Source organism: Rousettus aegyptiacus, unplaced genomic scaffold (assembly GCF_014176215.1).
Source record: "Rousettus aegyptiacus isolate mRouAeg1 unplaced genomic scaffold, mRouAeg1.p scaffold_m13_p_14, whole genome shotgun sequence".
NCBI lineage: Eukaryota > Metazoa > Chordata > Mammalia > Chiroptera > Pteropodidae > Rousettus > Rousettus aegyptiacus.
Window position 1 is genome coordinate 8,261,163 of NW_023416289.1, and position 139,025 is coordinate 8,400,187.

At 54.3% G+C, this 139,025-nt stretch overlaps 5 protein-coding genes and 1 non-coding gene across 12 annotated transcripts; 4 read left to right on the forward strand and 2 right to left on the reverse strand.

Moving 5' to 3' along the window:
* Positions 1 to 1,264: 1,264 nt before the first annotated feature.
* Positions 1,265 to 55,268, reverse strand: CNGB1 (cyclic nucleotide gated channel subunit beta 1). The gene is made up of 34 exons (XM_036232101.1): positions 55,068 to 55,268; positions 53,799 to 53,983; positions 52,948 to 53,143; positions 52,714 to 52,786; positions 51,904 to 51,994; positions 51,755 to 51,800; positions 51,607 to 51,631; positions 50,298 to 50,373; positions 49,989 to 50,028; positions 49,426 to 49,585; positions 48,554 to 48,629; positions 47,274 to 47,310; positions 41,559 to 41,721; positions 40,694 to 40,775; positions 35,945 to 36,114; positions 35,795 to 35,882; positions 32,917 to 33,184; positions 28,878 to 29,037; positions 27,335 to 27,442; positions 25,142 to 25,299; positions 23,938 to 24,093; positions 22,693 to 22,901; positions 21,589 to 21,639; positions 21,218 to 21,304; positions 18,894 to 18,958; positions 17,962 to 18,084; positions 14,246 to 14,387; positions 13,363 to 13,522; positions 11,460 to 11,557; positions 11,275 to 11,358; positions 8,746 to 8,864; positions 8,343 to 8,489; positions 5,533 to 5,749; positions 1,265 to 4,130 (listed from the first exon to the last, which is right to left on the reverse strand). Exons 2-34 carry the CDS (start codon positions 53,973 to 53,975, stop codon positions 3,738 to 3,740), a joined length of 4,245 nt encoding a protein of 1,414 aa, XP_036087994.1. The 5' UTR covers positions 53,976 to 53,983; positions 55,068 to 55,268; the 3' UTR covers positions 1,265 to 3,737.
* Positions 55,269 to 60,178: 4,910 nt separating this feature from the next.
* LOC107502655 (testis, prostate and placenta expressed) lies at positions 60,179 to 67,832 on the forward strand. The gene is given in 9 exon segments (XM_016130065.2): positions 60,179 to 60,280; positions 60,282 to 60,320; positions 61,119 to 61,374; positions 64,441 to 64,502; positions 64,779 to 64,953; positions 65,423 to 65,484; positions 65,690 to 65,754; positions 66,117 to 66,149; positions 67,273 to 67,832. Coding segments are annotated over 9 exon segments (825 nt in total). The 3' UTR covers positions 67,304 to 67,832.
* Positions 67,833 to 74,142: 6,310 nt separating this feature from the next.
* Positions 74,143 to 80,847, reverse strand: ZNF319 (zinc finger protein 319). Of its 4 annotated transcripts, none has more exons than XM_016130076.2 (2): positions 80,599 to 80,847; positions 74,143 to 77,985 (listed from the first exon to the last, which is right to left on the reverse strand). In XM_016130076.2, exon 2 carries the CDS (start codon positions 77,731 to 77,733, stop codon positions 75,919 to 75,921), a length of 1,815 nt encoding a protein of 604 aa, XP_015985562.2. In that variant the 5' UTR covers positions 77,734 to 77,985; positions 80,599 to 80,847; the 3' UTR covers positions 74,143 to 75,918. The 4 variants fall into 4 exon arrangements, with proteins under 4 accessions (XP_015985562.2, XP_015985561.2, XP_015985560.2 ...); XM_016130075.2 differs by having other exon boundaries at positions 80,552 to 80,847; XM_016130074.2 differs by lacking the exon at positions 80,599 to 80,847 and adding an exon at positions 79,936 to 80,229.
* An 18-nt stretch (positions 80,848 to 80,865) lies between these two features.
* On the forward strand, positions 80,866 to 91,918 carry USB1 (U6 snRNA biogenesis phosphodiesterase 1). 4 transcript variants are annotated; one of them, XM_016130088.2, is made up of 8 exons: positions 80,866 to 81,145; positions 82,050 to 82,216; positions 84,029 to 84,212; positions 85,985 to 86,038; positions 88,333 to 88,438; positions 89,651 to 89,734; positions 90,835 to 90,935; positions 91,630 to 91,918. In XM_016130088.2, the coding sequence occupies exons 1-8, from the start codon at positions 81,048 to 81,050 to the stop codon at positions 91,916 to 91,918; spliced, it is 1,083 nt and encodes a 360-aa protein (XP_015985574.2). In that variant the 5' UTR covers positions 80,866 to 81,047. The 4 variants fall into 4 exon arrangements, 3 of the variants coding, with proteins under 3 accessions (XP_015985574.2, XP_015985579.2, XP_036087211.1); XR_001595051.2 differs by lacking the exon at positions 91,630 to 91,918 and having other exon boundaries at positions 89,539 to 89,734; positions 90,835 to 90,899; XM_016130093.2 differs by having other exon boundaries at positions 90,835 to 91,756.
* Positions 83,226 to 83,344, forward strand: LOC118611573. Its single transcript, XR_004954527.1, has one exon. It is a non-coding gene; the product is annotated as a 5S ribosomal RNA (ribosomal RNA).
* An 8,052-nt stretch (positions 91,919 to 99,970) lies between the features above and the next one.
* MMP15 (matrix metallopeptidase 15) lies at positions 99,971 to 118,912 on the forward strand. The gene is made up of 10 exons (XM_016130071.2): positions 99,971 to 100,881; positions 110,351 to 110,499; positions 111,111 to 111,236; positions 112,460 to 112,767; positions 113,073 to 113,234; positions 114,017 to 114,270; positions 114,671 to 114,809; positions 115,412 to 115,562; positions 115,699 to 115,814; positions 116,931 to 118,912. The coding sequence occupies exons 1-10, from the start codon at positions 100,720 to 100,722 to the stop codon at positions 117,389 to 117,391; spliced, it is 2,028 nt and encodes a 675-aa protein (XP_015985557.2). The 5' UTR covers positions 99,971 to 100,719; the 3' UTR covers positions 117,392 to 118,912.
* Positions 118,913 to 139,025: the final 20,113 nt, after the last annotated feature.

Below are 139,025 nucleotides of genomic sequence, written 5' to 3' on the forward strand. Positions count from 1 at the left end.
TCCGTTAGCAAGGAAGAAGGGGCGGCAGCTCTCCACATTGGATATTCGGGAAAGAGCCAATGGTCTTCGCTCAAGTCACCACATTTGAGCGTGACCGAAAGGTGATGATTCAAAAGGGAGCAGGATCCTGTGGCTGGAAGGCAGGAGATGGAAGCTGGAAGCTGGTACAAGAGAGACACATCTCCACCTCCCTCTCCCTCTGGCCTTCTCAGATATGGGGTGGTATTCCTACCGAGCCAGGACAGGCTATCTAATTTTTGAGGCCCAGCGCAAATAAAAATGGAGGACCCTTTTGTTCAAAAATTATTAAGAATTTTTAAATGGTGACAGCAGAGCATTAATCAAGCATGGGGTCCCTCTGAGCATAGGGCCACATGCGACTGCGCTGGTCACGCGCCCATGAAGCCTTCCCTGGGTCTAGCCTAGAGCAGAGTGACTGTCCCGGGAAAATAAGCTTTGGTTAAGGAGTTTTAGGGTCTGTTTTTGTATGAAAACGGACAAAATGGATTCATGGATGGAGGAGAAGCTGCGGTATTTATATCGCTATAATTAACGTTTCTCTTGGTCTTAGTACCAGCTCTTAGATAAAGAACAAAGAAAGAGGTGATCACACCCTTTCTATGCATATAACCCTGGACACAGGCAGAATTCAGAGAAGACTGAGTTTTCTGGAGGGTTCTACTCCAGATGTAGGGGAGGAAGGGGCATAGAAGTCAGCTTTACTCCTAATGCCCATTCGAACTTGGCAATGCCCATATATTATCTGATCATCACAGTGGCCTCGTGTGGTGTAATAGATTATCTCCATCTTATGAGATGAGATCCTGGGGTCTCGGAGAGGCCCATGGTCACCTGTGGGTTGTGGTTATTCTGGGGTCGGAAGCTATATAGTTGGAACCCAGAGCCCATGTTTGTCAGTACTCTGTACCATTGAACAAATCTGGGGCTGGGGAATTTGTGAGCAATTAGCTTGGCGAGACCAATAGGTGAGTCTAGACTTAAAGGGGCTGTTTTAGGGGATCGTAGAATCTTAGGGTGTAGGGAGGCTTGATAAGGTATACCGTAGGGACATCACTCAGCCACAAGGATGCAGGATGGATGAAGGTCTCAAAAATCTCAATGGGAGATGAGCCAGGGAGGCTGAGCCAGGAAATAAATGTCGTTTTTCTCACAAAAGTGTCTGTCATACATGATCAGCTTCCGAAATGAATCCATAAGCCAGGAATATTTGTCTAAATACTTTTAATTAAAATGCATTGTAATAAGGTGAAAGCCAGAGTGTGAAATGCAGTGTTCACATTTACTAAGAAAGCAGATGAAAATATTCCAGGTAGTTGAATACATTTTGATAATGAAATTTTCAACAGCTGCATGGCTTTAATTTTATTTAAAGTATTCATGTAGTTAACAAAAAATAGCTTGCTATTCATTTTCTACCAAAATGCAGAAAGCGTTGAGACATTTTAAATTAGTAGGGATTTAACACACATGAACAAAAGTCCTGTTTCAGCTGCAGAATTACAGTGTCTCTGAGCTATACCATCCATACCTTGCTCATCGACCTGTACAATTCTATTTGGAGTATAATGCCAGCCTCCAATTCGATTTATCTAACATCCAAGTTTTGTGAAAGTGTCGAGTGTAATGAGATAGCTCAGTGAAATTAAGACACTGTTAATCTCATTTCAAAATAAATTTTTCTTTCCAGGACAACTCTTGGGAACCTCAAAAATATCTCGCCTTATATAATAAGCAGTATATATTAAAGGGTTGATAGCTAAAAGAATAAGTACGTTCATATAAAAACAAGATTCCTTGTAAATTAGGCCCTCATAGTGAGGATGCCCTTGAAACATTTTGCCATCTACCCGAGGGCAACAAGCTTACTTTATCGATATATCTGAAATATTTGCTAAAGATGGAAGCATTCTCCTCGCTTGGACCTTAGAATATTCAGTGCAAAATATGGAAATGATAAATGGGGATGGTAAAGAAAAAAAATAATAACCCAAACCTCCATACTTCTCCGATTTAAAAACAGTGTTTACAGCAAAGCTTTGTCTGTACACGATGTTTTATTGCAACGTCGTGTTTACCAGCATAAAATTGGAGACTACGCAAATGGGCATCCACGAGAGAGCAGCTAAGTGTTATGGTCCTTCCATGCAATGGACCAGAGTGAGGCTGTGAAATAAACGGCCATATGCTCTCTATGTACCGAAACTGAAGATGCTCCACAATAAATCAAGCGAAAGATAACGGCGACTCTAGTAGGCTACCGTTTGTTTAAAAATAAAAATGGAAGGGGACAAGGATACATTTACACAGTTCTCTGTGTAAGCTTCAAATATCTCTGAAAGGATACACAAGAAACTGATAACAGTTGTTGGTCGCTTCTGGAAGGGGAGCGGGGAGGTCGGGCGCCAGGGGTAAGAGGGAGAATTTTCACTGAGTACCCTTTCATACCCATGTAAATATATTACTACCTATTAAAATAAATTAACAGAAGTTTTTTTTTAAGGGTAAAATAATGTCACTCATCATTATATTCAATGTGATGATTATTCGGATCACGTGATATGTCATCAACTAAATAAACCTGTTTGTCACCCTGGAATTTCGAAATGCTTTGACCAGGCTGAGAACTCCCACACTGTTTAATTTTTCCATGGAGGAAATGAATGTTCTGCTTTTAGTTTGATGGACAAACACAGACATTTGCAAGCTCTCAAAGGCCCCATCAGCAGCTCCCAAAGTTCCTGTAATTTTGTATAAAAATGGGCAGTACCTATCGGAAATCTGGGCCTTTTGTATTCATTGTCGCTGGTGGAAACAAACATACTAGTTTTTGTTTTTCATCGCCCACTCCCCCAAGAGCCATTCAGTATGCAAATCGAGTCCTCAATAGATATCCATCCATTGATTGAATTATTCCCCCCCCCAACCCTTTTTCTGAATCATAAAAGTAACACGCCATGATCTGGAGAAAATTCAGGGACTTCAGTGGTGTTGGCTGTGAGATTGCCTCCTCTAGGTTTTATCTAAGTTGCTGCCCTCATCTCTATAGCAAGGGTGTCAACAGCCAGTAGTAGATTAATCTCTGCTGATGACAGTTGGTGACTGGCAGAGGAGAAGCTCAGAAACACTCACAGCCCCCTCAGACCTCCCACCCCCAATAAACCCATTTCCATTTTATCTGTTCTGGGATAATGGCATCGACTGGGAACTGAATATAGTCTGAGGAAGATAAGTTCTAACCACCCTAACGGCATCTTGTTCCTATTGTGACTGCCCAGCAAGGAGAAACATGGGGTCGCGTGTGCCTGATCCCCAGTGAGGGGAATGGCAGCCCAGCTGCCCGCTCTCCTGCTGAGTGAGGGTTTTCTGTCCTTGACGTGTGAGAGACAAATGCTTGAAGGAAATCCCCTAATGCTCGATAACCCTTTAGGTCTCCAACAAACCGTCCCTTCGTGTTAAAGTTCTGTTTTGTCCTCTGCCCATGAACTTTCAAAACAGATAAGAATTTTGTTCTTAAAAGTCATTAACAGTGGGTGAGGCGGGGTCCTCAGATGACGGTGGGAACTTAGGGACATGAACACTAGGTAATTTTCTGATTTCAAGACCAGCCCCAGGAGAAGCTGATGTCGGGGCAGGGATGTTGGCGCCGGGGCGGTTAACTGAGAGTGACCGAGACCACTACTGTGGACCGATGTCTCGGTGGTGGGGTGGCGGGCACCTCACTCGGCCTCCTTCTTCTCCTCCGAGACTTCCCCCAACAGGTCCTGTTCACCGGGGTCCTCACCAGGGCTCATGTGGATCTGCACCGAGTGCTCCTCGGGTCCCCCAGGGCAGGCAGGTGGTGGAGAGCCTGGGGCCGGGGGCGCCAGGGGCTCTGGGGGCTCTGGGGGTGCAGGCTGGTCCAGGGGTGCAAGCTGGTCCGGGGGTGCAGGCTGGTCTGCAGGTGCAGGCTGGTCCGGGGGTGCAAGCTGGTCCAGGGGTGCAGGCTGGTCTGCGGGTGTGGGCTGGTCTGGGGGTGCAGGTTGGTCTGCGGGTGCAGGCTGGTCTGTGGGTGCAGGCTGGCCTGGGACAGCCGAGCCTGCCTCTCCTGCAGCATCTTCCGAGCTCTTGGCCTGGAATCCGGAAAGGGTGACTCATGAGTCAGAGAACACGCAGGGTTGTTGGACACATCCCTGTTCCCCTGATCAGATTCCCAAGGAGGAGCACAGCGGAGCCTTAGCCTGTGCAGTGGCAATCACGAGGAATCTGGGCTCAGGAGGCTTGAGCTACCCAGGTCACAGAGCCAGCAGTGACAGAGCTGGCATTTGTCTTGGACAGCTATCTTAGAGCATCTTGCACTCTGCCATTCTGCCCTGCTTCTGAATTGCAGGGGAAATGCTTTTTATTGGAACACTCGTGCAAATCTAATTGATATCCCCAAGCTGCCTCAGTGAAGAACTAACACCAGGAGCACATTCCAGATAAAGCCTGTCAATCTTGGAGCTCAAGCCCACTCAGCCAGCCCTAGAAACCCCCAACTTGCCAGCTCGACCCTGCCCTTGACAGTTTGTGAGCCAGACAAGCATGTCTTTCCTCAATCTGTAGTCATCGGTGACTACATTTGAAGACTTGAAACTCCAAGTGACTTTGATGTCGCTCTTCAGACTCCTGTTGTCACATGGCTTCTGGATGGGTCCCCTGGACTCTGACGCCAGCCTGCATAGAGTCTAGGTTCACTGGGCTCCTCTGAATTCTCTTATGTATACTGCTGCCCTTCCCAGCCACTGAGCTCCTGCCTAAACCCAGCTCCCATTCCCCGCAGCCTCCCTGAAGGACGGTAATGAGAAGCCATAATTAATGCAATCATTCTAATTGGCATTCTTGGCATTAATCACAGAAAAAAATTCCCAGAACTAATTTCTAAATTCCCTGTAGATTTGTGGGGGTGGGAGCAGTCAGCGCTGTGCTGCCTGTCGCTATGGTTTTTCTTGCAATTCTTAAATTGTCACAGACACAACATTAAATATGAGGACGTCGCTGTCATCTGGGGAGGGACATTCTCTGCCTACACTAGGACTTCCCTTTGCGGAATCCACCTCCCACCAGGCCTCTGCAGAGCACTCCATTGAACGGCTCAGGAATTGACATGTGACAGCGAGCCCTGGGACTTTTGCTGGAATTACTGGAAAAGAGGTTCTTTCTATTGGAGTTCCCAAACCAGGGGGGTGTAACCCTAGAGCTCTTGGGGGGCCTGCCTGGGAATGGAGCCATCCCGAAGGAAAGCAGAGATCTCAGAACGGCACACCTTATCCTGTTGTTTCATTTGAGCTTTGGGATCCAGCCTCGCCCCAACGTTTCAAGGACTCGACCCAATAAATTCCATTTTCTCAAGCGAATTTGAGCTTGCAGTATCACTTGCATTTCTATCACTGGCAGCCAAACGAGCCCCGGCCGATATAAAACCGAAAGCGTGGCCTTCTTCCTGGCACGTAGTTGACATGGACAGGTGGGAGGCGGGGGTCACGACCGCATTACCTGTTCCAGCAACTGCTGCTGTTTCGCAGCCGCCTCCAGCGCGGCCAGTTCTTTGAGTCGAGCCCTGAGGTGGGCCAGCTTGCCGCCTTTTGCCCCCTTGGCACCCATCTTTCCCGCGGCGGCCAGGGCAGCGTTGAAGAGCTTGGGGGTGCCGGCGCGGGGAGGGAGGATGAGCACGCTCTTTTCCTTGGGCTTGTTGTTGTTTCTCAGCATGCGCCTGAAAGCAAGCGGGGTCTGCGATCAGCACAGGCGGGCCCCGCGGGGCCCGTCTGTGCAGCGCCCTCTGAGCGGGAGTCGTGCGATGGAGGCTCTTTGGCTAACCGTTTCCGAGTGCCTCTTCTGACACAAGCACAGAGCCAAGGGCTTCACGCATAGCATCTCGCGGGATGCTCAGAGCGGCCACAGTGGAGCGGGTCTCGGGGTCTGCACCTTACAGATGAGGAAACGGAGGCTCAGAGGGGATGAGTCGCTTTCCTGAGGTCTCACAGGAAGTAATAAAGGGTACTTTAACATATGGAATTAGAAAGGGGACGCCCAGATGAAAATGGGCCCGAAGCTTTTGGCTCCTCCTTTTGTATCACTTACTGAGTATCTGTTTGTATCAGTCCCTGTGCTCAGTCCTTCATAGTCACTACTTGGTGGCCCCTGGGATCCCAATCCTGGTGTTCATGCCTCTGTGTGATCTCCTCCCCTTCCGGGCGAGTGGGACATGTGATTTGTGTTCAACCAGTAGAATACAGCAAGGGGTGATCAAATATCGCGCTTGCGATGATGCCACATAGAATCGTGATCTCTGTCTGGCAAGGAGACTCTCTCTCTGGCTGGCCTCGATGAAGCAAGCAGCCACATTGGGGGAGGGAATGTGGCAAGAATCTGAGGATGGCCAGCAGCCAACAACTAGCTAGGAACTGAGGCCTTCAGTCCTACAACCACAAGGACCTAAATTCAGCCGACAATGATGTAACTCTGGAAGCAGGTCCTTCCCCAGTAAAACTTGAGGTGAGACCCAGCTCTGGCCAACACTTGATTATATAGCCTTATAGTGGACCAACTTCAGCTGTTCCCAGACTTCTGACCTGCAGAAATTCTAAGGTAATAAATATTTATAGTTTTCAGCTACTAAATTTATTGCTAGCAATAATAGGTAACTGATACACACTCTGCGTCACAGTAATCCCCAGGTAAGCATTATTATTTTCCCTCATATCAAATAAGGACATGGAAGTCCGGAGGGAGTGAGTAACTTTCCCAAAGCCACACAGCTTGGTCGTGGCAGAGCTGGAATTAAAATCGATGCTTCCGACCCCAATGCCCTGGATCTTAATGGCTGCGAAGCAACATCACGGTCACGATCTTCTTAGACACTGATGCTACTCCTGAGGGTTTGAGAAACAGAGGCTCAGGGGGAGTAACATGCCCAAGGCTGCTCAGAAGTGCCACAGGCAGGATAATAACCCAGACTAAATGCGGCATAACCACCCTGTTTCTCTAAACAAGGAGAGAATTTTTTCACCAAACAGAGCCCCAGCCTTTTATAGGGAATTTGTCATGCTACAAATATATGATGAGTGGCTTGGCTCAAGAACAAGCCACTCATCCGTAATCTGGTGGACCTAGCTAGACTACTCATTGGCAAATTCATTCATCAGGGTCCAGCAAAACTTGTTTGTATAAAAATGAGGCCATTACTGGCTGCTTATCTAATCAGAGACAATGGATTTAAATTGTGCACATTGATAGTAATTGCCCAAGACTTGCATTTTCTAGCTGGGGCTTCCCCAGGAGAATACAAACATGATAATTCATCAGAGGCCCCTTACATGCCCAGCACTGTCACCTATGTTATTGGAGTTCATAACTCACAGCGCATCAGCCTGCAGGAAGGCTTGGCATGGTACTAAAATACCACAAAAGAACTATCGGACCTTTGCTGATTACTAATGGCGCTCTCTGTTTCGAAACACTGAGCTGGCTTCTGGGACATTTCCAGATTAAGGAAATTGAGCCTCATTTTCAGATGACATGCGTGTCACTGTAATTAGGATCAAGCGTTCATCCTCCGGGAGGAGGCAACACACAGGAGACATTTTTGCCCTATTTCTTCGAATGGCCATGATGGAGAGCTGAGCACCACACTTCCTTGGCACCTCGGGTCTCCCATAAAGTGGGGAGCTTAGACAGCACCCCACGTGTGGTTCTCACCAACTCGGGTACCCCCAGGCCCTGTGCCTCTCAGACCAGGTCCCCCCTTTGATGAGCAGAGCTCGTATGTGACGCCCTGCCCTCCCTCTTTCCTCAAGCTTGCCTGTCCAGAGACCCATCCTCTAGGGAGAATCAGCCCCTCCTCCTTCCTTGGGCTGCCTCACACCAGCACACGGCAGGCAGGTCAGGAGCCAGGCCTCTGCAGGATCCTGGTCCATGTGCCAAACCCTCGCCTAAACCAGCAGAAGAATGGGCGACAGCTCTGAGCATGGCTTTCCTGAGCAGTGATCCTCTTGCAGGGGGAAGGGGACCTGGAGCCAGTCATCGTCAGACATAAAAGGCTGAGGAGCTCTGATTCCTCATCGGAGAGACGAAAGATACACGTGGGCACAGGGGACACAGGCCAATGCGGGGAAGAAGGAAAGAAAAGCTATAAAAGGCACTATTGGGACGATTAGCAAAATTCAACAACGGACCAGGGATGAGGTCATAGTATTGTTTCCTGATTTGACAAAGGTACGACAGTGATGAAAGACAGCTTTAGTCTTTAAGAAATGAGCATTGAAATATATATGGATTGTTTTTCTTAGATTAAAAAAAGAATGTACCTGGCCTTCTTCCGGAGTAACTTCTGAGACTCAGGATAATGCACCAAAATTTCATTCAGGTCCTTCTTATCCAGGATGAAGAGGTTGGTAAACCCGTGAGCCACCACGTTGGCAGTGCGCCGATTCCCGCCGCCAACAGCCAGCAAGCTGGGGCGAGACGGGAGGGAGGTGAGACCCTTCGGAAGCTGTCGTTCTAACCACGCTAAAATCCTCCTCTCCGCTGGGCATCAAACGCAATGGCGGCCCCCTCCAGGGGAGAGCCCTGGTGCACCCTGCCTGTGTCAGCAGGTGCCAGGGCCGCATTCGAAGGGCCCTTGCGGACATGGTCCCACCCACCGGCCACCCCGCCCACTTCCCCAGCCTCTGCGCAGGTCCCCTCCCTTCACCCCAGGTCCCCTCTGACCTTATTTCTCCAAACACAGATCCGACTTTCAGCGTCACCAGCACAGACTTCCCGTCGGGGCCACCCAAGACCTGTACTTGCCCCGCCTGGATGATGTACATCTCACGGCCTATCTCCCCCTGAAACAGAGAAGGGGTGATTCCCTCTGCCATCGCCAAAAGTGGCCACAGAAGCAGCAGGGCTGAGAGCCCAGAGGCTAGGGCACAGCACGGGGGAACCCGTACACTTTGTGTGTGTGGTGGGGCCTGCGTCTCCCCATCTTGATTGGAGAGAGTCGCCGCCCCCTGGCCTGCCTAACTGCAGGATTACGGTGAGGAGTTAGTGTTAGTGGGGTAATGAAAAGGCAAGTGCTAGAAGTAATGGTGCAGGTGTAATGGTTTTCTGCGAATCCCCAATTACGCATACCGATGGGGGCCCAGAGGCACGGAAAGCAAGCAGTGCTTCATACAATGAACCCATCTCTACGTACAGCACTTATCACATCGGGGGTTCAATGAGCATTCTCTAAAGGAAGTAGGAATAATAACAACAACAAAAATGCCCAGTGGTTACAAGGAGAGAGGTCTGGAGCAGAAGGAACCAGCCCTACGGACGCCTTGATCTTGGACTTCTAGCTTCCAGAGCTGCAACGTGTACAGCTCTGTCGTTTGGGGCACCCAGTTTGTGGTGCCTTGTTACTGCAGCCATGGCGAACTAATACAGTGGTCTTAATCCCAAATTAAATCGAGCGAACGAATGAGTGAATGAATGAATAGCTTGCGTTGGACTACGATCAGAAATACCCAGTCTGCCACACACTTCCTGTCCTCGCGGCCTCACAGGCCCTTGCCTGGCCTACTACCTGTCTCACCTGCCATGTGTAAAGGGCAAGAGGCCAAGGACAGGTCAAGTGGACTACACTTTTGATTCATCTGACCAACATTTCCTGGGTATCTCGCACACGCGTGACCTTCTTAACGAAAAGGAAGAAAGTTTTGTTTCCCTGTTCCGGTGTCCAATTTGACATAGGGCTGAAGTAGGAGGGGTTTAAAGAGCTCGCCCTCACTTCACTCGCCAGCCCAGGGGGTGGTTAAGTGGGGCGGCCTGGGGGTGTCTCTGTAAAATCATCACAGAGCAACACTGGACAGCAGAGGGCGCCATTCACATATGCTAACCAAGGGCTCGCAACTTCCAGCTGCGAAATTCCCAACAAACCGATTCACTTTTCCTAATGTGAAGCAAATTCTACATCGCCCACAGGGATGAGACCGGGTGCAATGGCACCTACTCTGTGCCAGGCACAACCAACCCATGAGGGAGATAGTTTCACTATCCCTTCTTTATATATGAGAAGAGAGAGACCCAGAGAGGGCAAGCCCTTTCCCCAAGGCTGCACAGCTAGGAAGTAGCTCCAATGTCCGATAAATCACTCCATTGCACCCAAACCCTTCATGGCCTCTAAGGCTGCAACTTTAAATGCTCATCTATTGACAGCACACATTTCCCTTCTTCCCCCAGCCCTCTGCATCTAGAAACTTCACTGAAGCAGGTAACTTGGAAACAGGAGCCTTCTTGAGCTGGCAGCTCCCGAGTCTTACCAGGGTTGCGTGGCCAATATTTTCACCCCAACATACACAGTGGCCTTATCAACAGCTCTGTAACAAGAAGCCTGAAACCTGGTTCCTGTTGCCCCGTATCCAACCACTCCTTACTAAGTGACCTTGTTCTCACCTTGAATCCCAAAAAGTGGGACGAGAAAGGGCCCTAGACACTGTCTGGCTCCAGGATTCAAACCCAAATGTTTCCCAGGCTCAGGTGGGTGGTGTGAAGGAGTAAAGGGTGCCTGGTGCGTGGGGGGTGGGGGGCGTAGTGTCAGGAGAGAGCACGATGTCCCCCGGGAAGGGCAGTCCCTTCTCCACCCCTCAAGCTGACTCTTGTTATTTGGGAAGGTTTCAGTATTAGCAGATTTTCTGTTTTCAGCCAGAAATCTGGATTTTTTACATAAAACCTTCTATTTCTCAAGGTCGGGGCCTTAGTCACATTTTTTTTTAAGGTTAGGCAAAACGAAAACAAAAAGCGAATCGCAGACACCTTCGGCCCGGTTCCTGTGCTGGGGCCACCAGTTCGCAACCTCTGCCATCTCCCACTGCGCCCCCCACCCCCGTTCCCTCGTTACAAGACCAAGACCAGGAAGCAGCTCCATCTACTCAGCCAAGGCCCCGCTCCTGCCGAGGCTCCTTGCTTTCCTTCTCTGTAAAGTGGGGTTCTTCATCCTGGCCCTCATGGCCCCACGTCCGGGGAGCAAACCCTCAGGCTCATCAGAGTCCCATGCCTGGAGCTGGACAAAGCCAACTCGTGCCACACAACCTGGAGCTGCAGGGCCAGATGCCCAGTGCTCAGAGCCGCAGCCGTCCCCTCCCTCTCCAGCAATTCTGCTCTGCCCCCATAAACCTCGCTGGGCCTTCAAAGGCACCCCCTCTAGCCCAGCTCCCAACTATCAGGGGGCCAGCGAATCCAGGCCATGTTGTAGCTGCCTTCAGCAGCACTCACCTTCTTGCAAACGTAGTCATTGGGCAGGTAGACGACAGAGCGAAGCCGCTTCAGCATGTCAAAGATCATCTGTCGGTCACAGCCCTGTACCCGAGAGGAGAGGAAGGGAGTCCCAATTCAGGAGGAGGTGTGGGCTCGGGGCCTCCCAGAGCCCTGAAGGGGAGGGCGCTGGTGGGGGGTCATACCTGGAAGAGCGCCACTTTGCTCACGATGTCGTAGTTCACGTCGATGGCAAGGTCCAGCCGCATCTTGTCTGGAAGCTGAACCATCAGCTCTGACTCGTCTGCAGATGAGACCCTGGCGGGCGTCAGAGGCACAGCCAGGCCCCTCTCCGGCACGGGGGCCGTGTCTGTACTGCACTGGCTGGCCCCAGCCACACCTTTCCTCCGCCGCCCGGAACCACACTGGATTAGGGGAGTGCCCTCCCTCACCCTCCCAGATGCCGTCTGGGAACACCCTTATGCACCTTGCTGAGCAGGCTAATTCCCGCTCGTTCTTCAGAGACCTTCACCAAGGCTTCCTCCGGGAAGCCCTCCCTTGAGATCCCCCCACCAGCTGTGACGGGAGCAATCCCTGTGCAGTAAAGCTTATCACACACACCCTTTGTTGCGACGGTTTGTTAGTGAGCCATCTTCCCTACTCACACTGTTAGAAGGATGTTAGCCAGAATAAAGTATTTTGAGCACTGTTTCTACAGAGCGCTTTACAAAGATGACTTTGTTCAATTCTTCCAGCATCCCAAGAGGGGCCTACTACTAGAAACCCCACTTTACAGACAAGGAAAGGAGGCTCAGGAGGGCGGAGACTTGCCCACGGCCACTTGGCCCAGGGGGACAGACTCAGGATCCCACCCAGGTCATGGGGCTGCAGAGCCTGTCCCAGGAGAGCAGGGCCATCTGCTTTGTCCACCAGGAGGTCACCATGTGGTGCCCTGTCGAGAGCCTGGTGTGGAATGAACGTTGGTAGCTGGATACGGGAAATGTACTGCCTGATCCCAGCCTCGGTGCCCCACCCACTGCACCGTGACTATCCACGGACTCAAGCTCTGGGTGGGCCTGGGCAGGTCAGGGCCCTCTAGGGTCCTTAAATATGCGCCCCTGCGAAGAGGGAGGCAACAAGACAGTTGTCGCGAGGCTGTCAACGGAACTGAGGCAATGAATGTGAACGAGCCTTGTAGACTGTAGTCACATGACCCAGTCTACGAGGCACGTTAGAATGAAGATTCTAACACTCAACGTCTGCTGACTTGTCAACGCCCCCTGCTCAGGAGACCTTGGGGCTGAAGCGTGGCTTCTCTGAGACCAGAGGGAACCCCACAGAGGCAGTGGGGCCCCTTTATTTGGCTGAGGGAGTGTGGGGCACCAAGTGCCAGTGGCCTGTAGGCTTTTCAGACGCCTCCGAAACAATATCTAGACTTTGCAAACAAAATTACCAGCTCCCAAAATAAAAAAGAAACTGGAACTTTTTCAATTAACATATAATTAGAATATCCAGATTTAATTAAGAGTTCCATTTAGAATCCATGAAAACTTCATTCATTATATTTGGAAATAATTTCCAGGTAAGAGTCTCCCACTTTTAATAATTCCTGAGCACACACACCCCGTCATGGACAAGAAAGCAAAAACAATGGTGAATTAAATGCATTGTTGTAGCCAAATAATTTCAGAACTAAAGCATAACATCAACACATTCATGAAGGAAAAAAATCATATATATAAATGTATATAATGTATATATATGTTTTATATATAAACAATATGTGTGTGTGTATGTGTGTGTGTGTGTGTGTGTGTGTGTGTATAGAGAGAGAGAGAGAGAGACGTTCTTCCTTCTCTCCTGACTGCATCTCAGATGGACACGCATTTCAAGGTCCATGAAGTGAGGTGGGCAGGCATCCAGAAAACCAGTACCTCAAGTCGCCAGGGTCTCCTGGTGGCCCAGCTCCGGACACCTCGCAGGCCTCCCTAGGCCCTTCTCACTTACACATAGGGGCCACAGCCAAGAGAGGCCCTGGGGCTCAGGCCTCAGGGACCCAGGATGGGCACAGGGCCCAGGAAGCACGGCGCCCGGCAGGAGGGGGCTTACCCAGCATGCCTTGGGAGTGCCAGGTGTACTCGTACCAGGTCTTGACGCGGTTCTGCACGGACCTGGGGATCTTGTAGAAGTTCATGTACTTCACCGTGCTGTCCATGCAGCTGCGGTAGTAGGTCTGCCCTGCGGTGGCGGCCCCCACCACGTCTCTCATCTAAGGACAAGGGGACAGGTCAGCCAAGTCACTGAGTCAGAGCGGGGCCATTGCATGGGCTTTGGGGACATATGTCATGGGCACATTTATGCAGACTGGGGTGCGCGCTCGAGGCAGTAGGGGTGATTAGGAGAAAGGGACACCACGTCCATGTCGACAGGGGAAGTTCTGCCCCCAGTGAGGACAGGGGATGAGCGGGGTGAGTCTTCTGGCCCCTCAGAGGCCTCACAAGGAGAGAAAGCTTCTCTGGGCTGGTAGAACGTGGCCCCTCTGTGTCAGAGGCCACTTTGACCGCACTCTGAAGGAAATATGCACCCAGTATACCCTCCCTCAGGATGGAGCTCCTCAGAGGTAATTCGATTGTCACCTTCTGCACTGACTAAAATGTGAGATGTGCCCCCAGCACATCAGAAACCCCCAGAGGTTTCTCTCCTAGGGAACAGCCCAAATCCGCAGCCTTAGCAGAAAGCCATTCAGCCCAGCTTTCCAGGGTGTTCCAAAGGCACCGACATCTCAAATGGAAGCAACCTCAGAGGGAATGGGACTCAGAGCCCCACCACCCGGCAGGTCCCACAGCCCCAGGCTCCTGACTCTACGTCCAGTGCTTCTTCCCGCTTCGTCCAACAGGCTTGGGCACAGATGAGGACATTGCTGGCAGCAGGGGAAAGGAGAGAGGGGCACTGCAGGCAGGTGGGTGGGAAGCCAGACTAGAGACCCGGCTACCTGTCCGATCATCACGGAGAAAGCGAAGACGCCTGTGAAATAATTCAGCAGCTGGAAGACAATTTCAAAGAGCGTCTTGGGGTCGGGCAGCCCGCCAATGGTGATGAGGGTCTTCACAGCCCAGTAGTAACAGCGAATGTAACTGGAGAGAGAAGCGGAAAGGCGCTCAGTCGCCACAGGCCCCACCCTGCCGACCCCGGGTGGCTCTGACGGATGTGCGCCGTGCGAGAAAGAAAACTCTGTCCAGCTTGGAAGTGCAAGACGGCCTCTCACACCTGCGGAGGTTAGTTACAGATGGTGAGACTAAGGCCCCGGAAGGGAAAGGGAATACTCATGGTCACCCAGGGCTGGGAGTGGAACCCCGGGTGTCATCTGCTTCCCTGAGCTGTCACCCCTTGACGCAGGCATGTGAACCATTGGGAAGGGAGGCATGGGTGATGCGGTCCTACTGTGTGGTAAAAAGCCCAGGAAGTGCCCAAGCTTGTCTCATCACGAAGCAGCAAGAGTCCCTCATACACTCGTCCACACCTTCAGGCTGCTCCCTCCCAGGGGTCAGCAAAGGGTGGGGTCAGCAGGACTAAGAGACAGGAAATCCAGCCTGCTTTCCTGAGCCTTCCTGTCCTCCCACCAAGGCACGTAGGAGAGGTCCAGAGGGACAGCACAGGCCTGCCATTAAGCGCCCCCCCCGTCATACTCATCCTGGCCACCAGGCGGCGTGCGGGACTGAGCTGGGTGCAGTCTGGGAGCCGGGCATGGGTGCTGCTCGGCCACAGACAGAAAGAAAACAGGAGCAAAGCCCACAGACCTCCAGCTCCCCCCCTCCCGCCACCCCCCACCCTTTCTGGTGGGAGGAACCGTTCACTGGCATGGCACGTCTTAGGGGCCTCCCAAAGTCTTCCATTTGAATGTAATACTACTCTCAGTTTGCAAATAAGAAAATGGAGTTCCAGGGTCATGGCCTTACCCAAGTTCACAGAGCAAGGTCTAATGAATAGTTTCTGTCCTTCCCTCACTTAGAAGAGGTCTTTGAGTCCTCTCCGCCTCCTTGTGAGATGAATGAATGGATGGATGGATGGATGGATGGATGGTGGGTGGATGGATAGTGGGTGGATGGATGGATGGATGGATGGATGGATGGATGGACGAATGGATGGATGGTCTGTCACGGGCTCAGGAGCAGGGCTACAGGTGGGTTCAGCTGAGGGGAGCAGAGGACAAGGCTACTGGTGATGCAGGGGTGTTAGGCCCTGGCCCCGTTTCCGGTGCTGCCCCTCGGGCCATGTCCGATTCCCCTCCTGCCTGCTGGGGCTGCCCCAGACTCTGGGACATGTGTCTACAGGTGTGAGTGCCCCTCAGAGCACGGGCCCACTGCAGAAGGCAGCAGACGCTGATGGCCACTGCGGCCAAGGTTGGGGCATCCATACCGAGATGAATGACCGCTCCACAAAGCAGCCACACGAGGGACTGCCTGTTCTAGTGCCAACTTGGAAGCAAGTGTGTGGAGGAGGTCAAAGTACCGGCAGCTGTACTGAGAACATTTTGTGTCACTAGTGGACACAGCCCAGCCCAAGGTAAGGCCCCCCCCTGAGATGACTGACTCCCGGACTCTTTCTCCTCCTCTTGATCACCGCGGCTGAATGAGTGTCCAGGAAGGCCTGGCACTGGGCCAGTGACTCAGAGGCACAGAATCCTCAGTTGCCTCATCAAGGTGAGGGTCCCGTTATCAGCTCCATTCTGCAGGTTGGGAAACTGAGGCCCAGAGAAGACAGGCAGCCTGTTTCCTGCTAGCAGGTGGCAGCTCCAGGAGTCACAGCCCGGACTCCCGTCCCTAAAGCCTGTGCTCTGAATCTCTGGGCTCATCCCTAACCTTGACCCCATGGGCTTCTCATCTTCCCACGCTGGCCTCCCTCCCCCTCATCGCGAAAACCTTTTGTCTTGCTCTAAGGGACAGACCGGTGCTCCCCTAATTGGTTCCTCTGCTTCCTGCCTGTCCTCCCCATCCATCCTCCTCTCAGCTGTCTCTCCGAGGTCCCCCCGGGTCCTGTTATTCTCTGGCTTAAAAGGCTTCGAAAGTCAAGAGGTGAGAGGGCAGATGGGGAAGCTTTCGATAACCATCCAAGCCTTAACAACGAGGCGGGACTTTGCAATCGATTCTTCTGCAAACCGAAGACCGCTCTTAACGAGAGCCTATTAATTAAAATAATAACATTTTTTTAAAAAACCTTAAAAATGTCCGTACCCTTGACCCTGCCATTCCCTTTAGGAATTTATTATGAAGAAACAGACCAGAGGACAGAGTCATATACGAAGATGTTTGCTGCAGCACCATGGGTCACAGTGAAAAACTGGAAACCCCCTAAGCGGCCAATAATAAGGGAATAGTTAAATAAATGGTGGTGTATCTGCATGATGTTAAATTTTCTAGCAGCCACATTTTTGGAAAGTAAAAAGAAACAGGTGACATTAACTTCAATAATATATTTCAGTTAACTATCAAAATTAATCATTTCGACATGTAACCAATATTTTAAAAATCGGCAGTAAGAGAGTTTGCCTGTTTGTCCATGTCTTCCAAATCCTGTGTGTGTGTAATTTACACCTCCCGCACACCCGTCACACCTGCATTTCAAGTGCTGGGCAGGCTGGGAGCCCGTGTGGCCGGTGGCTGCAGTCCTGGACGGTGCTGCTCTGGAAGGCGAGGTTCCAGCTCCTCGGGTGGGGAGGCAGCTTGGCGACCAGGCCCCACCCACCTGCGGGGTGCCAGTCACGCACCCACGCTCCAGCCACACAGGGCCTGGCTCCCGGCTCCTCCGGACTCCGTTATTCTGCAACCCCGCCCCTTTCTCCATGTAGCTCCTTTCCCCCGCCCCTTCCCCCGGGGTTCCCTGCCCCTTCTCTTCACCTGTCAGGACCAAGATCAGACTTAACCCTCCCGGACTGACTATCCCGCCTCCCTGCCGCCCCCACTCCTCTGCAGCACCGGGCAGATGGTACATTTAAGACTCTGCAGCCGCGCGGCCTGGGTTCGAATCCCAGCTCTCCAGCTTATGAACTGGGCGACTCTGGGAAGGCGCTGCGACCTGCTACCGCATCTGTAGAATGGGGGCGATGGCGGTACCTCTCCTGTGTGATTGTCGGGAGGATTAAGTGAATTACTGTGTTAAGTGCTTAGAACAGGGCTGGTGCGTTTGAAGTATTCTCCAGGGCTTGCTGCTATCATCATCATATTATTATTATTATCGGGATCATCACCGTCCTCATCATCACCATCATCACCATCATTGGAGCATGTCCCACAATGTATGGCAGCTCCCTGGATTGACAGGTTGGTTTCACCTCGTTGGCCAGCTCCTCCACAGCTAGCGATGGCCGGGAGCTGTGCTGAGGTTTCTCTGGCCTCGTCCCCTCTCAGCCATGCCTTTAGGGTGGATGTGTACAGGCGCAGGCAGTGAATTTTCTAACTCTCCCAGACTCTGGGGTGCTGAAGGGATCTTTCCAGCAGGTCTCGTTCATGTCTCTGCACCCCTCTGCCTGGCGCGTGGCAGGTGCTCAGGAAATGTTAGCTTAGTGAGGACTTGGACACTTGGCCCTTCGATCTTATCATGTCAGTAGGTCCTTGGGGGCAAGGTGGCCTCAATGACAGAGCGGTCATAGGACTCCATTCTGGGAGTCTCTGTGCCATGAATTATGGCCCCAGAAGGAAGATTGTGGCTTACCTGTTTCCGACGCCGTCATAAACCCAGTGAGTGGAGCCGATGCCCTGATAGGCGGATGCCCAGTAATACAGACATGAGTTCAAGTGTAAACTGTAGAGCAGGTAGGCTGTGGTCCTGATAACCCTGCAGAAGGAGGACAGGCATGAACGCGGCGGCAGAAGGGGCAGCGTGACATCTTGCCCAGGGGTAGGGACACAGAGCACAAGCCAGCGCTCACCTCCCCCAATGCCCGCCCCACAGGTCCTGCTGTTGGAGTCCCATAGCCCTGCCCAGCTGCCTGGCAGGGTAGACGAGGTCTGATGGGAACCGGCCAGTGGCTGGATTGGGCCAATGAGATGCTCTTTGAGGCTGCCGGTTAGGAACGGAAGCACTTGAATAGAGAGTTGTCAAGACCGAGGGCTGAAATTGGCATGGAGCTCCATGTGCAGACAGTTCCGGGGGATGGGGGAGCCCAAGAGGGGGCTCTGTGGGGAGGGGCAGACCTGGGCAGAGAAGGGCCACTCCGTGAGAGGGGCGGAGAGGAGCTTTGTCCCCGAGTGTGGCCTGGCTGGTGCCAGGTTCCATCCTCGGACAACCACCAGATGGCCCACTGTGTCCTTAGAACTGTCGTCTCTGTGTTTGAGACCAACATGAGGCCCAGCTCCCTGGAAGTGAGAGTGAGCCATCTGTGTCTACCTATGTGTGCCCTTCTCACAATTAGGGGAAATGGAACATTCCTGGTTCTCTAAAAAAGCAAACATCTCTTCAAAGAAGGGCCAGGAAGAGGCCTGGCTTCCGTTGGGGGCGGCAAGAGCTGCAGGGCCAGGGTAGTGAGAAAAGGGAAGCGAGGTGGGTAGAGAACGCCGTGTGTGTGTGTGTGTGTGTGTGTGTGTGTATGTGTATGTGTGCGCGCACGCGCGCACACACACACGCACGTGCGTAGGGGGTCTCACCTGTAAACGTAGGCTTTGCTGAGGATGGACTCCAGGCGGTTATTAAACTCAAAGAAGGCCATGTACTGGGAGGAAGAGCAAGATATCAGGGCAGCCCGCTGTCCGGGGGGCCACACTCTACTTTCTCCTCCCCTGCCCGTACCCTGTGGGTGCCAGGACTGGGCTCTTTCTGCAGCCCCTAGTGGGAGGGGGCTAGAGAGGGAACATTCCACATCGGAGGTCCTCAGCCCTTCGAGGGGTCGGGGCTGGAAACTTTGTTTTTCTGCTCTGATGGCAGCCATGGTATCTGCTCCCTCAGAAACTACATGTAATTGTGTCCTTACAGTTTGCATGTAATTTCAGGGGACTCCTAGATCTTCTGAATCTGATCACGAAACTTTTAGGGGCACATGTGTCCCAGGTTAAGGATACTGTTTTTAATGCTTACTCGGAAAGAAAACAATTTTCTAAAGGGACAGCATCCCTAACCCTCACTTATATCCTTCGAGGCTTATTTATAACAGGAAAAGTGTAGTCATAACAATTGCTCTTTTTTACTGAGCGCCTTTGATGACTGCACTTTGCAGATGGCCTTCCAAGAATGTAGGAGTTCGGGGCATGACCTCAGCGTAGTAGAAAGTTTGTGTATAACGTGTGACTTCTCAAAAACATAATAGTCTACTGGTAATAGAAGCTTTACCGCTAACATAAAACAGTTGATTAATACATATTTTGTATGTTATACGTATTATATACTGTGTGCTTATAATAAAGTAAGCTAGAGAAAACATTATTAAGGAAATCATTAGGAAGAGAAAATACATTTATAGTACTGTACATGTTTATTAAAAAAAAAATCCACATAAAAGTGGACCCGTGCAGTTTGAACTCATGTTGTTCAAGGTCAGCTGCATGTGTGTGTGTTTGTGTGTGTGTATAGACACACACTTCTATAAGGTCTGTATCGTCATTCTCCTTTTACAGAGAGGAAATGGTATTCAGGGAAGTTCAATAACTTGCCCAAAGCACACAGCTGGTAGGTAATGGGGCCAGGGTTCAAACCCAGATTGGACTTACACTGCAAGCTCTTTCCAATCTGGATCACTGCATACATATTGTTTGACATTTGACAATAACATTGGTGGATGATGCTTTCTTAGGGGACGTGCTAGCTATCATCCAGGTGTTTGCTGTCATTTCCATCTGGATTTTGCACTGGATGGACAAGAACCACGGGCTCGAATCCCTCGCCTTTGCCTCAGAGTCGTGTCCTCTGAATGGTGCTAAGCATTAGGTGTGGGAGGTACACCCGCTCGCTACCGCCAAGGTATGGATCCCGCCTCTGCATGTGGGATAAAAACTGAGCTGTGGATCTGACCTTCCCCACTCTGATGTTTGGCTCTAAAGCAACCTTAGTGGCCCCCAGGAGGCTGGCACCTGTCAGATAAGCCCGGTGCAGCTTCCAGTTTCCCCTTTCCTCTTGGCAGCCAGGGAGCTCAGCAGCAGTTTCTACGTTCGATTCCAGCAAGAAGTGCTTGTTTTTCTTTGTGTTACTTACATTCTTCCTATTTTTTTTCTGCCATGTTTCTCTTGGCTATCAAGGAGATTGTGTTTGTCTCTTATAAATTCCCTCATTGCCATTTTGGGGACGAGGCATCAGGCATCATGTAAGAAGAGAGGTGAATTTAATTGGTCTGTCAGGAAATTCCATTTGGAAGACCACACGTACGCTGACTAGCTGTCCACACTGGTCGCATTAAAGGACAGTTGTCAGGTCTTCCCTCTACGCTGTCACTCTCACTGGGAAACCAACTGTGCCCTAGTGGCAGGAAGAATGGCTGTCATGACCTTGAGCAGCAAACAATGATGAAACAGCTGTTGGGCTGCAATTTCAAATCCATCCCAAGCACTACTTCCTGGCTCCTGTGACCTTGAGCAAGTCACCCAAGCTTTCCACGCCTCAGTTACCCTATCTTTAGATGGAGACCATCATAAAGGAGGAGTTCCTCTGTGGAGGAACTCGGTCATCGCTGAAAGTGTAGACAGTGCAGACAGACTGTCTGGGTTCAAATCCGAACTCCATTCCTTCCTACCTATGTGAACTTGGGCCAGTTACTTAACCCCTCCGTGCCTCGGACTTCCCAACACTCGCCTCGTGGGGTTGAGGAACACCATCTAATACAGGCACCACTAAGAAGTGCTAACGATTGTAAGGACCGTCCCATCTCCCCTTGGGACAGCCCTCCCTGACACCTCCCCAGTGCTGCTCAGGGCAGACGTTAAGGTGTCAGAGCCGGTGCGGAGCAGGAGGAGCGCACAGCCTTGGGTGGAGAAGCCACTCTCACCTTCAGACAGCGAGGCAAGCGCAGGAGGGGGTTCACGCCGAATTTCAGGTAGAGAATGTCCAAGGGCAGCAGGCAGAGCATGTCCATCTGAAATCCCAGTGAGACACCACAGTGTGTAAAACAGGGAGGTCCAGGGTCGTGGGGTGGGGTGAGTGACCAGGCTTCTACCTTCCGTGGACAGGAGAGCTCAGAATGTCCCAGGAGGGCCTAAAACTAGGGCAGAAGGCACTCCACCCACAGGCCTCTGCTTGGCTGCCCGGCCTGTGCCAGTCTAAGGGAAACCACACCACACCGGCATTGAGGCACCCAGGATCCCCTGAGACACCACCCTCTAAGACCCCACAGACACTTGCATCCCTAGCACACTGTACCTTAAAGCGGGGAGATTTCAGGTAGTTATTGCGCATCTCTTTTTTGTCCGTCTGGAAGGAAATGGAATAATGACCATGAAATGGCCTCAGAGCTTAATCCCTGACCCCATGAGGGCAGTGATGCAAATCCCCAAAGAGCCTCCGCCTTCTGATCAGAGCAACAGCCCCATGGACGAGAGCCCAAATGGACCAGCTGAGCTCAGGTGAAAGTCTCGTGGTCTACGGGTGGGGAGGTCGAGCCCCCAGCAGGGGGACAGTCACCCACGGTCACCCAGCTAGACTCCAACTTCTGGGATGGAAGGCAAGGCTCCTGAGCTCATTTTCTCAGCAACGCTGGTCTTCCCTGAACCATGTACCACCTTCTTACTGAGGAGCTGCCAGTGGCTCCGATCCAGCCAGGAAAGAGGTTGCCCAGGGAATGCTTCTTCGTCTAAATTGTCTTAAAGGCACAATTTCAACTTGTCTGCGCACAGTGGAGCAGGCGCTGCCCGTGTGAAATTTTGAAAAGTGACCACCTGCACAGGGAGACAGGGACCGTGCCTCCGGCTTCCGCCAAGTCACGATCGGGACTTCAGTCCCCTTTCCGGTAAGTGGGGCTTGCACCAGAGCCCGGGGTCTCAAACTGGTCCCGAGTATCATGCTCTTAGCAGGACCCACAGGCAATGTCGAGTGCCAGCCGTCACCTGTGCGAGCGCTCCGCGTGCATTACCTCAGTCGATCCTCACAGCGATGCTATGAGGCGGGAACAATTACTATCCTCGCTTTACAGATGAGGAAACTGAGTCTCAAAGAGGCGATACAGCTAGTTGTGGTAGAGCTGGGATCTGAACCCGGTCCACCTACACTAAAGGGTATTCTCTGGACCACTTCTCCATCTCTAATTCCATCAGATGGTCCAGGAACCATTTCACCCCTGGTGTGTGTAATTTGAATATATCAAAGATGTGCAGAATAAGCAACCATGATGTTGGACAAGCAGGGGCAGATATTCCCACAATCCCCTGTTCATTTATCTTGTCTATCAAAGCATCGGGGGTTGGTCCCCTGAAGACTACGGCCACAGAGTCTGCCCCCAGCCACCCCCTCTACTGGCTTGTGACTCACAATAATGTCCCCTCCTTTGACAAACTGCAGGCGTATCTGGAACACGGTGATGTCCAGGAAGTAGATGAGGTCACAGAGGTAATCCATCAGCAGCCAGAGGTGGATGTTGCCTGGCGTCTGATAAGGGAAGGCCCAACGCACAGGAATCAGCCAGCAGTTCCAGTTCCAGGCCATCACCACGAAGAACAGCCACAGGATGTACATCAGGTCTGTGCGGAAGGGAGGGGCGGGGACGTGCCAGCACATCAGCCGGACCGGCTCCTTGCAGTGGGACCGGGGTGCGGCTTTCTTCCACTTGTCTATCTGCGCCTTCCTGTAAGCACTGTATGTGATAATTCTGTAACTTGGTGGGGGTGGAGGTCGGGGTGAAATGATCTTTGTTTTAAAAATAGATCACTGATAGGCCATAACAAATCAGAGTACTCAGAGGAGGGGATGTGGGGGCATTGTTGGATAATAGCTGACTAGAAACTTCTTTTGCTTTTGTTCTTGTTGAAGTTTTTCCTAATATCTATTTCCTGCCTTACTTATGCAATAGTAAATAATGCATAGAAGATGGATGGATAGCTACATGGACAAGTGAATGGGTGGATGGGTGGGTGGATGGATGGATGGATAGATGGATGGGTGGGTGGACATCATAGGGTTACGTGGTCATTTTAGAGGCCCAGTGGACACCAGAGTTGGAGTTCTGTCCCCCAAATGACTTCTCATATAACCTGGGAAAAGTCCCTCTCTGGCACCCACTCTGCCTTCCTCGGGGAGTCAGATAAGAAAGCCAGGGAGATCCTCTGTAAACTGTAAAGTACTGTGCACGTATATGCAAAGCTGTTATTCCCAAGGGATAGAAAATGGGCTAAAAGGAAAAGGAGAGGGATTCACTTTAGACGTTCGAAGGATTTCCTCCCTTTTCTGCTCAGAGCAGCAGCTCCAGGAAGGAGCCAGCGAGAGCAGAATAGAAAGACGTGGCCAAGAGTCAAGCGTCTTGGGTCTGCCACGAACTGTAACTAACTGTGTGTTTAGACTCGTTAGCTTCCCTGTGCCTCAGTTTCCTTGTCTGTAAGGTGGGCGTGATCTTTTGTTCCTATTCCAGGGATTTTTTTTTTTTTGTTTGGGGGGGAAGGTCAAGAACCTTGGGTCTGTAGCCGCCCGGCCCACCTCTTATACTCCCTCATCCGCTCCCCTCCCAATCTCCTGCCCCTTCACATGGCATGGCAGCGACGCCCATGCCCGCCCAGGACTCACTGGTCAGCGGGTCGATGCTCTGGGGGAACTTGTACTTCTTCCAGGGGCGTCTTTTGAACTTGCAGCAGAGCATGTCACAATAGTGCTCCTCCTCCACCGGCCCTGCCTCGGCTGGCTTTGCATCCGGGGCCGGCTCTGGGGCTTTCTTGACTGGGGCTATGGGATAACACTGGTGACCATCCACCCCAGCCCTGAGGCTCAGGCAGGGGATGCTGAGAGAGGGCGAGCAACTGCAGACCCCGGAACGGGAGCCGAGGGGACCCTGGCACTATCCCACGACTGGCTACAAGCCCTGTGCACAGACACCAGGGTAAACCCCACGGCTCCCTCATTAACAGTGACCTGAGGACCTGTCCAGAAAGTTTTACCAGTTATCATCCTGGAACCGCCCCAAATGGGATGTTTCTGGGCAAGTTCGATGTTTCAGTTAAGTGTGTGCTTGTGGGTCTGTGTCTGGACTGCTTTGGCGCCCTCTGCAGGGCTGGAGCATTTCATACCCAGGACTCCTGTCACTCAGGGTCAGAAATCAGGAAAACGTTGCTCTAGGTTTTTCAGAGCAGGAATCTCAGCTCCTTCATCTCTAAAACCAGACGGACGGAATGGTATCACAGCCATTCTGCATTTCTAGGGTGATGTTGGCTAGAGATTGGCTCGTATAGGTCCAATATGGCTGTGTTTCTAGCTTAGGATCGTGAAGTCAGAATCTGCTACCTATAATTCATGTTGGCATCCTGAGTTCTAAGGCACTGTTCTCCTTTGGAAAGGCCTGGAAATGCCCCCTGACAACAGAGCACATTTCCCATTTCCTCCTGTACCTTGGAAGCAGAAAACTTTCAGGTAGCCCCATAAGAATATTGTAACCGAGGCCTCTGAAAAATAAGACTGTTCCAGAGTGGGTTGTGGACACCATCTGAGCATAAGACCACGAGATACATCCCAGGGCCCACCACCTGCCTGCCAGTGGGGAAAAGGTAGGAGGTCCACGAGGGCCCTTGCCCTGGGAGCCGGGGAGCCAACCGCATAATTCGTCAGAGCTTGGCCCTCTTCCCTCCCCTGGGTATAGAGCTAAACAGGTATATATAGGACTCCAAACGCAGAGTGGGGGTCTGGGCTTATCTCAAGCGCCCCAGCCATTTCCCTGGGGGCCACGCTCACCACGCGTTGACAGGGGGCGTTCGGGGCCCCGTCCCAGCCCTGGACTCACAGGGCTGAGGGCTCTCCTCATCAGAGGTGACATCGGGGTCGATGAGCTTCTCCTTCACCTTCTCCGTCCGCTCCTTGAACAGCTTCACCAGCTCCTGGAGCCGGTCGTTGATGATGGCGCTGTTCTGGCTGGCCGTCGAGGACGCACGGCCCTGGCCACTGTGGAAACAGCACCCGAAGGCAGGCGGGTTACGTGGGAAGGGACCCCACGCCCCTGGGGAAGAGCTGAACAGCGCCTGAAAGAGCGAATCCTGCCCCCGTTTTCATTAAACTGCTTTAATATCTCCTGAAAGAAAATTCCGTCTGAGAATCACGCTGGAGGGTACGGGGGAGGGGTGGGGAGGCAGCTTTTAGAAAGTGCACCTTGCAGGCTCTGATTCAGATGGATGGATCTGAGGAAACACTGATTCCCCTGGTGACCTAGGGGGGAACTCAGCTCAGGGCTGTTACCTCCAGTTTGGGGTTCACATGCCGTATGTGCCTGGGACAGGTTAGAGAGGGGACAGGGCTACTTTTTTAGGCTTCGGAAAGAGCCGATGGAAAGAGCGGTCCAGATACATTGTACATCCTTGTAACTTACGGGAATGTAAACTGCACCCTAGAAGCAAGAGAAAGAGAGAGGAGAGACAGACAGACAGAACAGCGGTCTGCCTGACATCCCACTCAGTGTGGAGGAGAGGGATGAGTGGGTGAGTGGACATGGGCCGCATACATGAGCTGTCCCCTGAGTGGCCTCACTCTGATCACTTCACTGGCCTGGGTATAATACTGCTGTTTTCAGATCTTTTTTTTTTTTTTTCCTCATACTTTCGAATCCCTGAAACTCAAGCCAGCCGCTCTTCTCGTGCTCAGCTGAGGAAGCCGAAATGGAAACAAGCCAGCGTGGGAGTCCCGATGGGAGGTGGGACTCGGGTGTGGCAGAGACAGGGGCTGCTCGCCCACATCCGTCATCTTCCATGAGGGGGTGGTCGCCGGGACGTGGACACCCAGCCAGGGGCTGCGTTTCCCAGGTGTGGCCACAGGAGCTCTCACCAGTGGAAGGTGAGTGCACATGCTACGTGCACCCCCAGGCCTCCTCGTCCAACAGTGGCCTGGCGTTCTCCCTTCCTAATGGTGGCCGCGGGATCTCGGGAGCCATAGAAGGTGGCAGACACACTGTTAACTGGGTCCCTGAATGACTGCATGGAGCAGAGCCTTCCACCGGCCTGAAACACTCAACGTGACCATCACACAAGCAACATCTTGTTCCCTAAGCCACTGAATCTTCAGGGTCTCCTTCTTACAGCGGCTTAGCCTATTCCCCTCCTTAAGAGCTCTCAGGGGTGATTTTTGTTATTATGCCTGATTTATACTTTATTTCTGATATTAAGTCCTAACCCTACCCTTACCTTACTGCATAAGATACGACTCCGCTGCATGATAAAACAGACCACTGGACTATGGGTAAGGTTTGGGTTTTTTTTTTTTTTTCCTGTTTCTTTAACTTTTCTGAACTTTCCACAACTCTGTTAAAACATAAACTCCAAAAACTGGAATGAAAGCTTGGCATCTCCTGTGGCCATTCCGGGAGCTGTGGCCGCGAGCAGGATGGGGATCCCATGCCAGAACCCAGGGCAGTGGCCTCAGCATCAACCTGGCTACTCAGACTCTTCAGGAAAACACCTCCCACCGGCCTGGCCCTTGGGATAGTTACATGTCAGAGACACAGCCCTTGCAATGGCCTCTCGACATTGTTCAATAAGCCAGTTGCATCTGAATCATTTGGGGAGCTTGCAAAGATGGATTCCCCAGGGCCCAATGTCTGAGCTTCTGATCTAGCAGGTCTGGGTGGGGCCTGGGAGTCTGTACTTTTAACAATCTCCACCCCATCCCCCCAGACCCTCACAGTCCTATGGCCTCCCCTCAGCCTCTCCGTTACAACAGAGCGTCTGCACAGAGATGCCTCCTCCGAGCACCGCGGCCCGTGGACACCGCTGGGCCCAGAGTGCGAGCCCATTCTGCAGGTTTTCTAGAAGCCTCAGGCCAGCCAGCAGCCTGGGCAGCAGGCCCGGCCCTGTCTCACCACTCGGAAGCCACTGGCAGAGTCTGCCTCATGGCAGAGGGTTCTTGAAACATCCTTGCTCCCCCAAACTCACCTTCTATCACCCACCCACCCTTCCGACCCTCTGAGACCCCAGAGGTGGTCCCCACTCACTCGGCGCCCTGTGGGGTGGAGGTGTCCGACCAGGCAACCACAGGGGTCTGAGCCGGTGACAGGGCCTGTAGCTCTTCAGCTTCGTCATCTTGAGAGGGCAGCCTCTTCCTGCGAGGACACAGTCGTGGAAGGAGACTTCAGCAGGGGCGGGGACCGAGGGGAGGTGAGCCAGACTTTGTCCCTGCAGATCACCCAGAGCCCAATCCTGGGTCGGGGCAGGGAATGGTGCGGCCAAAGGGTCATCCCTTGCCCTCAGGGAGACATAGAGGGAGAAGGGAGGGACACGGCCACTCTTCGGACCTCGGTCTCCACATCTGTACAATGGCCTAGCAAAGAAGCGACAGTATTGACTTGGCCTCAGGCAAACCTGAGTTCATACCCAGCCCTGCCTCTCGCCAGCGTGTGACCTTGGCAAGCTACCGAAACTCTCTGAGCCACCTCAGTGACCGCTTCTGTAAAATGGGACTAAATCTGCCCCACTCAGTGAGATGCTTATCACACAGTGAGACCTCAGCTGCATTCTGAGGCTGGGTAAGATTATGATTCTTTTCCCCATTTAAAACCTGAGAGTTCTCTGTTTGCTACATCTAGCCACCTCCGTTCTGGCAAGCTCCTGACATCGGGTGAAACATCACTCAGCGGCTCACAGAGGAGAGCAAAAATTAATGAAGGAAAACAACCATCTCTCAATCCAGCCAGGGCAGGAGCAGCTCTGGCAGCTCGCCTTTAGCTTAAATACAGTAATTCGCACAGCACTGTGCTGCACTTTACAGTTTGCCTACAGATCTAGGCAAGACCTCTCTCAGTTAGCTGGCTCAGGTGGTCCAAAACCAACTTGAACCACACAGCATCAAATATATCTCAAGAGGCAACCTTGACCAAAAATCCCACCCTTCAGAAAGGAGCCCAAGGATGAGCAGAAGCCCAAAGAGATGTTCAGAGCACCATTTAAACAGTGCCCAATAAGAGGGGACTGAGGTCCATTCTGGCGCAGGGAGCCGTGGGAATGTCACACAGCCATCATTAATGAGTGTTAAGGAGACGGCTTAGTAATACAAAAAAGGGATCACTAAATGAGATGTGGTCTCACATGAGATCTGATCTAAATCGATCCTTCAACTAAAGCCACGCGTGAAAGCGTGGTCCCATAGACAAGGTATAGAAGAGAATACGAAAAGAAAACACCATCTAGTGTGATGGGATTAGAGATGATTATTTTTCTAGCATTCTTTGGTATTTCCACTGTATTATTTAATAATAAAATGGCGAGTGGAATTTAGCATTGTCACATGTATCACCCTCTTCTAACACACAGTCGAGGGTATTTGGGGCAGGGCTACCTTAGAGAGCTTTTTATAGGGCCCTACGCCAGGAATCAGGAGAGCCAGGAAGTGGGGAGGAGGGGCATAGTCCCAGTTCTAACACCGACTCGCTGGGTGACCTTGGGCCAATTGCTTCCCCTCTCTGGCCTCAGGCTCCTCATCTGCCAAATGGACGGGTGTCACAGTGCTGTGAAAAGCCCAAGAGAAGCATAAAAGGCGACCTGTGGGTCTCTGGGGCAGATCCCGGGACTGCGAGTGTGTCAGCTTTAGCAGGTGAGGGTGGCGGCTCGGGTGAGGGCGGACTGTCTTCCACGATGAGGGGCTGGCTGTCAGCATCAGCGTCTTCCACCTGCACCTCCGGGTGCTCTTTCGTGGCAGGCACTTGGAGAGAGAAAGGAGAGGATGGTCAGAGGGAGAGAGAGACAGACGGACAGGCCGACCAGGTCTTAGGGGCCTTGTTGTGTTCTTCAAAAAAGCCACAGAAAGGATGCTTGGAGCAGCTTTTGGCAGCCTCACCTCTCAACAGAGCTCACAGGAGTGCTCCAGGCAGGGAGTGCAAGAATGCAAAGCCCAGCAGGCCCTGAGGGCCAAGCCACCCCAGCCACCTGTCCAGGAACCACGAAAGAAGCTATGACGCCACAGAAGCCACAGGAGCCCCTGGACATAGCCTGGAGTCCAGGTCTCTAAAGCCCCACCTGGTTTCCTTGGATCCGAAGAAGCATCAGAGCCCAAGGTCAGGGGAGGGGTGTAGCAGCACTCAGAGAGGGCGTGGCGAGCCCGGGGGACCCAAGTCCTGGGGCCTAGCCTAGCACAGCCAGGATCAGCTGCTTCCCCGCTCTGGGCTTCGGTTTCCACGCCTCGAGGGAGGAGTGATGATGCCTACCTAGGCTGGGGTTGGAGGGCAAGAAGGCGCCTGGCCTCACACTCTTAAAGGGCCCCAGACGAAGACATCGGAAGTTTCCGCCAATCAGGAGGAACGGCTTGTCTTTGCGGTGTGTGCTACCTCCTGGTTGGGTACCCGTTTTGGTAATTCCTTGTTTTTGAACATGCCAGGAAACCCCCAAATTTATCAACCCAACCCCTCTCCCAATCTCTGAGAGGTCTGGAGCTGCATACCCCATCTCAAGAATCGGTTCCTCCTAGATGTGGCCTTACTTACTTCAGGCTTCATTATCTACCCCAGGGACCGTGGGGATAGGTCTATCCCGAGGTGGCGTGCAGAGGACGCCGAGGGGCTGAGACGGCGCCCCCACGCCCCAGCACGCCTGGGCAGGACCTCCCCAGGCCTGGGCACCAGCAAGGCAGGCAGCGCACATCCCCAAAATGGGGAGGGGAGCATTTTGAAACGCTTGGATACGCGACTTGTTTTTTTCCTTTGATTTAATAAAGTTTCCTGTTCCCAAATGCGCAGTCAATGGGCCCTGTTGTTTGTACACCCTCATCTGAGGCTGGGGGTCCCCCCCGACCCCGTGTCTCTGGTGGAAATTACTCGAGCTCTGTGCTTCGAGCTAGTTCCACATGCCCTTTACTGAGGAGCTCCTGAAAGGGCTGCCCCCGCCAATGGTCCCCGTATCTCCAGTCTCTCAGAGACGACAGCTGGGCCAGAAATGACAGCTGGGGTCATAAGCTTAACTTTGGTAACGTCCTTCCAGAGTTTGCCATACGCCGCTCTGTCAAACAAGACTAGGTTTTGAGCTTGTCCTGGACATTGCCTTTGGACCACTTCTTTTTGGCCTTGACCCCGGGTTTTGTTCACTGGATCCTTGTCTTTCTGGGCTGACTTTCGGCATCTTTTACCTTCTCATCATACTCAAGGAGACCAGCGCTTGGAGGAGTTCGGTAGAGAGAACCCAAGCGGGTCATGAGACTTCGGGGCACCACTAGGCCCTAAGCTCCCAGAAGAAGAGGATGAGCAGGAATTGAGAAGTTCTTTAAAAAATTGAAGGTATTTTGCCAGAACAACAGAGATGCCCCAAGCTATGGACAGCAAGAGACAGCGTGAGCATCAGAGACCCCACCCGGCTTCTTGAGAGGCCTAGAGAGGTGAGCTAGGGTTGGGACGGGGGCGCCGAGGCGGCCAGGACAAAAACAGCTTCTCAGGGTCCCAAAGTACCCCACAGTGTGGCTCCCAGGCAGCAGAAAGCGCCCTGGGCTGCCCGGCCAGGAGTTTGTCTCAGGGAGCCCGGGAGGGGGCAGCTGGCCCCTCACCCCCTGAGTAAGACCCTGCAGACTCGACAGCCCCAGGAGACGAGGACAACCCCTAAACCTGGTGTTTCGTATCCCACCAGCTTGGCAGAGTGGAAACTCATGGTAGAAATTATATTGGCTTATATTACGTTAATTTATAGAACAAGAATAATATTACTAAGAACATAAAGAATAATATTCACGATAAAATTGGTTTAGAGAATAATTACATTTACTGTGCAATACTTCCTCCGTGCCTGCCAGGCATTCGTTTTACTAAACGCTAAGTGTTTCATGTATGTTCATTCTTGTACCCTTCCCGGCCACGCCATGAGGTTGTCATTATCGTTGTCCCCATTTTGCGGGAAAAGGAAACTGAAGCACAGAGAGGTGAGGGAACCTGCAGCCGGGCCGGGATTTGGACCCGGGCAGCCTGGCTCCGGGGCTTAAACCCTCAGCCATCCCGAGGCTGGGACCAGCAAACGCAGAGGCCTCTGTCTAAGCGGAACCTCATGTGGTGCCAAGCGGCCTTGCGGAAATGGGGGTCGCATTCTTGCCATGTGCTGTCTGTCATTGCCTGGTCTGAAGCATCTAAAATCATTGCGTGTCACACCATAGCCAGTTTAGCCCACCGTCCCGAAGTGTCACACAGATTGTTTCTCCAAGCGTGGGGCTCCCTGGGACCAGGGAGGACTCCAGATGGTTGAGACGGCATAGACCAGGCAAAGGACAGCGCGGAATGAGAGTGCCCCTCCTGTTTCTAGTCTCTCCAGATTCTGAATGCTCAGGGAAGAAGTCTCAAGCGGACTCTGCTATGGCCTTAACACCTCCCTGACTCACGCTAATCCTGCTTTCTGGAGAGCAGGCCCCAGCTGTGAGCCTTCGGCCAGCCACCTACTTGATTAGAAACTGTCACCTTGACTTTGTTTTCAGTGTATTCGTGATTATTTCTATCAATGCCTTCTATTTATGGCAAGCCATGCTGGTTTCCCATTTTAATAGAAATGTCAAGTTCCTATTCCTTGTTTAAACACACTTAATGAAATAGTTTTTAAAAAAGCAAATCCACTGGGGAAAAAAAACAGCAACCATAGTACAAATTGAGTCATGATTTTGTGGAAGTCGGGGGACCCTCTGGAGTGAGTGGATTTAGGGCTCGCCCAGAAGAGTGATCCTGGGTGTCGTGCCTTGTCATGGGGACAGCTGCCTGGCACCTCACCCCAACTCTGCTCACCCCCAGCCAGGAAGAGGAGGGAAGGGCAACAGTGACCTCATCTCATGAAATGTCCGGTTCTACCCGCTTACTGATCTCGGAGGCGACTTTGCCCAGTGTCATCCGAAAATAAACAGATCAAAAAGGAAAGTGGGCAGGTCTGGCTTGAGTAAACACAGAACGTAACAGGGGTGAGCCCAGAGAGGTCAGTATGTCCCCAAGCACTCCGCCATCAGGCAGCAAGTAGCAGGAGCCTGAAGGCTGCCTAGGGGACCTTGTCACGATTAAACAGGTCCAACGAGGCCTTCCCTCTGCACTGGGCTCTCGTCCTGGGCTGCCTGTCAGCACCTGGGGCCTCTCCTTTCCTGAAAGGGAATTTCCAGGGCAGATATCAATAGTCCTCAGAAATTCCAGCTCCCAGTAAACTCTCGAGGTCAGAAGATTCTGTCTGCAATGGACCCCTACATTCCTCTTCTGTTCCATTCCCCTCCGCTTATTCTCTTACCCTGCCCAGCTCTGTGCCCCAACCCTCTTGGCCTAGAGATTTGAGTGACTTATTTAAACTAGGATGTGAGTGACTACTTATATAAAGAAGATGATCAGCAGAATGTAATGTTTAAGCCAAAGAAATGAATAGCCAATGGTGGAATTTTACGCACAGAGAGAAGGGGACTAATATCCCTCAAGTCACCACAAGCACAATGAAGGCATTGATTAGCAGAGGAAGAAGGGGTGGTTTTCCATGAACCCAACTAATGGTCCCACACCATGACCGTGGCACCCGCGCAGGGAAACAGCCCAAGCCATGCAGAAGCACACGTCGCGGGCGCCAGCATGCTGGGCGGCTGAGGTCATACTACCTAGACGACGGACGGAGCTCCTGGTGGTCTTGGCGAAGCTGGAGTTGGACAAGGCTGTCCTCCGGGAGATAAGGACAGGGATGCGCGTGATTGGGGGGCGGTAGCTGGGCATGTTGGGGAGGTGGTCCACCAGGTTGGGAGGGGCAAGCCTGGAGGCCCCCTGACCAGGCAGCTGGTCCTGGACCAGGTGGTTCAGCTCCATGTCTCGGCCTGGTTTAGCCATGGTGCTGGGGCCCGGGGGTCTCAGGCAGAGGCGAAACCCTGGGGACTGCAAGGAGGAGCACAGAGTTGGGGGAGGCGGGGGCGGGGGGTTCCTCCCTGTCGGCGCCGAAACGGACCCGCCTGGTGCTCCCAGCAGCTGCGCCCAAAGTCTGCAGCATCACTCTTGTCCTTGGAGTTCAACGGCGAACGCGTCACCATGTCATGCGGCTGGCCCACCCAACAGCTCTGAGGGGCAGCCTGGAACACCACCGCCAACCCCCCCCCCGCCCCAATTTCTTGTGTTCACCGGTAGCCTTTCCCATCTCAGAATCAAAAACGTCAGAATCAAAGAACCCAGAATGCCTCAGACCCTTAGACTCACAGATTCGGGGCTCAAACATCCTTAGCCTGGTAGGACTTTCCATCCCAAAGAAACCCTGGACTTCAATTAATTTCACATCCAACCAGAAGCAGTAACTTTTCCTAGGGCCCCGGTTCCCAGCTGGGCCGCTCATTGGAAACACCTGGGGATGTTTGGAAATGTCTGATGCTGGGGCCCATCGCAGAGGTTCTGATTTAATGGTCCAGGGTCAGGTCTGGCACCGGGATTTGTAATCTCCCTAAATGATTCTGATGCGGTCATGACTGAGAATCAAGGTCAAGGCCATTGCCCCTCAAACACTATGTGCAGACAAATCACCAGGGGTCTCGTTACAGTGCAGACTCTAGTTCAGCAGGTCTGGGTGGGGCCTGGGATTCTGCATTTCCAACCAGCTCCTGCCGACGCCAGAGCTGCTGGTTCTAGGTCCACTCTTCTGAGTAGCCGCAGACAAACGGCCAGGCCTCACTGTTTCTCAGAGCATAGTTCCCAGTCCACTCGCTTCCAAATGATTTGGAGGAAAGGGTGGAGCCAGGCCCACGGGACTTGAATCTGCACCCAGGTGATCCTGGCCTTATTCATCTATGCGGGTGCAGACTTAGTAGGTTTCCCACAGGGACGTGTTGAAGGTGACGGAGGCTGTTTTTCAAAGACCAGGGAGGAAGCAAGCTCAGGATACCAGGGTCAGGACACCTGGCTCTAGTCCCGTCTCAGTCCCCGGCGGGCTGGGACACAAGCGTCACGGTACCATTATGGCCCCTCGCTCAGTGCCAGCCACAGTGCTGGGTGCCTGCAATGCACCGTCGCCCCCACTCTGCCCAACAACCCTGGGAGGCAGGTACTATTATTGCCCCGACTTTCTTGACTTGGGAGCCACAGTTAAGAGAGGTCACAGAAGTGGCTCCAGATCACACAGTGAGGAAGGAGGAGGAGCCAGGCACGAAACACAGGTCTGTGCCCTTGACCCCTTGGCCGAATCCCACCCACACGGAGCCTCAGTTTTTTCACTGGTGAATGGTCTGTCTGCCTCACAGGGCACTGGGGCACCAGTGGCCTGAGGGATGTAGAGGCTCGTCAGGCCAGGGCTCAGTGTCCGGATGACCTCAGCTCCACTAGACTCTGTCCCTACAGTCCCTAGAGTGGGAGGGGAGTGATGAATAATAGCAAAATGCATGTGCTGGGTCCGGCCTGGCGCTCTCAGCAGTAAGAAAAGCTCTTCAAGAGATGTGGAGTCCAGGACGTGCCCTTGGCAAGCTCTGGCCCCAATTTTCATTGAGATACATTACATTTGAGCCAAACTCCCACTGGCTGGCAGCCCAGAGGGCTGCATTCCCAGTGAGGGGTTGGTAGGAGGGGTTGGCTGGGAGCGGGGTTCCCCTAGGCCTGCTGGAGTCCTGGGGCCTCCGTGCAATTCCCCTGGGGCCTTTGAAATACATCACCAGGCTCTAACAATGTGGCCCCAAGCCTCAGAGGATGGGGCAGGTGGACAGGTGTGGAGAGGGTGGAAACAGAGGGAGAGAAGGTGGGGTGCCTCTGTGCCGAAGCTAATCCCAGCCTGAAAGTACCCTGGACACTCTACAACCACCCCCCATACACGCACACACTCACACATACACACACACACGCACCTACCTCCTGAGCTGTTGGCCACGGCCTCCTCCTATGAAAAATAAAGCAAAACAGAGCTGTGATCATCAAGTCCCTGCCTAGCCCTCGTCCAGCCCAGCCCGTCACGAGGTCTGCCCGAGTCTACCCTTCACCTGACCAGCCCGCCAGACCCTGCCAGCCACCTTCCAAGGCATCCAGGGAGGTGGCCTCCACCCCGTAGAGGGGTGGTGCACACAGGAGCCCCAGCCCCCACATCCGGACTTGTCGCATATAACAAGGGGGTCTTATCCAGCTCTGTGCATGTGGGGGCTAAAGCTGCCCCCACAGCCTCCCCGCCAGGCACTGCACTCCACAGTGTACAACTGCGTCCAGCATCCATTTTACAAAGGCGGCCGCTGAGTAAAACTGAGGCTCCAGGTGGGGAGGTGACTTGTTCAGGGTCACACGGTCATGTGAGGACTGGAGTGCAGGTCCCACTGCTCCCCACACACAGCTGTGTCTCCAAAGGCCCTTCCTGGCATCGTCCGAGCCTGGGATGCACAGGGCTTTGCAGTGCCCACCGCCCTGCTCCCTTCTCTCCGGCGGGCATCCCACCAGCAAAAACCCCCTGGACAAAGCCCCAGCCCCCTCCACGGATGCCAGCCCGGGCCTCAGAGGGAGCCGGGTGCCAGGCCCCGTGCCGCTCCATACCTGGCGTGAGGCCCTCCAGGGCTCAGTTCCGCCTATCCCGCCGGGATCCTCACCAGCCTGGGCCACCAGACAGCTATCCAGCAGGACACTGCGACCCAGAGAGGGAGAAGGAAAGGGCTGCGGTTAGAGGCACCAAACGTCTCCTGACACCTGCTGAGCGCCAGCTGTGTGCCGGGCACAAATACACCCAAGCTCAGGTCCTCGCCCTCACGCGGCTCCCAGCAGAGTGCAAGGGGCAGGCCGCACGTCCCGCTGACGACCGACCTCCCCGTCAGAGACATGTGCCGGAGCAAGGGGCCGCGAAGGGCGCAGCCACAGTTCTGCCGAGGAAGGAGGGGCCCCCAGCGGAGGGGGCCTACGAGCTGGGCCTCCAAGGGGATGAGTTCGCCCTGAGGACGTGTGTCCAGGAAGAAGGAACAGCAAAGACAAGAGTAGAGGACTGTCTGAGGAACCGTCCTCCGGGCTGCGAGGAAAGGGCACTGCATAGTGTTCAGAATATACGCCCCGCATTGCGACTCTGAGGGTCTCCAGGTAACCATGGTGATGCGGGCAAGGCCGGGAGTGCGAGAAAAGGGAGGCCCAGAGAGGTGACCTCGCCCGGCCAAAATCCCACAGCACATCGTCACAGTCCACCTAAACCTGGGATGCAGGCCCTGCTTTTCTTCTCGCGCCCCGAAACCGGAGCCACACCGCAACTGCTGACGTTTTCAGGGGCCCCTGGACCAGGCGCACGCGAGAGGCAGAGACCGGGGTGAGGCTGAGGGAGCAGAGAGGACTATGGCAAATCAGAAAACCCGTGCCCGCCTGAGCTGGCAACCCCACTCCACTTGGAACGGGGGCCCAGTGGCCGGATAGTCCAGTTTTCAAGAGGAGCCTGAACTGTACGTTTAAAGGTGGAATCTCCCGATCTTTAGATGCTGATAGTTAGTCCAAATGAACTTATTTATATTATATGTAGATACTCAAAAGTACCTGTCACCAGGCTGAATTGGGGCTTTAGATGCCCATGTGTGGCATCTGGTTAAAAAGGTGACTCAGAACCAGAGGCTAATTGATTTTTGTGATTAGAATTAGATCGCGCTTCCTAGCAGCCTACTCACCCCAAAGACCCCTGTCACCAAGCGGCTCACGGAGGATGGACCGCGGTATCTGCCACCCAGAAAACCTGCATTCTCCATCCTCCGAGTGGGGGAGGCGGTGGGGGCAGTTTGCAGTCCCAGTCACTTTGGTGCCAGCGGCCCGGGAACAAGGTCATCGAGCAGTCATACTGTCACAGCATCTTCCACAGGCTGCATGCCAGGCACGGGGCCCAGTACTCAGCCTGTGCGGTGTCTCCCCGAATCCTCACCCAAATAACCCTGAGAGACCAGGGCTGTGACCGATGCCATCCCAGCTTAGAAATCAGAGGCTCAGAGAGGTCAGGTGGCCTGTCCATGGTCACCCAGCCTGTACAAGGCAAGCCTAGACAAAACACGCTGTCTCTGACCCAAGGCCACTCCGCTGCCCACCGCCGAGCATCTACGCAGCCCCACATGATGTGGAGGAGCGAGGCAGGTGTCTGGAGGATCCAAGCACCCAACTCACTCTATTTCTCTTCATTGTGTGGGTATCTCCATCATGAGGGTCCTGAATGATCAAGGCCATGGCTCCCCGACCCTGCTCAGGAAGGTACACATCACCTTGAACAGACTCAAGTCACAAAAGCAAGGGCATGTTATGACTTTCACGGGGCCCAGGTGCTTTAGCCCTCGTGGGCCCCTTCCACCCTAAAAATACATTAAGAGTTAGATTTGCGACTGTATTTGTATGAAGATCCATATGTTAATAATATATATTAAAACACTGTGGGAACTATGCCCTCCTTGGTTCTCAGAGCACAAAGGTCCAGGAAATAGACCTGGAGGCTTCACTCTGGGTCTTGCTCATCCCAGAATTAGGCCAGGAAGTCACTGCGTGGCCATGGCCAAGTCGCCAGGAAGCCCTTGGGCTGCCTCCGTGTGCTCACCTGTCGAATGGGTAGGACTCGCCCAGCCTGTACAGCCTGACTTATTTGGGTGGGGTCAGAAGGGCCACTGAGAATCTCATGGAAAAGTCAAAAAAGAATCCCCATGTCAGGATCGTTCTTGCTTCTCCACCTCTCAAGACTGGTCGGTGGCTCTCCTTGTCGATGGTACCAAGTGTTCGCTTTGCAGCCAGCCTGACCTGGGGCTGGCCGGCAGTCCTGGATGGCAGGGTAGCATCTCTGAGCCTCTCACCTGTGAAATGGGAGCAGTGACAGGTGCCTCTGCACCGTGTCTGCCACAGGAAACCGTGCTAATCAAGTGGCAGCTGTGATTAGGACTCTTCTTGTTATTCTCCCAGAGGAGGCGGCACTCTTCAGGGTTAGAAATCACGCACGTGGATTGGGGAACATTTTGCACAAACATCTTCAGCTATTGATACACCTATCCAGCCCTACCATGGCCTGGCAGCACCCCCAGGAGCTGTTTTAAGACCCATGTACCTAACGTCACGTCACCCACCGGTCAGAAGTGTGTCCAGTGCCTGCCAAGACCCCCTCTTGCCTGGCCCAGAAGCAGCAGGCTATCAACTTCTAGAACATTCCCAAATCCCAGAGAATTCCAAGTGGAAGGCCAGACGGACTGGCTGAGGTGGGCATCCTAGAGGACTCCCCGGCTCTCCAAGTTAAAGGCACAGAGAGTAGTAGCTACAGCCAGCTTGCAAGGGTTTGCCCGACTATTTCTCCTCCCCCGAGTCGCCCAGCAGACTGTGCCCACAAATTTTAAGGTCCCCGCTGTTGGCTTCAGCAAACTTTTCACCCAACCTTGAGAGAAGGACGGACGGGAGCCCTTAGGGGAAGCAGCCACCTACTTGGGTCTCGCTGTCTTTGCTGACAAGGATGCCCATAGTGCAGGAGTTCATCTGGGGGCGATGACATTCATCCCAAGCCTTGGGGCAGTACACTCAAATGAGGAATTCGGAGAGCCCCGGGCCAGCCCTGAGCCTGCAAGGCCAGCTCCGGAGCCAGTGTGACTCGGGTGGCAGATGAGCCACCAATCCTTTCTGCTTCTAATCACATTGAGGGGAAGTGCAGGGAACTCTGCAGAAATGCCCCAGGGAGGTCAGGTGGGGACCAAAAGGCTGCGGTTGCTAGGAAAAGCCGAGCTGTTGCCGGCGGAGACCAGGTCGCTAGGCGACCATCTGCCCGTTACCGGCGCCCCACGTCATCAGTAACCCTTGTGCCTCCGCTAAAGGAGCAGAGCCCGTGCCCCTGACACTCACGGTGCTGCCCTGCCCCAGGCTATAGCCAGGGGGACAGATCAGGGAGGGAAGATGTGGGCCTGGATGCTCCACAGATGGCTGAGGGTCCAAGGGCAGTGGAGCAAAGGGACAGACTCAAAGGGACAGATTTAATCAGCCTGGCCTGACTGTGATAACAGCCTCCTCACCGCCTTCCCTGCCTCAGTCTCCCTACAGCACAGCTCCCGATCTCACTCCCCTGCTCACGGACATTCCACGGCTCCCCACCGCCCCCATTGGGTCAAGTGCAAGGCCTTTACAGTGTGGCCTCACTGTCCCTGAAGGCTGGTCTTCCTCCACTTCCACAGCTGCGTTGTCACTGTTCTCTGGACACAGGCTGCCCTGGAGGCAGAATATCACTCCGTCCTTGAAACGCTTTCAACTTGGCCTCCTGGCCTGACTTGCTTCTCTCTCCCTCTCCCAGCGCGGGCGCCTCCTCCTCAGCCCTTTCAGGTTCTCCTTCGCCTCCCCAGCTCGAACCTAGCCTTTGGGCCTCTCCTCCATCTCCGGCCCTCTCTGGGCATCTCCTCCAGTCCCCAGCTTTCAGGCTTTCAATTTCGTCTACACCACCAGACTCCTGACATTACGTCTCCAGTCTAAACTCTCCCTCCCTTGACTCCAGACTCAGGCGTCCAGCTGCCTGGACACCTCCACGTGTCTCCGCCTCTCCGGCCATCCTTCCATCCAGCCCACGTATCTAAAAATCGCCTCCCTCTTACCACTTTCATTTGTTAAGATGAAATTCATTTGACGTATAACATTGACGTAGATGTAAGGTGTACACCACGTGGATCTGTTCACGTTAATATAATCTTTATATATTATAATGCGATTGCCACTGTAGCGATAATTAGCACTTCTATCATATCACCTGGTTGTCATTTCTTTTTAGTGGTCGGAGTAGCTAAGATCTAGTCTCTCAGCAAGTTTGATAGTTACAGCTGTTAGGGGTTTCCGATCTCTATTTTCGGCTTTATTTTAGCTGAACTCTTCTGTGTGTGCTGATGTTGAAATCTTTATAGATGTGGGTGGAGCATCAGCCATTAATGGCACTGGAGCAGAATCCAAGCTGTGAGGGAGGGAGACAGCTCTGTGCCCCAGCTTTCTTAATCATAGGGGTGAATGGGGGGGCCCGCCACACGCATCCATTTGGTCATCCATCCATGCATTCGACCAACATTTTGTGGTGCCTACTGCACCGGGCACTGCACTAGGCTCTGGGAACGTGGCAGTGAACACAACAGACAAAAATCCACATTTGAATGTTTGTGTACATGGGGTGATGTTGAGTAGGGGGTGCTATGAGTCCTGGGTCATTGTGAGCACAGTGGGGGACCCCTAGCTTCCCCCAACCTCTCTGGCCAGTGCCCTGCGGCACACAGCACAGAATGGAAGGCACTCCCACCCCAGAAGCCAGGCACCCGTCCCCGTAACCCCACCTCCCTGGGCCACCCCTTAGCCAGGGGCACAAGCGCCTTACTCAGGCTCCTCCCCCTGCTCTTCCTCTTCCGCCTGCTCTTCCTCTTCCTCCTGCTCTTCCTCTTCCGCCTGCTCTTCCTCTTCCTCCTTTTCTTCCTTTTCCTCCTGCTCTTCCTCTTCCTCTTCCTCCTTTTCTTCCTCTTCCTCTTCCTCTTCCTTTTCCTCCTGCTCTTCTTTCTCCTCTTGAATCTGGGGCAGCTCCCTGAGATGGGGTCAGCAGCAAGAGGTGAGCCCGCCTGCAGGTGTGCCCCGAGTCCACCTCCCGCCCCCATTTCCAGTAGGACATCCTGTGACCCCTGAGACCAAACTCGAACTCTTCGACCAAGACTCAACCTGAGGACTCCCACCTGAGCAGCCCTGGGCTCTCGCCAGCAAAGAGGCCTCTTCACAGCATGAGCGGCCTGTCTCAGCCCCCACCATCTTGGTGGTGACCTGAGGTCTGCCCCTGAGCCTCTCTAAGCCTCAGTTTCCCCATCTTTGCAATGTAGGTCATGGGCCTGAGATCTCCCGTGGATGCACTCACGTGCATGTACAAAAATGTTTGTTGCAGAATTGTTTATAATAACAAAATTTTGGAATCGACCTAAATGTTCATCGATGGTGGAAGGTTGAATAAATTCTGCACATCTATACCATGAAATACAATGCAGACGATCTCGATGTGCCGAAGGCGGAAAAACCTCAAAGAATATTGCTGAATGAATATAGAGCAAGGTGTGTTCAGGTAGGCGCATGTGATATGCTATCTTTTGTGCAAAAAAAAAAAAAAAAAGAGGGGAGTTCATGCTTGTTTATGCTCAGACAGTCCCTGGAATGGTACAGAAAATCCTGGCAGGTGCTGTGCCCATGGAGAGAAGGATGGGTGTCTGGGGGAGCAGGGAGCCAGGCTCGGTTCACACTCTCTGCCCTTTTATGCCTTTGGGATGCTGTACTATGTGCCTGTTAACTTGCCAATCATTCGTTCAAGTCCTTCCCTGGCTCCCACCTGGGCACCTCCACCACGGCCTCATTCTCCTCTTCGTAAGCCGGAGCCACCTCTGGGCCCTGAGGGCTGGCGCTGCCATCCTCATGCTCGTCCTCCTCCCAGTGAGAGTCGATCTCTTCTAGGATGAGATCCGGCTCCTCTGGCCCTCCAGGAAGGATGCTGACTGCAGGGGACACAGGGTGGAGGGGAGAGCAGGCGTGGGGCTCTGAGTCCCAGGGACCACAGAGGGAGCCTCGGCCAGCGCCGGCTGTGCGCCAGCTCTCAGCCAAGGAGTGGACATGACACCATCCTCAGCAGGACCATTAGCAACCAGATCAGCGCCAAAGTGATGGGCCGAAGTCCAAAGTCATTCACCCTGTCTCCTTCCATTCAGCTCCCCCCTCTTTATCCGCCTGAGACAGAGCGTCCGTTACAGTTGGTCTTTGTTTCTCCTCGGGGCCTCCTTCTCAGAGTCTGTGCAGAAGCAGAAACAATGCTTCTAGCCACAGTATTGCAGGTGATGCCACAAGATCCAGGCTCAGTGTCTACCTGCCACGTCCAGGTGCAGGGCGGCTAGAACGTCCCGAAGAACGCAGAGAGCGCTTACCCGCTGCCTGCTCTGCAGGTGCCGCCCTGGTGACAGCATACTGTATGCCCACCGTCTCGACACCCGCGTGTGGGAGTCTTTCTCCGCCTCCTGGACCTAGGGGCTCCACTCTCTAAGGGAATCAACTCTCTTGGGGAGGTGGTCCCACCTTCAGAGAGGAGTCTGCAATTTTCAACATGTCTCCATGGACCCCGCTCCCTAACAATGAAAACACTGTGGGGCTGTGAGCTTGGCAGAAGTGGGTGCAGGAGAGTTTCAGGAATCCAAGCGCATCACCCCCCAGGCAGGAGAAAGGGAGAAAGGGGGAGACTGTCTGCAGACCGGGTGTTTCTAAAAGGCTCCAGGGGCCTTGGTGGCCCTCAAGCCAAACATGCATTACTAACAGTGACTTTAAATGGAAACTGGCCTCAAGTCTCATCCCGTGACTTTGGGAGTTATTGTTCACGGTATAGAACAGCGATAATAACAACGGCCGTTACATGTATTGAGCTCTGACTCTGTGCCAGGCCCTGTGCTAAGTGACTTACGTGAATTCACTCAATTAGCTTCACGTCGATCGTTTGAAGAGGGAATGACTGTTATCCTCATTTTCTTTCCCTTCCCCCCACCCCCGTGTTATTCCCCATTTTGCAGAGAAGCAAACTGAGACACAGGTCAACACCTTCCTTTAAGCGGTGCTTCCCATGTGCCAGGCACGGGGCTGAATACTTCCTAAGCCTCGCCTCAGTCCTCATTCTTGCCTCCTGGCTTCTAGGTGTAGATATTATCCTGCCTCCCAGAGGAGCACCCGCCTGCCCTCCAGGGAAACCTGCCACGTTCACCACGAACTAACCTTTCCCGCAGCCGGTCCCGGCTCCTCTGTCCCTACAAGCAGCCCTAGGCTTTGACCAGGGAGGTCCTGTGTGGCCCTGAATCCAGTAATGGAATATGTCGCATGTGTCCTTCTACGTTGCCGTCCAGCAATGGTGTGGCGTCTCCACCCAGAGAGGCCACTTGGGGTGCAAGTTTCTGCCTGACATAGCAGAGGACATTTGGGGGACAGAACATCCCCTGGCCTGTGAGCTCATCAGCGTTCATGGCGATGAAAGGTTAAGAATGGTACTTTCCCCATTGTAGAGACCGGCGAGCAGGCTCAGAGAGGCTGAGTGACTTGTCGCAGGCCACACAGGATGTCGGAGGCGTGCCAGGTCACCTGACTCCTGCCTCTTTCCCTGGTGTGCTATCCCAGGTGATAAACGTGCCCCGTGAGGGCCTCCCTGGCACTGGCGGCCTCTCCGGAACAGGCACGAGATGAGCCCAGTGTTTCGCGTCTTGAAGAGCTGATGCACCCTTGCTCACATTCTCGCTTTCCTTTTCATTAACTTCTTATTTTTTGGTACTATTTAGCGAGTAAGCATTGTACGAGCATTTCCTCCTTTCAGCTCTGTGCCAGGCCTAATAAGCATTTCAAGGCATGCCCTAAACTGTCCCGCATTACAGCCAAAGAGTCTACGGCTTTGAGAAAAGGATGATGCCCAAGGTACCAGCCAGGAAGGACAGGCATGGGGCACTCAGCCACACTGGTCCCAACACAGAGCCCGAGTGAGCCTGTCCCACCCCTGGAGCTCTGATTCACAGCTGCCCTCACTTTTCCGGGGCCCCCAGGTACTCAGGTCACAGACGGCCCACTGAAGCACTGTGAGGGCTCAAGTTCACAGCCAAACTGCCCCATCTTAAACTTTGCCTCCAGTGTCTCTCGTGGACATGCCATCTCTTAGCCAGCATCCTCTCTGCTAGCCTAAAATGTCCCTCAGGGCCACTGAATGAATCTTTGACTCCAACAGTGAAGATCCTAAGCCCCGTCTGGGAAAGAAGCTCCTGCTTCCAGGACCAGAGAACAGGAAGCCAGGGTCATGGATTCTAGGCCAAGGTCCTGACCGGATCCCAGGCCGCTGGCAAGGCCCAGGCCCCAGCACAGGCTTCCATGCCCTCTGGCAGGCCCAGGCCCCAGACACTTCGGATGGGGCCTGGAGCTGAGGGACCCTGCTTTGATTGCTTTCTCTGCCTCTGAGGCTCGCTCAACCTCAGAGTAATTTTTGTGCAGTCACTCCCCTGCTCGACCGCCTTCCATGGCTCCCCATTGCCCACAGCCTGGCCCTTAAAATCGACACCTAACTTTTCTAGTTTTCCCTTCTCCATCAAGATTATCTGAAATGCTCGCCATTCTCCCTCTCCTACCTCCAGGCGTTTGCTCCTTTATTCCCTCGACAAGGCTGCCCTCCCACTCTGCCAGTTTGAGACCTCGGGGGTCTCAAACTCAAAGACCTGCTCTGCCAGGGAGATGGTCGGCGTATGTGGGTGGAAAGGAGTCCGAGCAGCTGCTGCTCGGACTGTCCTCACGAGCGCAGTGTGGGCCCAGGACAGCTGGGTCTTCCCAGTTTTAGAGAGAAGCCAGAGTGCTATGTAAAGCCGCCTGATTTTTAAATGTTGGCAGCTAATTCTAATTTTTTAAATCACTCCCTGCCCCAAACACAGACACCTGTGGGCTAGCTGGGACCCAGGGCCTCTGGCTCAGGGCTTGCTCCCTGCCCCCTCCATACCGCAGGCCACACTTAATCCACCCACTTGCCAAACCTAAGTCCTTGTTTTAGCCTTATCTGAAGCAATAAGATGCAATCACAGCTTCAATGGGCTCATTTATGCTTTTTTAATATCAATGAAAGTGTCTGTTGCTGTCGGCTGGTGGCCCACCAACCGACCCTTGGAGTGGGGAACGCGGCCAAGCCTGAGAAGAACCTCTTCTGGGAAAAACTGTGTGGCAGGCACCAGGCTGAGGACAGCACAGGTGTCCTCTCCGATACTGTCCTTCACGGGCTTTCCCGGGCTTCCGGCGGGAAGTCCTCCCGCTAAGTAGCCTAAATGCCACAGGCTGCCCTTGGCCGACCTTCCCCTTGCTCTGGCGGAAAGGGGCTGGCCTGGGTCCCTGCACGGCAGCTCTGAGACTGGCAGAGGTGGCTCCGATTCCACCTCACCCTGCCTGAGAACGTGGGGAAGGGCAGGCGTCACTGTCCGAGCAGGGTGGGGAGTAGATGGCCACCCCCCTCCCCCCGAACAGGTCTTCTCTTCAGGACACCCTTCTTTCCTTCCATCTATCCGTCCGTCTGTCCATCTGTGCTCTCCCAGGCTCCCTTCTCCCTTGTTTCAGAGGCCTCCAGCTGCCGCCGCCCCTGAAACGGAGGAGAAGACAGGGGGTGTGTGGCTGGGTGGACAGGCGGAGGGAGGGAGCGAATGAGCAAGTGCCTGAGTGAGGGAAGGGTGGGGAGGCTGGGGGAAGGAGCAGGGAGAAAGAGGGGGCACTCATCCCCCCGCCTCTCGGGGTCACCCTGTGTCATGTGCTGAATAGTGTCCCCCCAAAACATAATCCAAGTCCTAACCCCTGTTACCTATGAATGTGATCTTGCTTGGAAAGAGGCCCTTTGCAGACGTCACTAGTTAAGGATCTCAGGATGAAAGGGGAGGGGTGTGTGACAGACGCAGAGGGAACGGCGGAGACCAGGGCACAGCTAGAGAGCCCCAGGGACACCAAGGAACTCGCACAGCCAGGAGAGAGGCGGGGACAGCTTATTCCTCAGAGCCCCAGGAGGGACCACCCCTGCCAGCACTTGGATCTGGGGCTTCTGGCCCCCTGCCCCGTGAGAGAACACACTTCTGCCGTCGGAAGGCGTCCGGTCTGTGGTCTTGTGTTACAGCAGGCCCAGGAAACTAATGCCGGGCTCCAGCCCTGGCATCGGGTCGCCCCATGGCCGCCCCAGCGTCCACCCCTGGCTCCCGCGCTCCTGCGCACAGGGAGGCCCTGTCCAGAGCGGGCTGAATCCCGCCTCCCTCCAGAGGAGCAGAGAGGAGGACCAGAGGGGCCAGGGGCTGTGTCCTCAGAGCTCTCGGTGGCCCCTGGGGGCTCTCTGTTCCAGGGAACTTTTTTTCATTCGATTAGCCACAGCCTGACCGAGCAACTGCTACCAGGCCAAGTGGACTCTTCTAGTCTGCACTCTATGAGAACTTGCTCTATGACCTTGGGCATGTCTCTGCCCCTCTGCCTGCCCCAACAGCCATGCGGGGTCCCTATTTTTACCGTCCAAGGTGGCTGTGAGCTCCAGGAGACTGAGCAAGCCGTGCTCTGAGGCTTTCCCTTCACAATGTCATTACAATTATACAAACGCCATCACCCATCAGACCGGAGCTCCAGTCAGCTGGCCTGTCTGGGCTCCAGTCTCAAAGTGCTCGTAACAATCACCGTCGGCCTAGTGGGGCTGCGGTTGGATGCAGCCTTGCAGACGTGGCAAGGACCATGGTCCTGGGGCCTGTCCACGGTGAGAGGAGGCCACCACCTAAAGCCCTGAACTCTATTTTGCTCGCCTCTAGCACTCATCACAGGCCTGGCACATAGCAGGCCCTCCATGATCACTTGTGGATGGATGGAAGGATGGGTGGATGGATGGATGGATGGATGGATGGATGGATGGACGGACGGATGGGTGGATGGATGCCCTGCCCACTGCATGCCTTTCCAGAGGCCGTGAAATGATGGAAGAGCAGATTTTGAGCCGTAGCCCTCCCCTCCTGGCCTCAGTCTGCCCCTCAGTCCCTGTGCGGTTGGGTGAAAGGCAACCTCCCCAACCCAGCTACAGGTGAGGAGATGCCCTCTCAGCTCAAGGGAGCCGGAGTCTATGGGGTCCAGTTCCCCCAGGAAGACCTCATCCCACGCCCCTCATCCCCCAAATGGGGACTCTACTTAACCAAACTCACTGGCTCAGCTGCCAGGAGACAGTGGGGAGCTCTCTCTGGGTGTTCCCAGTAGGAAAGGGGGCCCACTGACTTGGCCCCAAAACTGTCTTCTCTCAATGAAAGCGGGAAGGCAGGCCAGGTCCTTCCCCCATCTCCCCAGCCCCTAACAGGGCCTCCAGCCACCACCCAGCTCTGGGCCACGCTCTGGCTACCTGGCCAGGCTGACCTGAGGTGGGGCCTACAGAGCACAGGGGACCCTGACTATGACCCCGGAGCACGTCCAGGCCTGGCCAGACACCACCCACGCATGCTCACACCGAGCAACCCTCCCAGAGACAGACACGAGGACCCACGGACATGTCACTTACTGGTCTGCACGTCGCATGTCACAGGGGAATCAGGCTCCTGCGTGGGGAGGAAGGGGAAAAAACTGCTGTGGCCTCCTCACTGCTCCCTCTGCTGCTTCTACCCCTCCCGGCACATCAGGAGCAGGAGGGTTTTCCTCCTCCCCTGCGGGGACACCCACAGGAGGCCCCCTCACGTCAGCCTTACTCTCCCCGGCTTCTCTTCTCCTACCTCGGCGGGGCGGTCGCCCTCTGCTCCAGTCTCTCCCCTACCAGGATCACACTTGGTCCCACCTCAGCTCCCCTGCCCAGGCTGCCCCCACCCCCCCCATCTGGAATGTCCTCTCTTCAGTTCTCTGTGCATGAAAAACCTCCTCCCACCCTCCCCTGCAAGGCCGTCTCCAAGTTCCATGTGCACGGAGGCCTCTCCCTCGCCAGCACCACACTGTCTCTGCCTCCACTCCATCCTTGGGGGCCCCTCCTCCCTGTGAGGCACCTCCGCTGACTAACCATTGCTGCCACCGGGCCCCACTTTCCTCCTCTTGGAAAACTCCAAAGCTGAGCTTTTGCCGCCACCAGCAGAGGCTACATGAACGCAGGGCCCGAGGGCTCAGCCCGCAGGGGACGGGGCCCTGAGGCTCCCTGTCCACCTCCTACTGCAGCAGGACTGGGATCCGGGCCTCCCGCCTCCCAGCTCCAGGTGCTTCTGTGAAGATGTCTAATCGGCCCCAAGAGAGAAGGGCCAAAGGCCGGGTTCTTGGAGAGGGCAGGGGAGAGGCGACATGGGTATGCCGGAGCCCTGGGCCGTCAGGAATGCACACAGAGCCGCTGGCGCTCTTGGAGCCCCGCTTCTTCCCAGAGCATCCCAGCCCTCTCTTGTCTCTGGGCCCTGACAGTGCCGATCCTCTGCCCGAAGGGCCCTTTCCGAACCGCCTGCCTTCACTTTCACCCACCCACTTCCTGCTCCTCCTTCAAGTCTCGGCTTGTAGGCCACCTCCACTGGGAAGCCTTCCCTGATGCTCCTGGAAGCCTCCTCCTCTGCACCCCACATCCTCTCCGCTCCTCACCGTGGAAGCACTTCCCCGACCAACCGTGACCTCCGGACAGGCATGGCCCGGCCAGCCCTTTTCAGCCGTGTGGCCACAGTGCCTCAGAGAGTGTGAGCTGTTCAAACGGGCAGGCTGAGTGGGCTGGGCTCCCGCTGCCACGCCAGGGACACAGAGCAACCATCTCGCCCTTGCCCGAGCTCCCAAGACCCCTCCTGCCACCACCCAGGGTCCCCGCTCTCCCAGCTCAGCACCCACCTGCTCCCCCGCCTTCCCCCGGAGCACCGGCTGCGGCAGGGCCCTCTCCAGCCTGTGCAGGAGCCATGCCACCAACCTGTGGGTGGGAGAGAGTGATCAGGTGGGAAAGCAAGGCCAGAGTCAGAGCCCCTCTCCACGCCCCCCCCCCCCGCCTTCACCCCGAGAAACAGACAGCAAGCCTGCCAGAGGCAGACGAGAACCCAGCCACAAAGACCATCGTCCCCCTCCCTGTCCCTCCCAGACCCCAGCAGGCAGCTCAGGCCCCGCCGACCTCCACCCCACCCCCAGAGGTGCATTCAGGCCCCTCACGCCCTGCCAGGTGGGAGCATGTGGCAGTCCCTACCCCGATTTTAAATGCCCGTGCCCTTTGGCCCGGCAACTCCATTTCCTCTGATTTATCCTATAGATTTACTCTCATGAGAGTGAAATGACGCCTGTACGAGGCCACGGCTGGCAGCGAAGAGTGGAAACAAACCTAACTGTCTCCCGCACGGCTAAGCACAAGCCGGTACGTCCGTATAATGGAGTAAACCACCCAGCTGCAGACCTAAATGCGTAAAACCACCTCGAAGATACATTTTGAGGTGAAAAAAAGCAAGATGCAGAACAGAATAATACATGGTTCGCTGCTGTCAGATGGGTGTGACGTGTACTCGCGAGTTTGTCTGTGCCTAGAAAATACCGGACAGGAAGAGACGCTGCTGATGCGGTTGCCCTGGGAAGGGGCCTTGGAAACCCCTTTGGATTTTCCCCCCGGGGGCATGCGTTACTTTTGTAATTTAAAAAACCAGTTCGGTGAATGTTGGGTGTTCGGCTGGGGCGAGGCACTGATCTTGCTTCCCGTGGGAGGTGTGGCATTTAGGGGGGCTCACCTGGCAGGGTCTCCAGGAGGCGGCAAGGGGGAATCTGGGGCGACAGGCTGGTGCTCTGGGGTCAGCTCCTCCTCAGGCTCTGGGGGCCCAGGAGTGGGCAGGGAGGGGCTCTCCAGGGCCTGTAGCACGGGCTCCGTTTCCAAGGGGGGTGCTGGGGGCTCTAAGGGGCAAGGGAGCGGGAGACTAGATGACATGGCAGGGCTCCATGTGACCCCTCAAGGACACAGGGGCCAGACTAAAGGGCCAAGAAGGCTGAGTAGGGAGCCTCTTGGGACCACCCAACTACTATTATCAGACAGACACAGAACTGAGGCCCAGGATGGGGAAGGGACTTCTCTAAGACCTCATAAGGCTATCCCAGGCCATTTGCCTCCCAGCCTGGACTGGAGGGAGTTCTAAATCCCCACCCCCCACCCAATAGCTGGTTCCCAGCAAACCCTGAACCCCTCCATAGCCTGAGTGAGTGCTAAGGCCCTCCCCTGGAATCCCCCAGGCTCCTATTGTACCCCCAGCCCAGCCTGAGACCATCCCAAACAGCCCCTTCCCAGGTCCCCTCTCTGTACCTGAGCCCAAGGCATCATCCGCAGGTTCATCTCTGGAGCCCTGGATCATGAACAGGGAGGGAGGGCATGGAGCAAAGCAAGCCCTGTGTACGCCTCCCCTGGCCAGCCGTGCCCTCTCGTCCTTCCCCTGAACCCCTTGTCTCTCTTGCAGTCACTCTTCCCATCCAGGACCTTCCAGGGAGGGGAGCACCCCCTCTGTGGGTTCCAGGAATGGGGTAGGGGTAGACTGCTAGAGTAGACAGGCTCTTCCTGGGACCCCAGAAACCCTCCCAGGTGTTTAGTTCTGGCTCCCCCTTTTCCTCCACTTACCTGGGAGGTTTTTGGAGGCTGAGGCAGCACTTTCTCCAGATTCTGCTCAAACCACCGGAGCAGCCTGGGCCCGGGCCTGCAGAGGGGCTGGTGGTCAGCAGAGTGGCCCAAAGGAGTGGCAACCACACTGTCCTGACTGCCTTGACCAGCCCTTTCTCATCCTCTCTCCCTTGGCACAATGGGGTCCTTTTGCTGGATAGTCTTCGGGGGTCTTAGATGATGAAGGAACTCCCACCAACCTCAGATCTGACCTAGGGCTGGACCAGGCTCGGGAACTGCAGGCCCAGCGTGGGCGTCCTGGACAGCAGGTGAGGGGTGGGCGCTGCTTAGGGACCTAAATGCAACAGTGGGGCTCCCTGTGACTGGGACAGATAGGTCTAGTTTCACAAGGACGTAAGCAGTGCAGTCAGATAGGGCCCCACTGTTAGAAGGGCCCATTTTTTAATTTAATGCTCTGTTGTTACAGACTTAAGCTCTGTACTGGGTCCCACAAATTATGTCACCGTCCTGGGGCCAACGTTAGGTTCCGTGTTGTCCTGGGCACAGGGGTCTGGAGTTACTGAGCTCAAGCACCCTACAGTCTGAAGAATGAATGAGGGAAGGAATGAACAAGAGGGATGGATGGAGATGAAAGCACGACTCTGGATTTCTAGGAGAGATTGCAAACTGGAGGCTTCGGGCTTATTTGGGGAGCCCACGGTGTTCTGGAAACATTCAATTACTTGGCATCATTTAAAACTAAAAATTTGACATAAAAACCTAAATTTCTAGCATCTCTTTAAAAACTGACGGATCTGGGACCCACACTCCTGCAGGGCAGAGAAAACTGGAACTGAGCAGGGCCCCTCCCCGGAGAAGAACATGGGTTCTCCCATCTGCCATAGTTCTTGCCTAGCCTGCCACCCGCTTCTGAGAAGTTTGAAGCTCTTACCAACTGTGAGGCCAACCGGGACACCCCAATGGCCCCCATGGCGGCCTAGGCCCTGCCTCTGGGCTCCACGTGGCACCTGCCCGTCTGTGAGGAGCTCATCCACGCCTCCTCCCATCCTCAGGAGGTGGCCCCTACCTGGGGATCTCCCAGTTACCAACACAACAAACCATAGGTAGCGCGGGGCCCATCATCCCCATTTTGTGTGTGGGGAAAGTGAGGTCCAGAGAGACGAAAAGCATATTCAACGTCACACACTGAGGTGGTAGTGGACCCTGCTCTTAAACACGAGGCCTGGACTCTGAACACTGCCCCCCCACTCCACACACTGCAGATGAGGCTCAGGGCCTCCCAAACCAGCGCTCCGGGATGGGGACTCACCCGCTCAGGGCCTCATTGGGTCCATCTGCCAAAGAAAGAAAAGTGGTGAGCAGCAAGAGGCCGCCCAGAGCCTCCCAGGCAACCCAACTCAAAACCCCGCCCCTCCTCAGCTCTACCCCTGTAAATCCATCCCGCCTCCTGGACGTACCTGAGTCCCCAGGACTGCAGTGCCCGAGAATCTCTGCCCCTGCCTGCTGAGAGAGACAGACACACAGACAGACATGGGCAGAAAACCCAGGTGCTGACTTCCCACCACCCCTTCCCCCACCGACCCCCAGCTCCCAGCCCTTGCAGTACCTGAGCAGGGCCCTCGAGGCCACCACGAACAGGCTGTGGGACGACCTTCTCCACACCCTTCTTGAGCCAATTTAGCACCCAGCCACTGGGGCTGCAGAGGGACAGAGGTACCAGCCCACCCTCAGCCTCCCCAGCCCACGACCAAAGACCCGCTATCTCCAAACCTCTGTCTCCCCCATCATGAGACTTTAGACATGTCTCCTCCCCCCGCCCAACCTGGCATCCCTCTCTGGAAAGTGGGGGACACCAACCCTTGGTGAGTCAGGCATGCCCAGTGCCATCCCGAGCCCACCCCATCAGATGCTCAGTGGGAGCAGTCAGTTCTCTTCCTCGTCCTGCCCTTGGAGCACATCCTATGCCCCCGCAGGGCTGAGGGTTTCCTGTGGGGCATTCCTTCTGGCTGAGGCTGGTCAGCTTAAATATGAGGGTCACAGGCTCACTGCCTGAGGCCAGCCCAGCACACACATGCTAACTTGGACAAGCACCAATGGCCTCAAAATGTTTGAGCCAACTGGGAGATTTTGAGTAAAAGTCTAGATTTCTGGCTTGCTGGGAAAACAGTGGAGCTGCATTTCACCCACGCACTGGGAAACCTCTGGCCCCCACTCTGTTTCTCCTGGTCACATTGCCCATTTGGCCAGAAGACCCCCACTCACTGCCTGAGGCTCCCTCCACCCAGCTCCCAAAAATGTTCCCGCCTTTGCCTAGGAATGACTGTGGACCTGGGAGCAGTGCCCAACCCCATCCCCCAGGGGCTCCCTAACTTGGGGGAGGGGCTGGCCCTCTGGAAAGGGGCGGGCAGCATGGTACCTGTTCACTTCGGGAACCACAGCAACCTGGGACTGGAGGGAGGTGGGTGAAGTCGGGGTAGCCTTCTGGGTGTCTGGAAAAGAGTCTCTCACATTTTAGATCTGGAGCCTCTCAGAGGCCCATTTCTACCCTGTGAGGAGGTCAAGTCAGAGGCAGGGGAAAGGGGAGAACCCCAAGGGGGTCAGAAGGCTGGAGTTCCAATTCGGCTCAGCTAAAAAGTCCCCAGGAGCCCACCCTTAGGTTCTCTGAGCCTCCGTTTCTTCCTCTGTAAAAGGGGCATGCCAGCCTCCTCTTTCCTCTGCAAGGCTCTGATGGGGGGGACATGGCCCCTCCCCACCGCCTGGCCTGCCTGGCTGGGTTTCCCGCACTCACCCTGAGGGCTTTGAGCAATCTCAGCTACTTCCTCCCCTTCCAATGGCTCCTCGGGTGGCTGGTGGGTTCAAACAGGACCACATAAGCCCTCAGAGAAACCGGCTGATGTGCTCAAAGGAAAATTCTAGAGTAGTGCTGCTCAAAGGCTAGTTGGTGGACCAGTGTCAGTCTTCAAACTGTTACTGGTCCACAGGGAATAAGCAGTTTACACCAGAATGTCTATCAACACACTAAAAGTCTTACTGCAAAACAAATATCAACTGAACTAAGCAGTGGGTTTGGTTACATAGTATATTTACATTCTAGCAAGCTTCTAATCTCATCCTGGACTAGTAAACAGTTCATGGACTCCTTACTTTGGGCAGCTCTGTTCTAGACTCTAAAGGTTGGCAAACAGCCCGTAGGCCAAATCCAGCCTGCTGCTCATTTTTATAAATAAAGTTTTATCGGGACACAGCCATGCTCATTCATTGACGCATCATCTGTGGCTATTTTCACATGACAATGGAGGAGTTGAGTAATTAGCAGAGATGGCATGACCCACAAAGCCTAAAATATTTACTATCCTGTCCATTAAAAAGCAAGGTGACCTCCATGTTCCCTTCTGGTTCCAGCTTTCTCTGCTGTGGACGGTCCATGGGGGCAGCTTCCCCCAGCTGGGAATTCCCTGAGCGGCAAGGCCAGCCCGCCCTTCCTCACCCTCCACTGCTCACCGGGGACTCGTCCTCCAGCTCAGCCTCCTGGGGGGCTGTCTCGGGCTCGGGCTCTGGCTCCAGCTCCATCGCCAGGGCAGGCTCTGGCTCTGGCTCTGTCCTCTCCTCCTCCTCCATCTTGGTCTTCTGAGGAGTCCCTGGGGGCTGAGGCAGCACCCTCTGGACCCAGCCCAACATCCTGACACCTGCAGGGGACAGAGTCCTTAGGCCTCCCAGAGTGCTCACAGTTGCTCTCACCATCTGGGGCCACTTTTGTGAGTGACACATTTTCCTTTCCTCTCATATCTGAAAATATTTTGCAGTTATATCTCCGAGTATTTTTACCTCATAGAAATACTCAAGCCCACACACACGTGTAAAAAGAGGTTGGTCACAACAGTGTCAAAGCAAAATATGCAAAACATCCAAATACCCATCAAGAGGAGACCAGTTATCAGAAAGTGCCTACATGCTCACCTGTAAGAGGGGCAGGTATTAAACAAATTACAATACATCCAACAATGGGCTACATAGAACCATTTAAAAAAGCAGATCTATTTGAACTAACAGAAAGAGACGTCCATGCTCTGGACTCTAGTCATGAATAGATCAGTTAAACTCTTAGTGCCTCAGTTTACTTGCCTGTAAAATGGTGTATTTATAATACCTACCTTGTGGGGGCGATTGTGAGGATGGAGAACACCGGGGGCACATGCCGAGAAGCTTAATAAATGTTGGCTGTGGCCATTATTTGGTGTCAAGCAAAAACACTTCTGGCGAATATTGGCATTTATGTTCAGCATAATCCCATTATAGATTTCAAAAACTATGTTATAATCTATAAATGGAAAATCTATTTTGTTTAATAGACCAAATTAACCTACTTTCAGGATTTAAATTTTTTTAAGAGACCCCTTTTTAATGGTTTATTGTAATGTTTCAGCCCTACCTTATAGGGGTTCGATTTCTGGTATCATTTATCTTCGGGGGACGGGGAGCCCCTGCCCTCGTGACTAGATCCCTGCGGGATGGCCTGGCCCAGCAGACTCCACACAGCTCAATGTATGCAGACTCCCAGGCCTGAGAGGGCCTTTCTGGAGCACTGACTAAGGCGGTGTGCCCCCAAACCCCACCCATGGTCAGCTGAGACGTTGGCGCAGGGCTTTTCTGTCCCTCCTCTGCCAGGAACCCTGGCCCCAGGCTGAAAAGGGCAAGCACAGGTCCCAGGATCCCTGGGACCCCAGCGCTCAGCTCCCCCAAGCCCCTGGCCCTGCTGCCTGCCTTACTCACAGCTCTACTCTCCACTCTGGCCTCAGGAGCCCAGCATCTCATGTGAGAGGTTGTGGTGGGGACAGAGTTGTGGCTCAGTCTCCAAAACGGTAAACATGGGCCAGACGTGACCACTCCGGTCTTCCATTTCCCTGTTGAGTCGGGGTGTAGACGCAGTGATTACCAAGGGCAGTAGAGCCCCAGGTCACATGAGTTTAAGATGGCGGAACCGGCAGCCCCACAAGCCAAAACCGAGCGAGGTGCTCGCCACCTCTGATCAACCTCATCCTCGTCCTCACCACCTTTGGCCCAGTCCCAGTAAAAATAAGTGTTTTCATCACCTCTTTACGGCAAAGGAAATGGAGGCACAGAGAGGTCAGTAGACTAAACGAAAGCAACGCAGGCAGCGTGCGGCCAGGTCGAGTTTAGACTCAGGTCTGTCTGTCTCCGGATGTCCCACACCTACGCCCGATGGTGCTGGCATTCGCTTCCTCCGTGAGCCAGTCCTGCAAATCCTCTCACAGCAGGTAGCAATCCTGGCTCCTGCTTCTGAACCTTCTGGAAATGACTAGGGAAGCCTTCTCCACTCCCAAATTGTCTTCTTCCTCCAGACTCAGCCAAACGGAACCTCTTGCAAATCCCTCCCATCTTTCGGCCTTGTCCCTGCCAGCTCTACTCTGAGGAGGGCGGCTCAGGTAGGAAGGGGGACCTGAGAGGGGCAGCCCAGGACAACAGTGGTGCCTGGGCCACCAGCCGTTCTTCTGGGGAGCTGGTAAAAACACAGATTCCTAGGTCCCTCCAAACCCTCTGAAGGACCTAGAACCTGCCTTTCTACAAGATGCCCCTGAAGATTCTGAGGCACGCTAAGGTTTGGGCCCCACCGGAAGCGGAGGAGAAGGAAGCCTCGGGTTTCCCAGCCGGGCCTGTTTCTCTAAGTCTTAACACCCCGCTAGAAGAACATGGGGATCTCATCAGCAGTCCCACCGAGCCGCCACCTTATCCTGAGTTACCTGCTCAGATGCCGACCACCAGCCAGGAAGTGCCTTCTCCCTCCCGCTAGCAGCTGGCCTCGCAAACACCGGGGATTAATTGCCTGCACCAGACAGGGCCGTGTGCAAAGGATTAGCAGGTGCCAAACAGGGGTGGGAGGTGGCGGTGGAAAAGAGGAAGGAGGTCGATGCCCAGGGAGCTAACGACAACTCCCCAGGGCCCCCAGGGAAGGAGCCCCAGGTGGCCCAGGTTTGGGGCACCCCGAGTTGCTAGGGGGTCTGCCCAGGTACGAGGGGCCTGGCTCCCCACCTGCCTTGGCCAAGTTGCAGAGTGGCTGGTTGGAGAATGACAGCTTGTAGTTCCCATGTGGTTCTGGGAGACTCCTCAAGGTGGCAGGGGCATGTAAACTGTCGGTGACAGTGGCGGGAGCCATACCCCAGCTCTCTGGCCACAGCTCCGGGACTCAGACAGATTGTCTCTGGCCCAGGGTCTTCTGCAGCTGGGTGAGGCCTCCGCAGCCCCTGTCAGAATGGCTGTGGTCCCAGGGCTGGGCCTTTAAGAGGGATCCAAGGACTGGCAGATGACTGACTGTGTGTGAGCTGGCCCCCAAAATGAGGTTGGCCCCCAGAAAAGACACAGAGATCTAGAGGGAAAGGACAAGGGGGACAGAGGTCCAGTGAAGAGGGGCTCAGTGAGGTGATAGGAGCTGGGTGGGGGGTGGGGTGGGGGGATGTTCAGCAAAGGGGCCGGAAACTGACTTGATCAGCCACAACATTTCTTGAGCTCTCCTTGTGTGTCCGGCAGCACACTGAGCAAGGCAGACATGAGACCTGCTCTCACGGAGCTTACATTCAATGGAGGAGGCAGAAATACAACGGATTAAAGGCGAATAAAGAAATATTGCAAATTATGCTGAGTTCTATGAAGGAAACAGATGGGACAGAGACATGTGTGTAGCGGTGGGAAGCAGGGACTAGTCAGGTCTCTATACAAAGAGGTAGTTATTTGAGCTGAGACGTGAAAAGCAAGATCTGAGTGAATGATGTTCCAGGCAGAGGATACTGCACAGGTAAAGGTCCTGAGGCTGGAATGAGCTTGGAGGCACCTGAGGAACAGAGAGGAGGCTAGGGGGAGGGGAGAGTGGTGGGAGACGTCCAGAGGAAGGCCAAGACAGATCACGAGGGCCTGTAAGCCACACGAGAAGACCAGTTTCAGCTGACGGAGCGTGGAGGCCCACGGTGGTTGTGAACAGCAGCCAAACATGGTCCGTGTGGCTGTTGTGCAGTGGGCAGTCATGGGAGCAGGAAACTGGTCAGGAGGCTGCAGAGGCACAGTCCAGTTTGTGACTGGGTGACCCCCGGGCTCCTTCCTAGGCTAGACCTCTGAGATGCAGCCCCCCAAGGCAGCTGGTGTGGGAGGATATTCTTTCTTCCAACAAGGCTCAACACCAGTGGCGAAGCTCAAGGTGGCTCCCGTCACTCCTCTGTAAATATACCAGGCTGCAGGGGGTCAGGGCTCCTCTCCATAGCACCTCTAGCCAGGCCCCTGGCTGGGTCTGGGCCTGCAAGTGATGGCCTGTGTCGTCAGTGATAGTCACCCTTCCTCTGGCTTGACAGAGGCCAGTGTAGAAAAGACAGGACTTGGACTAGGCAGGTAGCAGTAGAGACAGAGAGAAAGGGGAGGGGAAGGAAAAGGGAGGCGTTGAGGGGACTCAGCTTGGGCAGCTGGGTGGCAGGTGGCGTCATTTACGAAAAAGGGGAAGCCTGGGCCTAGGGCGCGAAGAAGAGTTCTGAGGGGAAAACAGAAAGTCTGTTTTGTTGAGATGTCTGAGAGGCATCCAAGTGGCAATGTGCAGTAGGTGGTGAGGTGTGTGTGTGAGAGTGTGTGTGTGTGAGAGAGTGTGTGTGTGCAAGTGTGTGTGAGTGTGTGTGTCTGGAGCTTAGGGAGAGGTGGACTAGATATAGAAATGTTGGCGGCATCGGCTCAGCTTGCAGATGATGCTGAGGCTGTAGGACTGATGGAGACCACCCAGGGAATCCAACGCCAAGAAAGGAAGAGGACCAAAGATGGCACCTGGACTCTCTGGCACACTCTGAGGCTGGGAAAAGGAGGAGGAGCTAGGATAGGAGTCTGAAGTAGCCGCTGGTGAGGGGCGAAGAGAAGCAGGAAGCGGGGTGTGCTGAGGGGGCGTGGCCACGTGGGAACACTGCGTGAGTGGCGTGAGCAGAGGCTGGACATGTGCCCCCTGGATTGGGCAACCCGGAGGCAGTGGACCCCTGGGGAGCGGGCAAATTCAGATGGGCCTGGGTGAAGAATAATGGGGTGCAGAGTGAGAAAAAGGTACAAAGCTCAGCCCCCCCCTCCACCCCGCCCCGTATGGATGACTCGCACGTGTATGTATACACATACAAAAGTTCAAGATTAGCCAGATTAGCCTGACTCGTCTATGGCTGTAAAACAGGTGATAAAACTATAAAGAAAAGCAGCCGTTATACTAGGAAGCAGGAGAGTAGTTACCTCTTGCAGAGGGTTAGGGGTCGTGCCTGGGACGGGGTATGTGGAAGCTTCTAGGGGCTGGCGAGGGTCCTGCTTCTTGCTTTCATTAGCCAGGATCTATTTTTAAAAGCAACTTTATTGAGGTATCATTTATATGCCATAAGACTCACTCGTTTTAAGCATGCACCCGGTGATTTTTAGTAAATTGCCTTAGCTAAGCAACTAGCACCATCTAGTTTTAGAATGGTTCCAGCACCCGTCACCCCAACAAGCTCCTTCGGGCTTGATGACAGTCACTCCCCATTCCCACCCTCGGCCCCCGGCAACCACTAATCTGCCTTCTGTCTCCGAGGATTTGCCTTTCGTGGGTATTTTATATAAGTAGATCATACGATACGTGAGGCGTTTTTGTGGCTGATTTCTTGCGCTTAGCATAATCATCCGCATTGTAGCGTGTATCGGTTCCTCATTTCTTTGGCATTCCCAAGAGTATGCCATGCTCCAGATACGCCATAGTCTGTCTGTCTGTTCACTTGCCAATGGACACATGGGTGCTTTCACCTTTGGGGCTATAATAAAGAATGTGAACATTTGCGTTCAAGTCTGGTTGCGGACATACGGTTGCATTTCCCCTGGGGAGATTCCTAGAGGTAGAATTGCTGGGTCATGTGGTGAATTTATATATTTCGCTTTTTAAGAAACTGCTAAACCGTTTCTGCAAAGTGGCACCCCGTGTGTTCACTTGCATGGTAGTTACACGGGGTCTCGCTTTATAAATTATTGGTTACGTTGCTTATTTATCCATTTTCTGTATTTGTTAGATTTTATAACTTTGAAAGAGTTTAAAAAATAAATGTGGGGTGCTGAATGGAGTCAACTCTAGGAAGGTTTTCCAAGACGGACTGGTCTTGGGGGTGCTGCTTTGGGGCTGCATGGAGCTCTGTAGGGAGCCAAATCCTGCACGATCTCACCAGCTCGGTTCCTGGGCAGGTGTATGCAAAGCATGTGCCAATAAATGCGAATAGGCTGGGTCCTCCCAGGGTTTCCTCACCTGGGGGTCCGTTTCCAATGGTTGTGACCGGAGTGGTGGGCATTCCCCAGGGCTTTGGAGTGCCGGGCTTAGGCACTCGTGACCTTGCTTTCCTGGGAAGGAGGGATGGAGGCTGCGGGCCCACAGGGGGCTGGGGATGATGTATCACCTGCTAATCCCTGCCCTGCTGAGGCCACCACTCTCCCTGATCTCCTTATGCTGACCCTGGATACTGGCTATGGCTAATCTCTGCTGCTGTAGCCCCAAGGGCTGGCGGGCAGGGCAGCGCCCTCTTCCCTGAAGTTTGCAGGTTTGCGGGAGGGCCCTACCGGCTCACAGACACCCCCTCATAGCAGGGCCCAGGATCCTTGCATAACACAGATGGGAGCCTTAAGGCCCACGGAGAGACAGTAACTAGCCTAGGGTCACACAGCCTGCTCCGGCCAGCGCTGGCATGGCCGCTGCCAAGGAGCCTCAGCTCCCAGTCCAACATTTCCCAAAGCCCGGGAGACAGCAACCGGAGTGTGGGTGAGGGAGCAGTGCCCAGGACCCAGAGCACATGGTTGCTTGGTTGCTGGGGTTGCTGAGGAGTGTGTGCCCTCACAATCAGGCTGCAATGGGCGTTGTCTCTGCAGAATGTTCCTTTATTCTCCTACTACCTCATAAGGCACCAGGGCCCAGCCCACCTCCCTGCCCCTTCTCCTCGCTGAGCCATCGGAAGAGCAGAAAATCCTTATCAGCCTGTGCGCCTGGAGCCTGTGTCCTGCAGATGAGGTAGCCACTGTCCGGTCAGGAGCGGAAGTCCTCTCTTCCCTCCTCTCATCCTCCGCTCCCTGGCCCTCCCCCTGCAGGCCCATCCCCTGAGGAGCTCCTCGTGCCCTCTCCCTGCTCCTCCACTGCCCTAGGTCCCCCCTCCTCCTGCCCACCTACCACTCACCTCCCTCTCTCACCTCTAACGTCAGGAAGGAAGCAAGCTGAGTCAACAAATTCTCACTAAAGAAAGTTTAAATGGCCGAATGGCTCCCGGGGAATAACTGCTTTTTAAAGGAAAGCACTGCGTAGCCAGCAATGTCTTTCTAGTTCGTATTATTTCTCTCTCTCTCTTTCTTTAAAACTTTTCTGTCTCCCCGTAGAATTTTGAGTAAATGCCGGAGACCTCAGCTAAGGCCGAAAGTCCATAACTAGTTACCCAGAGGCATTCTGAGCTCAATCTGATCCCACCTGCTGCCGCTTCCTGCTCATTATTGAAGAATAGACTACAGTGTCACCTCTTTTAGAAATCATTCCCTGAATGTCCCAACCCCAGCCTCCCCAGACACACACACACACACACACACACACACACACACACACACGGCCTGCGCTAACCTCTGTCAGAGCCCAGAGCGCATCCTGTGTGTATGTTATGTCGTCTGAATGTCCCTGCCATCACATGGGGAGCTCCAAAAAAAAAACAGAACCTGGCACCAAGTAGGCGCTCAATAAATGTCAGACCAGCAGACAAAAATCCACACTGGCCAAGGCTGTGTTCCCACTTAGAAGGGCGCCCGACTCAGGTTAAGCCCCTTTTTACTCTCCGCTCCCCAGCCATGGCCCGCATCGTGGACCTGGTGCCCTGGGAGGACGGCTCCGCCCACGTGTGCGCGTCCCCCGTGATCCTGCTCCCGCTGGAGCCGCAGCGCAACCAGTTGGCAGGCGTGAAGCATCAGCTCTACCACCCGGCCCTGCCCAGCCTGCGGCGCATGGACATGGACTCTGTCAAGGCCTGCCTGACCGACGAGCACTGCCAGTCCACCACCTACTGCCGCAAAGGTCAGGCCTCCTCGCCCGCCACCGCCGGGGACCCTCCGACCCTTTGGGGAAGGGGCGGACAGTTTCAAGGAGAGAGACTTGGGAGGGAAAAGCCACGAGGGGCTGCTGAAAACGTTCCAGGGGTTGGTCCCAGCTCTGCTGCTCCTTACCAGGAAACCTGACAGGTCTGAGCCTCCCTTTCCTTATCAGTAAAGTGGGGATGATAAAGGGACCTGCCTCCTCAGGCTAGTGTGAGATTAAAGATAAGGCCGGGAAAGCACTTAGAGTAGTGCCTGGCAAGAATAGAGCACGTCATACATCCTCGTTGTTGTTATTAATGGAGAAAGAACAGCGCAGAGGTAGTTGCAGCAGCAGGAGTAGTAATAATGAGGGTAAGAACTTCCACCCAGTCATCTCTCCACCTGGAGAAAGAAGAGACAGACCCTCCGCACGTCTTCCATGAGTGGCAGGTGGACGTGGCCCAAAGAATCACCCTTCTTGAGTCAGGAAGCTTGGGCGCGGAGGTAGGGGTGCCACACGGACGCACACGTGCATTTCGGCACATGTAGGAAGCACCAGCTTTGTGCCGGACACTGTGCTGGGTCCACAGGGAAACAAAGGGCGTTGCGGCCGTATGGAACAGCATTTGCAGAGGCTTGGAAGGGCAAAGCTACACAGGGTGTTGGGGTGTGGCAGCACCGGAGGAAAAGGTTTATGGCAGGGCAGCGAGAGCATTCAACCCTGGTGCCCGTGTAGCCCTGGGGCCCGGGATTTCTCAGGAGGGAAATAGGAACCTCGGAAGACTTTTAAGCAGAAAAGAGGTCTGAGCACTGTGGGGGAGGGGCGTGGAGGATGGCCAGGAAGGGCTGGAGGTGGATAGTGTCGGGTGGGTGTGGTTAGGACACAGGGAGGGACCACAGTCTTTAGAAGTAGTGTGTCTTGGCCACTGGCAAGGGTTTCGAGAGACGTTTAGGAGATAACATAACAGGATTTGGTACCAGTGTGGGTAGACAGCCAAGATGGGAAACTCAAGTACTGCAAGTGGGCGAGGAAGCAGAGGAGAGGGAGGGGTGAAAGGTGGAGTGGAGCCCCCCATGCACCCCCCTGCGCAGGGAGCAGCTACTGCTGCTGTGTGGGGAGGGTCCACACAGCCATCGAATCTTCCAATTTCCTAACTTCTCTTGGAATCTAGGTTTTTAGGGAAGGCTCATTCTTGGTTTAGATATGTATTTTATTGTAAGTATATGCGTTAGTAAAAATAACAGTCACAGGTTTAAAATTCGAAACATAACAATGTACATTTAACAAGTCTTGCTCCTCCCTCCTTCCACGCCCACTTACAGCTAACTAGTTTTAGTTTCTAATGTATCCTTTCATTGTTTATCATTGCAAATACAAACATGTATTATTTTGCTCACCGACTTTTTATTATGATCGTATTCAAACACAGGAAAAGTTGAAAGACTAATACTATGAAAACCCATTACCTTTTCCTTACTTCGATTAATATTTCGCTGTGTTTATTTCTTTCTCTTTCTCACACACACACACAAACACACACACTTTAGCAAGCAGCTCCCAATGAAAAGAACAACCTTCTACATGACATGATACCATTACCACATTTATGAAAGTTAGCAATAACTCCATAACATCTAAGATTCAGTCCATATTAAAATATCCCCAATTACTCCAAAAGATGTCTTTTATAGTTAAAAAAAATTTTTTTTGGGGGGGGATTAGGATTAATGTAGGATATGCATTGCTTTTAGTTGTTATGCGTCTTTAGTCTTAGCCTAAAACAGTCTACCAACTTTCCATTTTTCCCTCATAATACTGACTTTTTAAGAGTTCAAAACAGTTATGTTGTAGACAGACAGTCCCACACTGTAAAATTGAGTGTTTCCTTATGGTATTGCTTACCTTGATAATCTAGATAATCTTACCTTTTGCAAACTAGAAACTAGGTATAGGGACTTCTTTAGCTGGATAAAGCATTGCTGGCCAGAACCTTCTTTCAGAGGTGATGGATGCCATGTTTGCCACAGCTTCGAGAGGAGGCACAGAATGTTATTGTCTCACTATTCGTGATACTGAGTTTGAAGACTTGGTTAAGGTGGTGACCTAAATGTATATTCTTTTCTGCCTTCAATCATCTCAGTTTCAGGCATTAAAGCAAAACGTAGCATACGGCACACACTCTTCTGCACCTTAGATGATTGTGTGTTGAGAACTTCCTCTATTTATTTTCAATAGCTGCATATTGAGGGTGCATCATAGTTTATTTAGCCAGTCTTTTCATGTGAGACACCTGAGTTGATTCTAGTCATTTGCTATTACAAACAACCTTCTGAAATGGGTAAATCTCCCCACATCATTTCCCAGTCGTGCAGCTGTAAAATGAGATAAATTCCCAGAAACAGGATTGTGGGGTCAAAAGTTATGTGTATTTGTAATTCTGATAGATATTGCCGATTGCTTTCCATAGGCTTGAATCAATTTTACCGCCTCTGGTAATGTATGGCAGTGGCCCTGTTTCCAATAACTGTGCTAACTTTTGGATTGTTTCCAATCTGATGGACAAAAACTATTATCTTAATGTACTTTGAATATGCATTCGTCTATTATGAATGAAGTTGAGTGTCTTTTCATGTATTTAGGAGCCATTCGTATTCCTTATTTGTGTCTGAACTATCTGTGCATGTTGTTTACCCATTTTTTCTTTTTTTCTTTTTGGTCTTGATTTCTAGGAGCTCTTTCAATAATACGGAAATTGCATCTCATCTGTAAAATAAGTGGAAATGTTTTTCCCATTTGTCTTTTAACTTCTCTTGTTTTTGCCATGCAGAAGTTTGTTTTTATGTAGCTTTTCTGTAAGGCTACCAGATTTTGCATTAGAGTTGATGTGGCCTTCCCCACCCCAATATTGTAAAGGAGTGGAAGTAAAAATCTACTTTATCTTAGGATTTTTAAAGTTGTCAAATATTCCAAAAAAAAATTTTGAAAGCAATGTGGGCCAAAACTCTCCTGTATGAGCCTGTGACTACTGGTATAGAAGATACCTCTTCTCCCTTTCTCTTCCTTCAGATGACTTCGACAATGCACAGTTCACACTCCTCGGCGTCCCCAACAAACCCCTGCAGTGCTTGGTGAGCGTCTTTTGCCCCGCCCTGGTTTTGCTCAGGGGCGAGGGCCAAGGCCCCTCCTGCACCCACCCCTTAGCACCTCGGTGGCGGGCTCCACTCTGTGCCCTTCCTCGTCTGCTGCCTTGGGACCCCTCCCACTTCCCTTCCCCATCAAGGGCTTCTTCAGGCGCCCCTAGGTCAGCTGGGACGGATGTCAGCTCCGGATTCCCGGGTAGTCTGGGTCGGCCCCCCGGGCTTCTGCACCTACCCCTGCGGCCCTCACTCCCCGCGCCCTGGCAGGACATCACCGCGGCTGGCCAGAGGCTCCGCCACAGATGCCGCCAGGGGAAGCTGGCGCCCATCGCGCCGGGCATTAGCCGGGTCAACTGGCCCTGCTTCACGCGCGCCATCGAGGACTGGTCCCGTTTCGTGTCCTCGGCCGGCGAATTCAAGCTACCCTGCCCGAGCAAGAAGGGTCAGTCCACCTGGCGCGGAGGATGCCCTGGGCGGGGAGAGGTAGCCGAGCTGCCGGGCCCCTCTAGCCGGGACCCTGCAAGCTGGTTGCGGACTGGGGAAGGATGCGGGGGGCATCGGGGGTGGGCTCGGGCAAGGACGGGGAGAGGAAACTGGAGATCAGCGGGAACACATAGAGCGGAAGGGGCTGAGACAGATCGAGGGCCATAGAGGCGGGTCTCGTCTTGGGCAGACGGCGGGAGGCAGGTCCCAGCCAGGAGCCATTGGGGCGGAGGCTGAGCCCAGGGTTGGTTCTGCGACCCCGGAGCAGGGTCTGAAGGCGGCGCCTGTTCCGGCAAGGGAGTTGCAGCGGGACAGACTCTAGGAGCAGGTGTGGGCGGGGCTTGATCTAAGGGCGGGGCTCAGGTAAGGTTGGGGGCGGGGCTTGCTCCGGGTGCCCGGAGAGCCAGAGATCCGCGCTTTCCCCGCAGTGGAGAGTTTCAGCGGCTACGCGGTGCGGTACTTGAAGCCGGAGGTGACCCAGAACTGGCGGGTAGGAAGGATTGCACTCGGTGGGGCCCGGTGGGGTAGAGGGGAGGAGCGGCTAACAGGGAGCGGGGCGTGAGGAGGAGACTAAGAGCAGGGTCTCTCAGTTCTCAAGGCCAAGATCTCCTGCAGAGAGCGCGGTGTGGGGCATGGGCGCGGCGGGTACGTGAACCCCCGGCTCACGGACCCCCCATCCCTTTGGCCCGCCCCAGTTCTGTCTCAGCCAGAACCCCAGCTTGGACCGCTACGGACAGAAGCCCCTGCCTTTCGATGCCCTGTAAGTGACGCCACAGGCCCGGGGTCCCCACACCTGAAGGAGGGGGGCGGGTCTCGGCCGCTTTCCCCAGCGCACACCTAGTGGCCCTTGGAAATGCGAGCCTGGGAAGAGTTGGTTGGCTTCCATATACCACTAAAAAAAAAACGCAATTTCAAAATGAATAAATGATTAACTCCTACCAAACGGAGAGCCCTGTTACCCAGTGCCCGGCGACTTGATCGTTTCGGGGTGGAGGCGTTTAGGTGGGGCGGAGGTGCGGTGTAATCCTTCTTGGTGGCATGACGTCTCCTGAGAGGGGAGTGAAGCTCCCGGAGAGGGTCGCGCCTCCCTACCTCGGGGTCACCCTCCTCCCACTTTCGCAGGAACGCTTTCCGACGCTTCGGCTCCCACTACAGGTAGGGGACTGATCCCGCCCCCGCCCCGCCCCACACCTGGCCACGCCCCCGTCGGCCGCGACCCTGCAATCTCCCGCTCCTGGGATTCTCAGACCCCGCTCCGCTGGCGGGGCCTCGCGAGGGGGCCCCCAGGGCATTGGTCCCCTCCCGGGTGATGTTAGAGAGCGAAAGCTGCTTTCTTCCCCACAGAGCCACACCAGGCGAAAGCGCAGCCCACTGGGAGGCGGGAGCTGAGAGCTTGTCCCACTCAGGCTGGCCCAGATGAAGCCAGAGCGGGGAGTGGGACCTGGAAGGAGGGCAGGGTCCACAAGAGTAAATAGACATATAAGAAACATGACTAGAAAAGCCAAGACTGCCTTTCAGGATGTGGAGAAGTGGTAAACGCTGGGGCTAGTGGTCCCAGCTGGAATGTGCAAGATACTCAAGCATCTTCATAGCGGGGCCAGCTCCCACCTCTCGGCCCCGTTCCCTACACTCTAGCTGTCTCTTGGGAGCGACCCACAGCACCAGCACAAGCAAGCACTCCACGCCTTTGCTGGTGCCGTTTCCGCACTTAGATTATCCTTCTCTGCCTGAAAGCCTCCTCCTCAGTTCTTAAAGCCTAGCCCAGACGTCCCGATCCTGCTTGAAGTCTTCTGTGACCCTCTGCCTCTCCCCTCCAACTCAAACCCCCTCCAGTTAGTCGCTGCACGCGCATCTCTGTTTGGTGCCACACAGACTACTGCATTATCATTACCGATGGAAAGCTCACCTTCTCTCACCCACTGTGTGCACACACAGGGGACCGCTTTCCGGTTTTTTACTACTGTGTAATACCTGCCAGAGTAGGTTCACTAAAGAATTGAAAAACGAGTAAAGCAGAGCATGGTTGGGAATCAGAGGGCGATAAAGATGAGACAGGCTGGAAGTGGGGGCTTGAAAGACAAGCAGAGCGGCTGAAAATACAGAAAAGAAAATAGGAAGCCATGAGGGCTTTTGAGCCATAGAGAGAGAGACAGGCTGGAAGCTGTGTTTTCAGTCTCGAGGGCACGTGGGTGGGTTTTGGGGAGTGGCCTAGACAAGGGCAGTCTGATTTTCCCCAGGATATCCTGGAGGCACCCACCTCCCCTGTTTCTCCCCACAGTCGTTCCAATTACCTGACTCCCTGGCATTAATCTGTGAAGAGGAGGCCAACCTCCAGGCCAACCTCCATGCCATCTTGGGTTCTCCAGACGGACAGAGGGTGTACGGTGGCATTACCCATTTCCCTGTGAGTTCAGCCTGACTGGAAATAAACTAATGCTCCTAGAGGGACACCAGGCTTGTGTGCGTGTGTGTGTGTGTTACAAGGGCTTTGAGGACCTCACGATGGTGATGTCTTGCCCTTACCTGCCCCCTACCAAATCCTGGAAGACTGGTGGCAGGAGAGAAAGACATCTGATGACCCCAGGTAGACAGTCAGGATCCAGCTGTAGGTGGGGCGCAGAGGCAGGCCCGAGAATTGGGTTTTCCTTGTGCCCCTGTCCCCCCTTTGCAACCCCACAACGAAGCCTCCTGTCTGAAACTCTGAACTTGACCCTTGAAAAAAAGAGAGGGAGTTCAAAAAGGATTTTTAGACACCTCTCTCAGAAGCCTTGGCCACAGCAGTGTACTCTGGGGGGCTTCCCTGGGCCCAGGGTCCCCTGAAGAGGTAGAGGTGGACTCTGAAAGGATGACCGGGCCTGTGGCCTTTATTTCCTGTGAAGCAGCATAGTGTGGAAGTAAGAGGAGGGGCCTGAGGCCACTCAGAAAAGAAAGTTTCCTGCTCCTTAAGGCAGGAGTGAACACATGATGTACGTGAAAAGCTGTCTGCTCTATCTTCGTGGCTTCAGGACTAACCCTCATCTGCCCACCAACCTACAGAAAGGAAGGCATGATGTCCTGGGGACAGCCATGGGCACTCCCAGGCCAAGTCCAGAATAACCCCACTCAAAGCCCCTAAGGAAACATGTCTCTGGCATCGTTAGAGGGTTAGAGCAATAGCACCAGCACTTACCTCCCAGACCTGACAGATAGCCCACCCCGCTCCACCTGTGGGCGGTCTTCAAGAACAGACCCAAATCGGCGAGACAGCCGCCAAGCTCAGGAACCGTTTCGACAGCACTTTCCAGTTCTAGGATCTGGGGCTTCAGGAGTCCTGAACTTTCTGAAATTGTGTGCAAAACTGTGTGTCCACCCACGTGTGCATTTTCCATGAAAGACTTCTTGTTTTCGACTGATTCTCAGGAGAGTTGGTGCCCTCAAATGTTAGAAAGCCCTGACTTACACCCTCTTCCTCTGCTTCCACTAATATTTACTGAGCACCTAATGCGTGCACGCCAGGTCTCAGGTGGAAGGAATTTAAAGAGTAATACCAGCCCCTCACTTCTGGACCCTGTCTTATACTGTTTAGAACACATTATCATATGACCCATGATCTCCATGCCTCGCACCCCATAAGCACCTTGGAAAGTGAGCAGAACTAATGCTGCCCTATTTACAGATGGGAAAACTGAGGCCCAGACCCAGGTAATAGCCTCTGGCCAAACCCAGAAGCCAGCACTCAAAATGAGTCCCAGCATTTGACAGCGTTTGCATATAGTCGGTGCTCAATATTTGTAGAATAAATTATTTCCCAGAATGGGGGTCTTTTGTTCAACTTTGGGTAATAAATGAGGTAAGGTGTGGTGGTGTCTGATAAGCAGACAGAGCCTGCCTTACACACTCAAGGTCGATTTTAATTTCTTTTAGAAGTGGAAGTGATGATTATTACCGTTATATCAAGGTGAGGGACAGTGGTGTCTGTCTCTCGGTCTTTAAGTATGGGCCTCTGACGACAACAGGGCAGGAGACGAGCGAGGTGGAGAGCAGACAGGAAGTGGTAGCAGATCACAGAGCCCCTTCTTCCTCTGGGCCTTGTCGAGGAGGTGCCCAGCCTTCCCCTGTTTTATGCTGGAGGAAGCCCTTTCCTCCAAGCCCAGCTTGAACCTGGGAAGCCATTGGCATACCCCCTAGGGTGTCAAGGGCACATTCTGCAGGACTGTATGTCCCCCTCCAACATGCCAACTCAGAGAAGAGATGGATTTGCCCAAGGCTCACAGCAGAGGTGCTGGATTCCTGGCCTGCATGAGCCTGGGGACAGCCAGAGAGCTCCAGAGAGCATGCTGAAACATGCCAGAGGAATCAAGTGCCTGGAAGTTTTTTCCTGGTCCTGCTTCCTTGAAATTGAATGACTGAGCAAGTCCATCCAAGAATTTGGCTCAGCAGACGTTTGAGGCTTTGCCAGGCCCCATGTTGGAGGGTCAGAGACCAGATGCCATCCCTGCCTTTGAGGCACTTTCAGTCCAGCGGGAGAGAAGCAGGCTGAGCTGATTCAAACCTGAAAGCAGAAGGCGAGAATATGGGCACACCTAGACCATGCTTCTCAAGTCCAAGGGCTGTGAGTAGTGACCCACACCAGCAATTTGAATATGTTCTTGCTCACCAGTTGTACACTGAATCTTGATCTCAGAGATATTGAACATGTGTGCCCAAGAATAAAGAAAACGCAGAGTAGATGAGCATTAACAAGCCTGATTGAGTATGTATTTTCTATTACATGCAAGGCAAAGTTTCACGCCCTCTGCAGGCACCATGAGGTGGATAATTGTAGGCCCACTTTGCAGATGATGTGAAGAACTCAAGGGGGGGTTAGTGACTTCCCCAAGGTTACAAGGGCTGGGAAGTGAAGCCAACCTGCCTGCCCCCGAGCCCGTGGCCACCACACTCTACTACCTTCGTGCTATGAGAGAGATGCAAGCCAAGGGTGGGGAGGAAACCAGAGGAGTCTCTCTGGGGTGAGGACATTTGACCAAGGCTTAGAGAGAGGAGATATGCCACCAGAAACTCTCTCGAAGTTGCTGGCAGTGGCAGTCTGCAAGTTGAAAATCCCACCCAGAAGCCAAGAGGTGGAAAGAAGCTCCATCCCCACCCAGCTTGACCACTATCTCCCGGCCTCGAAGTCTCCTGAGCTTCAAGGGGCTCTTATTCATCATAAATAAATCACATTAGAAATCCTCCCAGTGGCCAATGCCTTGGGGACAGCCCAGCCTCCATAGCCTCAACTCCAGGCCTTCCCGGCCTGACCCCAAATCCACTACCTGGCCTGGCCCTGGACATATTACTCTAACGCAAACCCCACCACCAGCCTCCCTGCTGTTCCAAACACCCCAGGTTCTTGTCTGCGTCCTAACCTTTGTGCAAAGCCTGCCTTCCCCCTGAAATGCTTTCCCAATTTCTTCCTACCCAAATCCCATCCTTTCTTCCAGGCAGGCCTCTTTTAAGTCCTCCCTTCTCACCCTATTCTTCCCCAAAACTGCAAGTACAGGGACCGTAGCCGTTTCAGAGGGACTAATTCCTGACCTCTGCTCTCAGGAAATACCACTCTTTTCTAAGTAGACTAGGACTCAGAAATGGGGCCTGGACTAAATGAAACAATACTACAAAGTAATAGTTGTGTTTATTACAAAGTAACACACAAAATGCATCTTCACCCAGGGCCTGGAGCTGACCATGGGGGAGAATCAGGGATGGGGTGAGGATCCTAGCTGAGGGAGGGGTGAGGTAAGGGCCAGGGAGGACTCCCACAGGTAATATTTTGTACTAAATATCAGCAGCTTTGACATTTTTGACCTTACCTTTTGATACAATGAAAACCTCAAAACTCATCTGAAGTTACGGCTTCATGGCTGCAGCAGCAGCTCAGTGCCTGGCAAACAGCAGGTGCTCAGTAATGCTCATGGATGAGCAAAGGCAGCAATGCGGACCCGGGGTGGGTGCGGACACACGCACAGTGATAGGGAGACCTCACAGACCCACTCCCTCCCTTTGACCTGCTTTTCAGTGCCTTGATGAGGACTGGGCATTCCAGCCAGGATCTTTCTAGATTTGCAGAAGATCAGTAGCAGCCAAAGCTTTTCCTGGAGGCGTGACCTTCAAGAAACAGAGAATCTGCCTGCGTGAGGATAGGACATGGAGCTTATCACAGGGAGGCTGGGCTGGGAGGCCCTGGGCAAAAGTCCAAGGCCAGAGCAGACCCTGGTCCTGTCTGAGGCTGCTCTGGAGGCGAGACTGAGTGGGGGTTGGGAGGTCAGGATAGTGGACTAGAGACAGAGAGACGGGCCTCCATAATGGTGCCTGCAGAGGCCTAGGTTCTTTATGGAGATGAACAGAGGAGCTTCAGACTCTCAAGAAATTGACAGCAGGCCAGAGAGCTGGCTGCCCCCTCTGCCAGATCCAGTGCTCGCACCATTCCCGGCTATTGTTCCAGACTTCCTGGTCAGCAAAGAGTGGGTTGAAGCTAGAGCCCCAGACTTCAGTGGCTGGAGCCCAGGGCTATCCTGGCCCCTACTATCCACCCCCAACCTATCCCACCTGGCAGCCCCACAGTTCCAGGCCACCGCCATCACTAACCATATATATGCCTCTGGGCAGCCCCTGGACTTCTCAAGGGTCAGCACAAAGGGAAGGCTCAGGCCTGCCCTGCCCATGTCAGCGGGATGGATGGTACGAGGCTCAGAGCAGCTGGTGGATGGGCAAGGTCTCATGAACGGGGGATCGGAGGTGGGGTAGGGAGAGCCCTGACATGCAGATGGGAGAGCCGGGCGGGCTCCCTCCCGCCTCTGTCTTTCCTGTGCTCCACTTTCCTGAGCGGCCACTACGTGCCAAACAGCCCAGAAGTGAGCAATACTGGATCCATTTCACAGATGAGGAGAATGAGGCTCAGAGAGGTCCAACACACAAACCATCTGTCCCAAGCCTTGTCACTGATGAGTGGCAGAGGCAGGACTCTCGCCTGGTCTGACTGGGACGCTCTTAACCGCGACACCATGCCATGCCACCACGGCTCATGAGCACAGACTACGCTCCCGGAGAGGAGGCTCCCCTCCTACCGTCCCCCTGCAGGGCCGAGCACAGAGCCAGCCACACAGTGGGAGGTGACAAAGCTGCCAGGATGACGGGCTCCCCGGGAAAGTTGTCTTTGGTGGCCCAGCCTGGCCTGGCAACAACTTTTAGAACCTGTGAAATGCCCCCACCCCCTCAGCACAGCGCCTCTTTGCCCCTGCCAGGGGCAATCACTGAATTACTAACTCCAAAATGTGAAGTTTATGCCAGCCTCTTCCTCTTGTTCCCCCCAGCTCTGGTTCTCATCCAGATGTCACCCTTCACCCCAAAGTTGCTGTCCTGTCAGGGGTTGGAGCAAAAGGAACGATTATGCAGAGATTACAGAGGATAGCATAAGTCTGAAGTTCCCCTACGAAAATGCTATGCTCCGAGAGGGAGAGTCGCATCAGATACAGAACAGGAAGCAGTGGGGTTCCTGGGCAGGCAGGTGGGAGAGGTACCTGTGTGTGGCCAGGTGCAGTGGGCAGCTGCTTAAGCCAGTTTGTGCTGTTCCTGTCACTTAACAACCAAGAGACGGGACTGAGACAGGAGGGGAGAAGACAGGAGAGGTAGGGAGGGGAAAAGGAGACGTGAGTTGATCCTATCACCTCCCCCAAACCAGAGCATCAGCTCTCTAAGGGCCCTCAGAGATCAGAAGTCAAGACCTCTGCTTCAGATGTAGGATCGAGGCCCCGAGAGGGGCAGTGAATTGCCTCTGGTCACTTGTTATCAAAGGGCTAGGATTTGAACATGAGTAACCCAGGCTCTGCCCTGATTTTTGCCCAGGCTGGAGTGCAGAGGCTGAGGGCCGGATGGGAGCTGCAGGAGCCCCACTGCTTTGTGAGAAGTAGTTGTGGGGACGACGGAAGAAAAAGTCATTGCGGGCTCCGTGTTGAGCTCAGCCATGCCCAGCCAGGGCCCCTCCTACCTCTGGCACACACAGGCCATCATTCAGGAAGGAAGGGCGTCCTGAAGCTATAAGGTACCAAACACATGCCAATGCTTCCTGGCTTTTGCCTAAGGTCACTCAGCTGGCAGGGAAGCTGGGGTTCGTGCCTGGCACAGACACGAGGGGCCCTGGGTGTCCTCTTGCTGATCGGTGGCCACCTGCAGGAAGGAACCATGTGGCTTCTCCAGGGTGGAGTCCTAGAGGTGGAGTGGCAACACACAGAGGGAATGAGAGTGTGGGGTCTGCATCACCTCTGGGGTCCGCCAGCCTTTCCGCTAAGCCTCCTGCACTGTTTTGAGCCCCTGCTGCATGGGCAGTTCCCTGTGCTCTTGATTTCCTGCCCTCGCCCCCCTGCACTCCACCCAGGGCACCTGCAGACCTCCCTCCACTGGCTCTCAGACGCCCAGGCCCAAGGAGGTTGTTTCTCCCTCTCCCCACCCCCACCCTTGCCTTTGAGAAACAAAGGAGCCTGAGTCACAGTTGGCCCACTGGGAGACAGAGGGGGGTACAAGGGAAAAGGGGTGTAGGAGGGCTGAGCCAGGGCTGGTGGGGCATACAGACGGACCATACGCGACAGGGAGCATGAACGTGGGCAACAGCAGGTGATTCTCGGGGGCAGGGCCTGTCTGGCTGGGTCCACTGCTGCTCCAGGCAGGCCCTGGTTTTCTGCTGGAGCTGGGCAAGCTCTCATGCTTACCAGAACCACTCCGTTTCTGACCGTTCACGAGCTGCTGGTCCCTCATGGCCCAGCTCCCTTTGCAGGGACCGTGATTGAACCCCAAGGAGGTCGAGAGGCTGCAGGGCCATTTCCAAGGGTCCCAGGTATCCTGTCATTGGTACTGTCATTACCTTCACAGCCTCCCCCACCATGGCCGCCATACACGGTTCCATTGAATTCTCACCACGGCCAAGCAAGACGAGGGTTAACCTCCCCATTTTACAGATAAGGCAACTGAGTCCCATAGAAGGAGTTCCTACAATGACTTGCCCAAAGTCGCACAACCAGAATATTCAAAACTCAGGATTTGAACCCAGTCCCAAGCCTGATACCTGGTCTGCACAGCCCCCTCTCCCTCTCCACGTCCCATCATCCCCCTGTGGAAGAATGACCAGAACACGCGGTGCTTTGGTCTGTGATGGTCAATGTCTTTACTTCTAAAGCATACATTGGACTCACTATATATTAACATCAAAAGGGGCTATCTAAAATGGAGTCGTTCTTTTTAAAAATCCAAACTCTCACTTTTATATAAGATCCAAAATGACATGAAATTAAACTATACAATGTTATGAATAGTATAACAACTGCTTTTAGAAAGCAAAATGAAAAGAAAAAATTAGCAGTTGGGACTGTTGTCAGCCTGGGGTCCATGTCTTTTGAGGCATTGTGACTAAGAGCCAGCACCAAGGGGTGGGACCTCTCTGCAGGCATAGGAAAGGAACCCAGTCAGATGGAGGAGAGGGACGTGCACTTCTCAGATTTCTCACGGTGAGACTGGGCCACGGCAGGACTCCCTGCCCCTCTGGGCCCCTGCACTGAGTAAAGTCTTCTTTTGAGACCCATGACCACTGAAGGGGGCTGGAAGAGGAAAGGGGCAGAGCTGGGGTCAAATGATTATTTTGATACTATAGGTCCCCTGGGCTTCCCGGGGAGTGTGCCGGCCATCCAGTGACATCGGCCGACTCCGTCCACCTACTAATTTCTTAATAACCCTCTTCCCTTGCCTGCTCCCTATGCCCTGAATACCCTTAGCTCCATGAGCCCTGTGGGTAGCCAGAGACCCTTAGAGGACCCAAGGGAGCATTCCCTGGCCTTGGAAGTAGCTGGATGTGGTCCGTGCCATCTTGGCAAAGTGAGATCCCTGGGGTCCAGGCCAGCAGCCAGCCTGATGGGCGAGGGTTCCCACGGGCTGGGAGGGCTCTGTGTGGTCAGAGGCCATTCACACAGTCCTTTCACCCACCCCACCCTGGGTACCCAGGCCTGGTTTTGGTCCTGAAGCAGGGCTGGGAGCTGATTGGGGCCATACCCTTGACACTTTGGTTCACGCAGTTCAGGGAGTGGGACACTATTGTTCACATCCACTGGAAGATCAGGGGCGTGGCCCTGCTTCCTCCCAGGCACCAGGTGGTCTAACAACCCCCTTCTCTCAGTCAGCAGTTCCGCCTGGCGGAGAGCACGGTTCCCGGCTGCGGAGCTTGGAACCGTGCTGCTATGACCTCCGTGCGAAGGCCGCCCCTGTCCTGCTGGGCGCTGTCCTTGGCTGGGTGTGTCACAGAACTTCTCTGCCCCCCTCCCTTCCGGCCAGGCCGACTGCTCTCCAGGCAGACCAAGCCCACGGATGGCAGCCATCCTGTACGTCTCACCTGTCGGAAACCTGGAGGATGCATCTCCCCGGCTGGAGCAGACACGGAGGCCTGTGACTCATGGTCTGCCCTCCTGGTCCCCAACACTACATGGAGGAGCCGGCCTTCTCCCTCAAACAGCAACTCGAAGGGGGATGCCCCACATCCAGCCCACCTTTGGGGTCCGGCCCTTCTACCCGGTCCTACCATAACTATCCTCTTTCCTAACCCATCTGGTTCTAATCAGGCTAAAATGTTTGGGAAGGTTGGGCTGGCACCAACGCCTTCTTGGGGTCGAGAAAGGCCACCTGGCTTCCAGTCTGGTTCCAGGCACCCAGAGACAAGGAAGGATGATGGCTCGCAAGAAAGCAAATCCTGTAACGGGAAAGAGGTTTGGGGGATCAGGACCAGTCACAGCAATCGGGCTCCCCGCCTCCAGGCTCCTCCGCCCGCCGGGTGCCCTTCTGTCCTCACGCCCAGGACCTTGGAACACCGGAGCGGGCTGGAGGCGTAGTACGAGGAGGCGAGGCTGGGCCTGGCGGCGGCCGCTGCAGGGGCTCAGGGCAGGCAGGCGGCTACCTGGTAGGCGCCCTCGGCGGCGGCGGCGGCGGCGCTGTGCTGCGCACTGTGCTCCTGCAGCAGCGCCACGTCCAGGAAGCGCTCGCCACACCACACGCACTTGAACTGCTGCTCGCGGGCGTGCACGCCCTGGTGTTTGTTGAGATGCTCACGCTGCTTGAAGGCCTTGTCGCAGTTGGGGCACTTGTAGGGCTTCTCGCCCGTGTGCACACGCCGGTGCCGCTGCAGGTCCGACGCGTACTTGAAGCGCTTCTCGCAGTCCGGGCACTTGAGCGGCTTCTCGCGGGCAGGGTCGCAGCGGTGCTGCACGAACTCGGACGATGAGAAGAAGCGGCGCTCGCACAGGGTGCAGCGCAGGGGCTTCTCGGCCGCCGAGCAGTGCGCCAGCTGGTGCTTCTGCAGGGCCGACGCCCGCTTATAGGCCTTGTTGCACACCGGACACTTGAAGGGCCGCTCGGCCGCGCCGGGCAGGCACTTGTGCCGCAGCAGCTCGGCCGACTGGTCGAAGCCCTTCTGGCACATGGGGCACTTGAAGAGGGTCTCCAGGGTGTGCACGTGCTGGTGGTAGAGCAGGTGGCTGGGCTGCCCGAAGCCCTTCTCGCACAGGCCGCACTTGAAGGGCTCCTCCGTCTTGTGCGTGCGCCGGTGCCGCATCAGTGCGTACTGCTGCTTGAAGCCCATGGGGCACAGGTCGCACTTGAAGGGCCGCTCGGCGCTGTGCGTGCGCTCGTGCTGCCGCAGGTCGGAGGGCCGCTTGAAGGCCTTCTGGCACTCGCCGCAGCGGAAGGGCCGCTCGCCGCTGGGCGTGCACGGGTGCTGCAGCAGCTCCGACGACTCCTTGAAGTGCAGCTCGCACACGTTGCAGCGGAACAGGTGGTGCTCGCCCGAGTGCGCGTACATGTGGCGCACCAGGTGCGAGCGGTGCTTGAAGGTCTTCTCGCAGACGGCGCACTTGTAGGGCCGCTCGGAGCTGTGCGTGCGCTTGTGGTGCACCAGGTGCGACGACTGGCTGAAGCTCTTGTCGCACAGCGTGCACTTGTACGGCTTCTCCCCGGTGTGGATCCGCTCGTGCCGTGACAGCTCCGACAGGTGCTTGAAGGGCTTCTGGCAGATGGGGCAGCTATAGGGTTTGTCAGCCTGTTCAGCAGGGGCGACGGCAGGGGGTGGGGGAGCTGGGGGCAGCGAGGCGGCGGCAGTGGCCGCCGGCTCGGCCACCTCGGTGGGCTTGTATGTCTTCTCACAGATGGAACATTTCACAAGGCCACCGGTGCCAGTGTGCGCGCTGTGGTGCTGCGCCAGCGAGGTGAGCAGCGAGAAGCCCATCTTGCAGACGCCGCAGACGAAAGGCTTCTGCTCGGCCTGCACACACTGGTGCTCCAGCAGGTCAGTAGCCTGGTGGAATATCTTGAGACACTGTGTGCACTGGAACGAGCGGTCGTGGCCCGCCAAGCACTGGTGTTCGTGCGGGCTGGACAGGTGTGCCAGGTCGTGACCGCAAACCCCGCACTTGGCGCCCGGCTCGCCCGCTGCCGGCAAGGGCGCGTGCTGTGGGGGCTGCAGGCCCGGGTCAGGCTGCAGGAGGATGCCGTAGACCGCACAGCCCAGGGGGTTCTCAGCCGTGCCTGGGGGCAGCGCATGCTCAGCTAGCGCCGGAGGTGGTTCTGCGTGGTGCTGAGGTTGCGATGGCTGCGGCTGCTGCGGCTGCGGCTGCGGCTGCGGCTGCGGAGGCTGCGGCGGCTGCGGCGGCTGCGGCGGCTGAGGCGGCTGCGGAGGCTGCGGCCAGCTTTCCGACATGCTCGGGAAGATGAAACAGGGTTTGGAGAGTAGTGGCTTCAGCTTCCCTGCTTAAGATGACCCAACCCAGAGAGAGAAGCTGCCCACGATGGGGGATGGACAAGGACCTCAGGCAAGGCACAGAAGAGGGCTGGTCAGACGGCCCACGTCATTAACTATGACAGACTACCAGGCTCTGCCTGCAAGACTGGGGCTCTTCGAGGCAGCGTGCCCTTAATGCCAGGGAGGGTCTGCCTTCCCTGACGATGGGTTCTGTAGGGAAGAGAGAAATTTTGAGATTAAGGCAGGGACACGCAGCTATTCCCTCTCCCTGCCGTGTCTCCACTTGCCACATTGACTGCCATAAACCACACCAGGGAAGGCAGAGAGGCTCACGGCTGGGAGATCTGCTCCCTTCACACACTACCAAAGAAGTCTGCTGGCAGCTCAGCTCCTCCAGCATAGGGGGATGGTGGCTGTGGAGACAGCCACCCGCCCTCAGTTCCCTGGGCCAGGGTATCCCAGCCTCCCAAGTACTGCCAACCCTCTTTAATCAGCTGTCTCACAAGTGAGAAACTGGGTTGATCTGCCCACAATACAAAGAAGCCACAAATTCTGTTCATGCTCCAAGAAAAAGAGGAGAAGACTGACCTGTTAGGGCCACAGTCCCAAACAATTTCAGCAGCATAACTTTTTTTTGCAAATAAATCCTTACTTGGAAGCTCAATATACAAGACAGATAAAAGCGGAGAGGCTCTGGTTGAGGCCTCCCAGCTCCTCTCATTGCTGCCCTGAATCTCAACTCAGGACACCACTGCTCTACGAGGCCAGGCTTCCCAGATCTGAGGTCCCAACGGCAAACGGCCTCAGTCAATATTAACGACAACTACATGGAGCTGAGGAGCATCTCGAAAACCTCCTGAGAGGGGTTTGCTTACTTCCCTCTCAACTATCCCCCAGGCCCTCCACCCTGACTGTGTGCCTGTCCTCTCTCCACACAACAGGGTGGATGGGCTTGGGTGGATGAGCCAATGCATGATGGGGGTTAGATGACAGGACCGCAAACCCACCCAGCCTCAATGTCTACGCAGAACTTCTCCATTCAAGTCATCTCCCAGAGCAACAACAACAAAAAAGACCTCAATCCTCTAAATCAGACCATGCCAAGGCCTGCAGGAAGACATAAGCAATTATGAGTTTGCCTCTGCAATGTGGGAAGTAGTGTGCTAACCACATAGCATTTCTCCTCATCACCTTTCCTGAGAAAACCGTGTTCCTGTGCTCCAAGTCTATAACATTCTGAATAATCAATGGAAGATAATGACCACCCAGCCCAGGCAAATCTCTAACTCACCACTTTGTGGCAGCATAAGGTAATGACGAAGAGAGGGAGGAACTTTTAGAATCGGATGTAGCCCACTTTTAGATTCCCAGCTGCTCTGCCTGTAACACTGAAAAGTTTCTAAGTTTTCTCCTGAGGGAAAGAGGAGAAGGAAGGGAATGCCTTCGGGGTCCAGCCTGGCCTCCAACTGTTCTGCCAAAGCAACATAAGAGTCAGTCTAAAAGCTGTCATCCTCAGCATCTTCCAGGAAGGGAAGAAGGAAAGGAGCCACTGCTATGCGTGGAGGCAGCAGGTTGCATGAGCGAGCAGGTGCCACAGCCTCGCTGGGAAAGAGAGAAGCTGGGCTATTCCGAGCGCGGTGTAGGTCCGGCTGCGTGAACCCAACTGTTTTATTTTCAGGGATGAATGGCTGCCAGACACAAGATCCCCGGTCCCGGGGCCCCAGCTCCACAGCCCACTCAGGCCCCCCTCTAGGAAGGTGCAGCCAGGAGGCCTCTCTGATCACTCGGCAAAAACAAGGAAAGACCAGGGTAAGGGAGGCAAGGGGAGGCCCCCACCTGCGCCCCACCCCAGCCCTTCCTCCTCCTGAGAAACCGAATGAAAGCCGATCACCTCCCTGCTGGCACTGCCCGCCCGCCCAGCTGGGCTGCCTCCTGTCAGCCCTCGCCGGGAATGGTCAGGCCCCCGCGGCCCGAGTAAGGGCTCCGCGGGCGTTTGGGCCCGAGGAAGGCCCCGGGGCCGCAGACCGTGCACGGGAAGCATCTGCGCGTCGAGGCCGGCCTGGGCCTTCCAGGAGCTCAGGGGGCTGAGGGGTGTGGGGAAGGGGTGCGGCGGGCGCGGGAGGGGTTCCCGGACGCGGCTCCAAGCGCCCCGCCGCTCACCTGCTCCAGGCCGCCTGCGGGGTCAGGCGCGGGGCGGGTGGCGACCGGCTGCTCTTTCGGCCGCCTCTTTATTCCGGCTGCATCGGCGGCGGCGCGGCCTACGCGTGCTGCCAATCCCCGGCCTCGCGTAGCGGCGGCGGCCGGCTGGGGGCGGGGGGCGGGCTAGCGGCGGCCGGAACCGAGGAAGCGACGTGCGCGGCCGGGATAGCGGGTCGGGGCGGAGGAGCGCCGGGAGGGCGGGCGGACGGACGGATGGCCTTGCAGAGACGGGAGGACAGGCGGGCGCGCGGGGGCCAGGGAGGCGGGGCCGGAGGAGGAGCGGCAGCCAGGGCGGCGGCGGCTGCGGGAGGAGCGGACCGCACGGAGCGAGGCCGCCCCCTGCCGGGGACCCCGCGGCCCGGCCAGGCCGGGCCGGGCCGGGCCGGGTTGGACAGCCGGGCGCGCGGGCGGCTCTGCAGTCGCCTGGCCGGCACGCTTCAGCTGACCCAGGGAGGGCGCTCCACTTGCAACTACCCTGCTGGGCCTTAGAGGAAGGTGCTCTCCCGGCTCGGCCCCGGGCTCGACCCCTGCAGCTGAGAAGAGGGACCGCCTGGACCCCTGGTTTTCTGGAACTGACCCGCCTATGACTGCTCAACTTGTTCCAGCAGAACCCCCGGAGCTCACACTTTGGGCCGGTTTGAGTAGTGGTCTCCGGGACCTCTGATCCCGACTGGCCCTCGAGGACACGGTTCTCCGCTGTGTCTACTGCGCTGACCGCTGCTGACCCAGGGATCGTCCGTAGCTGGGTGTTCTGGTCCCAGGTGGCTGCAGACAGAGCCGCGGACAGAGAGGTCAGCGCCCAGAGCGATCTGTGAAATGGGCACACAGAGACTGGGGAGTACCGGGAAGCCCCGGGTTACCCTCAACGCACAGCGAGTAGTGACTGGCTGGCTCTCTGGTCTCGGTAGGTAGAGTCTTTGCCGGGTCCCGCCGGGTCCCGCCCCTCCAGGCCCCGCCCCGAGGCGGGACTAACACAGGTCCCGCCCCCTGGAAGGGAACTTCCGGCGCCGCGGAATTCCGGGTACCATTTGCGGCTGCTGTCTGGCGCGTCGTGTTGTCTTAGCGGAGGCCCCATGAGTGCGGCGCCCCTCGTGGGCTACAGCAGCAGCGGCTCTGAAGATGAGGCCGAGGCCGGGACCCAGGCCCGGCCGGGAGCTGGAGGCCGCCCTCGGTGAGAAGCGAAGAAGTCTTTCTGGGGAAGAGTGCGGGTTCGCGCGAGACCCTGATGGGACCGGAGTGTCTGGCAGAGGGTGGGGGGATGCTGGGCGGCTCTGCAGGGAAGGAGAAGGGAGCAGTGGGAAAGAAGATCCAGAGGACATTCCTGGACAAAGCCCCAGAGTACCCACATCCCCTGGCTAGCCCACGGTTAGGAGACGAGAAACTGGGTTCAGATCCAGCCGCCGCCGTCTCTATTTTCTGACACGCATCACTGTACCAACCGAGGTCTGTTTCCTCATCTAACACAGTTGCAGTCGTTAATAACTAAAGCGTTGGATAGGTTTTTTTTCATTCATCCAATAAATATTCATTGAGCACCCATTCTGCACCAGGCTCGGGACTGGGGACCCTGCAGCGAACAAAACCATCAAAGTCTCTTCGTGGATCCTCGGCTCTTAAGTGCCAGGCCTGGTGCTCACTGAGTGCTTTTCAAGTGATATCGCACTTGATCTTACAGTAATGCTATCAGGTAGAAGTATACTTCACGGATGAAGAAACTGAGTCCCACAAAGGGCACATGACCGGACCACCACCACAGAGCTAGGAAGTGCTGCTCCAGCTCAGGCCTGCCAGGTTGGGGAAGGTGACTTCTGAATCACACATCCTAGCTGCCTGCTCAGTTGTTGCCCACAAGGACCATGCCCCCTGCTAAGGTCTGCCCCTGGAGTCCTTGGGAGAGACTCCAAGGAGACAATACTGAGGAGAAAGCTTTGTGGTTATCTAGAAGCTGCTTATAGCACTTGGTGGGAAATAGATGCTCAGTCACCCTGTACAAGGGGTTACAACTTTAGTCGTAAGTGCAAAAGTGGAGAATTTTCAGAAGATTAATATGCTTGTTTTCTTTCTCTCCCGTGCAGTGGGCAGAGTCCCTTTCCCAACCAGAAGTTGCCAGTACCGGACAGTGTGCTACACATGTTCCCAAGCACTGAGGAGGGGCCTGAAGATGACAGCACAAAACATGGGGGCCGCATGCGCACCTTCCCCCACGAACGGGGCAACTGGGCTACCCATGTCTACCTGCCGTGTGAGTAACGTGTGAAAGCAAGTGGCTGAGACTGGTAGGCGCCTCCTGATGGGAGGAAGCTGACTCCAGCCAGGAGGAAGAAGGTAGAAGCCCTGACATGGGCGACACAAAGAGGTCACCTCAGCAGAAAGAGAAGTTTGAAGAATTGAGGAATTTTTCTGTAAATGTGGTTTCAGTTTTCAAACCATTGCCAGAAGTATTTTTATCAACCCTATGTATAATGTTCTCCCTGCTCATGAAGAGGTGACAAGGGAGGGTCTAGTGCAGAATGTCAAGGCCATCCCAGAGTACAGCTGTAGCTGGCACTTTATTTCTAAGAGGGCCTTAAATGTACTGGGCTCAAGTCCCACCCCAGCCCTAAAAAGTGAATGGCAGGCAGAAAATTCCCAGGCTTCAGATCAGACCTCACTCACCACCCACTACTCCGGGTTAGTAAGTTACTGGACTTCTCAGACCCTCAGATTCCTCATCTCTATAATAGGGATGATAATAATACCTATTTCCTAGGATTTCTGTTAAGATTAAATCACACAATCTATGGCAAGTTCTTAGCACGATACAGAGGAAGCATTGGCTCTTATTTTCGTGTAAGGTCAAGTAAACTCTTGGAACCTCTATTTACTCATCCACAGGGTGGGACCGATTCTCTATACTACCTGCTCACCAGGGCATTTGGGCAAACTGAGTAACAGTGTGAGCAGACTGTTAGCCGTGCAGCCCTAGTCACATGTTTGGTAAAATAAATAATATTTGAACATATGATGGTGGTCATCATAGTATTCTTTGTCTTTGTGAACAATTGGGACCAAAGTTAATGTCTATCAGAGATTCTAAGTGTGTAATATTAAAGAAACACTATTTCTGATTGTGGATGACTGTGGAGCTGTAATCATGAGCTTGACCTCTGTACTGAGAGGAAAGATATCCAACATGTGTTAGGTGAAGAAGCCAGTGGAAAAACACTTTGAATGATATGCACTCCTCTTTTTTAAAAAATAAGATATATACAGTCTACGGCCATGCCACCCTGAACAAGCCCGATCCCATCAGATCTCGGAAGCTAAGCAGGGTTGGGCCTGGTTAGTACTTGGATGGGAGACCACCTAGGAAGACCAGGTGCAGTAGGTGTAAAAAATAAAATAAAAAATAAGGGATTGTAAGCTGACAAGGTCCTTGCAATCTGTCAGGTCAACTAAAGGTTGCCTTACCTAAAAAGAAAATAAAAGATATATATGTTGGTACATGCATTGAGAAAAGGCTGGGGATATAGGCATCCAAATTTTACAGTGTTTATCTCTAGGATAGTGGCTTCAAAATGGGGTATGTGCACCCTGGGAGAGAGGTCAAGATGATCCATTAGAGGGCTATAAGAAAAGTATTAGGACTTTCTTATGTATATATTTTTATCTCATCTTTTTAAATTCTGTTCTTGAGAGTGTACATTGTATAACACAGTTTTACAGAGTAGCACACGTTTGTAATTTATAAATACACATTTTCACAGGTATGTGTGCAAGCTTATTTTAATAATGGCCCATGTGATTGCGACGGTTTGGAGACCACTGCTCTAGGTGATGGGATTTCAGGGGCCCTTGCTTTCTCTTTGCATGTCTTTTTTACTTGAATTCTTTACAATGAGTATATGTGTGTTACTTCTGTAACCAAGAATCCATATTAAAATATTATTAGAATACATAAGTATTAGCTGCTGTCAAAGTAATTTTCTCCTAAAACCCAGAGTGAAAAAGGTTTTTACCTTCTGGGCACCTTCACTCAGCCATGCCACCCCACGATCTCCACTCTCACCTCCAGACGATGCCCGGGAGGAGTTCCTGGATCTGCTTGACGCGTTGCTGTTCCACGCCCAGACGTATGTCCCTCGGCTGGTGAGGATGGAGGCCTTCCACCTCAGCCTGTCCCAGAGCGTGGTTCTGCGGCATCACTGGATCCACCCCTTCGTGCAGGCTCTGAAAGACCGCATGGCCTCCTGCCAGAGGTGAGTCCCAGGGGCTTCCCTCTGCCTCTCCCCTCTCTCTCCTCCAAGGCTCCCCTTCCTATCCTGAGCTACTCTGGGCACCGGGTGTGGGGTGGATTACCCCGAAAGTAGGGCAAACCTAAAGGTTGGAACAGCGAACATCTCCTGGAGCCATCTGCTGTACATACCATCGTGTGTGACCTTGGACATGCCACGTAAGCTCTGGAGTCCTTGCCTGTGTGCAGGTCCTGGGCGTGGTGGTAGCTGCCTCAGGGGAGACTGGGCAAAGGGTCTAAACTGGACCCTTCTGTCTGCCAGCCTTGGGTTTTTTCCCTTAAGTATTTCCTACCTCTTCTTCCTACCAGAAGTGCCTTTCCTCCTATACTTGAGCAGGGGAGACTGATGATACAAGTCCCAATATGAGCCTGAAAGCTAAAGAGCCGGACACTGACGTCCAAGGGCAGGAGAAGGTGGATGTCTCAGCTCAGGCAGAGAGAGCGGATTTGCCCTTCCTGTGCCGTTTTGGTCTGTTTCCGGCCATGATGCCCACCACCATGGGAGGGGCCATCTGCTTTACTCAGTCTAGCAATGCAGATGCTAATCTCTTGCAGAAACACCCTCACAGGCACCCCTAGAGATCATGTTCTTCCAGCTCTCTGGGCATCCCTTAGACGGGAAAGTTGAACCATCAAATTAACCATCAGTTGGGCGCAGACACCCAACGTTCACTCTAGGACACCCAATGTTCACTTCGTCAGGCTCGTTGCAGAACACTTGCCAAACTCTTCATTTAACCAAGTTCCTGCTGGTTCTATCATCCCTTAACGTTTTCCCCAAAAGGAATGCATTGGAGGCTGAAGGCTGATGGGGAAGCCAACAGTTGACTGACTATGCTGTCACATGAGTTGTGAGACTCTACCCAAATGCTGCGGTGTCGTGTTCCCCAGATGGAGTGAGACCTTGGCCTGGAGGCTGTAAAATGATTGTTTGCTTTAATGGGATTTGCCAAGTTGGTCCACAAAGGGCAGCAAGCCAGTCTGTCCCACTGAGATCTGGTGTCCCAGAGAACACAGTGGGAACCAGCCAGAGTCACAGCACTTACCTCGGTGAACCAAGGGGTCGCTATGTAACTGATCTGAGTGGTAGAATGTGGGTGGCATTTCTGCTCCAGTTTCACACCAGCTGAGACCCACTTCCCCTCACTAAAGCGTCATAGGTGACAGCAAGGACTTTGGAATCTGGCCAACTGAGGCTTGAGTTGTGGCTGATCAAATTCAGCCTCAACCAAGCTTCAGTTTTCTTGTCTGTAAAATGGGCATCATTACGGTGCCCGCCTCACAGGGCTGTATGAGAATTCCCCCAGCTGATGTGCACTGAGCCCTCAGCTCAGCCCCTGGCATACGGGGAATGTTCTTGTTATTGCTTAGATCGATCAGAGTTGCCTTTAAAAAAAAAAAAAAAAACAGACTGCGAGGATCAAATTGGCCCTTAAATGACCTATTATCACTTGCCTGATAAATAAGACTTTCTAAGTTCCAGTCAGTAAAGTCAATAATCTCAAATTGTTTAATGGAATGAACTACTATTAATAAAGTAAATATTTTGCTAGCATCTAGATGAAACTGTGTGTTACTTGGACTGATGATTATTTAAGGTCTCATCCAGCTCTAGGGTGACAATACTAAGTGTGAAATGAGATAACTATATTTTCAAACTGCTACTTTTTAATGTAAACTTTTTTTCTGATTTTTTTTTTTATTATCATTCCTGAAATATGGTCTTCTAAATTTCAGATTCTGCTTTACTGCCAACCGAGTAAAGATTTATACCAATCAGGAGAAAACCAGGTGAGTCTCCCCGTTCAGTCCCCAGTCATTTTCAGAAGATTCTTTGGAGTAAAGATTTAGGGGGCGCTTTGCTTTTGGCCTTGTCCGTTGCACTTTTTCATTTGTTTGTGTTTTAACCAACTCTATGACTAAAGGCAGCTGTTCCCAAATCTGAACCTTTCATTTAGAGAAATGTCTAGGGGAACATGAAGGGAGGGCGGAGATAGAGAAAAACATCTCGGTGTAGTGAAATAAGCCTGAGACTGAAAGAAAGCCTGAATTCCGGCCCAGCTCTGTCCCCGGTTTAATATTCAGCTCACATCTTCACCTCCGTGACCTTCCTTTCCCATGTCGTCACATGCCCGCCCTTGGTACATTCATCATTGGGCACTTGTGAGGCTCAGGTGAGCCAAACAACTTTTGAAAGGTATTAAGTTATTAGATGAACATAAGAAGAAAGTGTTGTTATCAGGGCTCCAAGGTGAGCCTCCTGTCTGATCCACTCACCGAGCTGCATTCTCTTAGCACCTCTGAAAGGAAGGCTCATCCATTCATTCACTGTGTGCCGGACAGTATAGATTCATCCGTGAAGAGGTCAACACAGTCCCTGCTCTTAGGTATCTCACATTTTCTGGAGGTGACAGATAATAAAGTAAATGAGATCGTTTGTAACTATTGCATGATATGGTAGTCAGGAGCAGATAGCCAAGGAGGGCACTAGGGAAGTGGCCCGAGAGGGGGCATTTGCTGGGGACCTGAGAATGAAAAGGAACCAGCCTCGGGAAAAGCTGCTGCAAGAACCTGCAGGTAGAGGACACAGCAGACGAGGGGACTCGGGCAGGGAAGAGCTTGGCGTGTTCGAGGGGACCAGTGAGCGGAACCCAGGGGGCAGGTGGGAGGGCACAGGCGATGCATCGAGCAGGGTTAGCTCATGCAGGGCCTTCAAGGTCAAGGCAAGGGGTTTGGATTTCCAGTGTAATGGAAGCCACTGGAGAGATGCAAACGGAGAAGACGCATGATCCAATTTATGTTGTTAAATGTCAATCTGGCTAGACCGTGTCTGTGGCTACTGAGTGGAGAAGAGGTGTAAGTGAGTCAGGGCAGACACAGGGAGAGCAGAGAGGGGGCAGGGGTCGCTGTCTAGGCGAGGGGCCAGTGGTGGCCTCGATGAGGGTGGTAGCCGTGGAAGGGCCAGGAAGTGGGCACGTCTCTGGCGTGCTGGAGGTAGAATCAACTGGGCTGGATCTGTGCAAAAGAAGGGGATTCCTGGGGTTGGGGTTTGAACAACTGGGTAAACAATGGCCCCATTTTCTGTGATAGGAAACACTGGTGGGGCGAGACTCAAAAGTTCCACTTTATGCTGCTTAGATTTTGCTATCTGTTAGACCCACAAGTGGAAAATGTCACATACACAATTGTATTGCACAGGAGAGGGACCAGCTGGAGATAAAACTTTGGGAACCACGAGCCTGTGTGAAATTTAAGGTCGGGCTAGGTGAGATCAGCCTGCTGGAGAGTGCAGGAGGAGGGCTGAGCTCCGCAGCCCTTGGCCACTTAGAGGTTGGAAAGAAGAGAGGACGGCAGAGGAGCCCAAACAGGGAGGCCCGGGCTGGAATCAAACACGGACTGTATAGCGTGTGGTCTCTTGGAAGCCGAGACAGAAAAGCGTTTCAGGGAGGGAGGTGTCAGCTGTGTCAGATACTGCTGAGCAGCCAAGATGAGGACAGAGAAGTACCCACTGGATTCGATGACATGGAGCTCGCAGGCAGCCTTGACGCAAGCAGTTCTGGGAAAGCGGGTGGAAGGCGGATGGTGAGGAATTAGAGAAAGCGAAGGTAGGCAGATCATCTAAAAAGAAGTTTTACTGGGAACGGATGGGGCTGGCTAAAGATGTGCATTCAAGGGAGGGCTTTAAAGATGAGAGAGATGTCTGAGGGCTGATGGGAGGCTAGCCGGCACCAAGAGCCAAGGCCTCCAGAAGGGGCCCCGACTCCGCAGCGGTGATGGGGAGCATGGGCGCAGGAGCTCCGGGGTGTGTAGACTTGGCAGTGGCAGAGGAGAGCATTCCTGCGAGTTATTAGACCCTGGGGAGGAAGGGGCGCCGTGTGGTTAGAACCGGGGAGGGAAGGTTTCCAGACAGAGCAGGGGAAGGATGGGTGAGCCGGCTCGGCGAGCAGGAAAGTGACTGAGCAGGGGGTGGAGTGAGAAAGTGCTCATGGCCCAGGCTGCTGGGCGGCCATCGCGCCCCCTGCCCCACCGCACACCTGCGCTCATGTTCTCATGCCCGCGTCGTCTCCACTGCTGTCTCCCTCCAGGACCTTTGTTGGGCTCGAGGTCACCTCAGGGCACGCCCAGTTCCTAGACCTGGTTTCAGAAGTAGACAGAGTCATGGAGGAATTTGACCTCGCCACTTTCTACCAGGTAGTGAACGGGGCCTTTTCTTCTCCATGGGCCCGTCTGTAACTGGAGTAAAACATGCTTTCAGGAAGCCCTTGGCAGAGGCAAACTGAAGAGCCTTCCAGAACTTTCCCTGTGAGACATCCTGAATGTAAGCCTTCAGAGGACACATAGCCCTGGGGAGTTGAGGTTCTGAGATGGGGTCAGATGCAGCCCACCCGAAGTCCAACATTTCTTAGGATTTCTTAGAATTTTTTTTTGTATCTTAAATATGCACAAGATTTACGCCTTCTACTCCATGTTGTATTCATGTTTATTTTTATATTTTTTAAAAAGTAGTTCTCCCCAATATTTTTTAGTAAAATTGACACTCCAGGAAGGGTATAGGTTCACATACCTTCCTTCACCTTGCCCCATGCCCTCCAGGAGTACTCAACTCCAAGTCGAATGTCGGGGCTTTAAAGGGCTGTTGGTTTTGCTTGATACATTCTTTTTAAACCATTCCAAGATATGAAAGTACGAATTTGAACACAGACGTTTATTATTTCTTCAGAACTTTAGACATTTTGGTTTTGTTCATCTTTAAAAGTGTGTCATCTGTTGAACTGTTTTAGATCAGAAAATCAACTCGAAGCCTGGGTTCTCTTCCGAGTCCCAGATTTAGTGACTCACTATGGTACGTGAAAGAAAGCCTCTGAGAACAGGAGTGTCTTAGCAAGGGCTGTCAAAACAAAGTACCCTAGACTGGGTGGCTTAAACAACGAACTTTGTTTTCTCACAATTCTGGAGCCAAGATCAAGTTGTCGGCATGGCCAGTTTTTGGTGCGGACTCTCTTCCTGACTTGTCACTATGTCCTCACGTGGCTGAGAGAAGGAAGCAAGCTCTCTGGTGTCCCTTACACAGCCTGAATCCCAGCCTGAGGGCCCCACCCTCCTGACCTCAGCTAAACACAATTATCTCCCAAAGGCCCCACCTCCAAACACCACATTGGAGGTCAAGGCTTCAGCATATGAATTTGGGGCCACATTTCAGTCCACACCAAGGACAACCCCAGGCTGTGTCGTCTCTGTAGAAGGTGCTTAGGGTTCGCAGTGATAGACACTGAGGGTCTAGTCTCCCACAGAGCGGGCCAGGGATCCATCAGCGATGCCACAGCGACTCTCACAGACCTGCGTGATGTCTGGGCCCGCCACGGCACCTGGGTGACCACCTGCCTCCCTGCCACTCCTCTGCAGGACCCTTCCTTCCACGTCAGCCTGGCCTGGTGTGTGGGTGATGCTCGGCTCCAGCTGGAAGGGCCGCTCCTGAGGGAACTACAGGTGAGTCCCCGAGGCGGGGGAGCTGACCTCCAGAAGCTGTGGGAGAGGTATCGAGGAGTGGGAGGGGAGCCGACTGGCCCTGGGGGTTCAGCACGCAGACCTGAATCCCTGGGAAATCACGGACATGGCAGGAGACCCCACCGCCTTGCGTGGCTCCTCAGAGCACAGCCCTGGACCAGCAACAGCAGCATCACCTGGGAGCTTATTAGCGCTACCAACTCTTAGGCCCCGACCCAGACGTAAGAAATGAGAATCGCATTTTAACAAGACCTCTGGGGATTTGTGCGCACAATAAAATTTGAGAAGCAGTGCCCTGGTACACTGATCTGAGAGGGTGCTGCAGGCCTCCCCCGAAGACCCAGCCCCTCCCCTAGAGGTCAAAGGCTTGGTGCCCACAGGGGTCTGGCAGGTGCTGGAGATGCGTGAAACGTCCCAGGTGTAAGGAGCAGCCGCCCTCATAGCCTTTCTCATATTTTGATAAGTAGGTGAAATATTTCACTGTCCCATCAGTCCTTAGAGGAGCCGAGACTCTGCCTCCGCCCGGGGAGACAGTGGGGAGTGTTGCCGTGGGCCTCACGTTGCTGCCACTCCCGTTTTTTCCAGAGAAGCCGGAAATCCAGATTTTTATGTGTAATCTCCCTATTTTTCAAATGTTGACAACTAATTTGTATTTTTTAAAAAAAAAAAGAAAAAGAAAAGAAAACATTCACAAGCCAAACCGAGCATGCGCACACTAGATACAGCCGATGGGCCATCATCAAGCGGCACGTCAGCTCTTGGCCTGATCCTGCTGGAGGTAGCAAAGCGCTCCGCTGTGGGGCTCCGGCACTCGGGTCCAATCCCGGTTTTATTGGGTTCTGTAATCCAGGGCTCTGGGCATCCATCTCCTCTGAAAAGTGGGGATGACAGGACCAGCCTCGCAAGATTGCAGAGCGGGTTAGACGGGGCAAGTGAGTGCAGCACCCGGAGCCGCTGGCCCTGGTCTCCCCTCAGCAGTGCCTGACCTCTGAAGGGACTCAGTGGGCTTGGGTTTGCTTACAGTGCCCTCTGGGTCCCTGATTCCCGTAAAGTGACTGTCCTCTCCCGGCTTCTGGTTTCAGGAGATCGTGGACGAGTTTGAAGACTCCGAGATGCTGCTGCGCATGCACGCTGAGCAGGTCCGCTGCAAGTCTGGGAACAAGTTCTTCCTGATGCCTTTGAAGTGAGCACCAGAGGCCCGTCTTGTTCCAGGCCCCGCTGCAGGCCAGGCAGAGATGGAGGAGCCTCCCACTGGGAGGCCTGGCTGGAGCTGCGGCCACTCCTGGTAGTCCCTGGGGCCTGGTTCTCTCCCCGCCCTTACGGGCTGCAGGTCCAGTGCTGCCGTGTTGTGGTCATTTCCAGAAGTCACCAGTAGAGGGCAGCCTGGGCTTCCTGGTTCTAGGTCTGAGGTGGTTATGCCAAAAAAAAAGGGGGGGGTCAGCTGGTGAGCCCACCCATACTCAGCCACAATCCCTCCAAAAAATGGCCCCTCCCCAAATTCCCCCATGTCCCCTTCAGCCTTTAACGATGTGACGCCATTGGCCCCTGACCAGCGTTTTTAAAACCATCCTCCCCTGGCTCATCCCTGCTCCAGCCAGGACATAGGGTGCTTCGAGGGGCCTGCCACCCTCCCTCCTCTAAGCGTGTCACTTTTATTTATTTATTTTTAGCCTCGCCCCGCCCTGTGCCAGTGGAGGCTCTTTCAGGGCCAAGGTACAGGGTGCTAATTTGAGGCTCGGCCTCAGTTTTCTCCATTCCTTCCTCCCACTCGCCCCCAGCCAGGTGCCTGGGGAGACTTGAGCAGATGTTTCATTTTGGCCTGGCTGGTGGCTCGAAGCCAGGCCTCCAACGCTCTGTGACCTCTGATTTCCCATCAGCTTTCCCAAGGAGGCAGAGCGGCGCCTTCCCCCCAGTCAGAGTCCACCTTCTGCAGCCTCCAGCTGCCCGCTGTGGCCTGCGGGCCCTCTGAGGGCACACGGCCGAGGGGCAAGGGCCGCACACGATTTTCAGGCCCTCACCAGAGCAAAGGACCCGTCCTCTCCACTTGCCATCTGGATTTCTGGTGATGAAGAGAGATTTTTATGTTATAGTTTTAAATTACACTTAACGAATAAAAATTGCAGTTTTTATTTTGGATTTTGTTTTGGACTGCTTCTGTTCAACTAGGTAAAATGATGTGTCTTCTCTACCCACCTTCTCAGCATGTGTCACAGTTTGGGGGGGACTTGGGGTGTATGTTATGACTGCTAAGGGGGCCATGAGAGACGTTAATGATGAGGCGGGGCCACCCACACTGCCCGGCCTGCGCCCCAGCAAGTTCACACACGCCACATGGAGCCCAGGGTCCAGCAGGTGCCGTGGGTCGCCGCCCCGCCTCCTCGTCAGTGTAAGCACAGACATTTAGGCCTGATAAGACTTTAACCCATTTTCAAAGTCCTTTCTAAGACCTTCTCATCTGTTCCTCCCAGGGACCCCCCCTGGAAAGTAAGTTGGGTAGGAATGATTATTCTGCTTGTAGAGAAAGACAGGTTAAATGACTTGCCTGAGGTTACATGAGAAACCAGAAGTTAAGTCTTGCCTCCACCCTAACCTCGGTCCCGCCTGCCGCACCCCTGCCCACGGGCTCCTGGTCAGCCGGGCTCTCCCCTCCACCACAGGCCTGAGGAAAAGGGGTAGGGAATCGGGGCCTGTCACCCAGGCTCCCACTCTGCCTCCTGCACCTCTGTGCTTCCTGAGGCAAGTCTCAATCACTGCGCTGAAGGACCCAGGAAGTCACATTCTGTGCCTTGTTCCCCAACCCTACCACATCGATCTGCCGATTCAGCTCTTCAACTGGTCAGTCGATTCTGGCTTTTGAAGTCACATTGGAGAGGGAGAAACCAGGCATCCGTCCTGGCATGCAAGGGACATGGCTAACTGGCCGTGCAGCCAGCACTTACACCTGCTCTGTGCCAGGCCCTGAACTGGGCAGTGGGTGAATCAGGCTTGCCTGGCCCCCTGGATGCCCACCGTGGTGGGGACAGGCAGGGTGCACACAGGAGAAGCCCCATCTTCAACTTCACACTTGTCAGCCACCCAACTTCCTGCAGGTTTCAATTTCAGGATGGAAGCCAGCCTCCAACAAGGTAGGTCCTGTGGGTACAAACCACCTGACTGTCCTCATCAGGGACATCCATCTTGGCGCTGCCTCTTCCTGGGAGGGGGCTGGGTGTGATATAGCACCACCGTCAACAAACCCTGGAGGACCAACCGGCCAGTCCCCTGGGGGAGGATGTGGTTCAGATGGAATTAGAGTATGGCAGCTTTGAGAAATGGGCCAAGATCAATAACCAGTCTCCTCCGTGAAGGATGGAAGGTGGCGACAGAGGAAGGAAGTAGGAGATTCACTCACGGGGAGGGGGCAGCTGGCTGGGCCCGGGGAGGCCAGGCCGGGCGGCTGGGCCTTGGCAGGCGCCCAGACAGTGAGCATGCGCTGGAAGACACGCTCGGCTGACAGTGCAGAAGCAGCTGGGGCTCTTCCATAAGAGGAGATGAGCCCCAGAGACAGCGGCACCACCAGAGCGGCGGGTCCACCCCCGGCAGGCTGGCCAGGAGCAGAGACCATGATCGTGATGGGGATTTTGTCACACCAGGGAGAGTGCAAGACCAACACATCTGGCCTCGGTGTCCTCAGATGTTCCCTGCAGGGCAGGGAAGTGATCATCCTTCGGCCTGTTTGGCCCATTTCCACCTGGCACTCCTGGCTCTCCACACGCCTCTCCAGACCACCCCGGCTTTGTTTCCAAGGAAGAGGGAAATTACCTCTACTTGTTTGTTTATTCCTTGTCTTGGTACCAGGAGCCTGAGGGGCCCTTGGGGGGGTGGCCAGGGTGGGAGGCCCTGGGCCTGGTCCCAATCCGCAGTGCCTTTCCTTTACTAAACAAAAGGACCTCGCCACTACCTTGAGCCAGAACCAGTCTCTTACAAATGAGGAGACAAACCAAAAGCTGGGAAATAACTCGATCAATATTGTCCTGTGAATGCATGCTGGGGCAGGAACCCCGTGGCCCGGCTTCTAATCCAGAGCTGTTTGTACAACCCCTCACACCACATCGGGGTCTCAGAAGGAAACTATGTTGTGAAATGACGTGTCTGGGCTTTAATTCAAAAGGCCCCAAGGAAGAAAAAAAAAAGGGGGTCTAGATGAAACGACATAGGAAAAATGTGGATAATGTTTAAACCTGGCTGACCGAAGCGCTGGAGTTGACACATCTCAGCTGTTCCGGTTCCTTTCCTCAGACCTGGGGTGCTGGCCGGATAGATGGACGGATGTATAAACCCGCCTTGGGCCTCGAGCTGCCTGTAGGAGCTAGATCCCATCACTGGGAATGTCAAGGTCTGGTCACAGGGATGCCATCTCCTTAAGTTAGGATTCACCCCAAGGGAAGAAGCTCCAACTAGGAGAACACAATGACCAAACTGGTCCGACCTCAGGCCTCTAAGTGCATTGCTCACATTTCCTGGGCTCCTCTCTTTACTAGGTAGCCCCCTAAATTCAAACTTTTTTTAATTGGCTGATTGGGAATAATTATTGTGAAACATTGCAATGTGTTCAGTTAAACTGAGATGACCCTATTCCCCATTTCTGCTGTCTACTGTACATTTCCCAGAAGGAAATTTCACAGCAAAAAAAATGTAGAAATCCATATCCCAAAGGAGGGACTCCACAGAGAAGTTAGTAGAAATGGATGAAATTGCCTCGACCTTTCCCTAAACCCCAACTTCTTTCCCTAAGGTAATGTCCACCCACCATCGGTGCCGACAAAGGTTCTTTGCTTAATAAAACTTGTCAGGCTCCCCTGAACTGTCTCCTCAACAAGGACCATCTATGTACTTCCTTCTAGATAACCAGTTTTATCCAGAATCCTGCTAAATCAGGTTAGTGAGAATTTCCCACCCTTGATATCAGTCAAACTCCCCATCCATCACTAACCCTCATGTGATATCTGATCTCCCAGGTCTGCCTTCAGCTAGAATCCCCCCGGATTTCACGAAGGCCTCACCCGTACAATTCGCTCCTGAGTTATAAATCCCTACTTGTTCTGCTCGTGTTCGAAATTGAGCCCCATTCTATACTAGAGTTGAGTCTCTCTCCATTGCAATATATATATAGAGAGAGAGATATGTAAATATATACTTTTTAGTAAAATCTATCATTACCACTTTAATTTCAGTCTAACTCTGGTTCTCTTTAACCATTTTTAGTGCCCTGACTCAGATGTGGATCAGAACCGACATTGGGACCCTCAGATGCGACAAGTGTGACCTTTTTGTCCCCATGATTACCTAATGTCACTTAAAGCCAGAAGGAATTGAGAGACTCTGCCCAACAATCTAAAGTTGATTAGATAAAAACACTTCTAGTCCATGCAAGACTCCCATTTGAGCCATTGAAACACCAAATAGCCAAGGCTAAGGGTTAGTCTAAGATCTGAGAGCCATCAACAAAATTGTTGAACCCGGATCTGCGTTGGCGCCTAGTCCTTACACTATCCTGTCTGCTCTTCTTGCCAACACCCAACATTTCACAGTCCTTATTTTAAGTTCCACCTGGTTTAGGATTCCCCTTCATGAGGAATCCCAATACCTGTTTGCCTTCGCCTGGGATAACCAACAATATACTAGACTGTTATGCTCCAAGGATTTACTGAGGCTCCTACTTACCTCTTGCGCACCCTAAATGTCAACTGGAGGGCCTCAAATTCCAGGAGATCCCACTTTAATCCAATATGTAGAGGACCCCCTCGTATGTTCTGACAGTTAGGACAACTCCTTTGGACACCGAATACTTTAAGACATTAGCAAGAAAGGGCCACGAGGTGCCTAGAGACGAAATTCAGCTTTTCTCTCTGCGTGTCTGATATCTGGGACACGATATTTCAGTTGCAGGTAGAACTATCTCCACAGACAGAGCCTCTACTAGTCAACATTTTTCTCTTCCTGACAGAAAATGACAACTGACATATCGCTGAGGTATTATTGTTGGGTAGAACGTAGGTACCTAATTTCTCTGTTTGCCTCACTCCCCTACGCCATGACTGGGAAGGCATCCCCAGACCCAGAGGTATGGGCGCCCCAACCCAGCAATGCTTTCAACAATGCTGAAGGCCCTCTACTTTCACCTCCCACCTCGGACTTGCCAATTACTCCATGCCTTTTCCCCTTGTTTGTACATGAACGAGAGAGCCGTGCCCTCAGAATGTCATCCCAGAAGCATGATGGACACCGAAGACCTCTGGGATATTATAGTTTGGCCTTGGACCCAGGAGCCAAGGCACATCCCCCTGTGAGCCATGGCTACAACCACTAAACTTGACCATGCTACCTCTGTTTCAGTATTAGGCCATCCGGTTGACAAACACATTCCTCGGGCTGTGCAGACCCTATCGCTTAATGAAAAAACTCACGGCACTTGTCAGCATCTCGACTTACCTCCTGTGAAAGCTTACTCCTCTGTCCCTTTCACATCACCGTACATCACTGTCAAAATCTGAACCCTGCCTTACTTTACCTACCGATAGGACGTACCATGACTGTGTCGTTAACAATAGGTCGGTCATCATCCCGCCCTAAGCGAGCTCTATCAGAAAACCCCCTCCCCCAAGTTATCCTTGCTCTTCACATCATGGCTCCTACCTCTGAAAGGAGGATGGAGCCCTCCAGGCTGGTTATGCTATTACGGATCAACATAAACTTCCAGAATAGGAGCCCTGCCAAATGTCAAACCAGCCCAGGTAAGTTAGTTAATTGCTCTTACTCAGGCTTGTGTAAAAACAGAGGGAATGATGGTTAACATTTATGCCGCTTTACCATCAGGGTGGTACGTGATTTGTGTATGTGATAGAAACACGGTGGATTCGTGACAGAAGCTGGTACCCCAGTCAGAAATGGACCCTAAATAGCAGAACTTCTAGAGGTATTGTTATTACTCCAGCGGATCACTAAAGTTAGAACTGAGGAACATCGCACAAAAAAATTAGAAGAAGCTAAAGGAAATAGATGGGCTAATAAATATGCTACATTAGCAGCCTCTTCCCCAACCACCCAAGAAATCCAAGTGTTTCCCAAGCCTTGGGACTATGCCCCCTGCATCCTGCCTCAAAGCCCTAGATCTCAACAGGCCAATGAACCTTCCTTTGAGGGAAGAGAACTGATTTGGGATGACTCCTAGGGAAATCATAAGCGAAATCCATCCACATGGCCCAAATAACAGCTCAGACTCTGAAAGAACTGGGTGGGAAAGAGCTGGACCATCGAGCCATTCGGACGGACTTCAGAAACACCGAGGTGGCTGTTCAGTGGCTTCCTCCTCTCTCTCTCTTGTCATCGTGTACAGTTTACACAATACATGAAAAGGACAAAATTAGACATACAGTAGTTTGGGGCCTTTGGCTTTTATCTGGACCAAGCAAGTCACCACTTGACTCAACTGCCATAAACACAACCCCGGTAAACAGGTAAAGGTGGATGAGGAAGGGGAGTGGCTCCCCTCAGACCCTCTCTTCACTGGCAAGGGGATTTTTGCCAACTACCGAAAGCACAAGGCTACCAGTACGTACTCACTCTCATCTGTGTATTTTCTAAATGGCTAGAGGCTTTCCCCTGCCAGATGAGAACACCAGTCACCAAAGTGTCCCCGGAACAAATCTTCCCCACTTGGGGTATCGCCACTACCGTCTCCAGGGACAGAGGATCACATTTCATTAAGAAAATTACACGAGACATCGAAAAGGCAGCGCATTAGTCAAAGTCTCCGCTGCTCTGACCATCCTCAGTCATCGGGCGTCATAGAAAGACCCAACGGCATCCTCAACACCGCACCGGCTAAACTGTCAAAAGAACTGGACTCTCCATGGCAGCCCATTGCTTTCATGACTCTCAGATGTTCCCCCCTCTTTCCATGTTAGCTTTTGAAATGATCACGGGAAGGCCCATGATGATGCCTTCTTCATCTTGCGTAGGGGAAGGTTCTACTAAGCGACTAATGATCAGGTAGCCTGTACATCATGAATACATTGCACAAGGTGATGATGATTCATGTCCCGGGCAAGACGGAGCCAGACTGCGCGAGATTTCATCAGGCTACTGAGAATGATGGCGATTTAAACACTCATAAATTGCTTATTCTAGAACTTTAATTTCCATTCAGTCCACAATTGACCGTGCAGGTAACTGAAACCACAGAAAGCAAAATCACGGATAGAGAGAGGACTCCTGTACTCACCGCTGAAACAGTTTACCTTGTCCCTGGATGACATCACCACTGGCCTCACCATCACCATTGGTGACTTGCCCGCTATGAGAAATCCAGTGTGCTCTTCTCTGTAACCACCAACGCCCTCCAGACCAGCCTGGCTGCAGAAGGGGACACGTGGGGAGAGTCAGAAGCAACTGCTGCACTTTCGTCCTCCGCAATCTACCTGGCGTCTCTGCCGTAACCGGGAAGGTTCAAGAGGTGAACAGAGAACTACTATGTGTGCATCACTGCCGTCACGCTCAGCCTACCAAGGAGAACAACAGGCCCTCGACTTCTTCTTGGCAGATGCCTGAAGGTCTATGAAGGTGAGCACACGGATCGATTCAGCTGCTCATCTTTGCCTCTCCACGTATCTTCAAAGTCTCCCTCTCATTAAATGTCCTGTGAGTCTTATAGTACAGCAATATCAATTGTCATCAAGTCTTAACAGATGGTTTGGCTGGGTATAAATGAACAAAGGTGACCAAATGAGAAATGGACTTACGTTGTTCACAGCAAAGAATGCCTCTTCTCCCTTGAACGAGAATGGGAACAAAGATTCTTGACCAAACTTTTCGTCAGGCTCCCTAGAACCCTCTCCCAGATGAGGCCCATCCATGTACTTCCTTCTAGAACCCAGTTTTATCGAGAATTCTGCTAAATCAAACCAGTGAGAATTTCTCACCCTTGAAATCTGAGCAAACTCCAAACCCCCCAGGTGATATCTGATCAACCTGGCCTACCCTCAGCCAGCATCTCCCCAGACTTGATGCCTCCTCTTAGTCATTTTCAATCCACCGACTCCCGTGGCCAGCCCCTCAGCCCCCACCCCCGCCCCAACACACACATACTTGAGCCTTGGCTGTAAATTCCACTTGTTACTGGATGTATTGGGCCTATTTCTATACTGAGTCTCTCTTCCCCTACTGCAAAAGAGTTTTTTGAATCAAATTTACCTTCACTTAACTTGTCTGTTCTCTTTAACGACATTTTGTTTTTATGATTGTTTTTTTACCTGCTAGGTCAGTGAACAGGTCAATTTCTAAAGATCCGCCAGATCTCTGCCCTTTTGGGGGAGGTGAGGCGGCTGGGGAAGTTTCTACAGAAACCTGTGCTCAGATAAGGAAAGCTCCCATTTCCGGGGCTGGGAGGGGCAGAGGAGCCGGAAGGTCTCCGCCCTTCTACCCTTCTGGGGTGCCTTCACCTAGTGCCCCTGACACCGGTGCATTGGGCCAGGACTACCTTTGGTCTGGACACAGCCTCTGCAGACCTTAGACCTAGCTCCCATCCCCCATCTCAAGCGGTCTGCATCCACACCCACCAGAACTCAAGCTGACCCCGGAAAAGAATTCAATCTAGTACTTTAAGCCCCACTCAGCGGGAAGTTTCACCTATCTGCCCAGAGCCTTGTTGGGCCCCACTATCATATTTCACTGGCACAAAATAGTGTCCTTTACTTGGACATCTAATGTATGCTAAGTCAGCAACCGAAAGCATACCTGACCCACACCTTAAGGTTGCCCCACGTTCCCGATAAGGACATGGCGGTTCAGGAAAGTTGACTAACTTGCCCACCTTCATGCCCCAGGTAAGTGGCGATGCAGGACTAGCACAGCGTTTCTCCTAAACCTGTGCTCTGTCACGCCCCACGGGACACCCAAGGTAGGAACGCAACTGAAGAAAGTCACCGAAGGGCCAAAGACACCCTGAGGCTTTTAAGAAAACAAATCTCTAGATTTTTATCTTTTTTTGTTAAGCCTACAACACGCCACTTGGGTCCTGCCTCTCCCGGCCCTCTTTCCAGCCCACTGCCGCCTCAGTATCCCCATCCGCCGACCAGGTGAAAGAGTCTTCATTCCTCCTAACTCTCTCTATGGGGGGGGAGGGTCGCTTTGAGGATCAACTTCGCTCCCCAAAAGCAAGGATAGGAGTGACGGAGGCGGGCTGGAGAGGATTCCTGTCTTCTGGAAAGAGTGAAAAAGCCGCCTTCTCCGCACCTGCTATCCAAAAGCCTCGGGCCGTGGTACCGCCCCCGGCCGCGACTCCGGGCCGCGCGCGGAGAGAGAGGGCGCTGGCCCTTTAAGAGCAGCGGCGGCGGCGGCGCTGGGAGGAGGGCCGGGAGCGCCGGGAGCTGCGCCGAACTCGCCGGGGACGTCGGGCGCCGGTTCCCTGGCTCGCTCGCTCGCTCGCTGCGACCAGCTCCCTGCGCCTCCGCCCGGGACCGCGCGGGGACCCGGGCCCGGTCGGGCGCTGGGCGAGCAGAGTCCCCGGGAGGGAGGCGCGCGCTCTGGGCAGCGCCCGGCCCCGGGCATGGACAGAGGGAGCTGGGCGCGCAGGGGGCGCCGCGGAACCGGGCGGCCGGAGCGCTGAGCCAGACAAAGGCTCAGGAGTTGCGCTTGCTCTCGGGAGCCGGGCCCCGGGCGCCCCGGCTGCGGGACCCGGCGGCGGCCCTCTCGCCCGCGGGCCGGCTCCGCGGGCCGAGATCTGCCCTGCCCGCTTCTCCTCGAGCGTGGGAATTTGCCGAGGGTACCTGAGCGGCTCTGGCCGGCACCAGAACCGGGAGGTCTGCCGTGCGCCCGCCGGGCGAGCAGCCAGGGAGCGTCGCAAGTTTCCGAGACGCGTGCGGGGACCCGGTGCGGGCGAGGGGCGAGCCCCGCGCGCCGCGCTCCGGGCCGGGCTGGGCGCCGAGAGCATGGGCAGCGACCCGAGCGCGCCCGGACCGCCGGCCTGGGCGAGCAGCCTCCCCGGCGGCCGGGAGGCGGCGGTGCGCCCGCGGCTGCTGCCGCTGCTGCTGCTGCTGCTGGGCTTCCTGGGCCACGGCGCAGCGGCGGAGGACGCAGAAGTCAAAGCCGAGGTAAGGACCCCAGTTCTGTCTCTTTGCCGAGGCTCGGGGGACTTCGGAGGGTGGGGAGGGAGCCACGCCCGCAGCCTTAAGGCCAGGAGGTAGACGGTGCGGAGACTAGCCCCCCAGTCCCCAGGGGAGGGGGGCGAAAGAAAGGGGCCAGGCAAGCTGCCCCTCCCCAGCTCGCTTTCTGCAGAGGCGCACCTCTCCCCAAACCCTGGAGCGTGTAGGACTCGCGCCTACTCTCCACCCCTTCAGCCCTGCCCTGGGCACTGACGCGCCCCAGCCCGCGTCCGGGAGCCGCTCCTGCCTCCCCAAGCCCTTGCTTCCCTCCATCCCTCCTTCCCTCCTTCCCTCCTTCCCCGGCGGCCGATTCCTCGAGAGCCCTGCGGGCGCGGTGACGCTCTTTGCGGATGGGGAGGGGGCTGCCCTGGGGAACCACGGGGGGAGCAGGCAGCGCTCCCGCCTCGATGAGCCCCCGTTCTGGGTGACAACGAGCCGCGCGCAGCGGGCGGGGATGGGGGGGAAGAGGTGCGAACCTCCGAGGCAACAGACTCGGGTCGCAGGGGCACTTTGCCGACTTTGCTGGGCTCTTCCTGCACGGAAGCCGCGCCACGCACGGCCAGCTGGGGTCCGAGATTAGAGACCCAGCCTCCCCGGCGCTTCCTCCCACCAGAGCCGCTACGCCGAGACCCGGTGCGCAGAAGGCGGACTGTGCACGTCTTTTCACTGGGACCCGCCTTACGTCCCTACGGGGCCCCCTCTCTGGATCGGTCCCGTGGGTTATCAGGTGCGGCCTCCTGACGCAGAGCTGGGTCCAGCCAGCACCCCGGCTCCATGGGGTCGCCCAGCACCGTCTTTCCGAGCAGAGATAGTGAGGACACCAGCTCCGTTGCCCCAGAGCAAAAGAGGGGTTCACTCTTAACCCACTTCTAAAACCCTGCTCCCTGCCCCAGACTAGGAGAGTCGGGGCGGGGCCGTGGAGACCCGAATCTGTGCTCGCGGGGTACGCTGGGGCCTCGGTGCCCTTGGGCCGGCCTGGAGCCTCCCGCTGCCCGCCGCCGCCTGAGTGCGGTTTCTATTTGCAGCGGCCGGTGCTCCCTCCCGGCCCCACGCGGCTTCCCCACCTCCCTTCGCTGCCTGGGAGATTTTTCCAATGGTAGCCTGCCCCTCCCCGCCCTACTTTAATAAAAGCTTGGAGGAAGGGCAGGGAATTCCTCCCGGCTCAAGTTACACCTCTCAGCCAGCTCCCCACCTGCTCTGCCCTCCCTCCCTGGCCAGGCCAGGGAGAGATGCAGGGAGCCAGGTCGCCGCCTGAGGTGGAGTGGTGGCCCAGCCCACTGCCCAGTCCAGCTGCACCCCCTCATTCATGCAGACAGGGACCTCCTGCTGTTGGGGATTCCCTCAGCCTGTGATCCAGGTACTAGTAGGTACTAGTAGCGGGGCCCACCTGCTACTCTCCAGAGTGGAGGACCAAAGAATTGCAAGTCACAGACCCACCCTTGAGCAGTTTCTAATCTTAGGAATGGCATCTCTCCGCAGAAAGCAGTCATGGACCAAGCTGGAATTTGGTTGCCATGCATTCTGAATTGGCATCCTAAATGGCCAGGAGCCCGGGCACTGGCACCTGTGGTCTGCGGGGCTTCATTCTCTCCTTCCTTTGCCTCTCTGCTCCTCCATCACTCCCTTCTCTCCCAGCCCAGGGAGTGCCCATAGCCCAGGGCCTGCACTGGGGCCACAGACCATGGCCCTACTTTGGTGGCATGGTTAGAGTCTGTGAGTGACCTGCAGCCTCTCTCCGAGGGAAAATTTGGGTTGGGCTGTTGCTGGAAGAGACTCTAGAAGGTTATGGGGACCCTTGGATTTTGGAAGCCAAGGTAGTTTAGGGCTAGAGACAGGAGGGTCGTCCCAGCTCCTCGAATAGGCTTTGGGGTACAGGCTATTCCTTGGAATCCTATCAAGTCCAGCCAGATCTGGGCCCAAAGAGTTGAATGGCTTTAGCAGCGAGTGCATTTGCCAGGAGGCTGTGGGACAGCTGTCCCCACGCCTGTCCACACTCTCTATGGACCAGCCTTAAGACTCCTGGGCCTGGCCTATACTCTGTGTCCAGAGCTTCTCTCCCTTGGGGAAGGGCCCTAGTCCTCACCCCACAATCCCCACAGCGCCAGGCTTCAGGGCAGGTCATGACTGGGTCTTTCTCGGAGCATCCTGGTAACTGAGCCAAGGCCAGCCCCTCTCCCTCCCTGGGCAGAAACCACAGGAATTTCACTAGACTTAAGGAATCAGGGAGTCCGGCCCATGCTGGGAGCCACAGGCACCTGCAGCCCTCCAGGCCCCAGCCTAGACAAGGCTGTGTTCCTGCGGAAAGCCACCACTAAGCTACTACTCTGCCCTGTCTCACTCCTTCCCTTGGATGTCAGGTCCTAGTCTCCAGCCGTTCTGAGCCGGAGCCCCATTCCCCTACATGGGTGAAGGCCTCAGCTGACTGAGGTGCCCGCCGTAGCGCCTGGCCTCCCCAGCGTGAGGGTCCAGTGCCCCTTCAGATCTCTGTCCTGCTCTTGCCGGCTACAGCACCGAGCCTGCTTAAGTGCCTTTGGTTTTCACCAGAGAAGCCATGGTCTCTTCCCACTCACCTCCTCCTCTCCAGGCATCACCTCGGGCCCTCAGCCCGCCCCATATAGGTGACTCAGGCTTATAGAGTTCATAGGTGTGGCGCAATTGCCACGAAAACATGGACCCACTCACCTTCCCTGAACAGACTCCCGCATACCTTCCTTGCCCCTACCTGGCAGCGGAGCAGGATGAGCGAAAGGAGGGGTGGGGATCAGCTTGAATTCTGATTTTGGCCTTTAGATGTGACTGATGAGCCATAGCCCCAGGCTTCTTGTGCTCCAATCTCTGCTGGCACTTCCCTGCTGGCCCCTGGGGGATCCACACTTGTGTTCTTATTAATACCCTTTCTTAAATGTGGAGCAGAAACTACGAGGCCCTGTGCCCACCTTTGAGGAAAACGTGAGCGCCTTGTCGTTGGAATCCTACAGAAGCTGCATCTTCTCTCCTCCTACCCATCCCTGTTTTTCAGGCTGTTCTCCTCTTATTACTAACAAACCGCCCCTCCGTAATCTATCTCAAAACACTCAGAGAACTGGGCTGGCTGACGCAGCCAAGGACCCAGGATCCATGGCCCCTCATGCCCAGCCCTTTGCCAGGTCCCCGTGTTCGGACTGGCTGAGGTCTCGTCAATCAGCTGCCTCCTTGCAAAGAACAGCCCAGTCAGCGTGTGCTCCTTGTCTGAACAGCAGATGAGTCCCACCTGCCCATCCTGACCTTTGGACATAAACACCTTCCTCTGCTCCACCCCAAGGAGAGTGGAGAGGAAACAGCACAGAAACACACCCGGGCCCCACAAAGAAGCCTTCCTGTGAACCCCAGCGCCCACTCCCCATGTTGTCTGCTGCCAACTCGGTAGGGCAAAGCTGCCAGGTGCCTGGTTCTGGCCCCCCTCCCCTCATGTCCTTTTGTTGCTGATCCAGATGTTCCCTGCCATGTCACCTCTGCCTAGCTGGAGTTTGGCTTCGGCCTGAGGCCAAGCCATGGTGGTCAGTAGGGGGCGCCACCTCTCGCCAACGCAGATTGGAGTTGGTGCTGTAGATTGGATATTCGAGTCCCCCCAACATTCATATGCTGAAACCTAGTTCCGAGGGTGGTGATATTAGGAGGTGGAGCCTTTGGAAGGCGATTCGTTGTTGAGTACAGAGCCATCGTGAAGGAGATTGGTGCTCTTATAAAAGCTGCCTGAGAAGGCTCCCTTCCCCTTCCACCATGCAAGGATGGAGTGAGAGGCTGGCAGTTGGCAACCAGGAAGCGGACCTTCACCAGAATCTGACCATGCTGGCACCCCGACCCTGGACTTTCAGCCTCCAGAACCATGAGAAATCTATGTGTGTTGCTATAAGCTACCCAGCTTATGATGTTTTTGTTATAGCAGCCCAAACGGACTAAGATAGTTGGCATCTTCAGTATCGTCCCAAGATTTATGTGGCTTACGCAGCCAGCCACTCAGGCAGGAGCCAAGCTCTGCCTTAAGCCAGGAGATGTGTTCTCTGAGTCAGCAGAAGCAGAGAGGGATCAGAGGCTCTCTGCTTGTACCTTTCTCTACCACAGTGGGTCTTGGGGGGACCCCACAGATGAATGTAAGGATCTGGGGCCCAGAAGGAGGCCAAACACTCCAGGCCTGCAGCATACAACAGGCGCCTTCTGGTTGAACAAGCTGCCCTGAGTTACGGGCTCATGTGAGGCCACTCCCCAGAAAGACACTAGTTGGTTCCAGGGATGCCTGGGCCCTTTGGAGGAGGGAGCCCAGAGTTTGCAGCCTCAGGCAAGAACATCAGAGCTGTGCAAGCTGGGCGTGGATCAGATAGACAAGAAGCGATGCCTCCCTGGGTCTCAGCCATTGACTGGCCCTTGGATGTGCCCCACATCCCACTGCATCTGATGGCTGAGCTGCCGGAGCCGGGGTGCCTGGAGGCCAGGGTCTGGATCAGCTCTCCAGGCTGGCCCTTAGCCCTGGGCGCCAGGCTCTCCTCCCAGGAGTTACTGCCACCCTGGAGGGGTGAGAGCCAGCTGCATGGCCAGCACTTGTGAGCATGGCACCTGGCACATAAGAAGCACTTGCAAAATGTGACGAAACAGTGACAGTGAGGAGCAAATGGCATTTGCTGTTGGGCAGGTCATCAAACTCATCTGAGCCTTAGTTCCCCAGTCTACGGAATGAGAATAGTAATAGCGTCTACTGGATGGAGTTATTGGGAAGATTCAGTGTGTTTACATGTAAAAACGTGGCCCTCACATGGGCCTAGTAGAATCAGGTGCTATTTTTAAGCACCATCAACATGTTTGGTTCTGTCCTGGGCGTGGTCTAGGGTTGTTTTGTAAGTTGTAAGCATTTTCACATTTAATCCTGGAATTGACTCTGTAAGTGTAGGTGCTATCATTACCCCATTGTAGAGAAGAGGAAACTGAGATCGCGAGGTGAGAAATGACACCATATTCCCCAGCCAGGGGGTGGCAGAGCAGGGATTCGAACCCAGTGGGTCTGGCTTGGAGCCTGAGCTCCCTGCCTCCATGCTGGATTAAAGGCTGCAGGACAGAGCCCAGAGCGTCATCCTGTGGAAGTGCCACCAAGCAGGAGCCTGCTGGGGCCGAGCCAGGTAGGAAGGAGGTGGCAGAGGTAGGGCCGGGTGAGCCTGGAGCTCTCCCCCAACCTGCCTAGCCACCCAGCCTCTGTCCTATGGACAGCCCCTTCCAGGAGACAACACCTAAGGGGGTTTCCAGGTGCAGCACCCGACCCGGCCCCCGGCCAACCTGAAACCATAGCAAACAGGGCTCTTTCCACACCTGCCCACTGGCAAAGGACCCGTTTCTGTGTCTTCCTCCAGGTTAAAGAGTGCAGGGCAGGCCGGGAGTAAAGAAGTGGCCGAGACTTGGGTTGTCCACCTCCTTCCTGCGTCCCTGGCTGCACATCCCCCACCCTGCCCACTGTCCCTGCAAACCAGAGCCCCTGAATGCACCTGCATCTTTCCCATGGTGAAGGGCGGTTCTTCTAGAGCTGCTTCAGTGTGGACCATGTTGCCTCTGGAGGTGGTAAATGACCCACCAAGGACGGGTGGCCTGGCTTGGTGTTCCTTACTTCACTGGCCTTGGGACTGGTCATCGTGTCCCTGTGTTCCCACCCCTGTGCAGCCATTGGGGAAGGAAAATTTTGACCCTATTCTGCAGAGGAGGGACGGGGGATCGGAGACGTTGGCTTGGTCCTCTTCCATTCCTCGGAGGCCTGTTCTGCAGACAAGTGGTCAGGACCAAGAGGCAGATTTCTGCTCAGCCTGAGGAAGTGCTAACAGTCCTAGCTGCCCGAAGAAGGAGTGGGCTACCTTGGTGGCGGTCAGCACCCCATCCTGCAGGGGCACAGGCTGGTTGGGTCCCTAGCCCAGCTGTACTCCATGGAGGCTGCAGTTAGGTAGCTGGATTTGATAGCCTCGTGGTCCCTTCCGGCCTGAGACTGGATGGAGGGGTCCAGGCCTACTTGGGGCCACCTAGCTGGTGGTTGGGCTCCTGGTTCAGACGCCTTGGACAGGGGTGGGCTTGATGGGCCCCGGGGTGCATGGTCTGCCTCTGCAAGGTTCGTGACGCTCCCAGGCTCATCATCCCGTCCGGCAGGAGCTCCGTGCTGGCATGGCCTTGGCCTGCTCCCAACAGCCCTGGCCGGCGATACTGGGTGGGGAGATGGGCACAGCGAGGCCCTCACAGCGCTCCAAAAGGCCCGTCCCCGGTGGGCCCACAAGGTGCCCTTTGTGCCTGCCTGGGCAACCCTGCCCAAGTCCGCTCGGGCTGCACGGAGAGCCGTGGGTGACAGGAGGAAAGCAGAGCCCAGCAGATTGTCCTTATCGCACCGGGTCTGATAAGGCCCGGTGGGAGGAGCTGGCTGTGGTGACCGCAGAAGCACTTGCCCCTGCCCCCACGGCTGCTTAATGCTTCACGCCTCGTATTGATCTGGAGGCTCCTTCCCAGACACACCCTCCCTGCAGGCCTGCCTTGGCATTGTCTCAGCACCCTGGGGGGCAGCCCTGCTGATGTGGCCCAGCGCCCAGGCCCAGCCAGGGATGTGGAGCCTGGGGAAGATTAGTCGCCCTCCCTCAGTGCTGTGCTGGGCACTGTGCCTGAGGAGGGCCAGGGCCCAGTGTCCCCAGCCTCAGGCCAAGAGGAGCTGGTGCCGCTTCACAAGCGGCCTGGTCCAGCGGCACCGCTTATGGGCTTTAGCTTTAGCCAGCTCAGCTGCGTGACCCTGGGCGGGGCACTCACCTCTCCGAGCCTCACCGTCAGTGTAGTGGGGATGGGGTACTGGTGAGCACTGAAAGGGACGACTGGGTGGAGTGGCTGGCCTGGCCCACGGCAGATTCCCAGCCCTCGGCTGCCGCAGGGCGTGCTCCAGGTAGGAGCACATTCTTCAGAACCTTCCCTGCTTCCTGCTGGACAGTGACCCACATGGAGGAGGTTCTCCCTACTCTGCCACTTACCGACCTCTCCCAGCCTCAGTTTCCCCACCTGAGAGACAAAGCTTCACCTGCTCGGCTCACTCCACCTACGAGACTAGGTAACAGGGAGGGACGGAGACACCTTGTGTCTGAGACCGCCTTTACGGCCTTCACCAGGAGGAGCGGCAAGGCCTGGAACAGAGCCCCTCCCCTACTTCGAGACCCAGAGGTCAGTCATGACCTTGGAAATCACTCCCTACTTTTTTTCCAATGGCAGCAGGGCACCCCAGGAAGCCGGGGCTTCAGGCACAAGTAGCCCCTCCTCACAGCCCCTACTGTGCACCTGAGTACCCCTGTCCCATTCTGTCTTTCCCCTCCACGTCCTCACCATCCTAACCTCCTAGGCTTGTCACACTTGGCACAGCAGCAAGGCACCGAAAATGTCCTCCCGGACGCTGCAAAAGGAAACGCCCACGGCCCTCTAGGCATGGCGCGGACTGATTAGCACTTGGTTGTCAGCCCCGAGCACACCCTGGCAGGCCGGCTCTGTCAGCTGCCTTGCCTTGTCACCCAGGGGTTCGGCTGCTCTGGGCCAAGGCTGTGCTGCTGCTTACCCTACTCTCTGTGGCAGTGGCCACAGGGCGTCTGTCACCAGGAGGCTGAGGGCTCAAGGCTTGGCTGATACTGAGATGGAAATTCTTAACTTCCCTGAGACTCCAAGGTGCTCATCTGCGTGCAGGAGGGTGCACAGGCACCCCTGGAACCTTCCCATCAGCCCCTGACCTGCCCTCAGAGCTAAAGCCCTGCCCCGCCCCCCACCCGGTCCCCTCTGCTGAGCTCTGGAGCGCTTCCTTGCAGACAGGCCCAGCCCCCTCTGAAACCCTCCTCAGAGCCCCAGCCTAAGCCTCCCCCATCCCTGCCCTCCTCCTGTCACTCTGCAGACACCACTAATCAGCCCCTTGGTGGCTTGTGATTGCGTTCCCTGAGATATTTTTACCTTATGCAAATAGGTGATGTAGAGGTTCCCTGAGATTTTTTTACCTTATGCAAATAGGTGATGTAGAGGTGCCCTCGTCTGTCAGCGGGCAGCCTCACCTCTACCCCTATCTCTGGATGAATCACTTTCACTGCGGGAGCTGGCTGAGTATCATGGCTTAGACTTCTAGATCTCTCCAAGCTTCTTCAGGAAAACCACGTCCATTAAGGGTGGTGGGCTGTCGCGCCTTACATGCACACAGGAGCTTCGGGAATGGGCTCCTATGCTTGGGAAGAACAGGGAGAGTGCCCATGACACTGCTAATGTCTGCTGGAACTCAGGGAAGGTGGCCTGGGCCAGAGGGGTGAGGGGAGCTGGCAAGGGAGGGCATGGCTCTCCCGCCCCCCCCCAGCTGCCCTGCCCCTCACCCGAGGCTGCATGGCACTGAGGCCCTGTTGGAGCCTGGAACTTTCAACCCTGTTGGTAGAGGCAAAAAGCTGCCACTCCAAGGACAACCTGCCTGTCATTGCTGGTACGGTTATTGAGCACCAGGGGCCTGGCCAGGTGCCAGCACTGGGCTGACAGGTGACACTGGTGGCAGACAGATGTGGGCATGGCTCTGGCCAGCTGGCACCTGGCTGTCAGCCCGGAATAGCCATCGTGTCCAGCCACCATCCTGCTCGCGGGCCCTCGATATGCAGCTCTCACCTCCCAGGGCCTCTCAGAGAGCAGGCCAGCAGGTCCCCTTACTCTGGGGACCTTTGGAGACCCCCGGTGGGCCATGAAAGATGCAAAGGATACACTTCCACGTGGCCGAGGCCCACGGCAGCCCCCGATCTCTGTGCCGCCAGCCTCCCACACTGGTCATCATGCTCTTGTGGCCTTGGGGAGAGGAGGCGGGCAGGGCAGAGTCCCCTTTCTTACCACAGCTCAGCGTGGCTCACTGAGAGTCCCTCTTCCTTCTGTCCTACTGGGGGAGACAAACGGTAAACACCTAAGTGAAATATATGTGTCGGTTAGTGACGAGTACAGGGAAGGAGGAGGAGGGGGTCAGGGTACAGCACATGGGGTTCTTTTGTACATAGTGTTGTCAGGGGACACTTCCCTGGTAAGACAGAGACCTGGGAAAAATGGGAGTGTGAGCCGTGCAAACATCTGGGAAAGCGCTGGGCAGCAGAGCACCTGGCTGGGCGGGTGAGCACTCAGGTGGGATCGAGTAGCGAGGGCCCGGGCGCGCCTGTGAAAACTGGCTTTCCCTCTGAGCTGAGAAGTGTAGAGACCAGACCTGACTCACAGAGGCCATTTGCCCTGGCTCTTGCGTGACAACAGACCGTGAGGTGGGAGCAGGGAGCTGGGCGTGGCTCTGGGGCGATGGTGGTGGTGGCGGTGGGTAGTGGTCAGATGCAGGCGGTATGTGTGGGGAGTCAGCGGCGCCGGGACCTGCTGACCAGGTCGTGGCCTCTCTCCTTTGCAGAACTGGCTGCGGCTCTATGGCTACCTGCCCCAGCCCAGCCGCTACATGTCCACCATGCGCTCCGCCCAGATCCTGGCCTCGGCCCTCGCCGAGATGCAGCGCTTCTACGGGATCCCTGTCACCGGCGTGCTCGACGAAGAGACCAAGGCGTGAGTCCCTCTGTCGGGCCCTTCCCAGACCCCACCGGGCCCTGCCCTCCTTGTGGCTGTGGCATGCGGGGTTTCTAGAAAAAATGACCTAGATAAGAGATGGCGAACACTTTGGTCCTCCATGCCAGCTCCAGCTGGCTGAGAGTGGCTGTGTAAAGCCTTGCGTTGAGATGGCAGCCGAGGCCAAATGCGGGCGTGGCCGCGGGGAGCATAGGATTGATTAGTGATGTCTGCCACGGGCATGGGAATTGGAAGAGGCAGCCGGTTGGACAGGACAGCCTAGCTAGGCCTTGCTCTGGATCTGGCAGAGGGAATGCGACCCAAAGCCACACCCTCGCTGAGCAAGGAAAAGAGACCTCGGGAATAACTGTCTCATTCCTGGATGGCACTGCTGAGAAGGGGCTCACGTTCGTGGAAGACTGGCACCCAGTCTTCCGGTACGAGATTAGTGTACCCATTTTCTTGATGAGGAGAGTGAAGCTCAGCTAATCTTCCTCACCTTCCCTGCCACACTGGTATAAGAGGCAGCCGAAGGTCGCAGGCGGGAGGGTGGAAGAAGGTGGACTGCCTGGAGGAGGCTCTGTGTTCACTCCTCCATGCCTGTGACCCAGGTGGATGAAGCGGCCCCGCTGCGGGGTGCCAGACCAGTTCGGGGTACGTGTGAAAGCCAACCTGCGGCGGCGGAAGCGCTACGCCCTCACTGGCAGGAAGTGGAACAACCCCCACCTGACCTTCAGGTAGGGACGCCCCGCTGCCCAGGGTGGCATCCCTCCCAGGACATCTCGCCTGGGCTGAGGCCTCGGGCATCCCAGCGGGCTTGTCTGGAAGGTTTCCTTTCCCAGCAGCACCCACCAGGGTGCCTCGCAGAGGCAGTCTGTCCCCACTCTACTCCCACACCCGCGCTGACAAGGGCCACACACCCTAGGCACACCCTAGTCTCCCTCCGCAGAAGGCCCGGCCCCTTGCATCTGCTTCCACTTTCTCCTCCTTCCCTCCCTCCCCTCACCCACCAGCAGCCCTCACTGGCCTCACAGGCCCAGATGGGCTTCTGCCCCAATACAAACGTGGCCTCCACGGTGCAGGGCCTGGGGCTTCAGGCCCCTGTGGGGTATGAGAAGACAGGGGCACAGAATCCCAACATCTGTCAGGTGGGCAGGCAGCAAATCACACCCCTCTGAGCCTCTAGCATGTGGTGGTCCCCAAGGGCTCCTCTTCCTGTTGCAGCCTAGCCATGGCCCTATCAGAGCGCCATCTCTCGAGGAGGAGTAGCCTCTTAGACCCCAGGCCCCCAGAGGGGATTCATGGTCCGGCCGGCTTTACCAGAGGTCCGTCCAGCACACAGACGCTTAATCTGGTTTACGTGGCCCCTAACAGGGCTCCTCACACTTCACCATGTGCAGACCAGGGGCACGTGTTCTAATGAGTTTATTTATTTAATCCTCACAGGGATTCTATGATGAAAGCACTCCCTTCCTGTTCCCGGTTTACAAATGAAGAAACTCAAATTCAGAGAGACTAACTCACTTTCCCAAGGTCATGCAGATAGTGTTAGAGCCTGGCCTTGAACTTAGGTCAGCCTGACCCTGGAGCCCACCATTCAGAACCACTAGGCCTGTGTTCCCCAAACCTCAGCCATGTGCATCCCTCCTTCTAGGTCTTTCTTTCCACTACGTATCACCTGTACTTTTATTTACTTGACGTTTTCTTAAAATAAGCTTATTTGGCACAATGAAACCTTATCCGGGGATATCTTAATGAACTCCTGGGTTTGACATGTTTGTTCTCTTTTTCCAATTCACATCCGAGTTAAGTAATGGTCGCTTTCGGGCACTGGTACCAGTTCAGATCTTATGCGCGTCCCGTGGGACCATGAGTCTCGGCCTCCGAACCATTGGGTGCCGGCAGTGGACACTAGCCCCCGGCCCTGGGTTCACGCCCATGTCTCCCCACCCACCTGCAGCATCCAGAACTACACAGAGAAGCTGGGCCGGTACCACTCGCTGGAGGCGGTTCGCAGGGCCTTCCGAGTGTGGGAGCAGGCCACACCCCTGGTCTTCCAGGAGGTACCCTACGAGGACATCCGGCTGCGGCGGCAGAAGGAGGCTGACATCATGGTACTCTTTGCCTCTGGCTTCCATGGCGACAGCTCACCCTTTGATGGCACGGGCGGCTTTCTGGCCCACGCCTATTTCCCTGGCCCTGGTCTGGGCGGGGACACCCATTTCGACGCAGATGAGCCCTGGACCTTCTCCAGCACTGACCTAGATGGTGAGATCAGCTGGCCAGTGCGAGGGCACAGGCCCTGCAGGGCGGGGAGGGGCCACTTCCCCTGCGCTGCCCTCCAGAGCGCTGACACTTGGTCTCAGGCCGTTGTCCCACCGTCTCCAAGGGGTGGCAGGGAGGGGAAGGGATCATTTCTCAGGTGGGGAAGTTGGAGGCCCAGAAGTCAGGGCAGCTCAGCCTCCTCTACGAGTGAGGAGAGGGCAGGCTCCCTGGCAGCCTCGGCCCACAGTCTGGGGTGGCCAGGTCCTGGGCCAGGCCCGAGCCGACCGGGCTGCTTGTCCCCGCTGCAGGGAACAACCTCTTCCTGGTAGCAGTGCACGAGCTGGGCCATGCTCTGGGGCTAGAGCACTCGAACAACCCCAGCGCCATCATGGCGCCGTTCTACCAGTGGATGGATACCGACAACTTCCAGCTGCCCGAGGACGACCTCCGGGGCATCCAGCAGCTGTACGGTGAGCGGGCGGCACAGGCGTGGCCGGGGGGCTCTGCATGCCTGCCCTCGGCTCCCAGCCCTGCGAGGCCTAGGCGCCACTGCCATCCCCGTTTTGCAGATGAGGAAACTGAGGCCCAGAGAGGATTAGTGACTTGTTCACGTCACTCAGTGAGTAAAAGATGGTGCCAGAAATCAAATTCAGGCCTGGCCAGCCGACTCCAGGGCCTGGCCCTCACCCTGGGCTCACACCCAACGCTCTGCAGTGACTCCGGGCTTGGGCTTTCAGAGGACACAGGTGGCTCCAGGGCCCCTCACCGACATCCCTCTCCTCCTCAGCCTCAGTGATATTCTTATCAGACCAGGGGTGCCTCCGGGTTTCCAGGACCCTATCCCTTCCAGTGTTACACGCGGCCCGAGCCCGTCCCGGGCTCTCTAGTGAGTGTTGGTTTCCCACTTCCTAGTGGCCTTGAGGCAGGTGACACCAACCCCCACACAGCAGGCCTTTCCCAAGAAAGCCTCTAGTAGTGAAGTCTCCCAAGAGCCAGTTTGGGTCCCTGAGGGGAAGCAGAGAGGAGGGCAGCCTCAGAGGCCCAGTGACCCAAGCCCAGCGTGGGGCGGTCAAGGAGGGGGCTGTACGAAAAAGGATGGAGGTCCTTTTAGACAGACAGGGCCTTTCATTTGGGGTACATGTCTCTCCAGGGTGGAGGCCCCAGGATCTCAGGGTTCTGACTAGGAGGACCTGGAGTCCTGGCTGGGTTCTGGGGCTGCCGCCTCACTTCCTGTTTTCTTCTGGCTCTATAGGCACCCCAGACGGTCAGCCACAGCCCACCCGGCCCCTCCCCACCGTGACAGCCCGGCGGCCGGGCCGGCCAGACTATCGGCCCCCCAGGCCCCCCCAGCCCCCACCCCCAGGTGGGAAGCCAGAGTGGCCCCCAAAGGGAGGGCCCCCAGTGCAGCCCCGACCCACGGAGCGGCCTGACCAGTATGGCCCCAACATCTGCGACGGGGACTTCGACACAGTGGCCATGCTGCGTGGGGAGATGTTCGTGTTCAAGGTCTGGCCCTTGCCCTTGCCCGTGCCTCCCTCAGCCCCTTGGCCCAGGCTCAGAGCAGGAGAGCACCCCCACTCCACCCCCAGAGCCCCGCACACCTTGCTGCTCGGCACCCCCACCCCTCACTCACTGAGCAGCCCCTGGGGCGCCATCACTCCCTAGACTGGGAAGAAACAAGCCTGGGACGAGGGACGAGGGATTTGCAAGGGTCACGCAGCAAGCCCAGGGGTCCGCCCCACTCATCTGCCCTGTCCGCTCAGGGCTCTGCCCCCGGCGCTGCCCTCAGGATCTCAGTGGCCTCCCCCGGACGCCCCCTGACCCAGGGAGGGCGGCTTCAGGAGGGGCCTCTCCCAGGCCAAAGCCGCGTGCGTGCTCCGTCCCCTCACGCACACACCCTCCCCAGGGCCGCTGGTTCTGGCGGGTCCGGCACAACCGCGTCCTGGACAACTACCCCATGCCCATCGGGCACTTCTGGCGCGGTCTGCCAGGCGACATCAGTGCTGCCTACGAGCGCCAGGATGGGCGTTTTGTCTTTTTCAAAGGTGAGCCAGTGCTGGTGGGAGGGGCTGGGCAGCCTTCCTGCCCCAACCTCTGACCCAGCTGGGCCTGAGGTGGCAGAGAGCCAAGGGCTGTGTTCCATGGATCAAGGCAGTAACTCTGAGGGACCCCCAGCCCCGCTGGCCTGAGCTCCCCAAGGACAGGGCTGGGCCCAACTAAAAGTGAGGAGCCCTGGGCTGTGTGCTGGGGTGCCCCAGCAGCACAGCCCCTAGACCCGGAGGCTGGGCAGAGTTTCCTGTCTTTTCTGTCTCTACAAGAACTGTTGTGGGGGTGTTCACATGGGGATGCAGGGCCATGTACAGTGTGAGCAGTGTGTGTACTGCTGTGAGAGTCTCACATTCGTGTGGGTAAACGAGCAGTCACAGGTGTTCATGAGTGCAGATGCAAGGGTGTTACATTGTATATTGTAGTGTGTGGGGTGTAAGTGTAATTGTGTATAATTGTGTGTGTGTATGTGTGTCTGTGGTCTGTGTAGCAGTGAATGTGAATGGATTTGTGGGCCCAGAATACCATTCCCCATGCCCCCTTCCTGCCCAGTCCCCTCAGCCCCAGGCCTGTTCTCATCCACCTCCCTCTCCTCCCACAGGTGACCGCTACTGGCTCTTCCGGGAAGCAAACCTAGAGCCTGGCTACCCTCAGCCGCTGGCCAGCTATGGCCTGGGCATCCCCTATGACCGCATCGACACGGCCATCTGGTGGGAGCCCACAGGCCATACCTTCTTCTTCCAAGAGGACAGGTGAGCGCCCTCTCCCCTAAAGGGAAAAGACTCCAATAGGGGCACATATCCCTGACCTACCCAGAGAGAACTCAGTGCCCATGGGGAATGCACTCCGGGCCCAAGCAGGCCCACAGCCCGGCGCTTTTGTTTACAGGTACTGGCGCTTTAATGAGGAGACGCAACGTGGAGATCCAGGATACCCCAAGCCCATCAGCGTCTGGCAGGGGATCCCCGTCTCCCCTAAGGGGGCCTTCCTGAGCAATGATGCAGGTACCAAGGCCAGCACTCTTCCCAGCACTCAGCAACCCCCTCCTCCATGCAGGGGACAGGGCTTGTCCGAGGTCAGCAGACATTGTGATGGCGTTTATGGGGGGACACAGCTGTGTCAGGCCCTGGGCTGCTGGAAGTTTCTGGAGCATGACTGCCCCGGTCCCTCCCTCCATCGTCACCATCCCCTTTTTACAGACAGCCAAACCACGGAGTTTGAGTAAAGGGCCCCAAATCGCACAAGGAAATTATGGAGTCAGGAGTCCCGCCCAGGCCTGCCTGTGGCCAGAGCTGGCACTCGGAGCCACCCTGCTCCCCACAGTGTCCCGCTGCGTTGGGCAGCCCGTGGGGAGCCTGCAGCCTGAACTTGGCTCAGAGCGATGGAGCGAGAGTCCTTCCGGGGTGCCCCACTGGAAGGGAAGCCTCATCTCGGTCATTATAACCCAGTGACAGGGAGCTGTGGCTTTTACTTCTCCAGCAGGGTCTCTGGTGAGTTTACGAGAAACCATAGTCCTGGCTCTCAGATTCCAGGTTCTCAGACTCAGGGGAGATCCTGCAGGCTTCGCCAGTGCTCGGGCGGGTCACACGGCTTCTGTGTGTGACGCCATCACTCTGCAGCCTCTCCGATGGCACTGCGCTCAGCAGAGCGTCAACTGGCCCCACGATTCAAACCTGGCCCTTCCTGGGGCTGCTGGGATATGGCACAGTTCCCAAGGCTGGAGCGCTGGGCCAAGGCGAGGTTGGGCTCCGTGCCAAGGTCTGCTGCACACTGTCTCTTGTGGGGTGAAACCAGTCCTGGGATGGGACAGCAAGGTCCCCTGACTGCGGCCCCCAGTCCAGCAGGCTGTAGGACCCTCTCACCATGCTCTGCCCTAGCCAATGTCAGCCTAGCTAGGAGGCACTTCTAATGGTGCGCTTGACCCAAGCCCAGCCCCTCCCTGAGCCTGGTATGGCTCCCGTAAGTTGAGAAGGGGCAAATTTGAAAATGCTAAGGGAAGCAAGCGAGAAGGAGGGTGTTTTAAAGCCAGGGACCTGTCAGCACGTCCTGGTCTCCTGCGAGGGTCTCTGGCCGGCGAGTGGGTGGGGCCTGACGCCACTCTGGCCTGCTTGCCCCTGCAGCCTACACCTACTTCTACAAGGGCACCAAATACTGGAAGTTCGACAACGAGCGCATGCGCATGGAGCCCGGCTACCCCAAGTCCATCCTGCGGGACTTCATGGGCTGCCAAGAGTACGTGGAGCCGGGACCCCGATGGCCTGATGTGGCCCGTCCGCCCTTCAACCCCGATGGGGGTGCAGAGCCTGGGGCAGGCGGCGACAGCCAGGAGAGCGACGAGGGCCATGAGGCTGGCCCGGGTACCGGGGAGGGGGACTCTGGGGCCGGCGAGGATGGGGGCAGCCGCGTGGTGGTGCAGATGGAGGAGGTGACGCGGACGGTGAACATGGTGATGGTGCTGGTGCCTCCGCTGCTGCTGCTGCTGTTCATCCTGGGCCTCACCTACGCCCTGGTGCAGATGCAGCGCAAGGGCGCCCCGCGCATGCTCCTCTACTGCAAGCGGTCTCTACAGGAGTGGGTCTGACCCGCGCAGGCCCCTCCTGCTCCTCACGGTGCTAAGGGGCCAGGCTGGCCGTGCCTGTGGTTCTGAGGTGGCTCCTGGGGCACCGAGCAAGAGCCTTCGGTGGCTCCCTCAGCCCCTGGGTGGGGGCGATCCCCCCAGGCCCTCCAACATCCTTGCCAGCCCTTCCCCCCATTGTTTATTTATGCCCAGGTATCTTTTTTTTTTTTTTTTTTTGCACACTAACTGAGCATTTGTTTTGACTTTCCTGACCAGGGGCAGCCCCTCAGGGCAGCGAGTTAGAGCTTTCTAAATGTTCTAAATGGAGTTTTGCTCCAACAGGGAATTAGGCCCCCACCCACCTCTGGCTGGGCCACGGCCAGCAGAGTGGAGGGTCCGAGGGCCCAGATGGAAATGTGGCTGAGCAATTGTCTGGGCTCTTCCCACCCCAGGGCCCGAACCTTGAGCTCTGTCGGCTTTGGAGACTAGTGGGGCCTAACTGGTCTCCACCCGCCTGAGTCTCTCTCTGCCTTAGGAAGAGCTTTTGCCCAGGGCCAGCCCCAGGCTGGAGGGGACAGAGGCCGAGGTCACCACTGGCTGTGAGTCTGTGTCGAGTTTTGGTTCCTTCCCAGCCCACCTCTGACAACCCCAGCAGGCGGGTTCCTTGTGCCTAAAAACCCCACCCGGCCCTGGCCAGCCAAAGGGCCAGCAGCCCCCACTCCCACGTACCCCTTGAGCCCATACCTCCTTTTCTCTCTGGAGAAGGGGTTCTGGACCTGTTTTACCAAGGACCAAAAGGGGTCTGCCAAGGCCCCTCCACCCCAGGAGCCCTGCCCCCCAGGCTGGGCCCCCAGCCCCCTGTCCACTTTCTCGTCTCTGAGCTACGGTGCACCTGGGCTCCGTCCCCGAGCCTCCTCCCACCCTCTCTCACCCACACCACCATCCTCAGGGGGCTCAGCCCCACTAGTGTGAGGCTCTGGCTGCCAGTGTCCTGGCTCTCCTGGGGAGAGGGGTCTGATAGGTGCCCAGGCTGGGGTGGTGGATGTCCACAGAGTGTGCCCACTCACGAGGTGCCCACAGCCCACCACGTACCAGGCTTGGGGCTTCCTCCCCTCCAGCTCCCTGTCCCCCAGGGCAGCAGCTTATCCCCCTCTCAGACTATGGGAGGGCGCCGTGTAGTCCCCAAAGGAGCCCACTGTGGCCCATAGACTCCTCCTGGGTTTAGCCCTGAGGGCGGAGATGCTTCCTCCTCCTCCTCCCTCCCAAAGCGAGCAGAGGCAAGGCTGCTATGGGAAATGGTACTGTATAGCCGGCTCTGTCCCCTCTGCTTCCCACAGCCCTGAGCAGGCGGGTCTGCCGCCCAGAACCCAAGGCCCCCAGAGGGAGGGGCTCCTCGTGGGCTGGCCCCGTGTGCAGATCCAACAGCTTCCTCCCCCTCCGTCCTCAGAACCAGAGAGTCAGCCAAGGGGCGGAGGGGCGTCCATGTCCACCCCCCATGTTTCTTTCTGTAAATAATCAGCACTGATTAAATTGTATGGCCGGCGAGTGTGACCTCCTTTGTAAGAGGCCTTGGGCCAGAGCTCACAGCTGGAGGAGCTGCGGGTGACGGGGCAAGTCCAGGCTGGGGTTGGGGGACTTGCCCCCACACCAGAGAAACCTCATTCCCAGTTCTGTGGGGGTCCCTTCCCAGTGACCGGGGTAGGAGTGAGAGGTAGCCGCCCTCAACGGACCTGAGGAGGGCAGGGCAGGGGACTGGGGTTGGCCCTACCGGGCCGGGACAGCGAAGGCTTTGGGAAGATGCTCGCCATCTATCCGTGGTGAGGAAGGGCAACCCAGCTGCCCACATGCCCTTCATGTCTGACCGGGCCAGGCGGCCTGGCCCCTCACCTCCAGACTGGGTTCTGGGCGGCCTGAAAGCCCAGTTTGCACGGTAAGGAGACGGGAAAGGGTGCCACTGTGGATTCGGAAGTTCCCCTCGCCACATGCTCCGCTCCAAGGGTGAGGGGGCACCCAAGACCTGCCCTCTCCTTTGAAGCAGTAGAAAAATCTCACCCTGGGCAGGGTGCAGATGATGCCCAGGGGCAAGGACTGCCGTCCCTTGGGTCTGGGTGAGCTTTGGACCCCACGTCTGTCCTCTGGGCCAAGCCTAGTGGGCACCAGCCTGCACCCCCAGGAAGGCAGTGATCAGCCATAGTGGGGTCCTACTCCAACCATGGAGCAGCTGCTGCCTCCACAGCTCCTCAGGCAGGTCCTTCAACCTGTTCTAGGCCCCACCCTCTCCCTCAGCAGAGTACCCCCTCCCTAGCGCCCCTGATCCCACCCTTTCCTCTCTTTGTATTGAAAACTGGCTGAGGAGAGTAGGAAATGCTGGCCCTGGGAAGCCCCGAAGGCCTCTCAGCCTCAGCTAGAAAAGGAGTTGCAAGCTCCCCCACCCCAGGGGCCTTGGCAGCTGCATGGGGGTCTGAGGCGGACACCATCTTGTCAGCTTTCCTGTGGCAGAAGCCACAGGGCCCCACCCAGGTCTGCCTGAAGCCTGAAGCCTTAGGGTCACCCAGAAGCCCAAAGGTCACCAGGCAGGTGGAGGGCAGTGTGGCGGCTCCAGGATGAGAAGGGAGAGGATAAAGGGCCTCTCGCCTTGAGCTCTTCCTTAGAGCCCAGGCCGGGAGGAGAGACTTGGCAGAGGTGTCAGCGCCTCAGGAAATTGCCTGAGGAGCCTTCCACCCCCAAGCTCTCCAGTAAAATACCAAAGAAACCCAGTGGCTGCAGCAACGGCCTATCTCGGGAGCCCTGATGTGTGACGGAGGTGTCTGGGGCAGGGGGTGGAGCAACTCAGCCCTGCCACCCCCCACACCCCCAGAGAGACCATCTTGACGCCCCCTCCTCCCCAGAATCCAACATCCTGCATCTTTAAAGCGGTTTCTTTGTTTGATGTGGCTGTAAACTAAATTCACTTCGGGCCCCTCACAGCCCCCATTCTCTCAGCACCATTTGTTCCTTTATATTTTGTTAATTCCCAATTAAGACAATTAAGGTATTGCAGATAAACAAAAAGAAGAATATGTCACCTGGATTCCCCCAGCCAGTGTTGACAGCTTGGCGTGTTTCCTTCCAGGATTGTTTCCCCTGCATTTGCACAGCTTGGAGTTGTAGAGTCTAAAACATCCTGGGCTTCAGGCCTGATGCTGCCAGAACTTAAATCTCAGTGGAGGGTATAACCTGCCCGACCGCACGTGCTGCTATAACGCTCTGGCGACAGTGCCTGGTACTTAGCAAAGGGGTCGGCGAGCAGCTGCCACTCCAGTCAACTCGCATGCTTCCCCATTTAGATTTTACTCCTGAGAAAAGCAGGGCTCAGAGAGGTGAAGTGACTTCGCCAAGGTCACACAGCTAGGAAATGGCTGTGCTGGCATTAGAACCCAGATGGACCTACTTGCAGAGCACCCTGGCCCCACCCCACCCTGGTGCTGCTGGAGAACTGAGACAGAGATAAGGAGGCCCCTGCCCACCCTGGCCCGCCCTCCCTACGCATTCTAGGCATGGAAGACCCCAGGGCCACCAACAGAGCCTCCTTTCAGGCTGAGGCAGGGGCTGATCTGGCTGCTTCCTCCCCCTCCAACTTGGCAGAAAAGCCTTTTTGTTGTGGCTCACACAGAGGCCATTCTCCTCTGGCTCACGGGACGGAATGGCCGGCTTCCTGTCCATCCACAGCGGCCCAGGCTCTGTGGACTCCTCCAAGGAGAAGCGAGAGAAACGGGGCTTCCCGACCCTCCCCATCCTTCATTCCTGCCTCCAGGGCCCGAGGCTGCCAGGCTTCGCCTCCCAACCCATGAAACCACTCAGCAGCCCGGGTCGGCCCCCCTTGGCTATCCAGGCAAATGCTGGGGATTCCAGGCCTCAAGGCATTCTCAGCGCCCACTGCTCAAGTGACCTCGTAACCCACAAAGCGCTGGCAGAGGTTCCGTCCGACCAGGCTGCTTGGCCCGTCCTAAATGTCCCCTGCACTCGCTTGCCTCCGCGCCTTTGCTCATGCTGCTTCCTCCCGCTGGAAAACCCTTCTCCTCACATTTATTTCATCCTGTCCAAATTGCACAGATCCTTCAAGGCCCAGATTAAGGTTTGTCTTTCCAGATTCCCACCCTCCCTCCTCAAAGGTGATTGAGTTTCCTTCCACCTCTGGCTCACCTAGCACGTGCGTCCTGGCCATTCCTTGCCTCTGAGCCCAGCCTGCCATTTTTTGAGGCACCCAGATGCCCACTGTGGCTTCATCGCTCACAGGCTGTGTGTCCTTGGGCAAGTCACTGAGATCCTCCCAGATTCTCCATCTGTAGCCCGACGCCGAAAGCCATGCCTGTTTCATACAGTTGTGAGGCTCGATTGAGCCGATCCCTATGAACACTTAGAGCAGCCCTGCCTGGCCCATGGCTCTCAGTGGTTTTCCTAATATCTCTATTCTAGGTGCAGGTACCCGGTGGGCAGTGAGGAGGTTTGCCTCCTTGCTTTCCTCTCCAGGACTAAAGTTTGTGGGATGGGGTCAGTGGTCACAAGCCTGGGGACAGGTGCTGGGAGGAGGAACATTCTTGTCCGTCCAGCTCCTCTCCCAGCTGCTGAGGCCTCATTTTGCCGACCCCGGGGGCTGGGCGGCCCTGGCCCAGCCCTTCCTCGCCAAAGCACCAGTCCTCCTTCCCAGACCCTGGGCCTGAGGCCCAGCTCAGGTTTCCTCCCCAAGTGCCCCTGACACCTCCCACCACCACACTGTCACCCACCTCGGTCTTTGCCAAAAATAGCCTCCAAACTCCACTTACAGCCAAGCTAACAGGCCCCTCCTGGAAAAACGATATCATGGCCCTGCCAGCATGGATCACAGCAACGAACTGGATTCCATTAAGAGAGCATTCTGAGTCAGTGGAAAGGGAGGGGCAGCCGTACCCCCAAAAGTTTCATCAAAAAAAAAAAAATGCACAGCACCATCCTAAAGCTCGTTGGCTTCGAACAGATCAACCTGCCTTTACAGATGGGGGTACTGAGGCCTGGACTCTGAGTCTGTCTTCTAATCCTCAGGCAGCAGTCTCCCGCATACCCTCCCCTACGCCCCCTTCCCCACCTCCCCTCCCCCATGTAGGGCCTCCCTCTTCTGCTCTTCAAAAGGGCTAATTAATCCGGCTTTCCTGATAAAGGGCCCTTCTGTGCTTCGGGGAGCACAGCCTTCGATGTGGCTGGTGGCGCGGAGATTGGCCCTCTGAGAGTAGCGCCCCACCGTCTTGTGAGAACAACCCCTCCCTCCCTCTCAGTCCACAGATTCTGGTAGTGCTGACCCTGTCCCACTGGTGGCCAGATGATCTTGTGAACCACGGCCAGCCAATCAGCACCCCCCAGTGCATGGTTCAGGGGCCGGCAGGAAACCCATGCCTGGCCAATCAGGACCTCCCTGTGACTTTTCCTGGCACCCCTGGGAGAGAGAAGCCCTTGTCCGGTGGGTTTGCTGAGCAACTGGAGCTTGAGCCTGGAGCTGCCGATGGGTCGTCTTGCCACCACACGTAGAGAGCCTGCCTCAGAGCAGAGCCAGCACAGACGGAAACAGCCTCGAAGACTCTGGGAGGAACCATTTGAGCACCTGGATCCAGCCATACCTGAAGCTCTAGCACCCTAGGCTTTCAGTTACGTGTACCAATAAACACCCCTTATTTCTTGAGCCAATCTGAATTGGTTTTGGTTTCGATTTAAAAAAAAAAAAAACCACCTTTCTCCTGACCGATGCCCAGGGTACCCTCCATTCCAAGCGTGTGCTTAGCCGAATACATTCTCCTTGCCGACCTAAGACTCTCCTCAGGGTAGTACCAAACTCCCGACTACAGGGCACCCATCTCTTCAACCCTTGAATGTTTACTGAGAACCAGGGCTTGCTCTGGGGGTTCTGGCACAACTCCCTCCCCACTCCACCCCCAACTTGCCTAAGGCAACATAGGACACCTGAGTCTTCACAACAGGCTCTGGGAACCAACTGGCCAGATGGTGGCAGGCAGGGGCGTGGCAAGTCTCCATTAACTGCTACGGGTCACAAATGGTAATTAATACATAGCCGGCCAGCAGGACAATGAGGAAAGCACAGAAAACCCGAAGATGACTCTGAAAAATGCCAGCAAGTTCTACTCTCCTGCCAAATAACCTTAACAGTTTATCGTAAATCCTACAGGCTTTCCCTTATGAGTATGTAATTTGTAATAAGAGAGTTCACAGCAGTCAGGCCTATTTCCTTTAATATAGCATGAGCTTTGGGTGAGAAATGTGAAATGTCAGAGGCTTCCCTTTTATTCGTAGCATGAGTTTTTATGAGCATGCATTACATGCCCATAATAATGAAAAAAAAATGAGTAAGCAGTGTATCTTTAACTGCTTTTCATGTCCACAAATTGTTTTCTACAACATCCGTTTGGTGGATGCATCCTACGGATACCCTGGAGGCATTTCCTCAGCCCAGGCAGGACAATTACAGATAATATTTTGGAAACATCCATGATCATCACAAAGAATTCTCGAGGGCTCACTGTGCTCCAGATTTTATAGCTTTACTGTAGTTACTGATAAGAACCCCGCAGGGCAGTTCTGATTGCGCTTCCCAGCAGAGGGGCCGGGAAGTGAAGGGACTTGCTTAAGATCACACAGTTAAGGCGGGGCCTGAACTCAAGCCCGCACCTGCTTCTGAACCCACAGCTCATGCTCTTAGCTGTTGATTTATTCGATGAGCATCTACCGATGTCAGGGATCTGGCCAAAGACCCACTAGTGAATAGCATGGAGAGACCCCCTCGCCCACCATGGGGCTTACATTCGAGAGAGGTGGGCAGGGCATCCCAGGCAGAGGGAAGGACCAGTGCAAAGATCCTGAGGCTGGGCCAGGTCTGCCGTCTTTGAGGAACAGAAAGGAGACAGCAGGGTGATGGAGGGGGTGAGAGGAAGAGAGAGAGGGAGCAGAGCCAGACATCAGGGTCAGGAGCTGAATTTATCCTCAGCCTGCCTGACGAGAAACCTTCCAAGCATTTTAAAGGGTGAGGAAGAAGGTGGCGTGACATGTGATTTTAAGAATATTTCTCTGGCTACTACTATATGTTCTGCTAAACTACCTTTGCGAACCTCCATGATTCTTGTCCTCAGAGAGAGTCCTAGACGGGGAATTGAAGTAGAATCCACAGGCCACAATGTCCTAAGGCTTTTATTACATACTAACAAATTACTCTCCAGAAAGAAAGTAGCACCTGTTTCTACTGCTCCAAGTGTCCAAGCGACCAGCCCTCCTCCCCACCCCGCTATGACACACACACTAGGATGAGATCATCTTTATCAACGCCATAAGTGAAAGTAATACTGCTTTGTTGGTTTTCCTTGCAGTCCTTTGATGGCCACTGAGTTTGAACATTTTTTCATGTTAATTGTTAACCATTTGGGGATTTTTTTAGGGGAGGGGAGGATTGCCTGCTCATGCCCATTGCCTGGTTTTCTTTTGAGTGTCCCTTCTTATTGATTTGTAGAAACTCTTTACAGCGTGAGGAAATTGGCCCTTTGTTATTCAATGAGTTGTAGAGCTAGGAAGTTCTTAGTCCAAGTCCCTCTTGTACGGATGGGTAAATCGAGGCCCGGACAAGAATGCGTATTGACTCTAATCAGTGTTCTTAGTTCTCAGGAACTATGCTGGTTCACGGACGATGGCTCCACCAGCTGTGTTCATTGCCTGCCCTCCAGCCCTGGGCAGGGTGCAGATGATGTCCAGGAGGCAAGGACAGAGGAGGCACTCTGCTGTGGCAGACGGCGTCTACAGGGTCCTTTCCCTGCCCCCACCCTGAGTTCCCCACCAGGGCCTCTTGCTCAGTCCCTAATGGAGAGCAAGGCATTCTGCAGACAACGGGCTCTGTGTGCAGATGATGTCAGCCGTGGAGGAATGGGTCCCGGGGAACAGAGCTTAGTTCCTTGAGTGAGGTGGGGGTGATGGATGAGGGGGTGGTGGCCCTATCCTCCCTTTGTCCCCAGATACCAGGAGGGGGAGCTGGCCACGCACATGCCCGGCACCAGCAGTCTGTTCTCTCATGGGTCAATCCAGTTTGACTTGGAATTTCTGTGATTTGTAACAGAAAAAATATATATATAACTGTTACTTAATCCAGTCCTTCATCACCAAAGTCTGGGGCTCAATGAGAACAGACTCGTCCCAGGTCGCATACAACTTAGCGATAGAGTAAGGGCTCCAGAAGCCCAGATACACCATCCCCGGCCACAGAGGCCCCCTCACCGGAGTCAGCTGGTTCACGTGACGTGCAGCTCCAGTCACTCTCCCTCCCATCCTTGTGAACTTGCAAGTTAACAAAATAAATGAATCGAGCCATTTGGGAGTCAACACTAAGGAAGTATATTTTCAAAGCATGAGAAAACCTTTGTGCACACAAATGTTTATTCATCTTTACTTGCAATGAGAGTAACTGGAAAAAACAAAGGGTCCAACAACAGGACATTGGTTAAATAAGGTGTGGCCTATTCTTTGATGCAATATCATGAAACGGTTTTTAGATGGTGAGGCTGCAAATCATCCATTCGGCAACACGGAATCTGCCCGCCAGGGCAGGGAGGCTTGCTGGGGACTGACAGAGGACAGAGGGAAGAGAGAAGGGAAAATTAGCACTACAGGGGGCTCTAAGTGGAAAGGGACCCTCGAGAGCATCAGGTTCATTTTGTAGTTGGAGAAACCGAGGTCCAAAAAGGTGCCCTTGGCTTGCCCACGGTCCCAGAGAAAGTTAGTGGCAGAGTTAGACTCCGACATGGTCCCCTGGTCTCGGCTCTCACTCTTAATTACTCAAGTGCAGTGCGTGCAAATATTCTCTGCGCAGAAAGAGAAACCATTGCAGATAAGGCTAGAACCCTGATCTCTCACTCCTCAGAAGATATCACTCTCTCATTGTGGCTTACATCGCTCCGGACCACTTCTGTGCTGTTACATACTATATATCTATATATTCCTAATAGAGATAGTATTTATTTTGTGACTGGTTTGTTCGCTTAACATAAATCTTGTCATAATGCACGCAGTGTTCTGTAGCTTGTTTTTTCCCCAAATAATTATGTCCTGGACATCTTTTCATGCCAGCACCTAAAGATCAGCCTCTTTCTTTTTAAGTCTCCCGTTTTATACAGTAAAGATTGATAGAGATTAAGATAGCGAGTTTTCCTCTCCTCCCTGTGTCTATAAGAAGGCAGCCCCACCTCCTGGGTACTTAGATGGGGGCCAATGGGCTACGAGCAGAAGTGACAGTGTCACCTCTAGTGAGAGGCAGTCAAAAGGAGGGCTTCAACCCTCATTCTGTCCTCCTGGAGGGTGGATCCCTGAAGCCTCTTGTCGAGAAGGTGGGGCCCTTAAGATGGAAGAGGCTGCCTCAGCCTGAATCCCTGAGCGACTCTATGGAGCCGAGGGCGTTTTACGTGCACTGGACACATACAACTGTGTGTTAAATCGTGGAGAGTTCAGAATTACATTGTTTCTGCAGCTTGATGTTGCCTGGCCTGATGGATGCTGTCTGGGTGCAATCGCTTTTAAAACAGTTCCCCTCACTGACAGGTTGCTCCTAACATGTTTCCATTACTGACAATGGTGCAGTTACTCTTCCGTACCGGCCTCCTTGTGCATTCTAGAGAGCGTTTCTCTAGGTTTTCCTCCTCTTGCCTTTCTACCTGCATCTCTGCTCTGCTTCACCTGCCCTGAGGGCCTGCCTGGCCCCTACAGATTGCATCTCCCTTGACCTCTGACTTCAGGTTAGCTTCCGCCAACAAGAAGTGCTTGCAGGAGAGACGTTTGGGGTACTTTCCCCGCCTCATCCCTGTTTGAATTCTGAGTCCCTGGCTAAGGCCGTACAGCTCCCCCAGGCAGACTCCAGACCCTTGCCCGGGCCCCCACACTGCAGCACCCAATGGGCTCAGGTAGCACACTCCCTCCCCTTGTCCTCTAGGCCCAAGGTGACAACGCACTCCACTGGGCTAGATTGGTATCTCAACTTCCCTCCTGGGGCCTGGTGACCTTGATCACACTTCCGGAAGTCACTAAAACTCTACACTTTGGCCTGTCTGGAGTGAATTCTGTGTCCTGCCAGGGCTCTGACTGATCCAGCTGGAGAGAAAGTGAAACTCCCAGATCCCTGGAAAGGTGTGCTGTCTATTTTAATACCTGCTTCCAAAGCGCCCTTCCAGGTCACACAGGAGCTTGCCTGACCAGGCCACTGCGGAGAAGTGGGGACGCGGGCCTCCCTCCAGGGGCCTGGGCAGAGGCTCCTGAGGTGCAGCCCCAGGTTCTAGAGCAAACGCCATGGCTGACCGACAATCGCACACTGGGGCACCCAGGGCCACCTCTGGCTGGACCCATGCCCAGGAGCACGTGAGGGGTTCCAGCCTTGCCAGCCGCTATTGGCCACCGCCACCTGAGACCCGCCTGGGGCGCCCTCCCCTGCCCGGCTCAGAGGCAGGACAGAAACCTGACAGGCGTGTTTTCCCCAGGCTGAGAGTTTCGGCCCCTCTCCGGGGATTGTTTGTGTTTCGGGTCACACTGTTGGCTGCCCCCGCCCCCTCCTTTCCTCTGCCAGAGTGACGTTCCCTGGGCTGTCAGGCCTGCAGGAAGCTGGCGCTTTGTGCCCTGAGCTGCCCAGTGGGAATCTCCTTTTCCTATGCCAGGCGCTTGCACTTCCGTGTCCACTGGTACATTTCATCCTCTGCAACATAGTCCAGCAAACGGGAGGTGTTGCCTCCCTCTCACGGGCCCAGCAAGGGAGGGCAGCTCGCCCAAGGTCACACGGCGAATTAGAGGTGGTGTGACATGAAAACTGACCCCCGGCCCCACGTCCGCCCCTTGCACCCACCCAAGCTGAACCGCCAGACTGGGATCAGGCCGGGCAGCAGCCTCCCCTCGACAGTCCATTCATTCACTCAACAAATGCTGAAAGTACCCGCACCAACTGCAGAGGCTTGGCGCCCCACCAAACCCCGCCCACTGCCTGTTTGTGTAAACAAAAGGTTGGAACACAGCCACTCCCATCTAGTCGTGTGTGTGTGTGTGTGTGTGTGTGTGTGTGTGTGTGGTGTGGCCGCTCTCTCCTGCGGGGCAGAGTTCAGTCACAGCAGACCTTCTGGCCCCAGTCTAATGTATTTACTTGGTGGCCTTTCACAGAAGTTTGCCCACAGCCATGTGGTGACTTTCTATACACTTTGCGCCTTCGTGAACTCTTCCCTTGTAAAAAAAAAAAATTGTAATATAATGTAAGGTAACACAATACATAATATTTAATATAACTGATATTCTATATTAGATATTACATTAATTATATATTATTATAATTATATGTAATGTAAATATATTATGATGGTTATATAATGTATAATAAAGAAATACAATATATAAAATAAAATATAACAACTATAAACTATAATAAAGAAAATATAATTATATATAATCTACATAATATTTACTATGTTATGTATTTTATATATAATACTATAAAATTTTATCTTATGACTGTGTTATATTAAGACAAATGTAATCTGAACAGGATTGTACTCTTTTTCACTACTATCATTAGATAAATTCAAACATTTCCATGAGCCCCTAGACCTACTATGGACACTAGGCACTGCCCCCACTACGCCTCACGGAGAAGTCGGCCCTGAGCGTGCCACATATGGGGCGCCCACATGGCTGAGAGTGGAGCCCCCAAAGGAGAAGACCCTGTGTTTAGCCCTCACCTCGATCCTCACCCCCATAGTAGGCGTGTTGCAGGGGTGGGAATGGGGAGAAGTTTAGGTGGCTTTGAAGTAGACAGCTCAGGGTGCAGACAAAATGATTGCGTACATTTCTTAGAATGCACATTTTTATTCCCTTACAAATTCCTGTATTTTGTAGTTTTCAAAATTTTAATTAGTGTTTTGGAATAAACAACAGACACAGGTAAATGATTGGCAAAAGAACGTGACTCTCCCTCTCGCCCCTGCACCCCTGCTCCCCTGCTCCCCTGCTCCCCTGCTGCCCTGCCGTCTCTGGGTCTCTGGTGCGAGTCCCTCCAAGCAGCAGATAGCTGTATGCAGAAGAGAAGGGGGCGTGGGATTCACCACACACCTTGTTCTACTGCCTGTTCTTTCCCTCTACAAGGGATGTTAGTCTATATTCTTACTCATAAATCCATCTTCTTCGTTGAATGGCTCTTTAGTATTCCATTGAAAGAAAATACCACTATTAGGACACGTGGGTATTTCCAATATTTTTCTACTACGACAGAGGAACAGAGAATATTTCTGCCTGGATATTAGGCAACATTTTTTCCCCTCCAAAAAAAATCTCTCAGAAAAGAGGGAGAACCTTACATACAAGTTCTGATAAAGGCTCTCCCTTTACCTGATGCTTTCTGATTCCTTTATTTTAAACAGGGAAGTACTATTTACAGAAGACACAATAGCCTGAAGTGACCTTAATGAATTCTAATTTTGGATGTTTATGGCACACACCCAACAGAATTGGTTGAGGGGGGGGAAAGGAGGCAGATCTTTAACACAGATTTAGTAATTTTTCCTGGGGATGTGACTTCACAATTGCAAATGTTAAATAACACTGTAAACAAACCTTTTAAAGGTTAATTTAGAAAGCAATGCTTTAAAATTAAGAACATCTATTCGCCAGACACCATTAAAAGAATGGAGGGGGGAAAAGCCATGGGGGAGTGGTTGGGAGGCTGGGAGAATGGGGTGAAGGGTTAAAGTACAAACGAGTGTTGATAGTTGGGCACGGGGAGCATGGCAGAGGGAATGCAGTCAGCATTCGTATGATGGCTAAGTGGAGGGCCAGGGGAGGGAGGGAGCAATTGGGGGAATCGTTTTATGAACATTATAGATGTCTAACCAATGTACTGTATACTCGAAACAAATTTAAATAAATAAATTTATTAAAAAAAAAAAAAGCACCCACAGAATGGGACAAGATACTTGCTAGCAATCTATACATCCAGCAAAAGACTTGTATCCAAAACATATAAAGAACTCCTACACAACAATAAGGGAAAAAAAGCAGATGATCCAAAAGACAATGGAAAAAAAGACTTGGTCAGCACTTCATTACAAAAGGATATCCCAGTGTTCAAGAAACATATAGAAACATGATCCACTTTATTAGCCATTGGGGAAGACAATATTAAGTGTCCTGCTCTTGCAAATTAATCAAACCCAAGACGGAGGTCTTAGAGCCTTCACTCTATAGCCGGTTGGTCAGAAGCACAGGCAGCAGCCTGGACTTCTGATGGGCGTCTGATTGGCAGTCCTGTAGGACCGAGCCCTTAACCTGTGAGAATCCAATGCTATATCTCCAAGTAGACCATATCAGAATTGAGTTAATTACTTAAGGGTGTTAAAACACACATGCGCGCGCGCACACACACACACACACACACATCAGAATTGGTGTCAGAATCATAAAAGTACTATTTGTAATAGCTGAAGTCTGTAAAAAAAACAAGTGTCCATCCATAGCACAATGAATAATTGTGGAATATGCGTACAAATACTACGGTGCATAGAAATTGAACCATGACTACATGTAAATGTGTGAAAGACTCTAGAAAACACAAGTAAAGGAAGCTGGACATAAAGGAGGGCAGGCTGTAGGACCCCGTTTGTATAAAATTTAAAAGCGGGCCAAGCTAGCCAAAAAGTGGGAATGACTGATGAAGAGAGGAACAGATAAACAAAATATGGTATATCCATACACATACCCTTTTATGGACTATATTATTCAGCCATAAAAGGAGTGAGGTTCTGACCCATGCTACAACATGGGCAAGGCTTGAAAACATCATGCTAAGCGAAAGAAGGCAGACACAAAAGGATAAATACTGCATGATTCCACGTATCTGAAATATCTAGAAGACAAAACCAGAGGACGCGAAAGTAGACTCGAGGTGACCAGAGCAGGAGTAATGTGTCTTAGTTTAGGTTTCCCCAGAAGTCCACCCGGAGACAAGGATTCCAGGAAAAAGACTGTAATTGGTTGCTGGCGACCTAGGAACAGGAATACGGGACCGGAAAAGTGATAAGGGAAGAGAAGACGGAAAATAAAAGACGTGTCATCCAGCTAGTTACCACTGGAGGTCACCTGAGCTTAATCTCCCTAAATAACTCTGAGGAATGGTGTGGAACACACGTTAGAGTCTTAGAGTGGTTTCACCTGGGAGGGGAGGAGCTGGCGCACCAAACACCAACTCCCACCAACAACTGGTTGAGGGCTGCTGGGGGCAGCGAGGCTGTTAATTGCCTGGCACTTCTGGCCCGCTGTGTGGATGGGCCGTGCCTACTCCTGCACCAGAGGAAGTTCTCAGGTAAAGAAATACAGGAGCTGGCAGCCGGAGGTTGGGCCGGCATGCCTCGGCCAGTAAAGACTATGCGACCGACAGCCTCTGCTACACCCTATTAATTGTGTCTCCCCATTGTGTCTTACTGAGAGAATAAGAGCGTGGAAGGGCTGGAACTGGTTCCGGGACATTTGCCTCCCGGCAGCTCGTCTCACTTGAGCCACAGGCCTTGTGCCTTTACAGAACACATTCTGCCTTCTCCTCCTACCCGTGTCTGGATTCTCCCTGGGGGAATCACAGCCAGTGCCCCATTCTCAGTATCTGTGGTTGGGATGCACTTGACCTTGCCCCTCAGATACGGGCTGGTTGTGTGATTCAGGCTTGGCCAATCAGCAGATTCCACCCTGCTGGCCATTGTGATTGGTTCAGAGAGGATCACATGATCCAAATAACTCCACCAAAGGTAACATCTCAACTTTGGATGTTGCTACTGGGAAGATGGACTCGTTTCCTGATGGGTTTGTGGGTCTGGAGCTGCTGGCTGCTATGAGAAGGTGCATGTGTTGATGAAAGAGGTACAGCCTGAGAGCCACTACAGGGAAAAGGCAGCCTCTGGTTACTGATTCCCGGTGACACCTTGAGCCCTGGATGCCGTTAAGCCTATAAGTGAGATCTACTTTGGGGCTGCAGATACTAGGCCAGTAAGTGCCCTTATTAGCTTGAGCCAGTTTAAGATGGGCTTCAGTCGCCTACTGCCAATGGAGGACTGACCAGTGCACAAAGGCACCGTGACAGATGTGGTCATTGAGAGTAATCGTGGGCTTCCCTTGCCCACAGATGTTGGGGGGCGGATCATTGATCTGGGTCTCCCAGTGGGAGAGGCCCAGACAGAGGAGGTTTTTCCCATCACAGGGGTCAAGGCAGCGAGGGTGGGAGGCAGGCTAAAGAGGCTCCTGCCACACTTACCCTCTTCACTCCTCCCCAGTCCACAGCCTGGCCACGCCTGACTCCTCACCCTTTCACAGTCACACTCTGGGTCTTGGCCCTGGCCTTCCTGCCTCCGGGGAACCCCACACCCCCCCATCCCCACCTGACCCAGCTCAAATAAACCTTCTTTGTAAAGCCTGCCTGGACAGGACTCCAGACAGAATGCCTTTCTCTCTCCTCCTGGGCTCCTACTGTTTATGGCTTTCTATTTAAAACAGAGCTTGGGGCTCAATATGATTATTCATTCGTTCGTTCATTCTTTCTTTCTTTCAACATTTATTCACTGAAGTGTCCTCTGTGTTCCCCGCACGGTTTTGTGCATTAGGGATATTGCAGAGAACAACACAGACAAAAAGCTATCTTCCTGGAGTTTACATTCTAATAGGGAAACAGACAATAAAAAATCAATAAATCAGTAAACTACGCATGGTATGCCTGAGAGTAAGTACTAGAGAGAAGAGTCGAGCAGGAAAGGAGGACAAGGAGAGCTGGAATAGGGTGTGTGTGTGTGTGTGTGTGTGTGTGTGCGCGCGCGCGCGCGCGCTTTTAAATGATGTGGCTAGAGAACATCTTTCTAAGAAGGCCTGAGATTAGGAAGCACAGAGGGTTGAATCTAGTCCCCAGAATCTGTAAGTGCAACCTTATTTGGGAAAAGGGTTTTTGCAGAACTGTTAGAGAACGAATTTCTGTTAATCTAGCAAATTTGTGGTAAAGAATACAGGCTAGTAAATCACATGCATATCTGGGGAAGAACGTTCCAGGAAGAGAGAACCGTAAGGACAAAGTCTCGGAGGCAAAGATCATGCTGGGTTTGTGGAGTAGCGAGGAGAAACCGGGCAGCTGGAGCAGATTGATGGAGGGGGGAGGGAGTGGTGGAAGGTGAGATCAGAGGTCAAGGGACTCAGTCAGTCACGTGAGATGTGTGGGGTCTTGTTAGCTTTGACCTTGAGTGAGGTGGAGCCGTGAGAGGGTTTTGAGCAGAGGAGTAATAGGATCTGACTTAAACTGTCGACTTCAAAGATAAAAGCCAGTCATTTTGCCAGCAGAATGGGTTTGTTTAGAAATAGCAGAAGAATTGCAATTCAGGACAGACAAGCTATAGCAAAAACCACAGGCAAGTCCAACAAGCAAGGAGAGGAATGTTACTTTATAGAGAAAAAGGAAGGCGTTGGGAGGGGTTGTTTTGAATTAAAGTTCGTTGGAGGGAAGCAAGAGCTCATGGGCTGAGTTGCTGGGTAAGGAAGGAAATCTCACTTCCTCCTGCTGGAGTAGTAAAGGAGTATCACTTACAAAGATGATTTTTCCTGTTGGGGTCTATGACCTACACCTTCCCCTTGGGTCTGTAATTGAAGTTCAGAGGTAGTGCGTGAGGGCTCCCCCTTCTGGCCTCCTAACTCCATTTTAAATGAGATTTCCCTTTATTAATTTTCACAAAACAAAGGAATCAATGAATGCATAGCAGCTCCCATATCATATCCAAATTATGTCTGTCTATGCTACACTACGAGCCACTTGAGTGCAGGGTCTACGCCTTAAATTTTTTTGCATCCTTAAGGTCCAACCCTAATAATGAAAAACTTTCTACAAATCAATTTTAAAAGATCAAACAATGGGCAAAAGAAAAAAGTGTTTAACAAATATGAAGAGACCACCGATTGATTACCTTCCTAGGTGTTTAGCCAAGAGAAATGAAAGGATGTGTTCACAAAGAAACTTGCACGTGAATGTTCACAGCAGCTGTATTCATCGCACTTAAGCTCTCTAGGTATCCATCAACAGGAAAATATATATATTCGTATATCTGTACAATGGGTATCTATTTATGGATCCATACAATGGAACATTACTTGTATATCCATACAGTGGATATCCATGCAATGGGATATTTTTCAACAGTAAAAAGTTCTTAACTATCATGATGACATAGAAACATCTCAAGACATAAGGCCAGATACCTGCAAGTATAAACGGTGCGATCCCATTTATAGGAAGTTCCAGAACAGACAAAACTAATCTATGGTGAAAACAAGACTTGTGATTGCCTCTGGAGGGTGGGGACAGAGATGGGCTATGCAGGGACAAGAGGAAGTTTTCTGTAGGTCACATTCTGTATCACGATAGAAGTCTGGGTTACACAAGTATATGCATTTGTCATAACTAATCAAATGATGCATTTAAGATTTTTGCATTACCGTAAGTACATTGTACATAAAGGGAAAAAAAGAATCATGAATAAATATTAAACTCTAGTTAACGATATGCACACTCCAGTGTTTGGGGATGAAGTGTGCTGATCTCCGTAACTTACTTTGAAATGTATCAAAAAATAAGAACCGGTGAATGAATGGGGTGGATAGATCCACACGTGCTAAAGCAAGTCTAGTAAAATGCTAATTGCAGAACCTACATGATGGGTAAATGGGTTCTATGGTACGATTCTTTCTGTCTGTTGAAATTTTTCATAATAAAAAAATTGGGGGGGAATTGAAGGAGATTCAGTGATCAGGAATGTGCAAATTATAAGACTCTTATCTTCCATCCATTCCATTCAACGATAATGAGACTCTAACTTCCACCCACTGGATTGCCAAAAATGTTCAAGACTTGGAAAACGCAATGTACGCAAGGGTGCAGGGATTCTCCTGTACTGTGGGTGGAGGGGACAGTGCTGGCCCCCCCGCCAAAGCCATCGGCCCTGACACCCCGCTTGCTTCCTTCCTGCCCCCTTCCTGGCCTGAGCACCTCATCCCCCGCCCCCCGCATACGATGTATATACAATGTCACATCCTGTTGTCTCCTGGCTTTAGATTATCCACATTTCCCACCCACCCCCACCCTGCTTTGAAAACTCTGTACACATTGTACTTAAAAGAAATCAGGCACCGCAGGATTTGGGTGTTTGTTTATTTGTTTGTTTTGTTTTGTTTATGATTACAAAATTCACTGTAGAAAACTTAAAACGAAGAACAAAATTAAATCCCCTAAAACCCACCACTTTCTTGGCCCTCCCTCCTCTCTCTTCGGAGCACACACGTGGGCATTCACACAGCGTCACACGGATTTTCACGTTTGTTTGTATTTGAACAACATTGGGATCCTGTAGGATGTTGTGTTTTGTTACTTGCTTTTCTTAATAAAATTCTTCCGGGACATGGTTTTACAGACTGGCTGGTTCTTTAATGAGGAAGCACGTTATTTCTCCATCGTCAGGGTCCAGAGAGGGTCAGCCTGGTGCTTGCCGTGCTGCTGGGGAACCAGGGCAGGGACAGGCCCACTGAGGCAGACATTAGAGGTGTGCAGGCTCCTGGGGTAGGAGGGTCTGACGAAAAAAAAACACCCTGATTCTAGGGAGGGGGACGAGCCTTGCCCTCGATCCAGCAGCCCCTGCCCCGGCCTCCCCCTTGTACCAGGCTTGGCTGGGAGCTGAACCCATAATCACTCTTCTGTCGGGGTTCTTCTGCCTGTCCTAGCCTGGCCTGGCCTGGCCTGGCCTGGCCTGGCCTGTCTTGACCTGCCCTGGCTGGGCCGGGTCGGGTGAGGCTAGGTCCTGAGGCCCCTGAGGACTGTGGGAAGAGCCGGGTGTCTGGGGCCAGCAGTCAGGGAGTGTTGCTTCAGCAAGGCTTTTGGCCCATGAAGCATCCTTGGTCCAGCCCTCAGCCTGGAGGAAACCCCTGCGCTCAGGCCTCATTGTGTTTTCAGGATTTCCTGTTTCCTGACCGCCTAACCTATTTATGGGCCACAATGGCTGCTTCCCCAGGAGGCCTCTACTGTACTCAGGCCCATCCTCTGCAGGCCTGTGGACTCGGCCCACATGTCCTATCACAGGCTCAGCCTTGGCTTGCCCTGGGGCATGGACAGTAAATGGATGTCACCTCACACGCTAATTGGATAGAATGATAGGGCCTGCCAGGCATCGGGTGAAGATTCCAAGGCTCTCTATCTGGGCTCAGCAGGAAAGAGTATGACAGGCTACTAACCGTGGGTGCCATGCGATGGTGACGGCCATGAGCTCACAGCACCATGACAGTTCTGGCCTCGACTTCCTTTCTCGTTCCATCTCCTCCCTCCTGCCCGCCCCCTGACCCCTGACCCCCTGAGCCGCAGGTCCCACCCCTTCTTTAGAACGGGTCCTGCTTTTTCCTGCCTCAGCACCTTTGCTCAGGTTGCTCTTCCAGCCTCTTCTGTCCATCCCTCGCCCTCCGCAGTTAGGTCTGGTAAGATCTGTCAAATGAAGCAGACACTGTCTAGCTCAACAACTCTTCCTCAAGGCCGCAATTCAAATGTCACTTCTGGGAGGACTTCTTGTGCTGCTAAGATCGGGCCACACCCCCCATCCAGGCCTGATAACATTCTACAGGCGAGGCCACCAGGTCACTTTTGTGGGTGTCTTAGGTCAGGTTACCTAGCAGCAGGGCCGGAGGTGGAATTTTTGTGCGAGTGGTTAACTGAGAGCGTCAAACCCCACGAGAGCAAGGAAAGCACCACAGGGCAGAGGGCGCAGCCAGGCTGCGGAGCGATTGGGCCTGGTGTCTGTGCCCTTGTCATGCTGGGCAGCCTGGCCGTTCGCCGAGCAGGCTCTGGGAGGGCCACAGGCCTCTGTGCAGAGGGTGTTCCGGACTTCTTCCCAGGCTCTTACCTTCCACTCCTCTGTCCGCCTGGGGCATCATCCCTACACGAGTCACCTCTAGGGTGGCAAACAGCTCGACAAATCCCACCTCCTTCTGGAAGCCTCCCTGGACCTGCCCAGCCCATCCCAGGGGCTTCTCAGCCCCACTCCCCATCCTAATAACGGCTCTGGCATTTGCATGATAGACGATGGTTTGTGCAGGAGACCAAATAGGAGAAGGTTCGAAATAGCCTTTTCAAGACGTTTTTCTGGATCATCCATTTTTACAACCATACCTCCACCAAGGTAGACAGATCTGCTGTGGCATGCAAGGCAGTAAGGCCGACATGCCCAGGCCTCAGTGTCTGTGCTGACTCGTGACGGCCTGTGCCAGGGGGTGGCAACAATGTCCCAACAGTCCTACGATACTCTCGGTGTGGCACTGGTCAGTCATTATGGGCCTGGATGGGCGACCACTGTTGAGAGGCTGCATGCTACTAGGAGACTATATGTATTGGTTAAGCTTTGACTTTTTATATTCACTGTAGTCGTTTGAAGTCAAGGCCTCTAAAATTCAGAAGAAGGGTTAATCACGAAATAGAGACAAAACAATAACAAATTTATACTTCATAAGCTCGTTTGACCCCTCAAGACCTGTGCCAGGGTTTGGCACTTAGTACATATCAATGGATGGATGGATGGATGGATGGATGGATGGATGGATGGACGGACGGATGGATAAATGGGTGGATCTGAATAAATAGATAATTACCTACTTTACAAACGAAGAAATTGAGGTTCCAAGAGGTAGTGTCACAAGTCAGTGGCAGAACCAGGGTTCCAATTCAGCTTTATTAGCTCCAAAACTAAAATGAATAAACAGAATGGATGTAGGTGTTTCCCCGTGCATATGGCCCCCAACTTCACAATATAAATCATAGTTCGTGGAGTATATCAGGATGGAATGAGGAAGAAAGAAGGGGTAACAGGCCTCTGGAGAAGGGGGGAATGAGATGGGGAAAAGCGGTGTTGGGGAAGGGGCACGGATCTTGCTGCTTCCCACACCCCTGGTGGCGGTGCTGGTGGAGCCTGCGGCCTGACCGACCCGGAGGCTGCTCTCTGGGGCCTGTCATCCAACCCAAGGGCCATGGCGTTTATCCTGGGATGAGGGGGTTGGGTGCCAAGATGGGGTCTGGAGGAGAGCTGGGTCCCTTTGAGGGTGGGGCGGTCCACGCCCAGGGCAGGAGTGGGGTCTGGAGGGGTGTCCAGAGGCCTCGCTGAGCCCCTATGTGGGGGAAGGTAGGGAAAGAGTGGCAGGCTTTGGGCCAGGGAAGGGAGAGGAGGGGAACGTGTCTGTGTTGACGGCTCCTCCAGAAACCGGTCGGCGCTTAGAGGAAGGAAGAGAGAGAAACAGTCCCCAGCCTGGAACAACCTGCAGAAGGTCCACTAGTCGGGAAGGGCCCAGGTCTCACAGGTGGGGACAGACAGCTCCCCAGACAGTGAAACGCCAACCACAGAGCATGGAAGGAGAAAGGGGTGGCCGCTCCCTCCCCCCCGGGCGGTGGTGAGGAGGCACCGGGACTTGTCGGTAACCCTTTACTCAGTCGGACCTGGGTTCCAGTTTCCGGTCAGCCGCTTGCCAGCTGGGGGCCACTTACACCTCGGAGCTCAGGCTCCTCACCGGGAAATGGGGACAGTGACAGCACCTGCCTTGG

Bases quoted from the DNA above. Each gene is read 5' to 3' on its own strand.
- CNGB1 (XM_036232101.1), bottom strand. From the start codon at position 53,975: ATGTTGGGCTGGGTCCAGAGGGTGCTGCCTCAGCCCCCAGGGACTCCT. The intron at 25,300-27,334 runs GTGAGTGGGGAC...CTGTTTCCACAG, and splicing joins TCCACCCCACAGGGCGCCGA to TGGCCAGGGCCGTGCGTCCT. The intron at 4,131-5,532 runs GTAATGCGGTCG...TCCGGATTCCAG, and splicing joins AGCAGCAGTTGCTGGAACAG to GCCAAGAGCTCGGAAGATGC.
- ZNF319 (XM_016130076.2), bottom strand. From the start codon at position 77,733: ATGTCGGAAAGCTGGCCGCAGCCTCCGCAGCCGCCTCAGCCGCCGCAG.
- USB1 (XM_016130088.2), top strand. From the start codon at position 81,048: ATGAGTGCGGCGCCCCTCGTGGGCTACAGCAGCAGCGGCTCTGAAGAT. The intron at 86,039-88,332 runs GTGAGTCTCCCC...GTCTCCCTCCAG, and splicing joins ACCAATCAGGAGAAAACCAG to GACCTTTGTTGGGCTCGAGG. The intron at 88,439-89,650 runs GTAGTGAACGGG...ACTCCTCTGCAG, and splicing joins ACCTCGCCACTTTCTACCAG to GACCCTTCCTTCCACGTCAG.
- MMP15 (XM_016130071.2), top strand. From the start codon at position 100,720: ATGGGCAGCGACCCGAGCGCGCCCGGACCGCCGGCCTGGGCGAGCAGC. The intron at 112,768-113,072 runs GTGAGATCAGCT...TCCCCGCTGCAG, and splicing joins CTCCAGCACTGACCTAGATG to GGAACAACCTCTTCCTGGTA. The intron at 113,235-114,016 runs GTGAGCGGGCGG...CTGGCTCTATAG, and splicing joins GGGCATCCAGCAGCTGTACG to GCACCCCAGACGGTCAGCCA.